General features: G+C 41.0%; 4 protein-coding genes across 6 annotated transcripts; 2 read left to right on the forward strand and 2 right to left on the reverse strand.

Moving 5' to 3' along the window:
* Positions 1-32,680: 32,680 nt before the first annotated feature.
* LOC125297894 (microfibril-associated glycoprotein 4-like) lies at positions 32,681-38,277 on the reverse strand. The gene is made up of 5 exons (XM_048248449.1): positions 38,175-38,277; positions 34,542-34,757; positions 34,232-34,328; positions 33,538-33,705; positions 32,681-33,180 (listed from the first exon to the last, which is right to left on the reverse strand). Exons 1-5 carry the CDS (start codon positions 38,208-38,210, stop codon positions 32,915-32,917), a joined length of 783 nt encoding a protein of 260 aa, XP_048104406.1. The 5' UTR covers positions 38,211-38,277; the 3' UTR covers positions 32,681-32,914.
* A 15,812-nt stretch (positions 38,278-54,089) lies between these two features.
* On the reverse strand, positions 54,090-91,964 carry LOC125297893 (NACHT, LRR and PYD domains-containing protein 12-like). Of its 2 annotated transcripts, none has more exons than XM_048248447.1 (14): positions 91,763-91,964; positions 91,027-91,172; positions 88,538-88,625; positions 88,224-88,379; positions 84,546-84,604; positions 84,037-84,312; positions 83,917-83,940; positions 82,219-83,821; positions 80,613-80,786; positions 79,020-79,193; positions 77,111-77,284; positions 76,533-76,706; positions 72,770-72,816; positions 54,090-55,205 (listed from the first exon to the last, which is right to left on the reverse strand). In XM_048248447.1, exons 4-14 carry the CDS (start codon positions 88,376-88,378, stop codon positions 54,631-54,633), a joined length of 3,435 nt encoding a protein of 1,144 aa, XP_048104404.1. In that variant the 5' UTR covers position 88,379; positions 88,538-88,625; positions 91,027-91,172; positions 91,763-91,964; the 3' UTR covers positions 54,090-54,630. The 2 variants fall into 2 exon arrangements, with proteins under 2 accessions (XP_048104404.1, XP_048104405.1); XM_048248448.1 differs by lacking the exon at positions 54,090-55,205 and adding an exon at positions 66,316-66,489.
* Positions 91,965-128,908: 36,944 nt separating this feature from the next.
* LOC125298003 (GTPase IMAP family member 8-like) lies at positions 128,909-134,101 on the forward strand. Of its 2 annotated transcripts, none has more exons than XM_048248620.1 (6): positions 128,909-129,134; positions 129,575-130,258; positions 130,811-131,569; positions 131,737-131,856; positions 133,401-133,544; positions 133,673-134,101. In XM_048248620.1, exons 1-6 carry the CDS (start codon positions 129,107-129,109, stop codon positions 133,798-133,800), a joined length of 1,863 nt encoding a protein of 620 aa, XP_048104577.1. In that variant the 5' UTR covers positions 128,909-129,106; the 3' UTR covers positions 133,801-134,101. The 2 variants fall into 2 exon arrangements, with proteins under 2 accessions (XP_048104577.1, XP_048104578.1); XM_048248621.1 differs by having other exon boundaries at positions 133,676-134,101.
* A 1,248-nt stretch (positions 134,102-135,349) lies between these two features.
* Positions 135,350-139,791, forward strand: LOC125298028 (GTPase IMAP family member 8-like). The gene is made up of 6 exons (XM_048248662.1): positions 135,350-136,387; positions 137,255-137,917; positions 138,029-138,799; positions 138,956-139,048; positions 139,134-139,304; positions 139,465-139,791. The coding sequence occupies exons 1-6, from the start codon at positions 136,357-136,359 to the stop codon at positions 139,593-139,595; spliced, it is 1,860 nt and encodes a 619-aa protein (XP_048104619.1). The 5' UTR covers positions 135,350-136,356; the 3' UTR covers positions 139,596-139,791.
* Positions 139,792-144,179: the final 4,388 nt, after the last annotated feature.

A 144,179-nucleotide genomic window follows, 5' to 3' on the forward strand; every position in this document is an offset into this window, starting at 1 on the left:
CTAAGCTGTTCCTGTATTTCTAAAAAAAAAAAATTGTACGTTGCGTTGCAGACAAATGGGTCCATAACACTGTGGACGTCAATTCCGATGTAAGCAGCAAATAACTCAAGTCGTTATATTGTATTGTTGTATTATATATTATATATATATATTATATTGTATAGTCGTTATATCAGAACAAGAGGCTTTTGCGCAATAGCCGGAAGAATGCGCCTTTACTTTTAGTTAGCGAGGTAGAAAACGAGAGGAATAGTGTTTAAAATGTCCATTTAAATTGTAGCCTAATATAATGCACTGTTGTCATTTTAAATCAGAAATAAGAATGTGAGGAGGTTGCTAACTTTAAAGATTGCATCTACAATCGAAACTATCTACATGCAAATTGAATGGTCTGATGTCCGGTCTATGGTTGTCTGCTTTAGTTGACAGCATGGTCACTAGATTTTAATCGGTAAAGTTGAGGAGCTGGTATCTGTTAATGTTCGTGCAAATAGGCGGATTCATGTCCCTTGTAGTTTGCAACTGCGAGGTACATGGCAGGCGCCCCACAGAACAGTTTCATTTTGAGAGGTAGATCCATGCTCTGGCACCCCCTCTGCGATGCATTCGTCCCCCAGTTTCATGCGCCAGTTTCATGAGCTTTTATGATAAAACCGTGACTGTGGTAGTTAACATCCTAATAGAAAACTGTTAGCTTTCCTGGTATCAAATGACAAATGGTATCAGTTAGGCCTATAACACAACATACATTGTGCTGGCGACCCAAATAAAATCTCCTGCGACCCACTCGTGGGTCGCGACCCAGACTTTGGGAAACACTGCTCTAGGTAACTTCACATGACTTAAAAACACAACTGAGCCCTAGCACCAGGTCTTGTGAAGCTGTGTGTAAATGTAGATCAATATAGAATCAACATATGAGTATTTTAGACCATTATTTGCAAAGGTATGCTCATGCGTTTTGTAAACCCAAATGGTAACCCAAAATGCATACTGACAATCAAAGGCTTACTGCATATGAACCCCTTTGTGTAGAGGCATAATCTTGGTCTCAAATGAAAGGTAACACTCTGAATTTTCATGCTTGTATTGGGATTGTATTTCAGGGTCTCTGATATGGAATGACTACACTAAATATGGAAGAATTACACAAAAATATAAATCTTTGCCATTTATATTTCAATTCAATTGCTGTGTTTAAGATGGACTATACATCTACACAACTATTGGATGAAACAACATGGATATTCCATTGCTATGGTTTCTTGTGGACATTTCAAGACTCAATATGCTGCATCTACTTATTGCTAAGATTATACAATACTGCAGCTAGAAGGTAGGGAAGCAGAGGAGGGGGAGTAGGGCATTTTTGATTCAATTTAATCCTGATGTGACTGAGTGCCATCACTACGGTTGAGTATGTGCTCTGACTGTCATACCAATGGGCCTGGCTTTTTGGCGTTGTGGTCAAGCTCCACATTTAGTACTACGGAGACCTGGGTTCATGACCAGGAGGGGTCACTGCTCTCTCCTTTCGCCACACTGACCATAATCTGAAAATCCCCTACAGGGCTGAGGCAACATGATCTGAGAAGGTTAGTTGGTTGTCGAGAACAACTCCTACATTTCTTGCAGTCCTAATGCTATTACAATAAAACAATTTATGTACAGTATGGGGAGGGGGACATTTTGAGCATTATTGAATATTGGTTGGGGCTTACCCTGCTCAAAGTGTATTATGATTACAGCTACATGGAGAAGCTTTTTTGAGTATCTTTGTGTAGTGTTCGTTGCATGAGCGTTGCACAGTGCTACTCTGCCCCAATTCTGTCACTCACCTCAGTGACAGACTTGTTTGCCCTGTTTGGCTTCACTTGTTTGCCCTCTAGTTGCTCTCTAGCACGGGAAAGCCCCAGAGGACAATTACTCAAATATTGTTCTTGTTCTTGTATGTTGCTAATGAGGAATACCTTCTCCTTACCATGCACAATACATAGTTTTATATTGTATATCGGTGAACCAAGTATATGGCTGATACATTGAGGGAAAGGTAATTCAACCACCTAAACTACATATTCTAAAAGCCTACACTCTAGATGTGACTTAAAACATAGCATATAAGTATATAAGTATAGATACTCTTTTGATCCCGTGAGGGAAATTTGGTCTCTGCATTTATCCCAATCCGTGAATTAGTGAAACACACTCAGCACACAGTGAGCACACAGTGAGGTGAAGCACACACTAATCCCGACGCAGTGAGCTGCCTGCTACAGCGGCGCTCGGGGAGCAGTGAGGGGTTAGGTGCCTTTCTCAAGGACACTTCAGCTGTTCCTACTGGTCGGTGTTCGAACCGGTAACCCTCCGGCGTCTCACCTTCATCCATAACATACTCGATACATAATCAAATTCACTCTTTAACATTGTAAGTAAGTAAGTTTAAAGCTACATTGTGTACTTTTTTGAGTTAATTCTTAGCAAAAACCCATTTGTTCTTTCAAAAATATGTGCTTATTCATGTGTAATTATTTCCACCTACTAATCAAAGTATTCTCGTAAGTGTAGAATCTGCTATTCCAAATACATACGCACGAGTCGCGCGAATGGCTGAATCCATGTTGCGCCTCCATCTTTGAAATACATTCGCCAACGAGGGACATTCCTGGAAATTCAGCTCCGCCTTTCGCGCTTGTAGGCAACACTCATTGCCTGATTAACGTTCCACATACTCGACGCACCCGACCTGTAGCGTGACAATGTCACGTCACAGAAGCGCTGTAACGATTTATACTCGCGCGTCGTGGTCACGACACTAGTTGCAATATTCTCCTGAACAGAGGTGTCGCTGTGAAAAGATTAATGCTAACTACGTTACACAGCAGAAGAAGCTGCATTAAGAAACACTAGTAGCAGAGAATGTAAACGGGCTCTGCTATTAGCTAGCCTCTGTGATGGTACTTTGGTTGCTACTATTCACAACTACCACCATCATTATCATCTAGTTTCCAAGGTGTGCGCACAGGTAGATAGATAGATAGATAGATAGATAGATAGATAGATAGATACTTTAGTCATCCCGAGGGAAATTTTAATAATTTAAACAGTTTAGTTAGTTGGCTAGCTAGCTAGCAGCTGGCTGAGTTTGTGTAATTTCCTGAAGTGGAAAGAGATTTTGTTCAGGCCTTAATAGATATCCTTTGTTTGAAAATAAATCATTTCTATTCTTTCCTCTTAATTCCATGTGTTGCAACTCTCACTGGTAACTTTATTAACTTATCCAGCAAACTATTACAAATTCACGACTGTAACAAAACACTGCAACTCTCGCTTGCCCTCGAACTAGTCCATCTTCCTGTTTCCGCTTTGTCGCGCTCATCTGAAAAAAAATGAGTGGTGCGCTACCTCGCGCTACCTGGCTAAAATCCTGGCGCGCCAGCAAGATTTACGTCATTTTGACGTCACGGTGTCGCGCTACCAATCGGGTGCGTCGAGTATGTAGAACGCCTACTTACGGTACCGATCCACTTGCACGACACTTCATTTTGTCGTGTCGCATTCCACTCTAGTCCTATGGGTGACGTCAAGCGACTTTAACGCGCCCGCAAAGCATTCCGGGAAGGCAGCGCTGCATTTGAAAATATGTCGCGCGTCAAAAAGCTGGGCGAAGCCCATCTTTATGCAAATGAATCCGTTGAACGCGAAGCGACTCTCCAATGAAAGGACGAGGTTGTAGGTCCTTTGTTCTACCACAACGGTGCATGTGAAACTTTGGTTCCGCTTACAAGACAAATAATGTTTTAACGATCTCTTCCACGACCACCTAGTAGTCCATAAAACAAACGAAACTAGGATTTGGATGAATATATTGACTGTTGGTGTTTCTGTCGTCACGGTACCGATCCACTTGCACGACACTTCATTTTGTCGTGTCGCATAGATGTCGCGCTGCCTCCCCACGTTCAGTCGTGTGTGGGCGTTTTGTTTAAAATGTCAGTTACCAGCTCATACTCTGTTTGTTTTAATGTATCTTAAGTGTTTTTCCACAAATGGACCACAATTTTAAGCATGTACTTAACAGTATACAACACAGTAATAGCCTAAACAAACTATGCAAGCCATTTGGAAATCTTGTTTTATTTAAACTACTCAATGCAATCTCAAATCCTCACCAGAAACACCAACAGTCAATATATTCATCCAAATCCTAGTTTCGTTTGTTTTATGGACTACTAGGTGGTCGTGGAAGAGATCGTTAAAACATTATTTGTTTACAGGCACCGTTGTGGTAGAACAAAGGACCTACAACCTCGTCCTTTCATTGGAGAGTCGCCTCGCGTTCAACGGATTCATTTGCATAAAGATGGGCTTCGTCCATCTTTTTGACGCACGACATATTTTCAAATGCAGCGCTGCCTTCCCGGAATGCTTTGCGGGCGCGTTAAAGTTGCTTGACGTCACCCATAGGACTAGAGTGGAATGCGACACGACAAAAAGAAGTGTCGTGCAAGTGGATCGGTACCGTGACCATGGCCTAATTCTGTGATGTACTGCCTGTGAATCTGGAGAAAACCTTCATCTAGGCAGTACTGTGTGAAGTGAGGCAGAAGGCTCACACAGGTGGCAGGGAGATATTTTCAACACAACATTACAACATTATAGTTAGTTGATATAAATTCCAGAGATGTCCCTGAGGGTCAGGGAATTTATCCCTTATCCTACACACACAGCTTGGGATCACTCTTCTATTACCCTGTCCTAGAGACCCATGCTGCCAGAAAATGAAATGTCTGTAGGTAGCATATCTGAACTCTATTGTCATCACCTGGCTCTCTTACATGGCCTAATTCTGTGATGTACTGCCTGTGAATCTGGAGAAAACCTTCATCTAGGCAGTACTGTGTGAAGTGAGGCAGAAGGCTCACACAGGTGGCAGGGTTTTGTCCACAGCATTTTCTCTCCCGATCGGTTGGCATGTCTCTGCAGGGTGTACAAGTACACCAAGGCATCCCTGGCACAGGTGGGGGGACGACATGTCTGCACTGATGCATCAAACACCAGACCTGGCTGCCTCACTAGCAACTGTGTGGTGAGGTTCCTGTGCTCTTGCAGGCTCATTCCATCCACAAGTCTCTGAAGAAATAAGACACAAGAAATAAGATCAGATAGGCTTGTTTAGGTAGCAAAGTTAGATTATTAGCAGAATAGTAGTAATAGTACTCTGTGTCATTTTTCAAGTGTTCACACAAAATGATGAAGAATACTATGTGCATGGACAATGAAAAGGTGGAAATGTTGTTGTGTAACATTTTCTATAGACCATAATGTAATCATATGTGTCGTGATTTCACTGGCAGACAACTCGCATCATGCAGTTGACTGGCAACAGCTAGAAATTGCTACATATAAATGGAGATACAAACAGGCAGGGAAGCTACACCAAGCGCGTAACTGAAACGTTCCGTTCACAACGTGTAAAATCAATTTTAAAAGAATGGTCTATTTCTTTTCTGGTGTAGTGGCAGCATACGCAACGCAAACGAACGTGCCTGGTGCAGCTTCCGAGCTAATTTCGGTGTCATTGACATTGATACTGTTCAGAGAAATATTAAAAACACAAACCTCCGTTGCTTCTCTCCTTTCTCATCTTTGGATAGTGTTACTTTTTCTTTGCCTAGCAGGTCTCACCGATCCTCTGCCACCTGCTCTTGGCTTTTCTTTACCTTTCCCTCTTCCTTTACCTTTCCCTCGCACCTCCTTTGCATCGACTGATCTCTGACTCTGCTCACTGAGAAAAATAGTAGGCTACGCTGTAAACATGGCCTTTACACTATTAATCTCGCACATACAGAATAACGATAGCACTGATACTAACATTAGCATGCATTCGTTTGGGAACCTGATAGCTGATGCTAGCAATGAAATAGTAACCTACCAAAATAACGAAGGGACATTCCAGAATTAGAGGACATTTGGTGTCCCCCCCCTGATATTTCAAATACAGTCCAAAATAACAAAAATGTTCACATAACCTGCAAGTGAAACTGTCATAAAGCAAAACATAATAATCTGCTGGGGAAAAGTGGTTCCTTTACATGATTAAAAATACTGATTAGTTCTGGAACACCCCTTAAAATGGGGTTTTTATCCTGTCCCCGGCTCCTGATGACCAACTTTTAAATCAAATTGAACAGCTAAAATAAGTCTTTAATATATTATCTTTTGCAGTATTTTGTGGATACGCATCTATTGTATCTGTAAAAAAGAATTGATTTGAATATAACATATTTTGAATACTATTTATTGTGCCATGAAGTTGTGTCCCCGAATGTGCACGCAACCCTGTTACCAATACCATTTTTGCCTGGCTAATAAAGGGTTAAAATATTATGTCATATTACAAACAAGAAATGACATCATCCAATCATTTTCAAAAAACATGGGTAGACAAAAGGTGAGTGTCATCTTCCAATTTTAATATATTTTCAAACTTTTCTGGGATAATTGAGTACGTAAAGCTTAACCACGCAACCCTGTTACTCATGTTTTCAGATTAATGTTGAATAATTTCACAAATTTTACAGCTAGCTTCTGTTCATAAGGTAAAATGCTATATTTTACAGCATTAATTCATAAGGTAGATGCTATATTAGCATTAATTCGCAACCCTGTTACTCTAATTAAAGTAACATGTTTATTATCATAGTTATCAGGGTATTTTTTGTTAACTATGACATATTTATGATTAAATATGCTGAGTTAAATGATAAAAATGAATTTATTTGTATAATTAAACATTATTTACATATTTTAAATAAATTGCCAGATTGTCTTCTGTTAGTACAGCTTCATTGCAGCATAGTGTGCTAAAATACATGTTGAGATTCAATTACAGCTGAAAATAAACACATTTTGGTTAGATATTTGTGATTATTTGCAATAGATAGGCCTAATATCAGAATTTGTAATGGATTTCTACAGATTTATGATGTTATGACTCAATTTGCAACCCTGTTACAAAAACATTTTTATTAAAACAAGGATAAATAATGGTAAGTAATTTTGCTATCACACAAAAAATTACATCAATAGTCCTTAGAACAGCTTATATGATTATATGCACAATGTATCTGAGCATATTTTACAATAGATACTGGAATTATTAAAAACAACTGTATGTCACTGTTCAAATGGAAGATAATTAATTTGATAGTTAGTCTAATTAACATATATAATATATATTAACAATCTTACCTGAAATCATATGACTATTCAGTGTAAAATGACTTCCTTTATTGGATGAAAAAGGATTTACTGAAAAATATTTAAAATTTTTACTTTTTTCATGCTATTTTGTATTTGTAACAGGGTTGCGTAACTACATGTACACAGCAAATAAAACATATGAGGTGGAAAAAGTACCGTTGATGCCTTAGCTTGACAAATCATATAATTTAGAAGTTTATGACCTATATTTCTTAAATATTCAACATAAAATGTTAAAATAGAAAATAATTATTTAAGAAGTGTAAATGCCAAAAAGTCCTCTAATTCTGGAATGTCCCCGAAAACGTAAAACTATTATTCACTTTACATAGAGGTCATAACCAACATGTTTACTGGCTATATAACTAAATGCAACGTGTAATTGTTTTCTAAAGTATCACTGGAAGGAACACTGGACGAAGTCGTAGGCCTAGTACTGGAAGCTATGTTAACCTTGGCATGAAACGGCCACCGTAGGAGTTAAAATGCGCTCGGAATGGGAGGGGCTAGAAAGTAATATTCTGTTGGTTGTCATATAGAATTTCACCGCTAGATGGGAGAAGTTCTTACACAAGGTAGCTTTAACTAATAAAGCATATTTAAACACAGCATAAACTGATCAAAGTGCTGTACAGCGAATAACTAAAGTTAAAGACTAAGACAAATAATACAGAAAAACACATTAGACCAATAGTCATAAGAACATGAAAACATAAATAAAAGGAAACCTTCAATATCAGGGCACACAACAAAGACATACATATGATGAGCAGGAGTACAGGGTTAGGGAGCAAGGAAGGCCAGGGAGTAAAGGTGGGTTTTTAGCCTTGATTTGAAGGCAGAAATGGAGGTGTCAGATCTAATATCCAGGGGGAGCTGGTTCCACAGACGTGGAGCGGCAACTGCAAAGGCTCTATCATCCCTCTGTTTGAGCCGTGAGCGGGGCACATGCATAAGCCCTTTGTCTGAGGATCTCAGGGACCTTTGAGCTGAGTAGGGCTGTACAAGGTCGGTGATGTAGGTTGGGGCCTGCCCATTAAGTGCCTTAAAAACAAATAATAAAACTTTATACTGAATCCTAAAAACAACTGGGAGCCAGTGCAAGGAGGCCTGGGGTGCGTTTCCCGTACAACTACGTAGGTTAGCTTTTTACTAACGTGGTACGATGCATCGTTCAACTAACCAACATGTAAGTTACGACTGTTTCCCAAAACCGTCGTACTTACATAGTACTTTGTTAGTTTGAACCATGTTGGTTTCAACCAACATAGTTCAGACTACAATGGTTGCAGATGTGTTCGGAGAATGTCGGGCTCTGTCGGTTAGAGCCGAATGCATGAAGTCACGTAAAAGTAATGAAATTTGACATTGCATGACGTTTCCTGGGCCCAGCAGTTATAATATCATTAATAATAATAATAATAATAATAATAATAATGATGATGATAATACTTATTACAACAATAGGCAGTAATTTCAATAGGCCCTAGGCTATGTATGCTTTTTAAATATATATATATATATATATATATATATATATATATATATATATATATATATATATATATATTAATATATAATAATAATAATAATAATAATAATAATAATAGGCATAATGATAATTTTAATAATAACGTCTATTGAACGTAGCCTACTAATTAGCCTAATCAGTGAAGCATAAATCGCCAACCGAGCAAATGTGAACAAATAAGTTACACATTTAATGAAACACACCGAATAGCCTACATATAGGCTAAATACTGGCCAATATTTTCATTTGTTGTAGCGTGACAAGGTGGCGTGAAAGGATAGACCTCTGCACTTTGGATCTTGTAGTCGTAGGTTCGAGCCTGGATAATGATCATTTAACAATGGTGTTGGAATCTTGGATAGGCTCAATCACTAAATATTCCTATGATCGTTTAGAACCTGTAGTCCTAGTTTTAACTACTGATTGGAGACCATATGCTTACTAGCCTAGGCTTAGGATAGATGTATATTATGTTCTATGAAAATTGGCATGGTAAGATTAGATTCAACGTTATTGTCATTGTGCAGAGCACAAGTACAAATACAACCAAATACAGTTTGCATCTAACCAGAAGTGCCAAAAAGGCAGAAAAGTGCAATGTGATAAAGTATAGACAGGTGGTGCATAGACAGGACAAGACATATAGTGCAGTGTAGACAGTAGTATACAGTTGGTTTGCAGAAGGTGGTTTAGAGTAATATAAATGAAATATAAATATGTGCAGTATCTTAGCAGTTACCTTACAGTAAGAGCAGAATAAATATGGATATGTAATATGAACAATGTTGAACAACATGTTGTTGTGTAAGTGCTTTGGGTTTCACTCTGTTCTAAAAGCGCTATACAAATGAATACTTTATTTTATGATTGCCCTTCATTTCACTGGAATATTTTCATGCCTTTATGCAGCATTTTTCCAATGTTGCCCTTGTTATGTGTTTTCATTGTGACACTGAAAACTGAACACTGTTACCACACACAAGTATTTCATGATATTTTAAATGCACAGATACAGTTTTTTTTACCATTACTTTTCATCCAATTGTAGTTATGAAGTTGTGTGTTGAATCACAACCACAAAATGACAGTTCACATAGCACAAATGTTTCAATGTTCAAATGGTTGAAGGATCTACGCCAGCTGTACCAACATACACACACACACACACACACACACACACACAGTGTTACTGTAGGTGCTGCTCATGTTGTTGCCTTCTGCTGCTGAAATAGTAGAAAAGTCTATACTGTTGTTTTCAAATGCATGTCTATATTTCCTGAGTGCACTGACATTTCAAGACCTACTTTATTCCATCAACCCCCTATGATAATACAAGCATGTCAACTGCTCCATCTAGGAGCCCAACAGCGAGGCAGAGGCGCGGTACAACAACGCCCATAGCCGGACCTGCGTTGTTGTGGAGAGGGCCCTAGGCATGTGGAAAGGTGTGTGAGCAAATCCGCTGGTGGCCTGAAGCTCCATCCTGCAAAGGCGTGCAGTGTAGTTTTGGTGGCGGCGCTTCTGCAACATGGCCCTTCAGGATCACATCCCACTGCCAGCTGATGAGGAGCTGTTAGTGGAGGAGGTGGCAGAGGTCATTCCAGTGGCTGCTCACACCTTCCTGCTGGCCTGGAAGCACACTGGGAATTAGTTGCACATATGTTTGGCCCCTAAACACCCAAACCCCACAATTCCCTGCCACATTTCCCTTTTTTTTGTTTTTTACATTTCTTTTAGTTTGGTGGGGGTGAGGGGGTAAATGTACTTCACTTTCCCACCATCACTTTCTCCCCATGATCCCTCCCACACACACACACACACACACACACACACACGTTTCCTATGAGCCATGACATCAAAAATATACATACACAGATTGAAAGGTCACAAAGCAAAGGCATCTTACCATTTTTCTGCCTCCAATGACAGGCCTACCCATACCTGGGCCATGAAGGACAAGTTAAATCAGTGAAAATCATGTCACATTTTGACACTGACCACAGCACTCTGCATGCTCACTTAAGTCCCAGAGGTCTTATGTTCAAAGTTCTCCAAGCGAGAGGCTACTCAACTTCACAGCAGCATTCTCCAATGTCACTGTACCAACATAATTCAGCTATGTGTTCAAATATCAAGATCATATAATAACTAAGAGTAGCCTAACTTATACACCCGCTAAACATAGCTTGTGATCAGACAAGATACAACACAAACCCCACAACACAGGCATACTCACCTCACACCCATCGACTCAGTCTTGAACCCCTGACCTCTCTCATGTAAAGCACACGCTACATCTCTGCCACAGCACAGTCACTTCACCACATCATAATGGGCTGTAGAGTCCATAAACCGTTAGCTATGTGTATGATTAGCAGATGCTTCATCCAAACACACTTAACATACGACTACAATGTAACGTTATCCTTTTATAACAATTACAATGCTAGCCTCACATAACTACCGTTGGCATTCAAAAGCTTTATCACCAGATAACTTAACGGGTGTTCGAAAGAATCTGTGCTGACACATTAGCATTAGGCTACATGTAAATTCACGAATAATAACAAAGATGATTGCGGTCACCATAACACTTCACCACAGGCCGCTCTGTTGTAGGCTAACTTCACAACACTTCACTTTCGACTGTACCACATAACGTTGTCCAGTAATGTGCAATTGTAGCCTCCAGCAATGCTATGGTATGGTATCCCACAGCAATGTTATGGGATCGTTTTATGGCTACCTCTCATCCATCTGTCCTCTGCGTGTTCCGTCATCAGGGTTACGTCGTCTCCAGCAACTATGGTTCTTACTACATAGGCTACTACAGGTTGAGAGGTGTAGCTGTAACTACACAACTTTACGATAGTGGTTGCGAACGTTAGTTGCTTCTATGGTTTTGGGAAACACTGACGCAGTGTCACGATGCATCGTACTTTGTAAGTTCCACCACCATAGTTCACACTATCGTTTTGGGGAACAGTTGTGTCGTACTTACATAGTTGCAACCATGTTAGTTGCTACCGTAGTTAGCAACGATGCTTTTGGGAAACGCACCCCAGAATGGGGGTGATATGTTCATGCCTCCTGGTGCCAGTTAGAACATGTGCAGCTGCATTTTGGACCAGCTGCAAACGTCTAAGTGAGGATTAGGGGAGGCCAAGGTAGAGGCTAAAAATCCAGCCGTGATGTAATAATGCATGGATAACTTTTTCAAGGTCATTGTGAGACAGGAAAGATTTGAGGCGGGAGATTGTTCTGAGCTGATAAATATTTTTGACAACAGAGCTAATCTGTTTGTCAAAGCAGAGGTCGGAGTCGAGGATGACACCCAGGTGTCTGGCATGGGGTTTGACAGATGGGGTGAGGTGACCTAAATTTTGCACTACATCATTATATATATATATATATATATACATTAACTCCCTTCAAGTTGGTACTTAGAGATGCAACTTCACTTAAACTATACAACTACAGGATACTTTGGGAGTAGGGCATTTTTGATTCAATTTAATCCTGATGTGACTGAGTGCCATCACTACGGTTGAGTATGCTCTCTGACTGCCATACCAATGGGCCTGGCTTTTTGGCGTTGCGGTCAAGCTGCACATTTAGTACCCCCGAGACCCCCGGGTTCACGACCGGGAGGGGTCACTGCTCTTTCCCTTCGATGCACTGACCATAATCTGAAAATCCCATGCGGTCAATTTGCTTCTTCTACCTTGACAACATATTGAGCCACAATAAATATTTAAGAGAAAAAATTAACATTATCATAAGAGAGTAACATTTAGCCATAATGCCTACCCAAGTTACCTTGCAACACTGGTGAGTGTTTAATAATACCGATTAATACCAAAAATGTGCAGTGTGGTTATTATTCTGTTTTTCTTTTTTTATTATTTAGTCTATAATATACTGTAATATTGGTATTATAATATTGGCTAAATGACTTGACTTTAAACTGTTCATTTTAATGTTAATGTAATGTTTATTGATGTCATTCATTGTAAGTTGCTTTGGACAAAAGTGTCGTCTGAGAACCATTGAACAATTCTGAACAAATCATCATGCCCATAGCGGAACTATATATTTTCAAAATTGTTTTCTCTTAAACTACGTGTCCTATCTAGATTGTTTCATATAAACATATTACAGTGAAAAGATCAAATGGTCAAGATCCAATTTAAACATTTGAAAAGCTTTGTGTAGTGTTTGGTGCATGAGGATTTAGACGGCACAGCGCCACTCTGCCCCAATTCTGTCACTCAGCTGTGCGGCAGACTTGTTTGCCCTGTTTGCGTGTTTGCCCTCTCCAGCAGCTCACTGGAAACACATCACTGGAAAGCCCCACACTGTCAAATGTTGCTGAAGTGTTGTTCTTGTTCTTGTTCCAGTTCATTCCTTTAATCTGTAGCGATATCCCTATACACAATTTAGGGCAGTCTCATCCGCATACTTAAAATATGTGCGTGTGGGGGGACTGTAAATCAAGAGAATAATGCGGAAGATGGTACTCAAGATTTACGTGAAAATGAAGACAATCTAAGAGATGAGGAACCAACCAATGGTGTCTGTGCAGCAACTGCTTGCCAATGACAACTGAGAACGAGAGTTTTTGTTGTAAAGAGCTCCAGGGTAGATCAAACTATCATAGTGTATGAAATAAAACGTAGGCTATTCGGTATAATTGATTTCATAATCATCTACCATTGTAATTTGCTTCATGAGAATATACAGTAAAACGCTATGCTTTGATATATTATATTTACAATTTCTGATGATTCATGAGATATTAAGGAATGAAGTAATACATAAATCATGAAATATTGAATTCATGATAATTCATGTACCCTTCATAAAGTGTTACCAGAAGTTATTTCAGTTCTGGTGTGACCCAGTGTTTAAAGTTTCACTGTCTTCTTGGGGATAATGAGCCCTCTCAAAAACAAACATATCCTGCTTCTGCAAGCGCAGCATTGTTGATGTCTTGCAACAAGATAATTATCGTATGACCTTTCCTCTATCTCATGTTCTTCATTCTCATCTCACAACTGCACTCTCATGTCTGCTCTGTATTTTGGGAAACACTTGTTCTGAGCTGATTCCAACCAGTTCACACTATTTTTGGGGAACAGTTGTGCTAATCTTACATTGTTGCAAAGCATGTTAGTTGCTACCAGAGTTAGCAACGATGACACCCAGGTGGGGTGATATGCATGCCTGTTGCCAGTTAGAACATGTGCAGCTGCATTTTGGACCAGCTGCAAACATCTAAGTGAGGATTATGGGGTGGCCAAGGTGGCCTAAAAATTGCACTATGTAATCATATATATATATATATATATATATATTTATATATATATATATATATATATATATGACACCCAGGTGTATATATATGGGGTATATATATATATCATTATATATATATATATATATATATATATATATATATATATATATATATATATATATATATATATATATATATACACATTAACTCCCTTCAAGTTGGTACTTAGAGATGCAACTTCACTTAAACTATACAACTACAGGATACTTTGGGAGTAGGGCATTTTTGATTCAATTTAATCCTGATGTGACTGAGTGCCATCACTACGGTTGAGTATGCTCTCTGACTGCCATACCAATGGGCCTGGCTTTTTGGCGTTGCGGTCAAGCTGCACATTTAGTACCCCCGAGACCCCCGGGTTCACGACCGGGAGGGGTCACTGCTCTTTCCCTTCGATGCACTGACCATAATCTGAAAATCCCATGCGGTCAATTTGCTTCTTCTACCTTGACAACATATTGAGCCACAATAAATATTTAAGAGAAAAAATTAACATTATCACAAGAAAGTAACATTTAGCCATAATGCCTACCCAAGTTACCTTGCAACACTGGTGAGTGTTGTTGATTAATACCATAAATGTGCAGTGTGGTTATTATTCTGTTTTTCTTTTTTTATGATTTAGTCTATAATATACTGTAATATTGGTATTATAATATTGGCTAAATGACTTGACTTTAAACTATTCATTTTAATGTTAATGTAATGTTTATTGATGTCATTCATTGTAAGTTGCTTTGGACAAAAGTAATAGATCTGAGAACCATTGAACAATTCTGAACAAATCATCATGCCCATAGGGAACTATATATTTTCAAAAAAAAATTATCTTAAACTACGTGTCCTATCTAGATTGTTTCATATAAACATATTACAGTGAAAAGATCAAATGGTCAAGATCCAATTTAAACATTTGAAAAGCTTTGTGTAGTGTTTTTGGTGCATGAGGATTTAGGCGGCACAGTGCCACTCTGCCCCAATTCTGTCACTCAGCTCTGCGGCAAACTTGTTTGCCCCTGTTTTGATGTTTGCCCTCTCCAGCAGCTCACTGGAAACACATCACTGGAAAGCCCCACACTGTCAAATGTTGCTGAAGTGTTGTTCTTGTTCTTGTTCCAGTTCATTCCTTTAATCTGTAGCGATATCCCTATACACAATTTAGGGCAGTCTCATCCATTCTTAAAATATGTGCGTGTGGGGGACTGTAAATCAAGAGAATAATCTCGCGGGAAGATGGTACTCAAGATTTCACGTGAAAATGAAGACAATCTAGAGATGAGGAACCAACCAATGGTGTCTGTGCAGCAACTGCTTGCCAATGACAACTGAGCGAGTTTTGTTGTAAAAGCTCCAGGGTAGATCAAACTATCATAGTGTATGATATAAAATGTAGGCTATTCGGTATAATTGATTTCATAATCATCTACCATTGTAATTTGCTTCATGAGAATATACAGTAAAACGCTATGCTTTGATATATTATATTTACAATTTCTGTCAATTTCTGATGATTCATGAGATATTAAGGAATGAAGTAATACATAAATCATGAAAGATTGAATTCATGATAATTCATGTACCCTTCATAAAGTGTTACCAGAAGTTATTTCAGTTCTGGTGTGACCCAATGTTTAAAGTTTCACTGTCTTCTTGGGGATAATTGTGATGTAATAATGCATGGATAACTTTTTCAAGGTCATTGTGAGACAGGAAAGATTTGAGGCGGGAGATTGTTCTGAGCTGATCAATATTTTTGACAACAGAGCTAATCTGTTTGTCAAAGCAGAGTCGGAGTCGAGGATGACACCCAGGTGTCTGGCATGGGGTTTGACAGATGGGGTGAGGTGGCCTAAATTTTGCACTACATCATTATATATATATATATATATATATATATATATATATATATATATATATATATATGCACTACATCATTATATATATATATATATATATATATATATATATATATATATATATATATATATATATATATATATATATTAACCCTTCAAGTTGGTACTTAGAGATGCAACTTCACTTAAACTATATAACTACAGGATACTTTGGGAGTAGGGCATTTTTTGATTCAATTTAATCCTGATGTGACTGAGTGCCATCACTACGGTTGAGTATGCTCTCTGACTGCCATACCAATGGGCCTGGCTTTTTTACGTTATGGTCAAGCTGCACATTTAGTACCCCCCGAGACCCCGGGTTCCCACGACCGGGAGGGGTCCTCCTCTTTCCCTTCGATGCACTGACCATAATCTGAAAATCCCATGCGGTCAATTTGCTTCTTCTACCTTGACAACATATTGAGCCACAATAAATATTTAAGAAAAAATTAACATTATCACAAAGAAAGTAACATTTAGCCATAATGCCTACCCAAGTTACCTTGCAACACTGGTGAGTGTTGTTGATTAATACCATAAATGTGCAGTGTGGTTATTATTCTGTTTTTCTTTTTTTATGATTTAGTCTATAATATACTGTAATATTGGTATTATAATATTGGCTAAATGACTTGACTTTAAACTATTCATTTTAATGTTAATGTAATGTTTATTGATGTCATTCATTGTAAGTTGCTTTGGACAAAAGTGTCGTCTGAGAACCATTGAACAATTCTGAACAAATCATCATGCCCATATCGGAACTATATATTTTCAAAAAAAAATTATCTTAAACTACGTGTCCTATCTAGATTGTTTCATATAAACATATTACAGTGAAAAGATCAAATGGTCAAGATCCAATTTAAACATTTGAAAAGCTTTGTGTAGTGTTTGGTGCATGAGGATTTAGACGGCACAGTGCCACTCTGCCCCAATTCTGTCACTCAGCTGTGCGGCAAACTTGTTTGCCCTGTTTGCGTGTTTGCCCTCTCCAGCAGCTCACTGGAAACACATCACTGGAAAGCCCCACACTGTCAAATGTTGCTGAAGTGTTGTTCTTGTTCTTGTTCCAGTTCATTCCTTTAATCTGTAGCGATATCCCTATACACAATTTAGGGCAGTCTCATCCGCATTCTTAAAATATGTGCGTGTGGGGGGACTGTAAATCAAGAGAATAATGCGGAAGATGGTACTCAAGATTTACGTGAAAATGAAGACAATCTAAGAGATGAGGAACCAACCAATGGTGTCTGTGCAGCAACTGCTTGCCAATGACAACTGAGAACGAGAGTTTTTGTTGTAAAGAGCTCCAGGGTAGATCAAACTATCATAGTGTATGATATAAAATGTAGGCTATTCGGTATAATTGATTTCATAATCATCTACCATTGTAATTTGCCTCATGAGAATATACAGTAAAACGCTATGCTTTGATATATTATATTTACAATTTCTGTCAATTTCTGATGATTCATGAGATATTAAGGAATGAAGTAATACATAAATCATGAAAGATTGAATTCATGATAATTCATGTACCCTTCATAAAGTGTTACCAGAAGTTATTTCAGTTCTGGTGTGACCCAATTTTTAAAGTTTCACTGTCTTCTTGGGGATAATGAGCCCTCTCAAAAACAAACATATCCTGCTTCTGCAAGCGCAGCATTGTTGATGTCTTGCAACAAGATGTTGTTCTTGTTGTTGTACGTTTCTAATGAGGAATTAGAATTGTTTATAAGACGAGGTGAACTTTAGTCCATGGGCCAGACCATATCTTGGTATTGGTTCATGTTCAACACATATTTCATTTTTTTATATTATTGTTTTTGGTATATTTTCTAAGGTTACACCGAAGCCTTTCATTCAAGCCCTTTTGTAAATACATATGACAAGGGCAATTCCATGGAAAATTATGTTTTTTGTAACATCCATAACGCCAATAAAATGTGATGGTATTGTATGATATGAATGATTACATGAAATTTGAGCATTTGCTATTTGCTATGTACATGACAAAAAATGCACACAAGATTAATTTTATCACATCATACAAATGCCAAGGCATTTCACTGGCGTTATGGATATCACAAAAAGTCCATTTTCCGTGGAATTGCCATACAGTAGACAATGGAGCTCTTCAAACTTTAAACACACACACAATTTCCGCCTTAATCATATTTTATTTTTGTCTTGGTGCATTAAGAAACATCAGAGAAACCTGGAATACTGACACGACGATTCAGGAAATGTATAATTTATGAGTAAGGCTATTTGCACCCCTGGTACAAGAAGACATATATTCCGGGATAATGAACATATTTAACATTCTCTAACCATATGATTTCGAATTTGTGCAGTTTTCAGCACAAAAACTCATTTTTTCGTTTGCTCTTTTGCATTGCTCTATGCTGTTCTATGGTGCTTTCTGCCTCTTGGTTGCGCACGCCTGTTTTTGTGACGTTGCATAGAAATATGTATTCGTACCCTGGTGCAATTAGAAGTGAATTCTATTTGTACCCCGGTGCACACAGCAATGTGTCCTATTAGTAGCCTACCCCGTCTGGCAGGGGCGCAGGAGATATTTTGAAAGTGAGGGGGACCAAATTGTGAACACAAACCCATAGTGAGATCAGATTTCCAGATGTCGGATCGCTACCTCTGGTCCACTTTCGACCATAAACTTGCCAGAATATTAAGATAATACCATTGATTGTTTTCAAAATATTTTTTGAAAAAATGGTCAAAACTGTGAGATGAGCACAACGCCAGATCTGCCCTCAGACCAGCTTCTTGCTATGTGCAATTCTACTTTTATTTATTTATTTTAGATTTATTTCTATTTGGGCCAATGGTAGAAAACTCTAAAAGCAACATGGGATGTTGATATTTTATCAAGCCATGAATGAATCATCATGCCTATCCAAACATAGACTACATGATCAAATAGCCTAGTTAGGCCTATACTTAAATTGTCTGGTATAAACCAAATCAACTCTCCACTATGTGTTTGCAGTTAATATTTATGCAACGTTAGAACATGTTGGCTTAACAAGTTACCAGTCCAGAACACACAGAATTGCAAAATTGCAACAGGAAGTTTACTTTATAATAATCAACTACTATTTGTTCCAACAGCATTTAAACAAAGCATTTATAAATTTAAAAAATAAATACTGTTACTGTAGTAACTGTACCACATTATCCCAAGCTTCAAAGAGCTCCCCACGTCTGTGACAGGCAGACGTGATGCCACTAAATTCTCACCTTGTTTATACACACTGAACGCGTAAGAACGCTAGGTCCATCACTCTGGGGTGTAGCCTGCTCTGGATGTATGCACCAAGGTAACTGACATATCCAATTTGTGTCTTGAAATTATGTTTGAAATAAATGTCTTAGAACAACAACGTTTGGTATAGACTTGTATTTTATAGGCTAGTTAGGGTAGTAAAACGAGTTGATCAGTAGGCTAGTTGAGTTTGTTATCAATAAACATAACAGCTAATGTCATGTTGAGCAGGAGACTAGGCTACCATAAATCCTCAAATTATGCCCGGGATTGATTCTATATAGTTGGACAAATAATGGCAGGTTCCCATATAGGCCTACAAGACGGGGTAACAATTGCCATCAGTCCACCAGCACTAGAAGACATTGTTTCGATTTAAGTCAATGAAATAACACCTCTTCTAAATATTTTATTATATTGTTGGTTGGATTAATAGCCTACGGTTGGCAAAGAAAAATCGTTTTCCTACCATGGGTCTCCAACACACATTATCAAGCTCACTCTCTTGCCGCCCCTTTTGAGGTAATTGCTGGCTGAAGCCTAGCCTACTACATTTAAACACAATTGTTTCGCGACTCAAGGCATTCCAGATTTAATAAAAAAGTACTAAATCATGCATAATTAAACAATAACTCAATTTAGGCTACTTGGCTACGCAAATATTTTCCTATTAGGCTACAGCACAACCCCATACAATGAATGGCTGCCTTGTCTCGCAATAAACAGCGGCGCTTGTTTCACTTGAATGTCACAATCCCGACATTTTTTCAACTGCATGAAACATAACCGTGAACCATCAAATATCTCCCAGATTTCAGTGCCCATCAGTCTAAACATTTAGCAATATAATCAAACAGTTCAGAAGTAAATTAAATCCCAAACCAAACCGAAAATGTTATGCTGTGTCCAGGGGTTCATATAATCCATCCATGCCATGCCCGTCAAAAGTTTAGAATAACCTAATTGACTGACCTAACTAACGACTTGTTTGTGATTTTTAATAATATTTTTGCATGGTAGGAAATGTATTAAAATTCTGTTTTGGGGTCCCTCATACCCTGCCACAGATGTGGTCCCCCCCAATGTTGACATCATGACTACGGCCTTGATTCAAACCCCAGTCTCCCGCATGCTATCCGTAATCTGTGAACACTGCACTATCCTCTTCCACAAGAAAATGGTGTTGGCGGGTAAACTTATAGTTTATAGGCCTGAACGTCATATATATATTGGGGTAGCCATGGCCTACTGGTTAGCACTTCGGACCTGTAACCGGAGGATTAAACAACTGCCACCACTGTCCATCGACGGAGATGCTGTGGAGAGAGTGAGCAGCACAAAATTTCTGGGGGTGCACATCAGCGACGACCTCTCCTGGACCACCAACACAGCATCACTGGCGAAGAAAGCCCAGCAGCGCCTCTACTTCTTGCGCAAATTGAAGAAGGCAAGTGCCACGCCTCCCGTCATGACTACATTCTACAGAGGGACCATCGAGAGCATCGTGTCCAGCAGCATCACAGTGTGGGGCGGAAGCTGCACAGATCAGGGCCCACTTCCCCGAAAGCATCTTAAGCCCCTCTTACGTCCCTCTTACGAACGTCTTAAGATTTGCCGACTGTTTCCAGAAACCATCGTAGCTTAAGAGCATCGTGAAAACACTCGTAGATCTACGAGTGCTCCAGAGTACTCGTTACCGGCTAAGAGCATCTTAACAGTAGGCTACTTCTCACTGATGTCACCAACAGGACATACAGAGGAATTACAACTTAGAATACAAAATCCAATTTACGTTCCCATTCTTTATTGTGTTTACCTGTGATGAATCAGATTTTAGCGTGCAAAATAGCCTACATTTAATGGTCATAATAATGTGATGAAAAGCGGTCAAAAATGCAATCAAGTTGAAACGAGACGTTGCCAGAATAGTTTGACATTATCTTTGCTAAGTGAATATTTTATTAGGCCTATGAGGTAAAAAGCAGAGAAAGCAACATGTGGTTTAGTCTGTAGCCTACTGCATCAAAATCTAAGCCTACACATTTTCTCTCTTTCTTACTCGACTTCTTTCTTATCTTCAAACGTGTTCTTAAGTGGCATCGCGAAAAAGTATTGCATGGTGCAACAATCTAATCTTAAAATAATTACAATTATTTATATCTCTGTGTGGTATATAACCTACTTGGGATGCTTACATGCAGATGTCAAAGTGTTTTTATTTTCGTATTGATGTGAATTAATGTGTAGATCCGAAGTTTAAATGGTAGGCCTATAGCTGTGACGTGCAGTCACCTGACATCACCGTCAAATCAGAGGATATTTCAGAACTATTAACGTGGACAGCTCCCCTTAAGAGCATCTTAAGAGCAGTGCATGCGCGTTCACGCTACGAGCATGTTGGAGAAACAGTCGGAAAAAACAAACGAACGATCGTAAGATGAATTGTAGAAAACCCTCTAAGAGCGTGTCTCCGTCGTTATCGGGGAAGTGGGCCCAGAACAGGAAGACCCTCCAGCGCATTGTTAACACAGCTAAGAGGATCATTGGAGCACCACTCTCCTCCCTGCAGGGCATTTACACCACCCGCCTCACCCGCAAAGCACTAATGATTGTCAAGGACATAACCCACCCTGCACACAAACTGTTCAGCCTCCTGCCCTCTGGAAAGAGGTACAGGAGCCTCCGCTCCCGCACCACCAGACTTGCAAGTAGCTTCATCCACCAAGCAATCAGGATGCTGAACACTCTACCCACTCTCCCATCCCATCACTGACAGCCCCCCCCCACCCCCCCCGAGCAAGGCACCTAACCCCTCACTGCTCTCCGGGGCTGCTGTTGATGCAGGCAGCTCACTGCGCCGGGATTAGTGTGTGCTTCACCTCACTGTGTGTACACTGTGTGCTGTGTGTGTTTCACTAATTCACGGATTGGGATAAATGCAGAGACCAAATTTCCCTCACGGGATCAAAAGAGTATATATATACTATACTATTCACGAAATTTCTGTTAACTAACAAACTGACGGTTGTATGTGTTCACTGAACCAAGAGTATTGTAATAAAGTTTAGCGCCTAGTGACGCTAGTAACTCCCCACGGTGACCAGCGAACATTGCTGCCACCACCTTTAATTAACCCGGTCTGGTCCGGTAAAAACACTGAGCATTACAGGCGGTCTGAAGGAAATAACAATGATCTTTATTTACTTTAACAAGTCCTAAAAGTGGCCCACGTTGGCCAAACAGCAACACACACATTAGGTAATCACAATAGGTCTGAATAAAATTAAGAACACACGTGAATGGGTAATAGGCCTACGTTAAGACAGGCTACAATTCATCAATTCAACACTGCAATAATAAAAGTCAACGCCACATTTCTCCAGTAATAAATACCACGTAGAAATACACTCCACACACTACTAGGCTAGTTACTTAGAAAAACAGGTAGGCTACTTTCAATACACACGTGATAAAGTCAGACGCTAAAAGGAATACACAGCTGTGGTGGCCTTAGCCGAACGATAGTCCAACAACACACACACGCACGTACACACATGCACCCACACACACACACACAATTATAAAGTTATTAAAAGCGGACTTCCCTGTCCGGGTTCAGTGAGACCCCGTCGTCTCACTGAAAAGCGGGTCGCAAGTGTCTCTGGTCACACGCACATTCAGGGTAGCTCACTGGCATTCCCCTACACTGGATTCTGGCTACCTTAAATCCAAAGCCCCGCTTCAGTACTGCGTCCGACAAACAAAGCCCACCACCAGCGGGCCCTGGGTGTGGAGCCAGCCCCCCAAAAGATGAGGAAGACCCAACAGGCAGAAGAGGCGCACCGGCGGCAGGCAGGAGAGGTGCACCGTCGGCAGGCAGGAGAGGCGCACCGTCGGCAGGTAGGAGAGGCGCCCTGGCAGCAGGCAGGAGAGGCGCACCGTCGGCAGGCAGGAGGAGAGCATTGACAGCAGGCCAGCGAGATACTCCAGCAACAGGCCGGAGAGGCGCCTCGGCAGCAGGCGGGAGAGGAGTCCCGGCAGCAAGCGGGAGAGGAGTCCCGGCAGCAGGCGGGAGAGGAGTCCCGGCAGAAGGCAGGAGAGGCGTCCCGGCAGCAGGCGGGAGAGGCGTTCCTGCAGCAGGCAGAAGGGGAGCGTCAACAGCAGGCCGGAGGGGTGCTCCAGCAGCAGGCCGGAGAGGCACCCCAGCAGCTGGCAGAAGAGGTGTCGCAGCAGCAGGCAGGAGGCGCGCCCCAGCAGCTGGCAGAAGAGGTGTCGCAGCAGCAGGCAGGAGGCGCGCCCCGGCAGCAGGCAGGAGAGGTGCCCTGGCAGCAGGCAGGAAGGGAGCGCTGACAGCAGACGAAGCCGGCAGACCAGGCGGCCCGGCCGAGGACGCCGGCAGAGGAGGCGCTCCGGCAGCCGGCCCAAGAGACCGCCGGAAAACCCGGTCCGATTTATTCCTGGGTCTCACATCCCTTCTTTTGGGCCGCAACGAACTAGTCGTAGGCTGTTCCGCTACCACGTCTGTTGGTTGGCTTTTTGCTTCTAGAGTGGAAGGAGACGCGCATGGTTTCAGTTGATTGAAATGCATCACGCTGTCAGAGACCCCCCCTTCTGGTCGTATCCGATAGAGCACATCAGATATCCTTTCCATAATTCTATACGGGCCTTTAAACCGTCCTTGCAATTTCGGGCTTACCCCCTTTTTGAGTGCCTTATTCTTTAGCCAAAACCAGTTCCCCTTCAGAATAGAACTGATATTGTGCTTTAAAATCAAAATTAGACTTCTGATTTTCTGAAGCCCTCGCCTGATGTTTTCTTACAGCTTCAATTACTGTGGCTAAGCTTTCAGTTATTCTCTCCACATAAGCGTGAACAGAGGAGAACTTTTCATTTCCCTCTAGATTTAACATTACGTCAATAGGCAATACCATTTCTTGACCGAACAGTACTCGATAAGGGGTGAAACCAGTAGTAGCGTGCACACTACTTCTGTAAGCCATCATCACAAATGGGAGGAGGGCATCCCAATTCTGCTGGTTCTCATCCACATAAAAGACTAACATAGACAGGAGGGTATGGTTGAATCTTTCAACCATGCCATCCGATTGGGGGTGGTAGGGTGTCGTCCTAGTCTTATTGATGTTCAACAGCTGGCAGAGTTGCTGAAACAATTTAGCCTCAAAGCTCCGACCTTGGTCAGAGTGCAAGCTCCGGGGAGTGCCATAGCGGCAAACCCATTCATTTAACAGCACCTGGGCTAATGTCTCCGATTCTTGGTTAGGGATTGCGTAAGCTTCTGTCCACTTTGAGAAATAATCTCCCACCACCATGATGTACTTATTCTCACGTCTTGTTTGAGGCAAAGGGCCCAAGATGTCAACAGCAATCCTTTCATACGGGCGAGAAGTAATTGAGGGGACAAGGGGCGCCCGAGGTGTTGGTCCCACTTCTTTTTGTGCGCCACACTCTGCACATTCTTGGCACCACTGTTTCACCTCGGTGAACCATCCTGGCCAGTAGAACCGCTCCCTAACCTTCCCTTGAAGTTTTTGTACACCCAAATGAGCAGCAGTGTTAACATTGTGTAGCTGACTGAGCACCATAGGCACTAAGGACTGGGGCAATACTATTTGGGTCTTTGCTGACCACCCTAGTTTCGGGGGCAAGACCCTAACCAGCCTCTCTCCCTGTACCTGGTCCCAAACACGGCCATACTTTTTGAGAGAAGGATAAGTGTCCCACACACCCCATTTATCTGCTGGCTGGCTTTTCACTTTGATCAAGGTTTTTACATCTGGGTCATTATGTTGGGCTCTTACTATCAGGTCATCCTCTGCCAGGGGATTCTGTACTATTTCGACTGGCTGGACGGAGGCTCCCCCACTCTGCTCTATCTCCTGTCTATCACACTGTTCTAGGGCACAGACCTGAGGTGATGGTTGTATTCCTACCACTTCATCTGGGAGCTCCAACTGGTCTCCTATGTATGCCGGAAGTCTTGACAATGCATCAGCATTCATATGAGTTTTACCAGGCCGATGGATGATCTTATACTGAAATGCAGCCAGCTGTTCAAGCCACCGTGCAAGCTGTCCCTCTATACCTCGGAAATGATGCAGCCACCATAGAGAGTTGTGGTCTGTTCTCAGGAGAAACTCTCTACCGAGCAGGAAGTGCTTAAAGTATTTGGTAAATGCCACTACACTCAGGAGTTCTTTCTTAGTAGTGGCATATTTACGCTCCTGCTTAGTCAAGGCTCTACTTGCATAAGCCACCACCCTCTCCAGGCCATCCACCTCTTGAGACAAGACAGCCCCTATGCCGATGTCGCTCGCATCTGTATCTAAAATAAAGCTTCGCTGGGGATCAGGGTATGCCAAGATGGGTGCAGAGATCAAACAAACTTTTAATTTATCAAAGGCCTTCTGGCAGCTTTCATCCCAATAAAACCTTCTGCCCTTTTCAGTCAACCTGTGCAATGGCCTAGCCCATTCTGCAAACCCCTTAACAAATCGTCTGTAGTATGATGCTAACCCCAGAAAGCTTCATACCTCAGTCTGATTTTTGGGAGTAGGCCAGGTTCGCACAGTTTCTATCTTGCCGGGGTCTGCCATCACTCCTGCAGCTGAAATAACATGTCCAAGGTAATGAACTTCGGTAGCAAAAAGGTTACATTTAGAAGGTTTCACCTTCAAATTAGCCATCTTCAATTTAGACAATACCTGGCCTAGCCGCTGAAGATGTTGTGTAAAGTCCCGCCCAAAAATGATGATGTCATCCAAATATACCAGGCAAGTAGTCCACTGCAAATCTGCCAAAACCAAGTCCATTAATCTTTGAAATGTACTAGGGCTGTTAGACAAACCATAGGGGAGCACATTAAATTCAAATAGACCTTGTCTGGTTGTAAAAGCAGTTTTGGGGCGATCCTGTGGGTCCATCTCGACCTGCCAGTACCCACTGGCAAGGTCGAGAGTAGAAAACCACTGGGCACTGTGCAGGCTATCGAGGGCATCATCAATATGTGGGAGGGGGTAAGCATCTTTTCGAGTGACCTCATTCAATTTCCTATAGTCGACACAAAATCGTAACCCCCCATCCTTTTTTCTCACCGGCACAACAGGAGCTGCCCAGGGACTGCAGGATGGTTGGATGATGCCGCTCTCTTGCATCTGCTTAACATGATCTGCTACCTCTTCTTGTAGAATCAGGTGGGTCCTACCCAAGTCAGAGCTATGTTGACTAAAGACAGAAAGATGTTCTCCGAGAAGTTCTCTAATGGTTTGCAATTGTATCAGGCTGAAACCACGGTCTTTGAGCCCAAACTGTGTCAACAGTGACTCCGTAGTCAACTGTGACCCTTCCACACCATTTGCGATCGTGCCATTTTCCCCCACTACAACATCTGTGTGCAGGGTTCCCACAGTCATTCCCTTCCTTAACATAAGTTCATCTTCTGTTACATTAAGCACCCTGAGTGGCAGAACACCATGATCAACTCTACACAGAGTCCTTGCTATCAAGACGCTTACTGCTAAACCAGTTGAGGGCTCCAACATTCCTTCGAGAAGCTCCCCCTGTGCCCCCTTAATGCTACCTGGGACAATGAACTCACTCCTTGGCGGGACAGTTACATCCTGCTCAATAACCACGGTTCGAGCCTGATCAGTTGAGTTACTGAAAAATAGTGGCAGTTGTTGGCCCATAATACGGAAACACTTCTCCCCAAGATTAATCACAGCCCCAAATTTAAATAAGAAATCTGTACCCAGTAATATCTCATGCCAAGGGATATCAGCTACTAAAAATTCTGTGACAAGTGTAAGAGAATTTAGTTGACATACAGTAGACCACTTTCCAAGAATGTTCATTTGACCTCCGTTAGCAACAGACACGGTTCCAGAATAAGGCAACAGATTGGACCTGCCATTAGTAGCCTGCCGATAAAACTCTTTGGACACTACAGAGACCTGGGCACCAGTATCTACCAGCAAGTTACAGTTTACCCCCCCCACTTTAGCTGGTAAGAATACCCCAATACCCTGGAGCCCACAAGCAGCACTAATTTGTAGGCCAGATGAAAGATCAGAGAGGGGAGTGAGCATTCCGCCCGTTCTACTCACTCCCTCTAGTTTCCCTGTAAGTAGGGGCAGTCTTTCTTCATGTGCCGAGTACAGCCACATTCCCAACATGCATCAGAGCGGTCCTTAGGGGCCCCACTAGTGGTCTGTGTCCCTGCTTTTGGTGCTCTAGATACAGTAGCATTGTAAGTTATAGAAGTAGAAAGTTTATCCACCGTGAGTTTTAAGGTTTTTACTTCTTAACGCAAACTCTCCACAGTCTGTAACAAAATTGTCATTTGGGAGTCTTGAGTAGTGCTAGACACTCCACGAACCCTGGCATCTGCCCCCACCTGGCTATGTTCTAATTCCCGAATGAGTTCTAGTTCTGCAGCCAAATTGACAGAAGCTGGTCAATTTGGTCAATGTGGCTGGTTTGGAGCTACGAAGCTGTATACGCAGTTCACCTGCACCAACGTGAGCTACAAAATGTTCACGCACCAAAAGATCTTGGGTGGCGCTATTAGCTGTCGGGTATGCTTTAGAAATTAGCCGCCTCAGTGCATTGCCAAAGTCTCTTGCAGATTCTGATGGTAACCTCCTCCTAGAGGAAAAACTGGCCCGATTCCAATCTTCACTCTCACAAGGATCAAAACATTTATTTAGTGCTGCCTTCAATCTTGTGTAACTGCTCCGATCATCTGCCGTCAAACCACAAAAAACTTCCCTGGCTTTCCCAGATAATAAAAGAGACATAAATTTTAGTTTCAACTCATCATTCCAGTTATTGACATCCGCTGCTAATTCAAATTGTGACCAATCAACCCAATCACGACTCTGACTAGTAAATGTTTCAGGCATGAAAACCGGGCGCACCACCCTGCCGCCAGCGCCCCCTGCCATATCATCAGATCCCTCAGAGCCTGTAGCGCGTTCCATTATAAGCGAGTTACTTTCTCAATTCTAGTATCCCACCGCTGCCACCAATGTTTAGCGCCTAGTGACGCTAGTAACTCCCCACGGTGACCAGCGAATATTGCTGCCACCACCTTTAATTAACCCGGTCTGGTCCGGTCAAAACACTGAGCATTACAGGCGGTCTGAAGGAAATAACAATGATCTTTATTTACTTTAACAAGTCCTAAAAAAGTGGCCCACGTTGGCCAAACAGCAACACACACATTAGGTAATCACAATAGGTCTGAATAAAATTAAGAACACACGTGAATGGGTAATAGGCCTACGTTAAGACAGGCTACAATTCATCAATTCAACACTGCAATAATAAAAGTCAACGCCACATTTCTCCAGTAATAAATACCACGTAGAAATACACTCTACACACTACTAGGCTAGTTACTTAGAAAAACAGGTAGGCTACTTTCAATACACACGTGATAAAGTCAGACGCTAAAAGGAATACACAGCTGTGGTGGCCTTAGCCGAACGATAGTCCAACAACACACACACGCACGTACACACACGCACCCACACACACACAATTACAAAGTTATTAAAAGCGGACTTCCCTGTCCGGGTTCAGTGAGACCCCGTCGTCTCACTGAAAAGCGGGTCGCAAGTGTCTCTGGTCACACACACATTCAGGGTAGCTCGCTGGCATTCCCCTACACTGGATTCTGGCTACCTTAAATCCAAAGCCCCGCTGTCTTCCTCCGGGCCAATAAGTGGTTCCCCGGTATCTTCAGCGCCAGTGGTGCTAGCCGACCACGAACGAGTCCAACCCTCAAGTCCCCAAAGTCCATGCGAACCCAGGAGCTCCCTACGGCGTGATTCCAGTCTCAACCCAAAAAAAACTCAGTAACCCTCCCCCCCCTTAAAACTATCAGTTCATTTGAACACAGCCATTGCTGTTAATTACCAATCTCCAGCACCTGCGTTGTAAGTGGTGTCAGTCAATTCCCCCGTTCCTCCACAGTATGAAAATAAAACACATCTCAACAGATATTATTGCCGAAACCTTTCAGAATTCTTCACTTTCTGCTGACGAAAAAACGAATGTCCACCATGTTTTTTGTGCACGTGAAAAAACGTCTTTTTGTTGTTATGTCACAGGGTGTGAATAGCTCAGCTGTGTGGCCAAGGCTATTCGTACCAGGGGTGTAAATAGACACTCCGATAATTTATCCATATTATGCTATTCTGAGAGGGTGATTTTCAGCCTCATATTAGATGGACAGTTTTATGAAACCAAGACCAAATATGATAAATGGTTAAATGTTTTCTCACCATCTTTCTTTCTGGAACACCATAAACACCATCTGTATTCCTTCCCTCATTTGAACTAATTTAGCTGTGAACAATTCATATGTTGTTAAGTTGTGTGCATTTTGAATATAATTTGTTTAGTTAGTTTAGAATTAACATACAGTATGTGCATGTCTATTGTATTTCTCTGTAGACCACACCGACCCAGACCACAGGTAAAGGCCAAATATATATAACTGATACATGCTTGTTTGTGCATAATCATTTACTAAGTAGTTGTTCTGTGTTTCTGTTTAATGTATCAAAAGTATTAGGTACTATAACTTAAGTACCTTTTTCATTAAATCAACTGTAAATGTACTGCACATGTTGAGATACTAGTTAAGATACATTTTGATTTACCTAATTTCTTGAAATTAGGTCAGACTAGCAGTGTCTCCTTGTGGAATTAGCTTAGCCTACCAGTACATATAGCCTACCGGTAAACAGAAAAAAATCCTCTCGTTTGTTTAAAGGGCATTAGTCTACACTGCAAAATATCTTTAGCCTGTAGGCTATTTTTGAATGAATCACCAACAATGTAGGCTAAAGCAAAGTCCTATTAGATAAGTCCCTCTAGTCGGCGGCCATATTGCAACGCTTTTTGGGCACTTATCGGGCATCTATTTCGGAAATGCGCGTGTGTAAGGATTCACAACACCAAACTTGCTCCTTCACAACACAAGCTGTCTTCACAACACACCACATGTTGAATTTCACACTTGAATTTCACTTGGGGATCAATAAAGCATCTATCTATCTATCTATCTATCTATCTATCACATTATTAGCTCAATGTATTCACAACACAGCACATGATTGGCTCAATGTATTCACATGTCGACGTTTTGTTGCAAAAGGGGCAAGTTTTGAGTGTTGTGTCTCCTCATTAAAAACTCTCTGGCTAAAGTACCTACATGTAGATTAGTTTATCATGTCTTATATCATGGTCTAGGTTGAAAAGGGTGTCGTTTAAAAAGTGATATACTACACCTATAAAATTATTATGACGTTGCTTGACAACCTGAGTTAGTCCGCTCAGCTGTGACTTAACAACCACAGCCTTTGATGCGTCCATTATCAGAAATAAATGGACTTCGCAGAAGCAACCGTCCTCCGCTTGGCGTCGGACAGTTCACGCCTCCGCGTCGTCCATTTATTTCTGATAATGGACACCTCGTAGGGCATTATCCCTTACATATGCCAGAACGAAATAGGCAACGTTTTGGGGAGAAAAAGAGACAGTGAAGGACAGGACAAGGTTTTTATCTTGAAAGGAGTTTTTAAGATTTTAAGAGGAGTTTTTTTTGTCAAATAGACAAGTGGATGTCATTTTGGTTGTCAATCATAGAATTGTAGGACACAGTTCTTGTTATCATGTAGCCTCAACTAGGGTACTCTCCACCAGCTGCTCACTGTCCCTCTATGCTTGCTCAGGCCTACATCTCCTCGTTCAAGTTCAACGAACTTCAACCTGTTGCTGACATAGAGCCTACTTGCAATATTGTATATTTTTGAAGATTTTACATTGGTGTTATTTTTGCATAATTGGCACTAACAGTTTAACACAGTTTATCCACCTCTGACATTTCAGAAATAGAGTTTATCCACCTATTATTAGAGTTTATCTAGATACCTCTCAAAAGAGTTTATTCCCAATTGCAACTTTTAACAAAACAAAATCACACTGTATTATCCACATTTACAATATGTACACATGTACACACAACACTCTAGGAACCATTTAATACCACTATTGTTATAAACATTGGACAATAACCTCCACCACCATAAAACATGTTCTGAATACCTTTTTAAAAAATCTGATACCGCATGGAGCAGTACACTTTACCATGATCAGCAAATTCATAGTTTACCCACCTCTTATTTTACCACTACACCCCTGGATGGTAATGAACACATGCCTAATGATAATTAAGTTAAGAAGAAAAATGTGGCCCATTGTCAATGTGAATATGCCGGAACAACAATAATCTGGAACATTGCTCAAAAACATACCTTGCATATCATTACAGTAGCTTTAGATGCATGTGATGCATGAAACATGTGATTCAGGCAGATCAGAATAAAGAGCTGGAGGCACAAAAGACCCTCAGATCCTAAAGGCAAAATTAATGAAAAAGCAATGGAATGAGACCTTTAACAATAAGTAGGATAAAAGTAGGTTTCCATAGCTGTGTTTTTCTCAATTGCAAATCGGCTCTATGGTTTAATTTTCTTTTCTTTCTCTTTTTCTAAAATAGTCATTTTAGAAACCGCATTGGTAGAAGTGTCAAACAAAACACATACTATGATACCATTCAGTAATGTATCTACATAGAGTATCCATCTAAGATCCGCTCCTTAGCTTTGTACAAGATTTTTCAATGTCAGATACTCCAGCCACTCCAGTCCTCAACAGTGACAGCTTGGGAATGGACATGTGTGTGTGTGTGTGTGTGTGTGTGTGTGTGTGTGTGTGTGTGTGTGTGTGTGAGAGAGAGAGAGAGAGAGAGAGAGACCATGTACCTACCCTAAAGGTCAATATGAGTTTTCCAAGAGGAAAATCCATTTCTTTAGAGAAAAATAATTTAACACACACTGTTGTATTAAGGCACAGAAAATAAACATAAACAACAACATAAACATATTAGTGTTTTTGTTAGTTGACCCCTCATTTTCTTAGGTTGAATTTGAACGGGCAATAAGCCTCAGATGCTTATACACATAATGTCAACAACCATTAACCAGAATCACTTCTCAACTTTTTTACTTGTATTTCTTGCACACACACACACACACACACACACACACACACACACACACACACACACACACACACACACACCTTAATCCCTGGAATGTTGTTGTATGTCACGCAGTTGGCAAACAAACAAACAAAAAAGAGAATGTATCGCATTTAATGTTTTTTGCCACAGTCTCACAATATGAAAATTTTTAAAATCATGTTGGTGCTAACTTCTGCTAAGAGAACATTTTGATCTGGCAGAGAGAGAGAGAGATTCCATTACCAATTACGTTTCAGATAGATACCCTCTTGATTTTCATCTTGCTGGACAAAGAAAAAATAGGTGGAATTTATGAGAAAGTAGCACATTTAATGCCTTTCATTTTGCCATTGTGTTACAACATGAAAAAAATCAAGTTTATGCTAACAGAACATTTTGATCTGAAAGAGAGAGAGAGAGAGAGAGAGAGAGAGAGAGAGAAACATTACATTATAAATTACGCTTCAGAGAGAGACACCCTCTTGATTTTCATCATGATGGACTTTAGAGAGTAATAAGAGCCTTTCCAGTGGTGCCAATTGATTCCGGTACCATACTCCACATCTCCCCTCCCCTTGTACAATCCGTTGGGGTTGGCGTAATATGGGCAGCTATAGAACCAGAAGCCTCCATCATACAGGTCTGCACAGTTGGAGTAACTGGAGTCTTGGTCTTTGTCGTAGGTTGAGAACTTCCTCCCATTCACATAATTTAGAGCATCACCTAAAAGACATGTTTACAAAACTCATTTTTTGTAACGATAAGACAGACTGAATGGCTATGGGCAAGAGCTTTGTAGTTAGTCCAGCTAGATGATTCATTGAAGTAAGTGAATTCGCTTTCCCACATTTAAAGAAATTTCATAGTAAAACATAATTGACTTGTCAGCCAGTGACAATTACACTGCGACATAAAAAAGTGCTCAGCTAGGTGATTCATTGAAGTAGGTGAAATTGCATATCCATTCCTACATTTAAAAAAAAAAGTCATACACTGTGACATGAAGAAGAAAAAGTGCTCAGAGGATATGTCATGTTGATGAGAGAATGCTTTAGATCATTCTGAAAACCCCAAACTCACCCGCTCCACCGTTGATGTATCCGCCCAAGTGAAGTTTGTAGCCATCGTCCTCCGAGTCAATGGAGAAGGACAAATATCGGGCATAGACACTGCCCCCCTCCCAATCCTCCATGTCCACCTGCAGCTCATACTTACCCCTCCAGGTGAGGCTGAAAATAGTCTCCAGACCTGCAGATATGATAACATTTATGTCTGTCAAGGATTCAGAACCGCTGACTTGATTTAACAACTATTCTTGTATTACCCCAGAAACTCCACACAGAGTTTCCTTTCTGTTTGGGGGACAGGCTGCCCCAACTTAGTTTGTTTCCAGTTTTCGGAGCCTAGGCTTCCTACAGAGACCTGTTCTTTTTTACAGTATACTCAAGAAATGGGCATCTAGCGAATCCTGAGATGTTTTTGTTATTGGCTTGAAATTGCGTATGGTCATTGACTGCGCCTTTAATGTGGCTTACATTTGATTGAATGCATGTATTTCAGATGTTACATGGCACGCCAGAGATTAATGTCAGTACAATCAGTACCGATTTACTGATTCAGTTCAGTTAATAAAGATGGAGATAGGAAAACAGAGTATAACTGAGAAGTCTGTTTGCTTCTGTAGGTGAAAGTGTCAAGCAAATTCCCCTAGGGGGAGCCAACACAAAATATTCCCCTTGACCCATTCAGAGAGTGAGAGCTGCAGTGTGCTTACCCAGCCAGTACTCTCCGTTCTTGTTCCCAAAGCCCTCCTTGTAGTGATCCCAGGGCTGGTAGAAGTTTACAGTGCCATCCATTCTTCTCTGGATCACCTGAAGAGGCCCACCATAAAAGTGTGTCAATCTTGTTTTTCACATTTAGTGTAGCCTACATATACAATAGGCTAAGAGATAATAACCAGGAGTTTATTTTTAAGCTACTGTATACAACCTTTAAGCTCTTCCATTTTGCATTTTCCATTTCACACCTCCTTTTTAATCCAGTCAATTGATATTGCAACTGATTGTTTTGAAAGTTTTACTGACCGTCCACTGTCCCTCTTTGTGATTCTCATCCTCTGTACACCCCATGTCACAGTACACCTCCACAGGCTTGTCCTCCGTTGTCGGGTAGATGGTGTAAACCCCGTTGTGCACTGACCCATTTTGGAAGATGTCCTCACAGTCCAAGGGCAGCAGGCTTCGACCGACGGGGTGGGAGTTCACCACCAGGGGGAGCAGAAGAGCTAAGAGGCAGCAGAGCTGCAGGGAAAGACAATAACAAGAAAGAAGCGGTTGGGAGAATGAAGCTGTATTTTAGTGTTATGATCACTGTACGTACACACGGCCGCCGACTTGAGCTTCCAAAGATTCAGGAAGTCATTCATTTTCAATGGAAGCCGGCTTCTCTCAGCTGCCAGAAGCGGCAAATCCGTCGGCGTCGCGTTTTGGGCGTCTTGAGCGACTTGAGCGTCAAGCAGAAAGTTGAAAGTCAGTCAACTTTATGGTAATGAGCTATGACGCGGTTCAGCGACCAACGACCAGCAACCAATCGAATAGAATAAAGTATTAGGATAGAACATGATCAAACGTAAAATGTTGTCACGTCAGAGCTGCCAAAGCTTCCAAAGCTTCCCTATACTTTTTTGACAAGCTTCCTTGACAGGGCGACCAGAGCTTCTTTGGAAGCTCAAGTCGGCAGCGGTGTATATGTACAGTCACAGATTCATATAGGCTATTTGTGTTGCATGCATGTGTGTGCATGTGTGTATCTCCAGTCAGGTTTATTTGACAATGGCCAATTTAACATTTTGCCAAACTATAATTAACTAACAAAATAACTAAATAGCATACCCAATCGGTAACACACACTATTAAGCATTTATTAAGCATTATGTGTTCCTCATTTGTAAAACATTGTTCCTATATTAATTCTCATTAGTTATCATGGTTTGGATAAAAAATGTCTGCTAAATGAATAAATGTAAATGTAACCTTTACACACCATGGAAAGTCCTCAGTTTAGATGAGCTCACAAATATCCTTAACTTACGTCTTGCAACTCTTGAGTAAACCATAAATTATATTATTAGAAAGTGGCTTACAAAACTTGTATCCACATCCTAACTAATCCTTACTGCATATGCTTACCATAAAACTCCAAATAATAGCCCAGGCTTTTATTTTCCCAAATCGCCAAACTGCACCGGCTAGTATTAGAGACAGGCGTCTATATGAGACAGGCCTTTAATTCCCTTTACACAAAACTTTTCCTTTGCAAAGATGGAAAATATTATCGTATTAATTATTTCAAACACACTGAATGTCTACCCATATGACTAGGCTATCCGATGACAATTACGGATGATCATTCATTTTGTGTTGTTCATTGAGTGAGATAAGATCCAAATAGCGGGGATAACCAGAACAGATGAAACACGTTTTTTAATCAAACGTAATTTACAAAGAGATCATATCACATTTTCAGCCCTGACCAAAACCGTTCAAGAATTATTTATGCAAAAGTGGAACATGCATAATGTTTCATTCTCCCTCCTTTTTGGCACAAATGAAACAGCATGAGAGAGCATGAACCATATAGTTTCTCCCATATTTTATTTGGCAAATTCGACAACAGTCAGCTTACATTTCAAATCATAGCATACCTCTTTCTATTTATTGCTATGGCGGTACTCATTTAGAATAAAGAATAATGTTTGTGAACCCTTTTGTTTTGTTGTCAGCATAAATACAAGCTTACCATCGGCTTCTCAGCAAATTTGAAACAAAAGGGATGAATTGAACGATGTCGAAGTCGGACATATAGGTATAGTTCATATTGAAAAAAGTTACTGTATACAATTTGGAACTCTAGCTTTTCCCCACCGCAATCTTTTAATGCCATATGATCATAACTTTAGCGTGCGTAGTCTGCACCATACTGGCTTAAACAGACGATCTGACGGGTTTCAGAAGATTAAATACAACCCGAAACTAAAAAAACAGACAAGGCCTCTATTTGAGACCAGCCTTTAACCCAAACCTGTAGCCACACCAGATGATTAACTCATTGAATGCCAAGCTGTTTTCAGAAGCTTTGTCCTAGAGTGCCAGCAATCTAGACCATTGTTGATGATTTTTGTACAGCCACAGCATATTCTGTGTTATAGCTATGAACACATACAATGGCTCGTTTAAAAGGTGAGACTTTAAGCTCTCAGTGGGTGCAAACCGTGTATTTCTACACGCCTCTGTTCCTGAGAAATCCCAAGATAAACAGTGGCTAGTTTTCATCAAAATCGCTGTTTTTTTCTAGAAATGGAGATATAACGTCTTTCATGAAATATGAAGTGTTGCCTGTAAACTTTCCGCGAAGTGATCAGCGAGACCTGGCGAGACTGCCACCTAGTGATAGACCCACGAAAATGGCCTCGTTTTGACCTGACGTGCATGCGTCACTGATTCGACCCAAAGCGGCAACCGAGTTATGATAAAATGTCCAGATAAAATGTCCAGATTGTGCGTTTTCATGAGTTTTCGATCGTCATATATTTATTTCCATTCATCACAGAGTTCCCAAAATCACATATAAGGTGTGTTAGAGTGTCTAGTTTCGTAATTTAAAAAAAAAGCTAAAAACGTAATATTATGTTTTTGGCACTCAACGCATGGGAAGGAAAAACTTAATATTACGTTTTTGGCACTCAATGAGTTAAAAGAGACAGGCGTCTATTTGGGACTCGGCTATTACAGTAATCATTATGTTTTATAAAGGCATGCATACATGAAGGTGAAAATAGTTTCTTAATCATTAACACACCCATTCTAATAAACCAAATCTTATAAACCACAGACTTCCTTAACAACGGTCAAATAATGGAAACAAATTATTTTTGCATAATTTATTAAAGCAACACCAAAGAGTTTTTTTGTACCTTAAAATAATCTTTCAAAATTGTTTCAGTGGTTCAACTTGTACAGGGTGAACGGCACTTCTGCATTCGCTTTGCGACTTTTTATCGGCTATAACCGCACTATGCAAGTTTGCTAGATCGGGTAACGGATCTGTAGTCGATAGAATGAGACATGCAAATTTGACTTGCTTCTGATGTTGCAATGCATCATACTTTCATAAAATCATGCATACTCTACATTGTCTGTGGACATGGTTGTTTCAAAAGCCGGTGCTGGATAAACAAATAGCGTGCGTGCGACAGGAAAAGTGCTTTGGTGTTCAAATATTCAAAATATATAAACATATTTTAGTATGTCTATAAGTAGGCTATATGCACTATGAACAAACTATATGTATAAATACTTGACTAATGAGATTTACTGTAGGAACACTGCTTTACGAATGAAGAACATTTAGTAATAGTTAAAAATGCTTAATAAATACTTAATAGTGTGTAGCTATTAAGAAGTGTTACCACTCAATATCTTACTGTTACTGGTGGTTTCCCTTTTTAAACTGTTTCTCTTTTGTAATTTATTATTCATTATAGTATAATTTCATGTTTTTACAATGTTTCTTTATGTAATATTTTGCACAATTTGGTGTTACACTGTCTTGAAAACTATGTCCTAATGCTGTGGTACCCTGCCATTTTAAATTTGAATACATTTATTTTGATTTTAACTGAATACAAGATGTAGCTTGCAAAACAAGATGTAACTTACCATGTTAGATGTAAGTTTCTGGTCACTGAAAAACATGTACTATCTAATGCCTTGGTAGAAGGTCTTACTTGTTTCCTAACTGCAGAATGAGTGATGATTCGGATTTTCGCTTTAAATACAAGCTAGAGCAAGTAAAAAAAAAAGAAAATCTGAAAAAAAAAAACAGAAATAACAAGATAAACTAGTTAGTGATGATGAGATTGTGTCATGTATAATATGTGTGTGTGTGTGTGTGTGTGTGTGTGTGTGTGAAAGAGAGAGAGTCTGTGTGTCTGTTTTAAATGCAGGGAGCATTTAGGCCAAGTAGGTTATAGTAACAATAACCCGCAAACATTGCATTACAATTAGTCTTAAAGGAACACGCTACCGTTTAATGAAATTGGGTTATTCACCGTCTCCCCTAGAGTTAGATAAGTGAGCATTTTTTTTTCTCCATGAATGCATTGTCTTTGTCTGGAAGCGTTCCCGCTAGCTTAGCATAGTGAGTGAAATCTCTTGTCGCCGGATAGCATGTCATGAGTAAAAGTGAGCGAACAACAACAAAAAAATTCCCTAATTACTTCTTGTGGCCTGCATATTCACAACGAGTACAAATGGCAATGCAGATTTAGACGAGGAAATTTCCTATAGGCTTGGGACCATATTGGGGGGAAGCACAGGCAAAGCACTTTTGCTTGGGCACAGAAGTCGAGGAGTTATGGATACCTCTCAACTGTCATGCTTGGTGCTGCAGGCAGGCGACGTGCTAGTCCGCTTATTTTTTTGCTGTAGCATTTTCGTAACAACATATTCATTTTTACGAGACAAGACAACAGTTTGTGACAAAATGCGAATACACTCTTGTAATAGGGCTTTAGAATGAATAAACAAAAATCTATGACTTAAACGTGCAGTCAGCTATTATGCAGGAAGTCGTGGAGGTTTATGTTTATGTTATTTTAAATGTATTAAGTCAGAAAGGGCCTGCACACCTTGGAAACATTTTTTGGAAGTAAGGGAAAAGCACAATTTTAAATTTATTTGCACTTTTTCCCCCCAAAACAACGTACATAATATTTTATGCAAGGACCAAACAAAACACACCAGAGATGTAGGCCTACTGTAACTCACCCCTCCCTTTAGTATTCCCAGAGAAACTCCACACAGGGTTTCGTTTTCGTTTGGGAGAAGGGCTACCCCCACATTGTTTGTTTCCAGTTTTCGGAGCCTATGCTGCCTACAGAGACCAGGGACATGGTTTTCGGTACCCATTTCAAGTTTTTGTGTGAAATTGCACAGCACCTGCTTCAGAGGCCACTGTTTCCACCTAGTTTGGCCTATCATCAAATGCTTGACCTCTTTGGAAAGCTCAGACCCTGGAGTGTCTTGGGAAATCATGAGAATAACTGCAGTGTACTGACACAGAGTTACAGAGGCTAGAATATAGTTTTTTTTTCTGCTGGATTACAAGCACCTCTAAACTGACCACATTTCAGCCCTCTAGGTCACATGACTTAGAAACACAACTGAGGCCTAACACCAGGTCTTGTGAAGCTGTGTGTAAAAGTAGATCAATTTAAAATGAAAATATGAGTATTTTAGACCATTATTTGCAAAGGTATGCTCATGTGTTTTGTAAAATGCCCTATGGAAACTCCCCATAGGACTTTTGGTTGCCCAAAATGCATACTGACAATCAAAGGCTTACTGCATATGAACCCCTTTGTGTAGATCTTGGTCTCAAATGAAAGGTAACACTCTGAAGTTACATGCTCACATTTGGATTGTATCTCAGGGTCTCTGGTATGGAATGACTACGCTAAATATGGAATAATTGCACAAAAATATAAATCTTTGCCATTTATATTTAAATTCAATTAGTGTGTATACGATGGACTATACATCTTCACAACTTATATTGGATGAAACAACATGGATATTTCATTGCTCTGGGTTCTTGTGGACATTGCAAGACCCAATATATGCTGCATCTACTTATTATTAGGATATACACTGCAGCTAGAAGGTAGGGAAGCACCAAAGGGGGACAAGGGCATTTTTGATTAAATTTCATGCTGATATGACTGTGTGCTGTCACTACGGTTGAGTGTGCGCTCTGACTGCCATACCAACGGGCCTGGCTCTTTGCCGTTGAGGTCAAGCTGCAGGATACTACCCCAGAGACCTGAGTTCGCGACTGGGAGGGGTCACTGCTCTCTCCCTTCGCTACATATGGTGTCAAAAGTGGGATGGCCTCCCCTGAGGTCATTGGAAGCTTGCCCAATGTGTGAGCTATATGAGGGACCCACAGGATAGGTTGACCCTAGTGTGAGGGACCCCAGAGATGGATGATGTGTGGGGCACCCTGGGATGGGAGAAGTACAGCTGGTGGTTGCCTGAGGGAAGCCAGTGTGCGTGAACCGCTTTGGCAAGCTTCCCGAAGGGGAGGGCAGTGTGACGGATGAGTATCCGCTCTGACTGCCATACTTATGAGCCAGGCTCTTTGCCATTGTGGTCAAGCAGCACATTTAGTACATTTAGGGTTCACGACCGAGAGGTGTCACTGCTCTTTCCCTTCGCTACACTGACCATAATCTGAAAATCCCCTACAGTCATTTTGTTATATAATTTAATAGAAAAAACACAAAAAACAAACATTATCACAAGAAAGTAACATTTAGTATAATTCCTAATTCCTAGTTTTACTCCTACGTCTACCAAAGATCTTTCTCTGTGTCTATAGGCCAGTACTCCTCATCCTCTGCCCCTGTGTCATATGGTGTCCCCCAGGGATCCATTTTGGGTCCAGTACTTTTCTGCCTGTACATGCTCACCCTAGGTAACATCATCAGAAAATTCAATATTTCATTCCATTTCTATGCAGATTACTCCCAACTGTACATCCCACTTAAATCCGCAACTCCATGCAACATCTTTTAGACTGTTTGGAAGAAATTAAAATCTGGATGGCTAACAACTTCCTTCAGTTAAATGATAACAAAACTGAAGTTATTGTTTTTGGGCCTTTAAAATCCAAAAATTCCATCCCTGTCAACCTTGGTCCCTTGCCCCCTATGTGAAATCCCATGCACGTAACCTGGGTGTTATTTTAGACTTAAAAATCTTAACCTGGACAAGCACATCTGTTAAAAACACCAGTTTTTATCAATTAAGAATAATCTCCAAACTCAAGTCTGTTCTATCATACAACGATCTGGAAAAAGTCATCCATGCTTTCATAACCTCCCGTCTAAACTATTGTAGCTCTCTCTACTTTGGTCTCCCTCTGACACCGGTGGCACGGCTTCAGATGGTCCAAAATGCAGCAGCTAGGCTGCTCACCAACACGAAAAAGCTTGAACATATATTACACCTGCCCTATAGCCTCCTTGCACTGGCTTCCAGTCCAGTCAAGGATACAATTTAAAATACTGCTGTTGGTCTTTAAGACTCTTCATGCTCTGGCCCCCAGCTACATAGTTGATATCATTCATCCCCATGTAGCCCCCAGGTCCCTCAGATCCTCCAGCCAAGGTGTCCTCCATGTCCCACGGTCCCGGCTTAAGCAAAAAGGTGACAGAGCCTATTCTGGTGCTGGCCCTCAGCTGTGGAACCAACTGTCACTTGACATCAGAAATGCCCCTTCAATCACATTATTCAAAATCAGGCTCAAAACGCACCTTTTAATATTGGCCTTCCCGGTGATTTACTTGTCTTACCCTGTTATGTCTGTAATTAAGTGTTGTCTGTTGATGTCATTTTAGCTTAAATCATTGATCTGTATGTGTACTTACTTATCTATTTTATTTTATTTTATCTTATTTTATTATTCTTTATGTACAGCACTTTGGTCAGTGCAAGCTGTGGTTAAATGTGCTCTAAAAATAAACTTTACTTAATTACTTACCCAAGTAACCCAGCACCGGTGTGTGTTGTTGATTAATACTAAAAATGTGGGTAACACTCCATAATAAGGTGCCATAATAAATAGTAAACTAGTAATTACCTAACCCTTTGTTAATATTTGTTAATTGTAACTAAAATATCTATTTGCCACAAGTTAATAGTTTTTTCATCATTAATTAAATATTAGTTGTTTGCATAAAATCTGTATGTTAATGTTTTAACAAATCTATTAACTAATATTGTATTAATATGTGTTAATAGTTAACTAAATGTATTTTTGGCACTAATTAACAGTTATTTCTTACATCATTGTTAAATGTTTATTTACAAACTATATGTTAATAGAAAAGTTAATGACTTATTATTATTTAACTAATTGTTATTAAACTGTGCTTCTGCCTATCCCAATATGAACCACTCCCCATGGGACCCTTACAATAGATAGATACTTTATTGATCCCCACGGGGAAATTCAAGAAAAAAAACACAGAGCTACCTTGGCACGTTTCCACTCTTGTCGGTGCCGGAACCGCTTGCAATAAAGTTGGTTAAGCTTAATTAATATATTAGTAGTATATAGCTATAAGCGTGGGGCCCCTTATAATAAAGTTGGTTAAGCTTAATTAATATATTAGTAATATATAACTATCAGTATGGGGGACCCTTATAATAACGTTGGTTAAGCTTAATTAATATATTAGTAGTATATAGCTATCAGTGTGGGGCCCCTTATAATAAAGTTGGTTAAGCTTAAATAATATATTAGTAATATATAACTATCAGTATGAGGGACCCTTATAATAAAGTTGGTTAAGCTGTATTCATATATTAGTAATATATAACTATTAGTCAGACGGTGAAGAGACCAAAACTGGCTTATCACATTTATTCCTTTAGGAAAAGTTAAAACAAAACATGCCTTCAGACACTGGCATACATAAAACAGCATCTGCACAAGCAAAATAAAAAGAAGTAGTTGAATGGGCTATATTAGCCTACATGCATCAGATATTGCATTCTGTGCACCTATGCACTAGGCACTTTTCCTGCTATTTAGGTTGCGGCTATTTTACCCATGTGTGCTCGAGGGTGTTCTGTCTGGGAGGGTTTGGAGAGTATTTTTTGTGTGTAAATGTTGTGCTGCGTTTGGGGCTGGGGGGATGAGAGTGTGTGTGAGAGTAAGAGAGAGGGCGGGGCATATAGGGGATGTTTGTCGGGACTTATTTTCCCAATAATGACCGGCATTCTATACATTATCTTTACTTACTTACATATACATTACTTAGATGCATCTGTGACCTATCATTATGTTCCTATATGCCAGTCCTTACACTCTTAAAACAAACGTGTTGTCCCTATCTGAACACAGAGATGTGTTAAAAAATGTGTTGTTTTCAAAACAATTGTGTTATTTTCAACACATTGTGTAACAAATAAAAATAGGAAACAACACAAACTGTGCTGTCCCTATCTGGACACTGAGATCATGTGTTAAAAACAACACAAGTTGTGTTTTACTGTGACATCAGAAAGGCAAGTCCATCATGATGAAAATCAATGAATGTCTCTGGCTTAGGCATGAATTTTTATATATTTTTTCTCTTCCTATCACTTATTCTCTCTGTCTCTCTCACTCTCACTTTCTAGCTGGTCAATGGCATTGCATGTTTTTCATAGTTTAGGGGGATGGGACCTACTGTGTGAGGTTGAGGAGGATGGGCAAGTCATTTTCTAAGGTATGAAGTAACGGTTTGGATCGAAGAATTTAGAACAGAGCAGAGTGCTCGGTTGGACCCAGAGAGAGAGAGGGAGTCCATGGGCTTTTCTCAAAGTCAAGGATGGGTCCTTCAAAGCCACTCTTTCAAGGATGTTACGTCATCAAATCTCGCCAAGCACTGTTCCAATGTCAAGGGTGCTTTACAATTCTATCAAGTACTGAGTCTTTAGTTCTGAGATTTTTGAGGATGCATGTGTGTATCCTCTGCATGTTTGGAACACCCACAATCCTGTGCGCACACATGATTTTTAATAATGCACCTACAGCTTCCTGCACATTTGCTAGTCTGTTCCATTGTGTGTTTTCCATATGATAGGAAGAAGCCTTGCCTCGTCTGTGAAGGATTCGACTTGGCAGGACTCGTTCTACCAAGCACAAATCCTTGACTTTGAGAAAAGCCCCATAGGTCATGGTGATAAGGAACAGGAAAAGACCTTGACCAAGATTCATTAAACTGCATTTTACTGCATATTACTGTACTTTACTGCAGCAATGCAGTATTTTGGACATGAAAATACTACTGTAGGCTACTGCACTGTAGCCTAGTAGCCTATAACTTGCACTTGCACTTCAACAAAAAAGTTATTTTTTGTAAGGGGATATTCCACCATTTGGGGAATTTATGCAAATTAGCGTAGCAAACGTGCTCACCTACATCACGCACAGCGTCGACGTGTCTCGTGGTAGTAGCCTTCTTCTATTTTCATTCAGGAACAGCGGTCATGTTGACTGTTGTGTGGGCTGTGTTGGTTTATCTACGTCTGGTTAATCAACAGAGATATTTGTGTTCATGAGAACGCCGGAACACACATCCTAAATATTGACGAAACTACCCAGATCAGATATATAATGTTATTTGATGGCCAGACTCTCTCAAAGCACTCGGCAGATATCATGAACATCATCAGATAGCTTCGTGAGGTTTTTTTTTCTAACATTAGTGTTCAAAACCCTCAAAAGAGAAAAACATGTAATTGAATATAGGAAAGTTCCTTGATTACCAATGTTAACCCTCTCTGTGGGATCTCCATCAATGCCCCCCCAAAGTATAACAGTATATTAAGAGGCAAACTCTCTAATAAGGCCCAGTCACACGGCTGGCAATTACTGCAGCTTTCTGGCAAGACCGAGTCTGGGAACGTGAGTGTGTGTGTGTGTGTGTGTGTGTGTGTGTGTGTGTGTGTGTGTCTACTAGCTGATTGGTTTTATACGATCAAATGGAATCTCACCCTGTCTGCTCTTCTGCATCGAAGGAGAGACTGTGTGTGACTTGCAGATGAAATCACAAACTAAAAGTAACATTTGTTAACTACAATACATTCTATAGGCCTACATAACTAGCCAGCAGCACGTGTAAAATTAGGATGTGTTAATGTTCCCATCAACTGTTGATGGGACATTTAATGTTGAAACATTTGTTGTAATGCCAATATTAACACTTTATTTACATGCAAGGTTATAAAACTGTGGTGAAACAGGTTTTCGTCATAATAACTAAACCGCACACACACACACACACACACACACACACACACACACACACACACACACACACACAATGGCCTCTGGCATTAGCATTTCTGAGAAATAAAACAACATGAAATCTGATAAATAAATTCCTGTGCTATGAATGCATTCCTCTGCCTTGTGTCTGTGAGGTTCATAGACACACTCTCCGTCCTATCATTTGCAAGGATCTGAAGTCTCACACATCGACCATGAGACAGACCTCACACGGCACATGCTCTGACACGTATTTGCTTCCTCCTAATGTTATAATTTAGTTACTAAATACAATTGAACTGACAATGGAATCTGGTAATTTTGTACAGTTTACAGGTTACACATGCATGTGACTTTTCAAGATGCCAAAGTGCTCTGCATCAAAACAAGTGCACAAGTTCAGATTCACATATGGCATGGAATTTTTTAGTTGTCTAAGAATAACTGAACAACCAAACTCATTTCAGTTATCAACACATCTTGCTTTCTGCCCGGTTTTAGTAATTTTAGCTGACACTTTTATCAAAAGCAACATATGATGTATTGACACTTTGATTGACACAGGCTGTATACTGTAGTTCACCTGTTAGAGACTGACTGAAACAAAGTAAGCGAAGCAAAGATGGGGAAAAAGGGGATAGTAAACTCCATACGGTCTGGTATATAAATACCACAATGGATGGATTACCTTCTTCATGAACATGACCTAGAGAGAGAAAAAAACGTGCAGTTTTGTAATCCAAGAGGGAGATGACAGAGAGATGGGCCTTCTTAGGTCAAGACAAAAAAGGTCTTCCCAAGTAAGAGAAAGATTCGTGAGCCAGATAGTACAGTAGGTATTTAAAAATGCGTAGGTGTCCCTGCAAATTAATAGATAATTTATTCACAGGCTTTCATTTTCATCCTGTCCTAGTATTCATATATTTTCCTCATCTCCACAGGAATCTCACAACACCGTGGTCAGTCCATGTGATTTTGTCCCACAGATTCAAAGCTGTTATTCTAAAGGCATAATGCAGGTTATTTGCACCATCTTATTTTCAATAACTTTCCTCCATTCAATTTCTAGAGATACAATATACAAAATAAAAAAACAGATATTGAGAAATGATTACTTTGTATGTACCTACAAAATATCATACTGCAAGTACATGACATGTTATTCTCCTGATTAAATAAGGTGCATCACATTCAGTCAGATCTAAGCCTAATATAATATTTCGCTTCACATTTATGTATTAAGCAGACAATTTACTCCAAACCGCAAGTATAAATGCCCCCTTCCCCCCAAGTAAATTATGATTAAAGCTCTGTGCTAGAACATCATGTTACAAATGAGCCAAGGCATTTTTCTTTATGGTTTCTTTTACGGTTTCCACAACAATATAATGTGCAGGTGTGAAATTAGTGTTGAGCCAAAAAAAAACATTATCGCTGCTGCAAAAGTTGAGCCCAAAACCCTTAATCTTGAAGTAAACTGAAATACTTCTCAAAACTCATTTCTAGTGAATGTTTCAGACCCAGTTAATCACTGCTATTTAACTGGTGCATCAAACATGCAAAAACATATGGGTTTTCCTTATATTTCCTCCTTCAAATTCCATCTTTCATCAAAAAACTAACCCCATCTACCCTCATATAACCCCATCTACCCTCATATAACCCCATCTACCCTCATATAACCCCACGTAAGAATGAAAGATAGAACTTGGAGGAACTAGTGTAGGGTGTAGGGTGTGTGTGGTTGTGTGCTTCAAAGAGTCATTTCAGATTTTTGACATTTTATGCTTTCAGGTGCAGCGAAGCGGTTACCCACCCGACACGAACCAAGTAGTCTAACACACGCACTAAAGCACAGCTGAAACAGGCATGTTTTTATCTCTCTTTCTTTTGTCCAAGGCTTTGAACCGGTTCATGGAACGAAAACAAAAACCAGAAACGTTTGATGTTTTGCTAGGAACAGAAACAAAACCAGAAACTTTACTTTTTTTTATGTTCCGGAACAGAATCATTTATCTAAAATAATGATAACCGGTTAATCCCGTATTTTTTGGTTCTGCTTTGCTGCATGTAAATACCGGGGCGGTGGTAGTGTAGTGGTTAAGGAGCTGGGCTAGCGTGCAGTATCCTGAAAGTTGTCGGTTTAATTCCCAACTTCCACCGTTGTGCCCTTGAGCAAGGCACTTAACCCCAAGGTGCTCCGGGGACAATGTAATCCCTTGTAATATAGCTGACATATGTAAGTCACTTTGGTCAAGAAGTGTCTGCTAAATGTAATGTAATGTAATGTAAAATACCTAATAGTCCAAATATTGGTTTAGCAATTGTGCAGGATATCACATTTATTTGTGTTTATGATTATATTTAAATTTATTGGCAGACGATTTTGTCGGAGCCTGGGCTGCCTACAGAAAATGTTTTTTTTTTACAGTGTACTCACAGAATGGGCAGCTAGCGGTTGTGAGGGGATTATTGCTGAATGTGACAAAAAATGTTATGGAATTGAACATTACTGACTGCACCTTTAAAAGAGAACAATGTGTAATTGAATATGGGAGCCAAAGTTCCTTGATTACCAATGATAACCCTCTCTGTGGGAGCTACATCATAAAAGGCCTGGTCATAAAAAGGCACTCAATCAAATGTTCTTCTTCAATCCATGATGTTTATGGAAAGGCCCATGTCCCTCCCCAATATTCAACTATGCTTAAAATGCAAATATTTGTACACATTACACATTATCACTCACCGCTTTCTGAAACAATCACTTGCAGACAATCTCAAACTAAATGTAACAACAAACTAAATGTAACAATTGTTAACTAGAATAAATTGTATAGCCAGCAGCCCGTGTAAAGTTAGGATGTACTTATGGATAGGACTTATTTGTACTACTCTTATGCTACTGTTACTACACTGCAATTGTACTGTTACTGCACTGCACATAACTATACATACTGTACATATCTGTCTATACGGTTCGGATATGTATACTGCTGTGACATCTTCACAGGATGTGTTAATGTTCCCATCAACTGTTGATGTGACATTTAATGTTGAAACATTTAATGTTGTAATGCCAATACTTTATTTACATGCAAGGTTATGAAACTGTGGTAAAACAGGTCTCCGTCATAATAACTAAACCACACACAAACATTTCCAGTTGGCTTCTGGCATTAGCATTTCTGAGGGGAAAAAACAACACAAAATCTGATAAATAAATTCCTGTGCTCTGAATGCATTCCTCTGCCTTTTGTCTTTGAGGTTCATAGACACACATGCCATCCTATCATTTGCAAGGATCTGAAGTCTCACACATGTGAAACACTATCATGTGGGGCACCCTGGCATGGGATAGGTACAACTTGTAGACAGTACACCCAGTACCATACCTGTCAACACTCCCGTTTTTCCGGGTTTCTCCCGTATTTCAAGGTCATCTCCCAGCACCCTCCCGTTTTGTTATTTCTCCCGGAAAACTCCCGTAATTTGCATGGCTATCAAACTTCATTTTAAAATCATTGATGCATTCAGGTTGCCAGGTTGTGTATGAAATACACCCTACACATACACGATCACTTAGTTTCAATTTCAACCGTTTTGTCATAGGCTAAAACCTGGCAACCCAAAACCCAAATAAGGAAGCGGGTGCCGACTGCGCAGCCTGAGTCTCGTCGTAAGCAAGCTGGCTAGTTGAATGGCCTACTCCAGAACTAGCTGTTGTGAAATTGTTGGGAATTTAATTGATTAACACATCACATAAACTGTTATTGAGTGTTGTGGATACACTGAACTTGTTCCCTCGTAACCAAATCTGACAGCAAGCAGCTTTGGAGTTTTAGAAGTAGGCGAAGTAGGCTGCAGGCAGGCTGGTGGATACATAACATAACTGGCATGCGTAAGGTAATGGTAAGGTAAAAGCAGCGACCGAAATGCAGTGTTGAAACACGTGTATGAAACGTATTAAATATGCAAACACATATCCGATATAAACACTGTATGTAGGGGACAGGACCATTGCAACGTCTCATTTGTGCACAAAACACAAAAACATCAAATGATGATGACTAATCAACAAAATGTCAGCATGTCAATCACCTGTCAAGGGGGAGAACCTCGATTTCTGATTTGACATGACGTATGGAAACTAGGAGGCCCTGTGACATTATGTATCGTATAAAGAACATGGCATCATGATTTACTGTAGACTTCAGATTGTACAAACTTTCTCAAGGGGGATAGCCTGGAAAATCCAGACCCTGGTTTTCTAGAAAGATCAAGGGTCTGGCCACGAATAATGAAAATGGCCCAACTCAAGGGGCATCACCAAGCATGCATTTGAAAATCTCACTGCACGCAATTGGATCACACTACAACAAATGTTTACTGACTGATTCCGGACTTTGATGCAATTGGATAACACTACGACCAATGTTTACTGACTGATTTGTTGCAGCGATGTCATCATCTGTTTAGTTCGCCTCATGGCCCGCCCGCCTACAGTATATCAGATACACCGATGTGATTGGTTCCTCGCGATGCAAGGGGTAAAAGTAATGTGCATCATTACTGCCAGAGTGTCTCTCAGGGACAATTCAATTGTGCTTTCTCATGAACTCTGGAATTTCCAGGGTACAAGGGGGACAGGTTATCTACAGATACCTTTGATTCACTCTACTGCATTGGGGTGTATGGCCAGACTTTGTCAGGCTGTGTCCATTGTCAGTACTTGTGAATTAAAACTTTGTGATCAACGGCAGCTCTCTTGAGTCTCAGCGTGTCTTCTTGGATCAGGTTGTACCAGAGTGCTATTCTTAATTATTCAGAGTGCTAATTAGATTTTACATTGAGCAGCTATTGTAATCTTGCTTCAGAGAGGCCTGTCCCCTCTGCATGTCACAGCACTTAGTTTAGTTTGGACCCAAACATTCCTAGGCTCTAAGCAAAATCAAATGGATGCAAAGTGGATGAATGGAAACGGCTGGTAATGACTTTTCAAACGTCATTCAGCTGTTTAAGCGAGACGTGGCCAGTGTGCTGTGGAGCTACACTGAGGTGGTTACTACCAGCATCCATGGGGAACCTGTGGAGTCAGTGGATGAATACAAGTATTTGGGCACAACCTTTGAGTCTGCTCACTGCCAACACTGAGCTAATTCTCAAGAAATGTCAGAGATGTGTCAGTGTGTGTCAGTGTGTGTGCGTGTGTGTGTGTGCGTGCGTGCGTCGCGTGTGTGTGTGTGCCAGCCTGATTTCCCCTCATAAGATTTTATCAGTCCCTCTGCTGTACATGTTTCAGATTAACAGATGAAGGCTGCCATTTTCTTACTTTATTTTCAGCAAGTCCTCACATCTCCACCTACAGGTAGATGCATGTACATGTTTCAGTTTGGTATTTTTCCCCCAAAGTGTTCTGATGAATATGCTTCAAATGAACAGGGACCAGAGACTATTCTGGAACACTTCTCTATTCCGGGAACACATCTTTATTTATTCACTTTATCTCTTTTTTACCACTTCTCACAAGTAGACATTTTGTCCACACAGTCATTGACAGGTGAGATATAGTGATGTACACATGCCTGATTAAGGAGAAAATATTGTCCCACATACTCCAGTTATTTTGTCAAAGAGCAAAGTGTCAGGTGCATTTACTGTAGGAAGGCAAATATCTACAGGAATGTCACCAATTACCAACTGTCCCGTATTTCCAACCTCTTACGTGTACATGTACTGTTTGTGTCACTTAATATTAATTTCTATACAAACCAAGATGACGGATTCCTAAAGAAACGCAAGCACCCATACCAAATATATATACATTTTTATACATTTACAGCAAATATCTGTCCATTTTACAAAACCCTGGCTGTGTGTAGTGTGACTGACGGTTCCCAACCAAAAGAGATTAGTACTACAAATAACCTGTCACTCAGACGCAAGCCTCTTGTCAGGGGATTCACATGTACCTGTGGGTAATGCACACTCATGTCCAAGTAATGACCAAAGGCGAATACAGCGTAATAAAATGGCGTATCTCAATAATCCACTGGACACGGATCAGCAGCCAATCGGCCACATTTGCTATTAGCGAACTGACAAAGGTCATGTGCATCAAAAGCCCTTGTCCTTTGGGAAAAGGGGAATTATTGTCTTGCACTTTTTTGAGGTCACGAAAGTGTGTGACAAATAGGGTTGCAAAATTCCGGGAATTTTCTAAGTTGGAAACTTTACATGGGAATTAACGGGAATATATGGGAATTAACTGGAATAATCGGGAATTAATGGGAATAAACTGGGAATTTTTAATATGGCAAGTTAGTCTATAACAGGGAACTTAAATGTAGTGGACAAAAGCCTATCTTGCAGTCTAATATTAGTTAAAACAACCTGATTTAATGCAATTTCAGTCAAATTTCTACCCTGCACATTTGTCAATCACATGCATACAGCAATCGACATAGGCTGCTAGACATAAAGGAAATCTATGGTTCGTTTATATGCATGGGGGAAAAATGTTCCAACCAATCAGATTTTGTTGTTGAGTGGTGTGGTGTATCTTGGGCAGTTCAGTGTTGCTAGTTTAGCACGCTAGTAAACCATAGGCAGAGAATGGGATTCCCGCTAGCATGCTAGCTAGCTTTGTATGCTAAGCTAAGCAAAATACGAACATACAAATCATACTGCTTATTACGAAACAAAATGTTAATGTTTGTATATGAAACAGTTTGTATGAATTACCTGAGTACTGAGGATAGTCAGTCTGCTATCTGGACTTGATTTATCTAACACCTGCTGCCAGTGGATGATGCATACTGTAGAGGAAATGTGTTGAGCTGAAGGAATAAATGCAGTATTGGTTTCAAATCTGCATCTCAAAAAGGCAGTGGACACCCTACTATTTCCTAAAATAACACACAAGGCCAATACACCATTACTTAGTCATCTTTATTTATTTGTATGTAATTTTAAATCAAATGTAGTTGCTTTTTGTTGATACACACATATAAAAGTAAAATAACATTTTGACCAATTGCATATTTAATTTATTATTAAAATCAAAAAATCTCTCTCACTCACAAGTGTATCGGAATGTGAAAAAGTCTCTGCAGCAACAAACTAAAGTCAAATGACGGTGGATTAACACTCCCAACCCTGAGAAAACTCATCCACTCTTACTCTATCTACATCTGTTTAATCTTCACATAACATACATTAGATTCAAGTTCAAATTGTATGAACAACACTATTACTAAAGTGGTTTAACACTCCCAGCCCTGAGAAAACCCGTCCACTCTCACACCATCTTTATAATCTCCACATAACATACAGCAACACACAACATTCTGGGTTCAAGTTCAGATGTCATTGTAAGAAATTCAACACACATGTTCTATCTGATATATGACATGTTTGGTGTGGTTGGAAACTTGGATAAACAACTTGCTGAAAATATGTCGTGTACACGATCAATTACTTAAAGACAAAAAGGACAAAAAATGAAAAGGAGCATTAGAGAGAAATGTGTGTGTAAGGGAGAGACATGTGTGTGTAAGGGAGAGACATGTGTGTGTAAGGGAGAGATATGTGTGTGAGGAAGAGAAATGTGTGTATAAGGGAGAAATGTGTGTGTAAGGGAGATAAATATGTGTGTGAGGAAGAGAAATGTGTGTGTAAGGGAGAAATGTGTGTGTAAGGGAGATAAATATGTGTGTGAGGAAGAGAAATGTGTGTGTAAGGGAGAAATGTGTGTGTGAGGAAGATAAATGTGTGTGTAAGGGGGAGAAATGTGTGTGTAAGGGAGAGATATGTGTGTGTAAGGGAGAGAAGGACAAATGAGGGATGAAACATAAACATGGCAACTGACAAAGTTGTTGGGGCAGCCGTGGCCCACTGGTTAGCACTCTGGACTTGTAACCGGAGGGTTGCCGGTTCGAGCCCCGACCAGTGGGTCGCGGCTGAAGTGCAAGGAACCTAACCCCTCACTGCTCCCCGAGCCCCCTGTTGTAGCAGGCAGCTCACTGCGCCGGGATTAGTGTGTGCTTCACCTCACTGTGTGTTCACTGTGTGCTGTTTGTGTTTCACTAATTCACCGATTGGGTTAAATGCAGAGACCAAATTTCCCTCACGGGATCAAAAAAGTATATATACTTATACTTATACTATATAAACAAGAGAAGGGATGATGCTAAAGAGAGGAAACACACACACACATAAACAGAGAGAGAGAGAGAGAGAGGGAGAAAGAGGGTGAGAGAGAGGAAGCAGCTAATACAGAGAGCAAGGACAACAGAAGGAGAGATGATCTTACACACACTCAGAATCCACCCAACACACACACAAACACACACACAGAGACAGACAGACAGACAGACAAACAAACACACACACGTACAACAATGTAAGGGGAGGAGGGAAAGGATGATGCAGGGCAGATATACATGTATAGAAACACACACACACACACAGAATCCACCCAACACACTCACACACACACACAAACACACACACACAGAGACAAACAGAGACAGACAAACAAACACACACACACACACACACACACGTACAACAATGTAAGGGGAGGAGGATATACATGTATAGAAACACACACACGCACACACACACACACACACACTCAGAACCCCCAACACACACACACACACACACACACACACACCACAGAATCCCCAACACACACACACACACACTCAGAATCCCCAACACACACACACACACACACACAGAGAACCAGACAGAGACAGACAAACACACACACACACACACACACACAGACAGACAAACACACACACTCACATGTCCAACAATGTACAGTAAAGGGAGGAGGGAAAACAAAGGGAGGGATGATGCAGGACAGACATATGGACACACACACACACACACACACACACACAGAGAGACAGACACACACACACACACACACACAGACAGACACACACACACACAATGTAAGGGGAGGAGGGTTTGAATTTTCCCTTGGGGATCAATAAAGTATCTATCTATCTATCATCTAATAAAGGGAGGGATGATGCAGGACAGACATATGGACACACACACACACACACACACACAGACAGACAGACACACACACACACACACACAATGTAAGGGGAGGAGGGTTTGAATTTTCCCTTGGGGATCAATAAAGTATCTATCTATCTATCATCTAATAAAGGGAGGGATGATGCAGGACAGACATATGGAAACAGACACACACACACACACACGAACAGTGGGTGTGTGGCTCTCCTCTCCTGCGGGATTAGGAGGTCATGTGATCTGGCAGAGGGACACTGAGGAGTTATACACCCTAAACCCAGGATAGAGGGGCTCAGTGAATGTGGAGTGGAACGTGTGCAGGTGGGCGAGTGTGTTAGAGGAGACGCTGTAGAAGGACAGAGTGCCTGCTGACCAGTCCAGGTACACTCCTACTCTGCTGGAGCGGGAGGAGGGGGCAGGTATGGCAGTCTCCTTATAATTGTGCCAGACAGAGTAACTGTTACTAAAGCACTGCAGTCTCCAGGACTTGGCATTACGTCCAAACACGCAGCTCTCCCCCAGCCTCCCCTTCCTCTCTCCCAGCCTCCCCTTCCTCTCTCCCAGCCTCCCTTTCCTCTCCATGCTTTTATAGGCCACTGCTATATAAACATGACCACTCCACTCAGCCTCCCAGTAGCAGCGTCCAGACAGACCCTCTCTACACAGCACCTGAGGGTAGGAGTCAAATCTCTCTGGGTGGTCAGGATACGGCTGCTGCTCACTCCCACATGTCACCTTTCTGTTCCCCTCAGAGAGAGAGAGACGTCTGCATGCTGTGTTTGGGTCCAGTGTGAGCTCACAGGCATCTGCACACAAGAGGAGAGGAGAGAGGAGAGAACATCCTCATCAGAACATGGGGTAGGAAAGGACATGTTTATAACACACACTCTTACACTCTCTCTCTCACACACACACACACACACAAACACACACATGTACAAAAATGTAAGGGGAGGAGGGAAATAAAGGGAGGGATGATGCAGGACAGACATATGGACACACACACACACACTCACACTCACACTCACACACCACACACACACACGTACACTCACTAACATACACACACACAAACACACACATACACCCACTCACACACACACACCACACACACACACACGTACGCTCACTCACACACACGTACACCCACTCACACACACACTACACACACACACCACACACAAAGAAAAAAACAAAACACACACACACACACACACACATACACTCACACACACACACCCACTCACCACACACACACACACACACACACACACCACACAAAAAAAAAAACAAACACACACACACACACACACACACACACACACACACACACAAACACACACACATAAGGGGAGGAGGGAAATAAAGGGAGGGATGATGCAGGACAGACATATGGACACACACACACACACACACACACACGCACACATGTACACCAACTCACACTCACACTCACACTCACACACGTACACTCACTAACATACACACACACAAACACACATACACCCACTCACACACATACACCCACACACACACACACACACACCACACACACACACACACACCACACACACACACACACGACTGGAAAATCGCTATGCCATTCTGACCGAGGATGAGGAGCCCCTCCAGCCCCGAGACAACCATCCTGGTCCCTCCTCAAAGTCGGCGCCCCCCCGACCCCTCCTCCCCGGACCTCATCAACCTCCACCCTGGTCATCGGCAGTTCCATGGTTAGAGACCTCTGCATTCCCCATCATGTAGCGTCCCTCCAAGGTCTACTGCTTCCCTGGTGCCAAGGTCCTTGACATCCAGCAGAAACTCCCAAGCATCCTGGCCCGCCACACCAAGGTCAACAACATCATCGTATACGTGGAGCACTTAACGACATCAGAGATAAGCAGTCAGTAGCACTGCAGGAAAACTACAAAAACTCTCATCACCACCCTGATGGGCACAGAAAAACGCTTTGTCATCTCTGGGCCTCTCCCTACCTACAGAAAAGGTGCTGAGATGGTCCAGACTGTTCGATCTCCACACCTGGCTCAAACGCTACTGCGCTTCCTAAGCATCCCCTATGTCAACAACTGGGGCTTGTTCTGGGAGAGGCCCAGTATGCTGAAGCGTGATGGTCTCCACCCAAACCAACATGGAGCCAGGCTACTCTCTGACAACATAGCGTCCACACTGAGACATTGACATTCTGTAGAAAATATTACAGATTCACGCCCCCCAGGTATTGATTTGAATGGCATTATACATGTGGATGAGTCTGAGAATGTTTTCTGCAGGGTAACATACAATACTACTACCATAGATCAAGCTGTGTCATGCAATAGCATGACTTATGCTTATAGTTCTATTCCAACGTTGATTTCTACCCAACGTATAGTAAAAGGAAAAGACCAATTTAAAACTAGAAACCTAACAAATATTCTTTCCATACCTCAGCATATTCCTCAAAAGCCAGAGGCATTTTCAGCTAACATGGGTTTACTAAATATAGGTGCACTTACTACCAAAACCTTTGCAATAAATGATTTTATTAGTGAAAAAAAATTGGATTTTCTGTTTCTTGTTGAAACCTGGCTGACTTCAGACAGCGAAGCTGTTCTTGTTGAGACTTGTCCCCCAAATTATAATTTCTTCCACTCAATTAGACAAGGCAAACGAGGTGGTGGAATTGCCTCCATTCTCTCAAACAAATATAGTTGCACTAGAGTCAACTTTTTTGGCTAATTCGCTTCCTTTGAGTATATTGCCCTCACTCTGAAGGCTGACCCAGCTGTACTTCTATTAACCTTATACCCCCTCCTAAACTATGGACTGGCTTTCTCGACCAGTTTTCTGAACTTATGTCGCTCATCATCACTAGCTATGATCGGATAATTGTAAATGGCGACTTCAATATTCATGTCAATAAGACAACTGATGCTAAAGCCAGTAAGTTCCTTAATGTGTTGGACAGTTTAGAGCTAAAGCAGCATGTTACAGGACCCACCCACAACCTTGGCAACACCCTCGATCTAGTCATTTCCAGAGGGATAGAAGTCACAGACTTATCAGTAAATGATATAAATATGTCTGATCATCATTGTGTATCTTTTAATATTGTACTACATACTCCAAAAATTCATCCCTAAATTGCAATCAAATCAAGACTCTTGGACATTAGAGCAGAACAGCAGTTCATAGCTCTTATAGACTCCATAAATTTAGATATTTTACATCATCCCATTGATCAAATGGTAGAGGCTCTTAATCGTGAATTAGGCGCTCTGCTTGACAGAGTGGCACCCTTAAAGACTAAAAAAAAGGCCCTGTAGCAAACTGACACCTTGGATGAACGAAAATATCCATGATCTAAAAAATCATGTAGGAAAAGCTGAGAAAACATGGAGAAAAACTAAGTTACAGGTTCACCGTGCCATTCTAAAAGAAAAAATTGCAAATTATAATAGAGCTTATTGAATGAGAGGAGGAACCACTTCTCTAAGGTAATTGCTGAAAACAGTGGAAACTCTAGGGTGTTGTTCTCTACCATTGATAGGCTATTGCATCAAACACCTTTTGATACACTCAGTCAGGCATCCTCTCTAAGATGCGAAGAATTTGCAGACTTCTTCAAAAACAAAGTCATTTCTATAAGGGAGGCTATTGGTAACACAAGTAATATGTTTGATAGTACACCCAAAAACAGCCCCCAAAATTAAGGTCCTTTAGCACTATTACTCAATCTGAGCTTGGTAAAATTATAACTCAAACCGGCTCCTCAACATGTGTTTTAGATCCAATCCCTACTACATTCCTCAAAAAAGTATATGATGGCTTAGCTCCCTTTTTTTTTTTTTTTTTAAATACCTCATTAGAAACAGGTATATTTCCAACTGCTTTTAAAACCGCTGTTGTGAAACCTTTACTTAAAAAGTCAAATCTTGACCATACCAATCTGAGCAACTACAGGCCTATATCAAATCTATCGTTTTTTGAGCAAAGTACTTGAAAAGTTGTTTGCAATCAGTTAAATACCTTCCTCAACGAAAACAGTATCCTTGAAAAATTCCAATCAGGTTTTAGATCAAATCACAGCACAGAAAACGGCTCTAGTAAAGATAGTCAATGATCTCAGACTAGCTACCGACTCAAACAAAGTCTCAATCCTTATTCTTCTGGATTTGAGTGCGGCATTTGACACCATTGATCATAGCATCCTAATTCACCGCCTTGCGAAGTGGGTGGGTCTCTCTGATAATGCTCTAAACTGGTTTCAAACCTACATTACTGGCAGAGATTTTTATATCAGTCTAGGAGATCATGTATCTGAAAAACATGACTTGCCTTTTGGTGTGGCCCAGGGGAGCTGCCTTGGTCCCCTGCTATTTTCTCTATATATGCTTCCATTGGGAAACGTCATAAGTCAGCATAATGTAAACTTCCACAGCTACGCAGATGATACCCAATTGTATCTTTCTGTGGAGCCAACTAACCCAGATGGCCTTTGCTCCCTCACTGCATGCCTAACCTCCATTAATCAGTGGATGAGCAAAACATTTTTGAAACTAAATGATGACAAAACAGAGGTACTTCTGGTTGGACCATAACTAAAGCGAGATATTATTCTTAGTAATCTGGGAACTTGGCACACAAGGTCAAACCAAAAAGTAACAAGCCTCGGTGTCATCTTAGATGCAGAGTTAAGTTTTAAGCCCCATATCAGTAAAGTTACTCAGACAGCCTATTTCCACTTGAGAAACATTGCCAAAGTCGCGGCCCTTTTTTAACTCAACAAGATGCAGAAAAACTAATTCCGCCTTTATCACTAGCAGGTTAGACTACTGCAATGCACTTTTCACTGGTCTTCCCAAAAACATCTAAAGAAATTGGCACTCATACAGAACTCTGCTAGAGACTTTTAACTAAGACTAAGAAGAGAAACACATCACCCCTGTGTTGGCTGAACTGCACTGGCTCCCTATTTCCTATAGAATTGATTTTAAGGTTATGTTAATTACTTACAAAGCTCTGAATGGCATAGCACCTTCATATATCTCTGAGCTTTTAATATCTTATCAACCACAAAGGAAACTTAGATCATCCAATTCTAATCTTTTAATCGTTACCCAAAGTGCTCCACAAACAAAGTGGAGAAGCTGCGTTTATCCATTATGCCCCAAACTATGGAACACCCTGCCTCTGTACATCAAGCAGAGGCGAGTTCAGTAAATATTTTTAAAAAGATCTGAAAACATACCTGTACAGGAAAGCTTTTAGTTAACTCATCTTATCCTGTAGACTACATTTTCAGATTATTCTACATCTGCTACTATTGGAGGCAGCCAGCCAGAAGCAGATGGGCTCCCCTATTAAGTCAGGTTCTGCTCAAGGTTTCTTCCTGGAATATGGGAGTTTTTCTTGCCACAGTTGCCATATATAAAGTGCTTGTGGGGGGTAAGAGGGTTAAGGCTGCCAGTCTTATGGCGTCATTTTCTATATTTTTTGATATGTTGCTGAGTATAACATAAACAGCAAAGAAAAGTGATTGATAATGACTGACTGACTATTATTGTGTTACATGCTTCAAATGTAAAGCACTTTGAGCTGCATTCTGTGTATGAAAGGTGCTATACAAATAAAGCTTTATTATTATTATTATTATTATTAATACACGTACACTCACTCACACACACGTACACCCACTCACACACACACACACTACACACACACACACCACACACAAAGAAAAAAACAAAACACACACACACACACGCACATGTACACCAACTCACACACACACACACACACACACACACACACACACACACACGTAAAACCAACTCACACACACACACCACACAGATGTACACCCACACAGACACACATACACAGAAAAAAAACAAAGACACACACACACAGACAAACACACACACACACACACACACACAAAAAAAAAACAAACACACACACACAGACAAACACACACACACACAAATATGTCAACAATGTAAAGGGAGGAGGGAAAACAAAGGGAGGGATGATGCAGGACAGACATATGGACACACACACACACACACACACACACACACAAAGAAAACACAAACACACACACACAAAGAAACAACAAACACACACACACACACACACACACACACACACACACAAACACACACAAAGAAAAAACAAACACACACACACACACACATACATACACACACACACACGTGCACCCACTCTCTCCCTCTCTCTCACACACACACACACACACACACAGAGTAAGCAACAAACACTGTGAAAAACTAGATGTACCGCATAGCGGTACAAAATATGACCGCCGCTCAGTCCTGTACATCCGTTCCGCGAAAATAAATCACACTTCAATTTGTCTCCATATTTTACTCCATCCCCCACTCTTGAAACTTTTGTGTATGCTTGTTTGGCATGCCTGAGTGTGTGTGTGCGGCTGCACAGAAAGTACCCTACTGGTGCTGAAAAGGTGAATAGATTGTAGAATAGCCAAAGAAGATGTAGAATTGTTATAAAACCTTTAAAATCTCTAAACAATCACAAGTAGGGCAGTTCATCACAGTTCATCCATTGCAACTGGATTGATGAAAGGTCACTTACACCTGTAGGCTACATTGTATTTGGGAAAAGCAAAAGGTAAGGCATTTGTGAATGTTTCTTCTTCTACATAATTTATTTTAGTCATCTTTTTCAGTTCATGGTAATGGATGGACTTTGTTGTCAATGCATCAAATTAAGTAACAGTAGTCTGAAGCGTTATTGTTAATGCACAAATTAAGTAACAGTAGTCTGAAGCGAAATGCTGTTTTACATCTAACCAGTGGTGCAAATAACTGACATGTCCAAATGGGCCTTGATGAAATCGTCGCTAGACTGTTCATACACATTTTAGCGGGCCCAAAGTTGAAGAACTTTTGTCCGTTATTGTTAGTGCAAATATAGGCTGATTCATGTTCCCTTGCATTGTTTAACTGAGGTCCATGGCTAGTCTGGCTTTCATCAGACCAAGCTCAATCTTTTAAGAAATCAAAAAAATAAATAATGCGGGCAGATCAGGCTGGGTTCACCCAGCCTAGTCCATAGGCACCCGATATTGTTTAATTTTCGATTGAGATATATACAGCTCTGGCTATTCTAAATGCAAAATGCATCAGGGGAGTTATGACAAAGCGGTAACTAACAAACTAGATCTAATAGAAAGTTGTTAGCTTCCCTAAGCTGGGTAGGGATTATAAGGTAGGCCTATTGACAACATAAATTGTCAATAGGCTATGCTGGCGACACAAATAAAATCTCCTTTGGAAACCAATGGCTTCATGCCTTACAGTATCAAAGCGGACTTAAACTGTCATATCATGGCGAAAAGTTGTAATAACATTCAAAAAAGCTCCATGGTCAAGGAAAGCCTTGAATGAAGTAGCCACTTCTAAATGGGACCCACTACACAGTAGCTTAAGGTGTTTTGCTAAAGCAGCCATAATGAAATGAAGGTGTCATTGTTTGGATACTTCACACACCGCGTGCTTTTAATTTCACAGACTACAACTACCAAGCTGTAATCAAAGCACATCGATTCCCCTCTCACACCCTGCACGCACTTAAAACAAAATAAACAGGCGTCTCAGTCTCACGCATGTATAGGCAAAACTGTATCAGACCCGATTATAACGTTGGTAAAATCTTCCATTGCACAGAATGATTTTTGTAGCACGTGCAATAAATGACAGTCGAAAGATACAAACAGTGCTGCTATACATTTGCTTGGTATAACCGCATTTATAGTTTTCTACAAATGCAATAAATCAAATACCTCCATCACTCAACCAAACTACTTGTAACATTACCTAGGTCCTTATTGATATTACAAGATTAGCATTACCTGCAGTAAAAACCAAGCATGTCGATAAACATCCTCAGATTTATTTAGGCTTCAAGAAGAAATGGGAATTACACTTCATGTGAACATCGTCCTATCCTTATTAGATGTTCTCTCTTGTTGAAATTACAGTCCTTGTATGGAAGCGTCCATTGTTTTTCAACCCACTTTTAACTTCCAACAAAATTACGTCTCTCACTGCATCGATCATGCATCTAGTGGACAAGCGACTACTTCTGTAATACTGAAAATGCAGCCATGATGATGATGATGAATATTTATTTTGGCTTTCTTTTTAATCCTACTGATTTTCATTTTTTTACCGAGGGGGCAAATCACAAATGAGTGATTATGAGCCAGGTTGATGTGGGCCCTTGAGACCAACATACCATAAAAGATTCACAGAGAACTGTGTCTGCCCTACCCTCCTTTTAGGGTCCAGTCCAGCGGGGGGGCTGCAGATGAAAGCGAAAAAATGGCGGTTCCATGCTATCCATGTGGGGTTTATGCTCACCAAGTTTGTGTACCCGGTCTTTCAGTGTCCGGGAATCCTTGTTGGTGTGGATCACTAAATGTACACATAAATTATTTTATTGTAAGGCCCCCATGAACGAAAGTACACAAAACTTGGCATGCATTCAGAGGGTGTCATAATGATCCTACTCTTTTAATTTAGTGCAGTTTTGACCTTGTCAGCCAGAGATATTGAGATGAAAACACCTAATTTTGCTTTTAATTTTTAACTAGGTGGCGCTATACATGGAAAAATAAGTGGTAATGGGATGGGTTGACATGCCCCCTTAAGACCAACATACAAAAAAAGGTGGACCTCCTAGGCCCTACGGTTCTCGAGATATTCACAGAAAACTGTCTCCGACCACCTACAGGCCAGTTGGTGTATAGTAACATAAATTAATTTGTTTGTGGCCCCATGAGGCAATTCCACAAAACTTGGCGTGCATACATAGGGGTGTCATAATGATCCTACACTTCCAATTTTGTGCAGTTTGACTATGTTAGGTCACAGATACCTTCAATTACACCACCTCATTTTACTTTTTTTGTTTAAACTAGGTGGCGCTATATACATGAAATGAGTGGTTATGGAATGGGTTGACATGGCCCTTGAGATCAACATACAAAAAAAAAATGGTCCTCCTAAACCCCTCGGTTTCGAGATATTCACAGAAAACTGTGTCTGCCCTACCCCTCCTTTCGGGGTCAATTCAGCGGGGGCTACAGATCAAAACGAAAACGATGGTTCCATGCTATCCATGTGGGGTTACATGCCCACCAAGTTTTGTCTACCCGTCTTTCAGTGTCCGGGAATCATTGATTTGGGCATCACGAAAAGACAAAAAAAAAAAAAAAGACAAAAAAAAAAATCTGACTAAACCTATATGACCCCTTGCGGCCCGGCTCTTGTGGCAGGTCATAATAACACTCCATAAAACACCATAAAAGTAGGGAGTAGGGAAGATGAAGTCATGAGACAGAAAAGGTAAGAGGAGGAACACACACACACACACACACACACACACTGTGAAGCCTGGCTTTGCCGTCCCGTGAAGCGTTACACCTCTTCCTCCCTCTGCTCTTGAGCACTAGGCATGTTGCTGTTTAGAATAGGCCCATCTTGTCTATTGACCTGCAGGGGGAGTTCCGCTGGCTAATGAGGGGGCGTGGCTCCGTGTTAATCGGAATTCAGCCGGTGTCCTGCGGCCTCACTGACGCTCTCGGTTCTGCTCTGGCCCGACGCTGTGGAGGGCTGGCTGCAGCGATTCCCAATTGCCTTTTCTTTATGCACTACAAATACATTTTGCTGACACACATGACACTTTATTTTATCTTTTGTTGCTTCCAACTTACTGGCTTTTGTAAATATTTGTATATAAACTAAGGCCCCTATTTTAATGGTCTGAAACGGAAGTATCTTTGCGCAAAGCTCAAATAGCTTTGTGGGCGGATCTTAGGCGCTGTTGCTATTTTACCAGCGGGATAATGACTGTTGCGCCCGCCGCAAATCTAAAATGGGTTGGTCTGAAGTAGCTACATTACTCATGGGTGTAGTTTGGGCGTAACGTGCAATAAACTAATCAGAGTGGCATCTCACATTCCCTTTAACAACAGGTGCCCATTGTTATTATGATGGCGGATTTGTCGCAGCCAGTAGCTGTTCACAGCAAGGACTGTTCAGTTAGGAGCAGTTTCCTATTGATTTTTCTTTTTGACAAAATGTAAATACAGAAATGTCATACATAAAAGACATACTTTCCGATGTTTTGGGCTCACTCTAACTGAATCACTATGAATGAATAGTGATATTTTTGCAATGTTCTTCTGTCAGATAAGCTCTCCTCTCCCTGCTGCTGCTTGGGAATTTGGATTAAAGGGCATCGGCAGATGCAGTTCAACATCACGTCTCCTTAAGTCCTCTAATATTTCCTCATTTATGTCAACACATCGATGACTCATGGAAATGGCGTATATGCTACATTTATGCTTATTTTCCCACATCTTAACGGACACCCACCACAACAATCCCTCGTATTTGTATTTGTCCTTGTAATTATGTATGATTTGCAGAAATGGGAACTGCTGTGTCCGTGTATATGAGAGGAGCAAAGTGTATTGTGCTTTGTGCACACGCTACATTATGCCCAAGCAGGTGCAGCCGTATGCACTGTGCTTACCATCACAAATTTTCCTATATACATTTCTTCACACCAAGTTGACCTACTATAACTTCCTAACTGCGCAGTATCCCATTAACTGCATACAATACAATAATATTATTTTCTGTAAAGTAAAGTTTGTAAGCACGTTATCAAAATCAACTTAATGCACGCACAACTTTTGTTTGAGCAGGAGAGAGAATAACAACACATGGACACAGCAATTACAGAAATTGTAGGCTACTTGCTACTTTCTTTTACCATCTCTGGTTGCTGGTTATCAGTGCACAATAAACTGATTTAAGCTAATTCACTAACTCAAAACTTCAAGGCCATCATGGATATAAAACGTTTTTGAAAACAACGAAAGGATGGAGGCAGCAAAGGAGTAATTTCAGATGGGCAAGGTAGGCAAAATTGTGGTGCTTGTTAAAACATTAGCGTTACAGCTGGAAAAATGATTATAGGCTGATGTTAATGCTAACACGATGTTTAAAGCCATAAACAACCGTAAACAAAAACTAAAGGTAACTTTAGCCTATATAGGGCTGTATAAAGTTGTCCAAATGAATAGGTCATTATTAAGCGTTGTTGTAAAGATATTGCATGTGGATGTTGTACTGTATATAGGCTAGGTCACCAACACACAAACGAAACCGGGAAACGGACAAATATTATAACTGTATATATTATACACACACACCCACACACTCTCTGTCTCACCCACACACACACACACAAAAACACAGACAGATAGACAAACACACGCACACACACACACACACACACACACACACACACACACAGAGTAAGCAGCAAACACATTCAACACAAAGAAAGCACACACACACATTCAGTAAACACACACACACACACAGAGTAAGCAGCAAACACATTCAACACAAAGAAAGCACACACACACATTCAGTAAACACACACACACACACACACACACACACACACACACAGACACAGACAGGAAAAAAACACATGCTCAAATGCACCATAAAAGTATAGATGCGCACACACGCACACAGACACACACACATACAGCACACACAAACAAACAGAAACACAGCCATTAAAATGCATATGTGCATACACACACACACACACACACACACACACACACCCTACTTTGTGCACTTTTGTTGTTTTTCGGTCTCGTTCCACAGATAAATAACTGTCGTATTGTCTAAGACCATATGACCCTCCTGGACATCAGTGTAACGATCAATATTAATTTAACAGATTACCTGTGGATATTGTTTGTAACTCCACAAGCAAACAGCAGTGAGAGAAGTTCAATGCTGGTCTGCAGAACACGAGTCTGAACTTCAGGACTGCTTGGACACAACTGACTGGTCTGTGTTCAAAGACTCCTCTGCGGAGCTGGACAAGTATGCCGACTCGGTGACGGACTACATCAGGTCCTGCATGGACTTGTGTCTGCCTTCCCATACCGTCCGGTCCTTTCCCAACCAGAAGCCCTGGGTAAACAGCGCTGTTCGCCTGAGCCTGAGGGAGAGGACCGCGGCATTTATTTCCAACAACCCAATAAGATATAACAAATCAAGGTACACACTAAGAAGGACAATAAAAGTGGCTACAAAACAGTATGGGAATAAGTTGGAGAATGACTTCAGCGACTGTGACCCCCGTCGCCTGTGGAGGGGACTGCAGGCGATCACGGACTATAAAGCCACACCAGCTCTAACGGACACCCCCGCCTCGGTTCCGTATGAGCTAAATAAATTCTGTGCTCGTTTTGAGTCTTGCGACTCTAACCCGGTGGACGAAGGTGCACTTCCAGTAGGAGGAGACATCTTGTCAGAGGCTGAGGACAGCAAAACTTTTAAACATGTTAAACTTCACAACGCTGCCGGCCCTGATGGCATCCCATCTTGTGTGTCCCATCAGATGTCACAAGTTATACCACCATAGACCTCTGCCAACTTCAAACAATCTACTCAAGAAACAAACACAGTGAGCAGGAACAACGGGAACACACACACACACACACACACACACTAACACAAACAGACGGACACACAAATAGGAAATCACACACTCACAGACAAACATAGTCATAAAAGTGCAGATGTGCATGTACACACACACACACACACACACACACACACACACACACACACATACACACAGTAAGCAGCAAACAGAAACAACAGGGGTGGGTAATGCTGCACATAACTAATTTGTAGGAGTTTAGCAACAGACAGTAACCAAGTGGGCGGGACTTCATGTTGAAAAATGACCAAGATGACAAGAGGGCCAGGGCCTCCCCCTTGGTTCCCTCCCCCAACCCAGGCGAGCAAAGCTGTCCGTCAAGAGAGCGAGCAGAACTCATCTTGGAGAGTGTATGGCCCCCTAGTGGTTGTTTTGTGCACTCACAGCTGTTTTTTCTTCACTCACTGCTGTGTCTACACGTGTGCATCAATATTATTTGCTCGTGAGGATGTTTTATTGAGCTTGCGAGATATGGCACTATTATACCACCATAGACCTCTGTCAACTTAAAACGATCTACTCCAGACGCTGTCAGAGGAGGGCTGAGTCCATCATCAAGGATGCCAGCCACCCAGCTCACTCCCTCTTCTCTCTGCTTCACTCTGGTAAGCGCTACCGGAGCATTACCACCCACACCACACCATTCAGAACAGTTCCTTCCCTTTACTGCCCACATGTGCTGCCTTATTTCTTTCGTGTACGCAAGCTGCCACCAGGGGGTGCGCAAGATGAAAAATGTAATGGCGGTCTGGTGTAATACTACACAATTACAGTGCTGTTTTTTTTAAGTGGGATTTTTCCATACAATAAAAAAACATGAACAGTAAACCTTTTCTGTAGTAATCCCTTTTATTTTAAATAAAAAAACTATAATTTATCAGTTTTTGATAGAAACGTAGAAGAAGACAGCTGCTGTCCTTTTCTACACACTGCTCTTCTTCTACGTACTGCAGGCTAGCTAGGCTATATGCGCGCCAACTCGTTTCATTCATTCCTTATATATTATATATAAATATGCTTAACTGGCTGAAATCAGGGAAACTGTCAAGCGGGACGTCTTATGATAAAGTTGTTAGTCACGAAGGAGGAGAGGGACCAAGAGAGAGTGAGGATTTGGAGGCAACAGACGGAGAAAATAGAGAAAGAAAATGAGCAGGAGTCCGACGATGCGCCGGAGGAAATCGAAGAGGAGGGAAGGAGATGGCAAGAAAGAGCTGATGAGGGTGAACACCAGACGGGGGAAAAAAGAAGGAAATATGATGACAGTTATCTGGGTCTGGGCTTCACTTGGATCGGCGATACAGATTGCCCGCAGCCTCAGTGCGTGGTGTGCAGTGAGGTTCTAGCAAACAGCTGTCTGAAGCCGTCTTATCTCTGTCATCACCTGCACACGAAACATGGCAATTTAAGTCAAAAGCCCCTTACTTTTTTTAAAGCAAAGTTGGAGGAGTTGCAGAAAAGCCAAAAACAAATGCAGTTTCATTCATGTGTCGGGTCTATGAAAGACGCATTACGGGCTTCATATCAGTTACAGAGTAGGGAGAAAGGGGCTGCCGCACACAATTGCCGAAGACGTGTGTTTGCCAGCGGCCAAAGAGATGGTGGAGTGTATGATGGGAGAGAGAGGCAAATAAGTTGGACATGATTCCTGTGTCCAATAACACTGTGTCGCGCCGCATTGATGCCACAGTCTACAGATGTTGCAAATCTGGCCAATCTTCTTTTGTATGTCCGTTACCTTTTTGAAGGAAACGGTACAAGAAGATTTTTTTGTTCTGTCGGCCCCTTGCTACCCGAACAACAGGACAGAAAATCTTCGATTTAATTGACGTTTTTATGAGGACCAATGGGATGGACTGGGAGCGCTGTGTGGGAATGTGCACAGAAGGGTGTAAAATCAATGACGGGGAAACACACAGGGCTTATAGCTCATATTAGGAGAGTCTGTCCATCCATCAGCTGGTTACACTGCAGTATTCACAGAGAGGCCCTCGCAGCCAAAAACATGCCAGCGGATCTACTTGCAGTGCTGAACAACGCAGTCAAACTGGTGAACTTCATTAAAGCTCGTCCACTAAATTCAAGAATATTCACACTGTTATGTAATGAGATGGGCAGCGAACACAAATCACTGCTGCTGCACACAGAGGTGTGTTGGCTGTCCCCCGGCAAAGTGCTGACAAGGCTCTTTGAACACCGGCACGAATTGCAGCAGTTTTTTGAGGAGAATCTGTTTCATTTGGCCTTCAGTAGCCTATGCATGACGAAGATTTTCTGAAAAGGCTTGCCTATCTAGCGGACATCTTCTCAGCTCTGAATGAACTCAATCTAAGTCTGAAGGGAGTCAGTGTAACTGTGTTCAACACACAAGACAGGATTGAGGCCATGATAAAGAAGCTACGGTTCTGGGCGAGTTGTGTGATTGGGAACACACACCTGTGTTTCCCTACGCATCACGAGTTCTTGGAGTAAAATGACGTGGACCTGGGTGAGCATGTGAAAAGTCTCATGATTGAACACCTCAACCAACTCGCCGAGCAGCTACGGAAACACTTCCCACCTATGGACACATCTCCCGCTTGGATTAGCAATCCATTTGAAGTTTTCCTGCCCGTCCCACAGCTGTCATTTCACGAGCAGGAGCAGCTGATCGAGCGGTCATCTGATGGAGCACTGCAGTTGCAGTTCAAACGAAAGCCACTTGTGGATTTTTGGACCGAGTCACTGACATCATACACAGTCTTGGCAAAGCAAGCCTTGAGAGTTTTGATGCCCTTCGGCACAACTTATCTCTGCGAGGCTGGTTTCTCTGCTATGGCAGCTGTTAAAACTAAACATCGGCAAAGACTGGATGCTGTTGAGAAGGATTTGAGGCTTAAACTGTCTTCCATTGCGCCAAACTTCAGAGAGCTTTGTGCCAAGATGCAAGCCCACTTGTCGCATTAATATGGGTAAGTATTTGATATTATTGCTACACATATAGGACTACTCACACATTCTCTCTCTCTCTCTCTCGGCTGAGCGACTTTTGCGCTGCACTTGAAAAGTTTCAGATGGATCCTCTTTTAATTTATTTTATGTTTGAGCATATGCTCTTTGTTACTGAATTATGTTGTGGATCGTGTGTAGGCTAATTCATGTGTAAGCCCTCTCTGTTGCCCCCCACCTCCTGCTCCTACTCTACAAAAGCATCGTCCAACCCACCCTGCTGTACTGCTCACCCTGTTTTTACACAATGCCAACCACCACCTGCAAAAACAAACTCACTAAAATCACACATATTGCCTCCAAGATAATCAGTGTCCCCACACCCAGCCTATCAGACATGAATGACACAGCCATCACATGCCTAGCACATACAATAGCAGCTGACACAGACCATCCCCTGAATCAATTCTTCACACTACTTCCATCCGGCCGCAGATACAGAGCACTGAACTGGACTAAAGCCATTTTCAAAAAAAGTTTTGTCCCCACCGCCATCACATTGCTGAACAAGCTGTAATACTGTCACCACCACCTCAGTTGCTTGTAGTTCTCACACTGGATGTGTCTATGTGGGTGTCTTAATGTGATGTGTCTTTTTGTGCTGAATGAGGATGGGTAATGATGTGTGGATGAGATATGTCACATGGTGGATGGGATATATGTGTTACATGTTTTTTATATGCTGTGTGGATGAGATATGTCACAGGGGTGGATGGGATACATGTGTTACATGTTTATATGTGTTTTATATGTGTTGCTGTGTTATGGACATGAAAGAAGATGTGTGGAAATGATTATTCCTATAGGACAACAAAGGCTCTATCTATCTATCTCTTTTGTTGTATTGAGAGGATGATTGGCTGTGATCTGCCATCACTCCATGACCTGCATGACTCCAGGACCCTGAGGCCATCCCTTAGTTATGCTGCTACAAGCCTATAGGCTGCCAGGGGCCTCTCATGTGTCATGCTGTACAAGTTCTCCTTCCTCCTGTCTCTGCCATCTCTCTGATGTCTGGCTACTGTAACAGGATGTTTTAACCCACAGTGGAATTTTCTAAATTTCCTTTACAGCACAAATCAAACAATAAACAAAAAGAAGAGGAGCTTGTGTCCGGATATTCCTTCCTATTTTTGACTATTCTTTACAGCGCAAACAAATCAGTTCAAAATGTTCAAATCAGACAAAGCATTGGCTATAGTGCAAGAACAAACAAGATGGTGTAGTAGCCATGTTAGCACCAGAATATTACTGCCCAGCACCTAAGAGTCTAAACAGACGCCATCATGGCACCACACCTGTAAAGCAGCAGGGAATGCCATTCAATACTTCACCAAGGTTGTCATCACTAGTCCACTGCTCTACATCTCTCCCCTCCATTCCCTATGTACACATGTGTGTTTAGCATTCACCAAGGTTGCCATCAGAGTCTGAAACTGGATCACAGTGACTTGTTCTTTCTACGTTTAGTCCCTCAGTCTTGTGTTGTGCTGCTCTGATCATTCCACACTCACAACACTCCAACTTTCCTCCAACAAGTTCAGTACAGTCAGAGTACAGTACAGAGTGTATGATTGGAGAGAAAGAGGCAAATAAGTTGGACATGATTCCTGTGTCCAATAACACTGTGTCGCGCCGCATTGATGCCACAGTCTACAGATGTTGCAAATCTGGCCAATCTTCTTTTGTATGTCCGTTACCTTTTTGAAGGAAACGGTACAAGAAGATTTTTTTGTTCTGTCGGCCCCTTGCTACCCGAACAACAGGACAGAAAATCTTCGATTTAATTGACGTTTTAATGAGGACCAATGGGATGGACTGGGAGCGCTGTGTGGGAATGTGCACAGGAGGGTGTAAAATCAATGACGGGGAAACACACAGGGCTTATAGCTCATATTAGGAGAGTCTGTCCATCCATCAGCTGGTTACACTGCAGTATTCACAGAGAGGCCCTCGCAGCCAAAAACATGCCAGCGGATCTACTTGCAGTGCTGAACAACGCAGTCAAACTGGTGAACTTCATTAAAGCTCGTCCACTAAATTCAAGAATATTCACACTGTTATGTAATGAGATGGGCAGCGAACACAAATCACTGCTGCTGCACACAGAGGTGTGTTGGCTGTCCCCCGGCAAAGTGCTGACAAGGCTCTTTGAACACCGGCACGAATTGCAGCAGTTTTTTGAGGAGAATCTGTTTCATTTGGCCTTCAGTAGCCTATGCATGACGAAGATTTTCTGAAAAGGCTTGCCTATCTAGCGGACATCTTCTCAGCTCTGAATGAACTCCATCTAAGTCTGAAGGGAGTCAGTGTAACTGTGTTCAACACACAAGACAGGATTGAGGCCATGATAAAGACACTGTTACAGACACTGTATCAATTAAGGAAAGGATTGTTCAGGAGAAATGTATGTGTGTGTGTGTGTGCATGTGTTTATGTGTTAGAGAGAGACAGGGCCTTTCTGAAACTACTAAATGACTTCTCCCTCTCCCTAGCCACTTGCACTTCATTTGTGCGTTCACATGGAGGGTCTGCCATATTAAGGGCCATCATCTGAAATCAATTACTGTCAAGTGGTAGAGTGTTCTAAACCATCCAGTGAGGGTGCTTCCCACCAGATTGCACTCTGTAACCAAGGGGGAGTGGGTAGGGATACGTTTTGGAAAAGGCCCAGAGAGAGTGAGTCACACACACACACACACACACACACACACACACACACACATTAATGCTTCCATGTAAATCATGTGTACGGCTCTTTTTCAGGAGAAGTAAAATCACTCACATTTTCTGGGTCCTGGTTTAATCCTGAACTCTCCTCCATAGTCATACCTTAAGGGAAAGGAAGGGAAGAAAAAACAGTTTTGACACAAAACTGAGTTTAGTACGTGAACTGAGACAGTAATATACCGGTGCTTCAGAGTCTGTATATCAAGCAGAATAAGTATAAGTATATATACTCTTTTGATCTAGTGAGGGAAATTTGGTCTCTGCATTGAATCACACTCAGCACACAGTGAACACACAGTGAGGTGAAGCACACATTAATGCCGGCGCTTTATTATTACATTGTATTGCATTTTGTAGAAATAAATAGTGTAAGCCATGCATTGCTTGGACATATTGAGATCTAGTATATCAATATAACAGACATCTGTACATGAAGTGGCAGCTTAAGCCATTAGTAGCCATGAAAAGTTTGGCGGCTGAAGTAGCCATTTAGGTTTTGGCTGAGCCGGCTAGCCAGCCAATGACTTCATCATCCAGCCATTATTCTCAAAACAAATGGCTTTGGGGTCTACTTTCACTGTGTCTTTGCCCACGGTGCAGGCTCTCTCTTCTGTCGTTGCTCCTGACCCTAGACAGGGCTGTGACCCAAACACAGATCATATACCCAGTTTCCCCTGACAGGTTAGCAGGTGGTCCTGCAGTGTGAGCGTTCCTGCTGGAAGGACGCAGGACTGGACAGGACATGTGGTCGGGTGAGCTGAACCAGTTGGTGTAATAATGTGTAGTGTGTGTCAGACTCTGTTTGTAAGTCTTTTGTCTATTTGTCCCCCTCTACAGAAGCTGTAGTGTACAACTGCTGTTAGTCTAAGTCTCCGCCCTTCCCCTGTCTGCTCCTGGTTCCCACCTGTTTCCTAGCTCGACATGTCAATCAACTTGATTCCAATTACTGCTCTTAGTCATGCAGGCAGGAACAGTCACGAGGCATGAGTTTGCCTGTGCATCCCTGTCTGGTTTTGACCTCTACTTGAATGTTTCTGACTGTGCCTCTGCTTGTGTTCTGTTCTGCCAGAGGATTTTTTTGTCTGAGCTATTTTTGTGTTACACTTCTGATTACTGCTTTTGAAGAAGATTGGCCTTTTGTGTGTTTTTCTCTGCAGATTATTCTCTTGACCAGTGGTGGACTCAGGCTTTTTGAAGAGCAGGGGCATACAAACAAAAAAGGCACATATCTCACGACATGGGGCCCCAACCCCAAGCAAAAAGCTATGATGTATGGATGGAGTATGAGCAACTGGGCCCATGGGCAGAGAAATGAAAAGGGCCCAGTCAACCTCAGAAAGTTCTTAACTCAGCTATAGGGAGGTAGAACATTTGAAAAATAACCCCTTAAATGAGGATTTCTGGCAGTTTTGTGGAATGAAATGGACAGATTGAGATTTACAAATATGACATAATCATCAACAGATTTGATCTGTCTGTGAAAAAAGTTGCCAATTACAAAGCATGATTATTATACATGATTATCACATCACAGCATGAACTGTGTTATTTGACTGAGGGACTCCATTCAGATATCAGGGGTGAATAGCATAGCCCATGGTGTATAATTGAGGGGCCCAATTAAGAAATTTCACATAACATAAGCCATGCTATTTGACTGAGGGGCCCTATTCAGACATATCACATAACATAAGCCATGTTATTTGACTGAGGGGTCCTATTCAGATATGGTGGGTGGAGAACATAGTAGTGACTACATGCAGAGGCTTGAGCTTCAGGGCACTGTGAGCCCTTGTGGCCCTGGTATCAAGTAAGATGAAATAGTTTTCATCCTTTCATAGCTTTCATCCAAAATTGATGCAATTAGGGACCCTTCACATCACTGCATCACATTTTATCTACAAGAGGAGCACCTTCATTGGCACTTCCTTATGCTTTCTCACATGTAGTGCAATACACAGGACTGCACTTCACTGCATTCTGTACTGCAAATGACACATTTTGGAACAGGGTAGGACTACTAGGAAGTAGCCTACCTACACGTTGGAATTGTGGCAGGTGCTGGTAGTGCTGATTGTGCAAAAATAACACCACTGTAGACGCTTCAAAAATATACAATATTGCAAGTAGGCTAGCCTATGTCAGCAACAAGCTGAAGTTTGTTGAATTTGATGTAAGCAAGCATACAGAGCAGAGGGACAGTGAGCAGCAGCAGCTGGTGGAGAGTGTAGCCCAGTTGAGGCTAGGCCTACATGATAACATTAACTCAGTGGTGATGGAGCAGGTATGTGTGACATGCCATGCTGATGATGATGATGGTTATGATGACTTATTAATTGTGACTGATAACATAAGGCCGTCGCCCACTGCTGTGATCACAATAACAAATAGCGCAACATAAGAGATCATGTGCTCCATGGCTACCTCTGATCAGTCATTTGTCCACTTTCAGTGCTCCACGACACTTAGTTGAAAAGATATGTATATTTAAGGGTAATGCAAGGATTGTGTAGTTAATTAGGTGTGCCTGAACGATTTGAGGTCCGCTTGGGCCAAATATGCCAGGGCTGATTTTTTGTCCCAGTCCGTCCCTGCTTTGGAACACTGATGTGGGGGCAGCATAGAGGGCACTCGATATTGGCACCCCTTTCCAATGGAAGGGCACACATAGGGAACGCCAAGTATAGACCATTTTTAATGGACACCTTATAGACAAAATTATTGTTTGAAGTGGCACTATGGGGCACTGAAACATTTCTCATGTAAAATGGCCACCAGATGGTGCCATTTTACTGCACTTCGGGACTTTTTAGTACAATGGCGCCATCTGGTGGCCATAAAATATTTATTGTCTAAAATCCTAATGTGCCTGTGTTTAGAGCATAAAGAATGTGCAAAATGTCTGACGTCACCCATATAATAGGTTTAGAGGCACAAACAAGGGCGAAAGTATTTCCTTAACAATTATTCTTATAATCCATCTGGTCGATTTAAATTGTGGCGTATCATTAATGTACGTTTTTGAATGTCAAAATTCTGACTTACGATATTAGCTGATTAGAAATCTGAGCAATCGACATCTCAGGACATGTCTTAGGACATGACAGTTTTCATAAAATTTCTCCACATTGCTCCACTGGATTTCTGTTGTATATGCCTTGCTGTATATCTCCTACAAAAATCTACTTTTTGTTATTAAAGTGAAATGGTTGCTGTCAAAATTCACCATCATTAGTTTGAGCACATTTTCGAAATATCATTTTTTGTGATGAATGGGAGTCAACGGGAGCCATAAATCTCTGGTAAAATATTCTTTGGTCACCGCTAGTCTGATTGGGTGACACCGGTGAGTACTGGGGGCTAGACATATGAACTGATGCTCATTTTAGTATTTAAGTTGGTTTTATTGCTCTGTGTGCTGAGGATGTTACTCATGTATCCAAGATATTTATGTATTTCATTATTTACCTACAAATTGTTCAAAGAACTGAATAGAACTCCTTCACTGTCACTGTGTCACTGCGTCACACTGAGTCACTGTGCAAGCTGTCTTAACGATCTGTTGCCTGCGTATACAGTATGGTGTGGTGTTATGAATTTTAGATCTATAGAAGTGTGAACTATTCAGGAGCCTCATATGTGTGAACTGGGGGACTTTTACCTGCAGTACTTAAAGGGTCATGACATGCCCAGTTTAATATGTGGGAGGAGACCATGTGGAAACAGGAGAATATCAGAACGGTCTCCAACAGGAGATACAAATGGATGACCAGCTCCACTATAACCTCATCAAACTCACATTAACACCCAGCACTCACCTGAAAGTCTCTAGTTTACAGTTGGGATCATCCAGTCTCTCTGTGAGCTTTCTGACACCTGAGTCTCCTGGGTGATTGTAGCTCAGATCAAGCTGTTTCAGGTAGGAGGAGTGTGATTTGAGGGCAGAGGACAAGAAAGCACAGCCCTTCTGGGTGATCAGACAACCAGACAGTCTGAAACAAAATATCATCTTTCCTCATTATTAGAGAAGGGAAAAGCATTAAAAGGTACGCCATGCACTAGCAAATTCATTCAGTAATTATGACTGAAAATCCCATTAAAATATATTTAGGAAAACATACTTAACTAATAATAATCAGACATTTAGCTTTATGCAGGCAAAAGTATTTGATTTGAGGGCAGAGGACAAGAAGCCCTTCTGGGTGATCAGATAACTTGAAAAAACCCACACATTTATTTTGAAAACAATCTACTGTATACCCACATAATACTGAATAGACGTACAAAGGCATAGTTACATGTCTCAGCGTCATACAGTCATATTCAGATGTCACTGGCATTTCATCATGCACAAAGGGGAAAAGTAATATAATACTTTACATTCCTTATAACTGACCTCAGTATCTCCAGTTTGCATTGTGGATCTCTTAGTCCCACACAGAGCAGCTTCACTCCTTCATCCTGCAGGTCATTGTCACTCATGTCCAGTTCTCTCAGATGGGAAGGTGTCCTCTCCAGCACTGATGCCATCACTTTACAGCTCATTTTGGAGAGCTTGCAGCGTTTAAGCCTGTTTAGAAATCACAGCTGATGAACACAGTTGATACCTCATCACACATTGCAAAGAGGAAGTGTCTGCAAAAGTAGTTTTATAAAAAAAAGGTTGAATATTAAACTCATACAAACCAAATAGAGCCAGAGTGATGAGGCCCTGTATGTAATATGTTTTGTGTTATAGAATTAACCACTCAGGGTTATCACCCTTAGGGGGGGCTTCTCTACCTTTTCAATGCCCATGTAACAAGGGGGAGCTGATACTAGGCCCACATTTTTAAAATGAGCTGTCACCGGATTTATCTCATCCCCACATCTGATGTTGCTACGGTATTCACTAATCCGTGTCCACAGGGGTCTACATGCTCTACCAACATGGACACTTAATTAACTTAAACACTACAAAGGTGGAATTGGAGGTTATGAGTCATGACACATTAAATCTTGAGGTGTTTTCCTGCTGTGCAGAGGTGTCAGGTGTGTATGTTTTACATTTGGTAATACAACTACATTGTGCACAGGGCCGGCGCTAGCCATTTGGGTGCCCTAAGCACAAATGCTTGGTGGTGCCCGTGGTAACACTTGAATATGAACATGGCTAGTAGGAGCTTACGTTACAAAGTGTATTGACGGTAGTAGTATTACCTGGCATAAGCATAGACATGCATACACGCAAGGGCTACAAACCTTTTTATTTATTTATTCAAAACATTGTCTTAACTGCAGGTGAAGCGCGAGCATCATCCCGCTGTCTCTTCTTTTTCCTTTTTTCCGCCCCCGACTCTTAGTGCCTTTTCAAGGCGATGTCTACTGTCTGCCAAATTTGGGATTGAGGAATAATCGAACAGACCACTGGGAGGTGGGGGAGGGGGGCACCAGAGGGAGACTGGAGAGAGGGCTGCACAGGAGATTCACCTTTTTCTCGACTAATTTGATCTAGGCCTATATTACTTTTGTAGTGCTTTTGCATATTAACATGCTTTAGACATATTTTATTTGTTATTAACACTAGTAGCCTATTGTGGTGATTTTTCACGACCCAGATTTTTTGGTGCCCCCCCAGACACTTGGTGCCCTACGCGCAGTGCGTGATGTGCGTGTGCGGAGCGCCGGCACTGATTGTGCACATTTACCACACCAATAGTTGCAATCAGGGATATTATGTGACTGGTATGTCCAGTTGCAGGCATTCCAAATCTGCGGTCAGATTCGATTATGTGCCAGTGTTTATTAATCTTTCTGAATTCAAAACCCATCATCTGCTCTGTGATGTACATGATGAAGACCTGAGTGGTCGAAACGTTGTACTAATTAAATCACATTGGGAGCAAAAAAGACAGTGTGCAGATATATTAGAGATATATAAAGTATAAACACACATTACAACAATATTCATGATCTGGGCACAGGAACCCATTGTCAATTCTAAATGGACCAAACCTTTTATACAAACTGCACAGTTTAACATGGAGATTTAAGTTTTATCCTCTCCCTTTATTAACTGCTTACACACTGTTATGAATAAAAGATGACACAACTGTATACAGTATATTGACACCTGATGAGACAAAAAAAGCAATAGAGGCAAATAGACAGACCCAAATAATTTCTGAAGAGTTTATGAACTGTAATTGGACTGATTCACTGGGTGAGGGCTGTGCTGAACTTTGTAGGGCAGTAGGGCTTGATCAGATCTGACTGAGGGGTGATATTTCAGAGTGAAGAGGAAAGCATACTTGAGGGACACTGACCTCAGTGTCTCCAGCTTGCATTGTGGATCACTTAGTCCCACACAGAGCAGCTCCACTCCTTCATCCTGCAGGTCATTGTCACTCATGTCCAGTTCTCTCAGATGGGAAGGTGTCCTCTGCAGCACTGATGCCATCATTTCACAGCTGGCTTTAGAGAGGTGACACTGATTTAGCCTGTTTAACAAATACAAATGATGTAGGGGTAAGATATAAAATAAAATAAAAATATAAGGCTGTTGGAAGGGAAAGGGTGTTTCTTTGGTTGATGTAACATTTAATCTTCATTACAGTAAAAATCAATAACGAAGCATGTGAAACAAACTCAAAATCTCTCCCCCTTGTCTGTGATTATCAATGGTCTACCCCCATGCCCATACTACAATTGATTGATGTCATTCACACCTCAGTTTGATTCCTGACCCTGGATAAGGCCACCACGTGGATTTACATTTATTTAGCAGACACTTTTATCCAAAGTGATTCTATTACAAGGGGCATTCTCTCCAGAGTGAGGTGAGGTGAGGTTAAGTGCCTTACTCAAGGGCACAGCGGTGGAATTGAACCCACAACTTTTCAAGCTACTCTATGCTATCCCAGCATGGACCTTTTGGTCTTATCTTAATAAGTTCCCCATATGAGAGATCATGCTGAATCTCATGTTTTCAGACAGGGCATTTAGGCATTCATATAAGTTCTGCCTCTCCTGTATGCGTCACCCACCACATCAACGAATGGTGAACTCCATAGACTGCCATGCTCAAATATTAATGTTATTTGTTTGGCTTTTTCTGGCTTAGATTTTGTAGAATTTATCGAGAAATAGACACAGTATATTTCAATGACCTAGTTATTGTAACCAGAAAATAAGTCTGAGGTTATTTGCAAGGTGTCTGCAAGCCAGTTTATGTTATGTTAGCAAACAAACTTCCCACTACTGCCCAAAAAGTACTGCTTGCTGGCGAAGTGCTGAATTCAAAATGTCTATCGAAAAGCAATATTCTCATGCAGGAACTATGACCAAAGTCCATTTAGGCAAGTCCCTCCACTCGGTGGCCATATTGCAACGCTTTTTGGGCACTCATTGGGCATCCATTTCGGCAGAAATGCGTGTGCGCAAGGCTTCACCACACCAATCTTGCTCCAGCGGCGAGATCACAACACATGATTGGCACGATGTCTTCACAACACACCACATTATTGGCTCAATGTATTCACAACACAGCACATGATTGGGTCAATGTATTCACATGTCGACGTTTTGCCGCGGAAGGGGTGTGATATGCATAGACAACTGCCATATTGGCATTACAAACTAAGCCTATGCTTTTCTATGGAGGATTTTTTGAGTGCTGTGTCTCCTCATTAGAAAGTCTCTGCTATAGCTATCAAATGACATGTGTGAGCATTGAGCTGGCTCATCAATTGGTGGTCAGGGTTTTGCCCATGGCATTACATTTGCAAATTGATTTTCCTATTACATTGGCTTTAGTTAGACTTTGCTTTGTGCTTTGCCCTTTTTTTTAAATTAGGGCCCCCGGTGTGTCAAAACATTTCTGCTCAAGGTAATCAATCTAAGACAAATAATTCACTTACCAAACCCTCCTAGAGACATTGACTGCAGGGAGCATTCTGTGGAGCCCTTCCTCTGACCTCTGGTATTTCCTCAGATCAAGCTCCAGCTCTTCAGCTGACATCAGTAGCAAATAAGTCAGAGCTGAACATTGGGCTGGAGTGAGTTCCTTCTCCTCGCCTGCTGAGCTCATGTATCTGTGTAACATAAGAGATGCATATTTCTGAATATTCTTCAAATCAGAGTCAGGGATTATGTCAGGGTTATGTCTTGACCAAACAATGCTTTAAAAGTGATTAACAGAATTTTAAAATCAATTCTGAACATCCTACACCTCAATAAAGATGCTATTTGTTAGAATGAATTTAGATCAGGATTACAGATTTACAGTAATCCTACCCTGGTCACACAATTACCTCTGTAAGCATGAACCTCCTCATGTGAAAGTGGTAACTACTGGATGCACTGCTTGCATACTACCGGCTGTTGTGTAATGATCTATGCATTGGATTATGCATCTCTAGCTCTTTGCATGATTTTCATTTTTCTTCTCTATTTTGAAGTTGGTAATCATTTGGACACAATTTTAAATGTAGCATTGATGTAGCATTGATTTCACTGGACTGTTGTGTAATGCTCTATGCATTGGATTGGGAGGACTGGTTAAAAACATCACAAGTTTTATAATCTAGTGTGCCATCACCAGACCATTCATTTTGTGAAGAGGGTCTGGGCACTCTCCATTGGGAAATGTTTACCATTGTAGTATTGTAATGGGGATAGACTTTGTCTTTAAACTTTAAAACCATTGGTCAGGGATTCCTAGAGTTACTTCCTATTCCGCCACTAACTTTTGTAAATTGATAATAAGCTATGTCAACAGTAAAGAATAGGGATGCACAGATTGTGAAATTAAGGGCCAATATCAATACCAATGTCAGGTAGTGTTCCTACCCGAACACAGGAAGTTGCTATCACCTATAAAGGGCCGCTCAGACAATGGCAGAAGTGTCTTTATAAGGTTATGTACCGGCAAAAAGATTTTAGAAATGTTATGTAACGGTAAAAAATTGTGTAATTTCTTGCGTTGATTCTTGCGTTAATTCTTACCTTCAAAAATGTGTGCTCATTCATGTGTAATTACTTCTGCCAACAAATCGTAGTATTATCGTAAGTGTAGAAACTGCCATTTCTAATACAGGCGGGAGCATAGATATTAGAAAGCTAGATACCGCACTGGGCTCCAGAACGTCCGTTAATAGCGCCGCCATTTTGGTGGGGGCACCAATAGACAAACAGGTGTTTCTGGTTGCCTCCAGCAAGATGGCGGCCACGTTTACGCATGCCACCTAATATGCAGAACTCGACGGACAGTGCAGTATCTAACTTATCTATGGCCGGGAGAGTTGCCTGTATATGTATGGAGGGGCGTCTGGAGTCTGTATTAAATCATGCTTGGAGTGTGTCTGTGTGTGTGTATGTGTGTGTGTGTGTGTGTGGGGGGGGAGGGGTGTCTGGAGTCTGTTGCAATATACCATCTCACCGCTATACACAGGAGAATTTCCCCCAAGAATTAACCCAAGAAATACACAATGTAGCTCTAAAGTTTAAGTTGATCTTGTTGATTACCTGTTGATTTCCTCAACCAGTGAATCATCTCCAAGTTCATTCAGACAGTGGAAGAGGTTGATGATCCGTTCTGGTGGGATGTTTTCACTGATCTTTTTCTTGATGTATTCAACCATCTTCTTGATGCTCAGTTGTCTGGCACCTAAACGTGGCAGAACATCATTCAGGGGGAACTGGACTTCAGGCTCCAACATTGGAGCCAGTCCAAGAAGGAAGCGCACACAAAGATCTAATTGACCATTTTCACTTAGTAAGGCCCTCTTCAAAGACATCTTGTACAGGTCAAACCTTGAGTTAATGACCAACCATCTAATCTTCTCCCAAGGAGTCTTGATAAAGAGATTCTTCTTATCAATTGCATGTCTGTGGAGCAAGTAAAGAGCTGCCAGGAATTCCTGTACACTCAGGTGCACAAAGCTGAATATGCTCTCTCCACTTATAGCACTTTCTTCTTTGAAGATCTTTGTACAAAGTCCAGCCTGCAATGTTCCTATATTTACATCAATCTCACACTTTTTCAGATCCTTCTCATAGAATATCAGGGTGCCCTTCTCCAGATGTTTGAATGCCAGTTTCCCAAGCTTAACAAGAAGCTGCCCTTTTTCCTCTGGGCTCATCTTCTCCTCTTGGTATTTCTTCATTCTGGTGATCTGAAAGACACTGAATTGTGCGTACATTTCAGTCAATGTTTTGGGCATTTCCTGGTGAGAGGCTCTTTGCTCTTTTCCCTTCGCTCCAAGCACCACTGCTGTGATCCGACAGAACACTGGGATGTGACACATAATGTAGAGGCTTCTTTTTGATTTTATGCGGGCTATAATTTGTTCGGCTTTCTCTGGAAGGACCTTCCTAAAATACTCCTCTCTGTGGCCTTCATTGAAGCCTTGGATCTCTGTCACCAAGTGGAAAAGGTCACACAGGTCCTTATTGGCTGCTGCTGGTCTAGTTGTTACCCAGATAAGTGCAGAAGGCACCAGTGTACCAGTAATTAGACTTGTTGTTAACATGGCAACTGATGCTTTTTCTTTTGGGTCACAGACATTGTTGTCCTTGTCATTGAAGTCCAGCTGGATTCTGCTTTCATCCAAACCATCCAACACAAAAAGAACTGTCTTTTTCAATTCCATGGCTTCGTTCAACTCTTCAAGTTCTGGGTATAATTTAAGGAGAAGGTCAAATAGACTGTAGTCCTTTTTGTACAGGTTCAGCTCTCGAAATTGAAGAACAAAAACAAGCTCTATATATTTGTTCTCTCTGTCTTCTGCCCAGTCCAAGACAAACTTTTGCACAGCAAAACTTTTCCCTACTCCGGCTATTCCCAAAGTCAAGACCTTTGTGACGGGTTTACCAGCATAGTTGTGGTCAGTGAATATGTTTGACAACTTGACTGAGTTCATGGTCCCAGATAATGTTCTGGTCTCAATTTGTTTCAAGTGAATTGTTGACACTTCATGTGCACTGTTGACCCCTCCAGAGCGTCCTTCTACAATGCAAAGGTCAGTGTAGATGTCCTGTAGTTGTTCGTCTCCCAGCTCTTGACGTACAAGGAAATACTTATCTATTAAGATGGACTGAAGGCGATGCTTGAATGAAGATTTTTTCTCTGTTGGAGTGGAAATGTAAAAAGAAGAAAATGAATGGATGGGAGGATTTTATCTTAATGTGTGTAGTGTAGCATACTGTCTGAACATACGTTACCTTTATTTTGAGGTCTTGCATTCACTGACAGAGGAAGAGAGAAGCAAAGAAATCACTACAAAAGCACAATATTTATTTATCAAGCTAATGTGTCCATTTTAATTCATATTTCATATTTACCTTTGCCTAGTTTCCTCTCCAAGTCTGTGACCAGCTGGTTGTTTTTCATGATCCTTAAGATCTTCAGCATGACGTCATCTGAGTCTTCACAGTACTTTTGTACCATTTGTTCCACCATGTCATCCCTGTCAGCTTTCTCCAGCTTACCCCATGGGATTTTATAGTTGTCCCTACAAATCCACTTGAACCTTTTGAGGTCGACATCAGACAGGTCATCCAATGTTTCTCGCATACATTGGCGGATTAATGAAGGTTGAAGTGTGTTGCACCCTCTGCCTATTGCACAAATACACATCAGTCAGTTATCTTGTGTACAACACTGAAGTCAAGACCAGGTGGATATGTGCTTTTTCCCAGACCCTGAATTTAGAAAAGTCCCGAATAGCTAATTATTTGGGTCTTAATGGATTTATAGCATACATTTCTGTATTTCTAATAATATTTTAAACAATGTTTACAATAATTCAACTTCAAATACTTTTCCAGTTTACAAAACTATGTCATCTTACTAGGCATCATCTTGTTTGTTTGGTCATCTAGCCCAGCTGGTTGCTTTAGGTCATCCATCCTGTAAATTAAATCATGTTTAGGATTAGAGATGTACTTCATCAGTACTATGTGATGTGCATTTGTGTGGCATATTTGTGGAAAATTCATTATAAAACGTTGTTTAACATTATTATGACCGCCGCGCAGCGAAGCCATATAGGTTTAGTCAGATTTTTTTTTTTTTTTTTTTTTTTTTTCGCATGCCCAAATACTGGACTGGACCATGCCCAAATTTCCGTCAATGATTCCCGGGACACTGAAAGACCGGGGTACACAAAACTTGGTGGGCATGTAACCCCACATGGATAGCATGGAACCATCGTTTTTTCGTTTGATCTGTAGCCCCCCCCACCGGAAAGCTGGACTGGACCCCCATGGAGGAGGGTAGGGCAGACACAGTTTTCTGTGAATATCTCGAAAATCGTAGGGTTTAGGAGGACCATTTTTTTTTTTGTATGTTGATCTCAAGGGGCCATGTCAACCCATTCCATAACCACTCATTTCATGTATAGCGCCACCTAGTTAAACACAAAAAAGTAAAAATTAGGTGTTGCAATTGAAGGTATCTGTGACCTAACATAGTCAAAACTGCACGAAATTGGAAGTGTAGGATCATTATGACACCCTCTGTATGCATGCCAAGTTTTGTGGAATTCCGTTCATGGGGGGCCTTACAATAAAATAATTTACGTGTACATTTAGTGACGTACACCAACAAGGATTCCCGGGGCACTGAAAGACCGGGTACACAAAACTTGGTGGGCATGTACCCCCACATGGATAGCATGGAACCGCCATTTTTTCGTTTTGATCTGTAGCCCCCCCCCCGCTGGACTGGACCCCCCGAAAGGAGGGTAGGGCAGACACAGTTCTCTGTGAATATCTTGAGAACTGTAGGGCCTAGGATGACCAATTTTTTCCAGATGTTTGCCTCCAGGGGTCATGTTAACCCATTCCATGTGCACACATGTGCATAAACAGATACACACGCACACACATACATTTACAGTAATCATACGTATGACACATACTCACACAGTAGACAAATGTACGCATGCATGCACATGCACAGATACACAGGCAAACACACAAGCACGCACATACACACACACACACACACACACACCCACACACATAAACATGAACTTGTACACGCACACATGCACACAATTCAAGATTTTTTCCCGTCATCTACTTTCTGAATTTTTGGTCATTGATACCCGGGACACCGAACCACCGGGGTACAGGAAATTTGGTGGGTATGTAGCCCCACTAGACTTTTACGGAAAAATTTCATTTCGTCCCCGGGGACCAACACCACAACCCCCCCAACCCCCCTTTTCCTAAATAACTACCTGAATTACTTGACCTGGCATTCTCTGGGGGTATGCCCAGTTTCGTAGAATTTCATCCATGGGGGGGTCTAAAAAAATTAGGTTATGTGTACATTTAGTGACTGTACACTCATTGGCCTGTAGATGGCGGTGCACACATATACACATGCACACACACAGGCACCCACATACTATCGGTATTAGAACGGCCGATACATAATTACAAATTCAGTAGGATTAAAAGAAAGCCAAAATAAATATTCATCATCATCATCATGGCTGCATTTTCAGTATTGGCGATAAGTAGTCGCTTGTCCACTAGATGACGACGTTGCAGTGAGACATAATTTTGTTGGAAGTTAAAAGTGGGTTGGAAAAACAATGGACGCTTCCTACAAGGACTGTAATTTACCGCAGAGCTTAACATCTAATAAGGATAGGACGATGTTCACATGAAGTGTAATTCCCATTTCTTCTTGAAGCCGAAATAAATCTGAGGATGTTTATCGGACATGCTTGGTTTTACTGCAGGTAATGCTAATCTTGTAATATCAATAAGGACCTAGGTAATGTTACCGTTAAGCGTTGGTTGAGTGATGGAGGCCCATTTGATTGATTGCATTTGTAGAAAACTATAAATGCGTTATACCAAGCAAATTGATAGCAGCACTGTTTGTATCTTTGACTGTCATTTATTGCACGCGCTACAAAATCATTCTGTGCAATGGAAGATTTACCAACGTTACACTGGTCTGATACAGTTTTGCCTATACATGCCTGAGACTGAGACGCCTGTTTATTTTGTTTTTAAGTGCGTAAGAGGGGGAATCGATGTGCTTTGATTCCAGCTTGGTAGTTGTAGTCTGTGAAATTAAAAAAAGCACGTGTGTGTGAAGTATCCAAACAATGACACCTTCATTTCATTATGGCTGCTTTAGCAACACACCTTAAGCTACTGTGTAGTGGGTCCCATTTAGAAGTGGTTAGGTCTACTTCATTCGCGCTTTCCTTGACTCATGGAGCTGCGTGAATGTTATTACAACTTTTCGCCACGATATGGCAGTTTAAGTCCGCTTGATACTGCAAGGCGTAAGCCATTGGTTTCCAAATGAGATTTTATTTGTGTCGCCAGCATAGCCTATTGACAATTTATGTTGTAAATAGGCCTACCTTATAGCCTAATCCTACCTGTAGCTTAGGGAAGCTAACAGCTTTCTATTAGGATCTAGTTTGTTAGTTACCGTTTTGTCATAACTCCCTGATGCATTTTGCATTTAGAATAGCCAGAGCGTGTATATCTCAATCGAAAATTAAACAATATCGGGTGCCTATGGACTAGGCTGGGTGAACCCAGCCTGATCTGCCCGCTATTTATTTTTTGATTTCTTAAAAGATTGAGCTTGGTCTGATGAAAGCCAGACTAGCCATGGACCTCAGTTACACAATGCAAGGGAACATGAATCAGCCTATATTTGCACGGACTAAAGCTCTTCAACTTTGGCCCGTTAAAATGTGTATGAACAGTCTAGCGACGCATTTCATCAAGGCCCATTTGGACATGTCAGTTATTTGCACCACTGGTTAGATGTAAAACAGCATTTCGTTTCAGACTACTGTTACTTAATTTGTGCATTAACAATAACGTTTCAGACTACTGTTACTTAATTTGTGCATTGACAATAAAGTATTACATGAACTAAAGATGACTAAAATCTTATGTAGAAGAAGAAACATTCACAAAAAATCCTTTGTTTTTGATAGCTGTTGAAAACGACATGGAACTGACAGAGATGTTTTTGTTTATAAATACATAAAAAAAATAAAAATAAATAACATTATGCTGATACCTTTTGCTTTTCCCAAATACAATGTAGCCTACAGGTGTAAGTGACCTTTCATCAATCCAGTTGCAATGGATGAACTGTGATGAACTGCCCTACTTGTGATTGTTTAGAGATTTTAAAGGTTTTATAACAATGCTACATCTTCTTTGGCTATTCTACAATCTATTCACCTTTTCAGCACCAGTAGGCTACTTTCTGTGCAGCCGCACTCACACACTCAGGCATGCCAAACAAGCATACACAAAAGTTTCAAGAGTGGGGGATGGAGTAAAATATGGAGACAAATTGAAGTGTGATTTATTTTCGCGGAACGGATGTACAGGACTGAGCGGCGGTCATATTTTGTACCGCTATGCGGTACATCTAGTTTTGTCTGTAACTATTCAGTGTGTGTTTATGTGGTCTTTGCTGAACCTTGTGTGTGTGTGTGTGTGTGTGTGTGTGTGTGTGTTAAACTCACCCTGCACTACATAGCACTTGTCCTTTGCTGACCCTCTGATGTCCATGAGTGACGGGTTCCTCATTCTTGAGGGACACGTGGCTGGACACAGCACATGCTGCTCTGCCTGTCTGATTTCCACCAACAGCATCCTCACCATCTTGAGGGAAATCCATCCTAATCAATCAATCAATCAATCCATGGAGAGAGAGAGAGAGAGAGAGAGAGAGAGAGAGAGAGAGATAATGAAAGACAGAAAGCATAAAGGCATGTGAGTGGCTCACTCTAAGAGGAGAAACATGTCTGTGATGAAAGGTTCATCATGAAGTGCTTACTTTTTTCACAGCTGTGAAGACCAATCAGATCTGTGGGTCCATTTCTACTCCATCGATAACAGACATGTTGACGGATGCAGGGGAAGCACTGGAATGACGAGGAAGTGCAGAGGAAAATGAACACCAGTAAGTCAACAGTGTGCAGAGATTTACTTATTTGCTAGCTTATACTGTATCTGATGTTCCTGCTACCTACCAGCACCTGAATCTACCTGAGGCTATGCATGGATGATTAGTTGATACTATCAAAGATCCATTTTAGTTCAGTTTAATTAAGTTATATAGTGGGACAGACAGGGTTGGCATATATCCACTTGTTCCTGGTCTTTACAGTGTATGCTTTTCAGCTAGCTCATTGTCCCCGCCCTGGACTTCAGCAGCCAATGAGAATTGGACTTATATCCCCTGAATTTTCTGATTGGTTGACAATTGTGGCACAAATGTAACGCTTTCTACAGTTTGAGAGCGAGCGGACAGGTGAAGTTGAGCGGGGGTGAGAGAGATCTCCAGAGCGAGCGGAGGAATAGTTTATGTGAGCGCCTAGCGTGAAACTGAATGAAAGGGGGCTGTTGTTGCACATACATATTGATCTTAGCAAACATGCAGACATCTGTGGAGCACAGAATAGATTCCTGTTTGCTCAACTACTTGCTTTTTTGTGATTTTGTGATTTTTCTTCAAAATATAATTTATGTTCTTGCTCAAAACATTTTTCTGCGCTCAAATTGTTCTACTGCTCACTCATAAAAGAGGCACAAATGTAACTCCATAGTGGCCCATTCTGACCCTCTGTCTGCGGTCAGAGAGGAAGCAATTGATCCACATGCAGGTGGTGTGTGGAACAGGTCCCCCAGTTTGACCACTAGCTTGTGAGGGAGGATGGTGTTGAATGCAGAGCTTTAATCCACAAAGAGCATCCGCACATAGCCCCCCTGCTGCTCCAGGTGTGATTACAGATAGTGCAGTATGGAGTGCTATGGCTATGGTGTGGATCGCTTCGCTCTGTAGGCAAACTGGTGATCGTCATGGCTGCGGGGCGGGGCTGTGTGTGACTACGGACCAGTTTCTCAAAGCACTTCATCACCACTGGGGTGAGTGCCACTGGTCTGTAATCGTTGAGGCTAGAGATGTGAGGTTTCTTGGGCAGGGGGACTATAGTTGAGGATTGTGGACTGTGCCAGGGACTGGTTGAAGATCTTTGTGAAGATTCCAGCCAGCTGATCTCCACAGTCCTTCAGCACGCGTCCCGGGACGCCATCAGGACCAGCCGCCTTCCTCGGCTTGACGGCCTGCAGCATGCGCCTCGCGCTCTTCAATTGTGAGGTTTGCGCTGCTGTGGCTGTGGTGTAGTGGTGCCGTCTCCGGTGCTGTGACCTCGAAGCGGGCAAAGAAGATGTTCAGCTCCTCTGCCTGTGCGGGGTCACCTTCAGCAGCTCCGAGGTTGGTCCTGTAGTTGGTCAGATGCTGAACTCCCTGCCACACCAGCCTGCTGTTGTTACTGCTTAGGTGGTCCTCTATCCTCCTCGTGTAGTCTGCCTTGGCCTCTCTGATGCCCCTCTTCAGGTTGGCTCGGGCTGTGCTGAGAGGTCTTTGTTGCCGGACCTCCAGGCGGTGTTCCTCTCCTTTAGCAGCTGCTGGACCCCCCGTGTCATCCAGGGCTTTCTGGTTGGGGTAGACCCGATATTTTGTGATTTTTCCTCCGGAATTTCTAATAATCACACCTGTTACACTGTCACAGGCATGATGAAGTTTAAAATGAAGACGTTTTGCCCTACACACTTTTGTCATCTGCCTTCGAGTGGGTTCTGTGATCTTCGGTACGTTAATCTCTCTACTCCAGAGCAAACGTGCCGTGCAACGTGCCAAAGGAGACTGACAACTCACAGCCAATGTCTTCTGATTAAGAACGAATTAAAGCATTTATGCAACTTCATGAATTATTTTTTTATGGTCCTCAAATTGAGTACAGGCTCGGGTAGGGTCGGGCTGGATTTTTTAGGTCCAATCTAAGCTCTAACACTGTTCTGAAGTATCTCCCTGTGCCCAACACTTGACGAGTCCTCACACGTTTCCTGTATCACCCCCCCCCTTCCTCTGCGTGCTCCCTCTGAGAATCACGGCTCCCACACACAGCTGCGTGCATCGCGTTGCTGGAGACGCATTCCATTCACTTTAAATGGGCTCACGTGATCCGTTGCCGAACTGAATTGTGGGTCCGTCGCGTCGCGTTTCTCCCGCTGCTCGCGTTGAGGAGTTCAGCTGTTGCTGCACCGACAGACGGCACCGGCCAATCAAGCCAATCTACGGATTGGTAGATGGTAGATCGTCGGGAACACCCACCGGAATGCGTTGACGGAACGCAGCTATGTGTGGGAGCCGTCACTGCTGTCTACAGAATTCCACTTATTACACAATGTCTTGCCCCGAGCCTACAGCCAAGTTTAAGAGCCTCTTAAACTCCTCCCACCGCACAGGAACTTCAGTCTCACCTTGTGTACCTGCCTGTAGCATGTTTTTTTTTGGCTCGTGGAACTTGTGGCGGCTTGATACACCCCAGCCTCTTCAGTGTACAGCGACCCACCAGTGCAACCTCAGGGGTTGTGGATCATATTGTAAAGAAGTCTCAAGATGACAACTTGAGCAAAAAGAGAAAAATGTGATCATGGCTATATGGTGTCATTTGGTGTGTTACTCAATATTGTTGTACTCACCAATGTACAGTACAGTCTGCATATCATCACAAATAGTTATTTTTCGCTCCTTGGTTAGTGAGGTTTAAAGAGGTGTTTGCAGGAACGTTACACTTGAACTTTACCCACAAAAATATCTCTGCCTTCATGGCATTAGAAATGAACGGGTTAGATGCTGAATCACATGTACGCACACATATCCAGACACACACACACAAACGGCACCTACCGGCATTATCACAACAGCAATCATACGACATAACACTCCTGAATATTATAACCGTGTGCAGACAGGTACAGATACACAGAGTCAGGCAGTTATTGTTGTACTCTCTGCCATGGGAGAGGCATGTGTGTGTGTGTGTGTGTTTGTGTGTGTGTGTGTGTGTGTGTGTGTGTGTGGTGCACTTGGACTACAATCTCATACACATACACCCACTCAAGCACACACTGGCTCGATCACTCACATCACACAGACACCAATACATTATCTCTCTCTCTCACACACACTCATACAAAGGCATGTAACACTTACCCGTGTAGAAATGCACAACAGAACCTTCAACAAGTCAAGTGTCTTTACCTTCCCTCTTTGGTTTTTACAATCTCTCTCTCTCTCTCTCTCCTCTTCTATTCCCACCTTCTTGTTTTCTCTCTTTCTCTCTTGGTCGTCAGCCAGTCAGATGACAAGAATTTTGTTGTGTGGGGTGAGGGCACTGCGTGTCGGGACAGAGTCTCCCATTCTCAGGAGATGAGAGGACACAGAGATACAGGCGTATGTGTGAATATGGGGGGAAACATGCATGTTTGTGTGGATGTGTGGCACAACAAAGGTTAAAACATATATGCTCATTCATATTAAATACACTACTGCATTTGCTTACAAATTCAAGATGCCACTCATGATTAGCATGAAAGTTGTAATTGCAATTAAGTTGCATTTTTTGTATGATATGGATGATCTCTGTCACAAATCACACGATGATGAATTTACAGAATTAAAATATGTAACTTGAGAATAGCCTACAAGCTGTCATGGTTTTCACAATCCAAGATGGTCACCAATTACTTTAAGATATCAGACACATATTTAAGATGGGCTAGTTACAGTAAATGTAGCTCAGCAAACTCAGATTTCCCCCCTCGAAATTCCTTTTCACAATTTATTTTGTGCCTTGCCCATTTGCCAATCAGCATCGAATCTGGGCCAGACTTGGCCAATCAGGATTGAATCTAGCTGGACTTGGCCAATCAGGATGGGTTCCATTTAAAGTAAGCCACCTTGCCTAATGTACCTTGCCTTGGTGTTGCAACTGCTCTGCCTACAACCAAAAAGCATTGCAGATGGTGGTGAAAACTGTCCAATGCATCACCGGTTCCTCACTCCCCTCCATCGAGGCCATCCAGGGCAAGCGATGCTTGCGTAAGGCACGCAGCATCATCAAAGACTGTTCCCACCTCAACCATAGACTGTTCAACCCACTCCCCTCGGGGAGGCGTTACAGGCCTCTCCGCAACCGAACCAGCAGCTTCAGAGGAAGCTTCTTTCCTGCGGCTGTCACCCTATTGAACTCTAGCTCTGCATTCCGGTGACAACCAACCAACCGCCCCCAACCCCGCCTCCCTCGCCCCGCCTGATGCCGCCTTGCCTGTGCCTGTTGAGGTGTCTAACGACCATGGCAACCTTGACAGGGACAACAACCCCCACCCCCCCAAACAATTGCACTATCCCATCCCACCCATAGTGTTCTATTTATTTACAAATGTACTGTATTTACACACACACCACACACAAAGAAAAAAACAAAACACACACACACACACACACACACACACACACACACACACACACACACACACACACACACACACACAAACACACACACATAAGGGGAGGAGGGAAATAAAGGGAGGGATGATGCAGGACTTATACTTATACTTATCCATAGCCATATTCTACTGCTCTTCATACTATTCACCCTGCACATACACGCACTCTCACTACTCTTATAATGCTACTGTTTCTGCACTACGATGGTACTGTTACCACACTGCACATAGCTGTACATACTGTACATATCTGTTTATATGGTTCATACTGAATATCCATATTTGTTCAATTTTTCTTATAATATATTCTGTTAATACACTGCATGTATCTATGTTATTCTTACTAGTATTATAATGGTACTGCTACTACATTGCACATATCTGTTGTTCATACATTGTTCACATTACATAGCCATATTTATTCTGCTCGTATAAGGTAACTGCTAATACACACATTTATATTTAATTTATATTACTCTAAACCACCTTCTGTAAACCAACTGTATAGCCTACTACTGTATACACTGCACTATATTTCTATATATCTATACCTATCTATACTTTGTATATCACTTTGCACTTTTCTGCTTTTTTGCACTTCTGGTTAGACGCAAACTGCATTTTGTTGTCTTTGTACTTGTACTCTGCACAATGATAATAAAGTGGAATCTAATCTAATCTAATAACTCAATGTCGCCTTTGGCTTCGCAGCATGCGTCTGCCAACACTTTGTCCTGGCGGAAATACATCATCTGAGACCTACAGTACTGTCTACGAGACGAACTAAACAAGCTCTGGTTGTGAGCAAAAGATGGCAGACTGTACTGCATTTGGTTGTTGCAATGAAAGGAATTTGAAAAGTAAAGAGCAAGGAAATACAAGGAATCACATTTCACATGTGAGAAGCTGTTTACATAGAAGAGGCCTACTACATATTATATAATAATGATTTTACTCCACGTAAATAGTATTGAATAATCAATTTTTACATGTAGTTTATCTACCATCAAATATAAAACTGCATCCATACCCATCAGTTGAGCAATGTATGTGTTTAAGGCTTTATAGTCCAAAACTCCTGCAGCTTGTAATTACACTCCTGACAGATCGTGACAGCAGCATGCTTGTGAAAATGCCGCCCTTGTGGTCCATACTCACACAAAGGATGAGCGGCGAGGACTCACTGAGGTGAAGTGGTGATGGGGTGAAAACAAGCAAGCAAACATGGATTTTGGTGGAGAGTGCAGTAGCCTCTGGCAGTTAGTGATGGGCAAATGAAGCTTTGGTGAACCACTAAACCACAGCAGTGTGAAGCTAGCAACACTAATGAAAAAATCCAATATGGCTGCCACATGTAGATTTTTCAACATAAAAGTCCTTACCCAAACCAGTATATGTAACCAAAAATATTGGTTTGCTAAGGACTTTTATGTTGAAAAATGTATGTGTGGCAGCCATCTTTTTGCTTTTCAGCTAGTGTCGCTAGGTTCACACTGCTGTGGTTCAGTGGTTCACCAAAGCTTCATTTGCCCATCACTACTGGCAGTCAGGTGAAACCCGGTCCTGGGCCTGGTTGCCATGGGAGGAGGCGGTGGGTGGGTGGGGGTCTGAGCGCAGCTGGGTTGGTGAGGGAGGACGAAGTCTTGGTCGTCGAGCGGCAACGTGGGCGAGTTCAGTGGGATGCGCTGACGGAGAAGCGGGAGCTGTTCTGCAGGGCAGCAGGGATCGGAGGGCTGCTCCATCTCTCTGAGTAGACAGTGTTAGCTGCTGCTGCATCTCTCTGAGTGGACAGTGTTAGCTGCTGCTGCATCTCTCTGAGTGGACAGTGTTAGCTACAGGTGTGTCTCTCTGAGTGGACAGTGTTCGCCACATGTGTGTCTCTCTGAGTGGACAGTGTTAGCTGCTGCTGCGTCTCTCTGAGTGGACAGTGTTAGCCACAGGTGCGTATCTCTGAGTGGACAGTGTTCGCCACAGGAGCGTCTCTCTGAGTGGACAGTGTTAGCCACAGGAGCGTCTCTCTGAGTGGACAGCGTTAGCCACAGGTGCCTGGGACAACCCAACGCCCAAGCTCTTCATCATCCGCAGTGCAAAGTGGAGATAGTGGGTGGGCAGGGCCAGGCTTTATGTGTGCGGCGGATTGACATTTCGGTCGAATCTGGTACCTAAAATAAAAATCTCTATTGGAGAATGAATGGGGTTTTGGGACATTGAAATATAAATGTAGACCGGTTGGAGTGATGTTAACATTCTGATTTATCCCCAGATGAATTCCTAAGGAAGAGGGCAATGGCAGTGAGGAGGGCATTACTGTGACTGGCAGTGAGGAGGGCATTAATGTGACTGGCAGTGAGGAGGGCATTACTGTGACTGGCAGTGAGGAGGGCATTACTGTACTCTGACTGGTAGTGAGGAGGGCATTACTGTGACTGGCAGTGAGGAGGGCATTACTGTACTGTGACTGGCAGTGAGGAGGGCATTACTGTGACTGGCAGTGAGGAGAGCATTACTGTGACTGGCAGTGAGGAGGGCATTACTGTGACTGGCAGTGAGGAGGGCATTACTGTACTGTGACTGGTAGTGAGGAGGGCATTACTGTGACTGGCAGTGAGGAGGGCATTACTGTGACTGGCAGTGAGGAGGGCATTACTGGGCCCTCCACTTTCTCATTCCGACATTTTTTCATTGGATGTGTTGAACTTGAATTGCACAGCCTCAAATCTCAAAATGTACACCTTATCTGTCTATGTTTTCTGATTTAAATTCAGTTTTCATGTAATATTAACCATTGTAATGGTCTTCGTGTCCACAACATTTCAGGTAAGTAGGCTACAAATTAATGTTCTCTCTGTGTATTTATTTCCATTTCAAATCTGCAGATGCGCCAAGGAACACCTCAGTATCAGTCAGTCCCTCTGGTGATATAGAAGAGGGCAGTGCAGTGACTCTGACCTGCAGCAGTGATGCCAACCCACCAGTGCACAACTACACCTGGTACAGAAGGAAGAATGAGTCAGAATCCACATGGATCAGACAAAGACAAACGTACAGCATCACTAACGTCAGTACTGAGCACAGTGGGCTTTACTACTGTAAGGCAGAGAACAAACATGGAGCCAGCCAATCCAATACAACATTTCTGGATGTGTTCTGTGAGTACTGTGAGATGCTACTAGACTGTTTCGGGAATTAAATACACAATCAGAGCGCATAACTCATGTTTATCTAAAAACAAATTACAGCTGATCAGGCACCACTGGGACCAACATCTCTAAATTTTCCCTTTTGTCACTGTTAAAATCTTCTAAAAAAATCCAGGCATGAAATCAAATGTATTTTGGAGTACATAACATGATGTTGTAATCAGTCTCATACAAGTTTATTGATCAGATGGAGATTGTATTCAATATATTAATGTATTCTAATCTCATTGAAATGTATTAATATTCCTTGTAAACTAGACTCCCCCAGGATGACCTCAGCATCACTCACCCCTCTCCACTGGACCTTCAGGAGGGCCATGGCGACTCAGTGACTCTGACCTGCAGCAGTGATGCTAACCCACCAGTGCACAACTAACACCTGGTACACAGGAAGACTGGAGATGAAACAGCTCTTCTGGGCACAGGGAGGATGCCCAACCTCACCAGCAACCTCACCCCTGGTGTGGATGGACTTACTCTCACTGTGATGCTAACCCAAATAAGGTCGCTCTGGAAGAACTCAACCAACCTCGTTCCTGGTCAGGATCCTTATGCCAGGTCCAGAGCAGTTTTTTTTTAACTTTCATTTCACATTTTTTCTCAGCATAGTTATGCTTTTGGCACTGGACTTTGATGTTGAGAAGAAATACCACTTGAGATGTTAATTTCATAGTTGTTTCATTTCAGAAGTTGTTTCATACAAAACAATAGAAATGTCAATTGTGCATGTATGAAAGTATATTTGCTTATATATACGTTGATTTGCAACAACATAATGTTTAGCTTTGAACAAATGAGCTGTTCGAAATTCTAACATTATTCAAAGGTGTCTATCATTTTGCAGTATTTTTCATAATGTTTAATACATTTGGTATTGACATCTTTACTGTCGTTGCTCTCTGTTTTTATAAAGCGTGTGCGTGCGTGCGTGCATGCATGCGTGTGTGTCTGTGTGGCAGCTTGGTGGTGAACCGCGGGCGCTTTCGAACGGCACCTTAATGGACGCCAAGCCGGGCCTTTTGAACACTAATAAGCCATGTCATAATAACCCGCAAAACCCAGCTCGATACCCTTTCTGTCCTGTTCTGTTCTGCTTCTCTTTTTTCCGGTGCTTAACGGAGCTTCTCGGGAGATGGGCCAATGGCTTTGGCTGTTGGTCATGCGGCGGTCTGCTCAATGTTGACGTGATGACCACACGCGCCACACTGGATACACCACTCGGACCGCAGAAGTGATGTCATGCTGGCTCTGTGGTCGTATCGGAGAAGGGGCTGATGGGAGCGAAGCGTGTAAGTTAAGCTGTGGCGGTGGGTTATCTGCGCTCAGGACATTGGTCACTTGCCGGTCCTGATTGAGTTAGACGTAAGGAAAGGTCACCCCCCGTTGCTCTTAGCCACCATCGCTAATGATAATTGAAGGCCCTGATTGGTGATTGTTGGTTATCGGTTCACTGGTGACCTCACCTGTTTAGGTCAAAGCCTGTGTTCTAAGTGCTTGGCCAACCTCACTTCAGAAGACACTGAAGTCCTTGAGGCTTAGGGGTTACTAAACTTATAGAGACCACCAATAAAAAAACGAACCACCATAAGCATACCGCATTGTGTCTCTTTTTTTTTGTGCTAATATCCCAAGGAGTCGTTAAATACTTTAGTTCTTTCTTTTAATTGAACATTTAGAATTTCTAAGCGTAAAACCTTTGTCACACCCCTGGTACACAAACCTTTTGATCTTCAGAAGTCCTTCAGGGGTCACTTCACCACTTTCATCTGTTAAGCGGTGAATGAAGAAGAGTCTGATCGTGAAAAGGACTCTTACATTATAGCATCACTTTCCTTTTAAAGCTCTGCAATGGCTATTTGATATGTCATTTTTATATGTTCTCTCTCTCCGTTCTTAATGCTATACCTGTTCTATATGTTCTCTCTCCGCTCTTAATGTTATACCTGTTCTATATGTTCTCTCTCCGCTCTTAATGTTATACCTGTTCTATGTTCTCTCTCTCCGTTTTAATGTTATACCTTGTTCTATATGTTCTCTCTCTCTCCTCTCTCTCTCTCTCAGTTCTTAATGTTATACCTGTTCTATATATTCTCTCTCTCTCTCCATTCTTAATGCTATACCTGTTCTATATTCTCTCTCTCTCTCCATTCTTAATGCTATACCTGTTCTATATTCTCTCTCTCTCTCCATTCTTAATGCTATACCTGTTCTATATATTCTCTCTCTCTCTCAGTTCTTAATGTTATACCTGTTCTATGTTCTCTCTCTCCGTTTTAATGTTATACCTGTTCTATATATTCTCTCTCTCTCTCAGTTCTTAATGTTATACCTGTTCTATGTTCTCTCTCTCCGTTCTTAATATTATACCTGTCTCTCTCTCTCCGTTCTTAATGTTATACCTGTTCTATATGTTCTCTCTCTCTCTCTCGTTGCCATGTTATACCTGTTCTATATGTTCTCTCTCTCTCTCCGTTCTTAATGCTATACCTGTTATTCTATATGTTCTCTCTCTCTCTCTCTCTCCTGTTCTTAATGTTATAATCTGTTCTATATGTTCTCTCTCCCGTTCTTAATGTTATACCTGTTCTATATATGTTCTCTCTCTCTCCGTTCTTAATGTTATACCTGTTCTATATGTTCTCTCTCTCTCTCCCGTTCTTAATGTTATACCTGTTCTATATGTTCTCTCTCTCTCGTTCTTAATGTTATACCTGTTCTATATGTTCTCTCTCTCTCTCTCGTTCTTAATGTTATACCTGTTCTATATGTTCTCTCTCTCTCTCTCTCTCTCCGTTCTTAATGTTATACCTGTTCTATATGTTCTCTCTCTCTCTCCGTTCTTAATGTTATACCTGTTCTATATGTTCTCTCTCTCTCTCCGTTCTTAATGTTATACCTGTTCTATATGTTCTCTCTCTCTCTCCGTTCTTAATGTTATACCTGTTCTATATGTTCTCTCTCTCTCTCCGTTCTTAATGTTATACCTGTTCTATATGTTCTCTCTCTCTCTCTAATGTTATACCTGTTCTATATGTTCTCTCTCTCTCTCTCCCGTTCTTAATGTTATACCTGTTCTATATGTTCTCTCTCTCTCTCCGTTCTTAATGTTATACCTGTTCTATATGTTCTCTCTCTCTCTCTCCGTTCTTAATGTTATACCTGTTCTATATGTTCTCTCTCTCTCTTTTTCTTAATGTTATACCTGTTCTATATGTTCTCTCTCTCTCTCTCCGTTCTTAATGCTATACCTGTTCTATATGTTCTCTCTCTCTCCGTTCTTAATGTTATACCTGTTCTATATGTTCTCTCTCTCTCCGTTCTTAATGTTATACCTGTTCTATATGTTCTCTCTCTCTCTCCGTTCTTAATGTTATACCTGTTCTATATGTTCTCTCTCTCTCCGTTCTAATCTATACCTGTTCTATATGTTCTTATACCTGTTCTATATGTTCTCTCTCTCTCCGTTTCTTATATATACCTGTTCTATATGTTCTCTCTCTCTCTCGTTCTTAATGTTATACCTGTTCTATATGTTCTCTCTCTCCGTTCTTAATGTTATACCTGTTCTATATGTTCTCTCTCTCTCTCCGTTCTTAATGTTATACCTGTTCTATATGTTCTCTCTCTCTCTCTCCGTTCTTAATGTTATACCTGTTCTATATGTTCTCTCTCTCTCTCCGTTCTTAATGTTATACATGTTCTATATGTTCTCTCTCTCTCTCTCCGTTCTTAATGTTATACCTGTTCTATATGTTCTCTCTCTCTCTCCATTCTTAATGCTATACCTGTTCTATATGTCTCTCTCTCTCTCTCTCTCTCTCTCTCTCCGTTCTTAATGTTATACCTGTTCTATATGTTCTCTCTCTCTCCGTTCTTAATGTTATACCTGTTCTATATGTTCTCTCTCTCTCTCTCCGTTCTTAATGTTATACCTGTTCTATATGTTCTCTCTCTCTCTCTCGTTCTTAATGCTATACCTGTTCTATATGTTCTCTCTCTCTCTCCGTTCTTAATGCTATACCTGTTCTATATGTTCTCTCTCTCCGTTCTTAATGTTATACCTGTTCTATATGTTCTCTCTCTCTCTCTCCCCTGCCAGTTTTCTGTGCTCTCTCTTTCTCTGTCAGTCTTTCTCTTGGTTTCTCTTGTCCTTGCTCACTTTTGCCACTCTGGGGCTATTTTTTTACTTACATTAATGATTGTTCCTCCGTCTCCCCCCTCCCACACTCTTCCTCCTGTAAACTAGGTCCTCTTTTCCTTGCATAGCCTTGACCCATCTGGCTCTTCTTCCTCTTCTCTCTCGCCTCTAATTTCTACCACCTCCTCCCTCATTTTTTATCTTCCCTAAGTCCTGTCTTTCTCTCTCTGTCCTGTTTCACACACACACTCTCTCTCTCTCTCTCTCTCTCTCTCTCTCTCTCTCTCTCTCTCTCTCTCTCTTTCTTTCTCTCTCTCTCTCTCTCTCTCTCTCTCTCTCAATTCAACTTTCAATTCATGGTTGCTTTACTAGCATGACTGTAGGTACAGTGTTGCCAAAGCACAATTAAAACAGCATCTCTCTCTGGGCCAGTCATTTGCGCTTGTTTCAGATGTCTTAAAACATGGTGCAATATGGTATGAACAGACTGCACGTGAGTGAACATGAGCACATTTTGACTGCCACAGGAGCGCTGCATCATGGCAACTGCATTATCGCTCTGCGTGATGCCATCTTATTAGCATGTATTGTATATCCTGTTCGCTAACAATTTGATTCCTTTTAATGTCCTCCACAGTTGATGCCTTTCAACTGCGCTGGTGATTGAATGCTACCATTTTGTTGTGGACACCGTAAATTATGTTTTTCGCCAACTGCGAGATGAGCTTCAGGTTTGCTAAATCGAATGTAAAAAGAAAAGGTACAGCGTGTGGTTTCTGCGGAGTGGCAATGGTGAACACAGCGTAAAACAGCGCCAATATCGGTGCATCTGCCTGTCTCTTTCTGTCTTACTTTGTTTGTGTCTCTCCCAATCAGTCCTCTTGCAGTCCTTCTGCCCCTCTTTCTTAAGTCTTTTCCGTCTTTCTTTTGTTCTCTCTTTCGTTCTTTCATTCTATCTCTCTCTCTCTCTCTCTCTCTCTCTCTCTCTCTCTCTCTCTGTATCTCTCTTTTTGCCTCTCTTTCTTTCGGTCTGTCTGCATTGTTGTATCTCTCTCTCTCTCTCTCTCTCTCTCTCTCTCTCTCTCTCTCTCTCTCTCTCTCTCTCTAGTGTGCTATATAAATAAATATGACTTGACTATAGCAAAAAGACTCCTTCTGGACTCCTGCAGTTGTAGGCTTTATTTTGGGCACATTGACTGGGCTAGTAGCTGGAGCTCTGATAGGAGTTGCCCTTAAGAGAGGGTGAGTTGTTCTGTTCTGATATTGTCATGGCCCTGCCCTGCCTGCCTCCTCTTCCTGCCTGTGTGTTGCATCTGTCTACAGGTGAGGTGAATTTTGCTATGACGCATTACCCTGATTGCTTACTGTCCTGGACTGACACCAGTCACACCTTAGCCTATGCCTTTTAACTCCAGTTTTAAACTAACCTTGGATGGACCTTTGATGGCATGGATTGTTACTTTGCTGTGTTTAAATCTGACAGCAGGAGGGATGTCAACATTTTATGCAATTTTGGGCCTTTTTTTTTGTTGAGTTTTTGGCCTAAAACAAGGACGGGGGCCTAACTCCCCCTGGGTTGTTTCAAATTTTGTACTATTTTGGCTTGTTGAGTTTTTAGGTGGACCCTTCAAACTGTCCAAGTTTCATCAAAATCGGTGACGTAGCATGTGTCACCCCCGCCTGGTCCTCTCATGGACACACTCTTAAACCTGCCCTCCTTGCTCCTTCTGACCGCTAAGTGGAATTTAGTGTGTTACGTTTCGTGTGTTAAGTTATTTTAAATTAATTGTTGGAAGGATAAATAACACATAGGCTACCAGCCTAGCCTATCAATTAAATGTAGCCTACAACCTACCCGTAGCCTACTTAACAAGTTCCATGTAGCCTAATAGTCTTTGGGTTGGCCGTTTAACAACGACTGTCGTAGTAGCCTATAATAATTGCAACTACACCTGGCAGTTGATGTATCTAAACAAAATGTATTTGCGTGAATTTCATATTTTGTACCGCTATGCGGTACATCTAGTTCTATTTCATGCCCAGGCCACATTGGTAGGCTATGGAGTAGGCTATGAGAAAGTAGTAGGCTATGCCCAACTGTGTGAGTTGAGATCTGTAAGTTGTGGTAGGCTATGAGAAAGTAGTAGGCTATGCCTAAATCTACATTGGTAGGCTATGAGAAAGTAGTAGGCTATGAGAAAGTAGTAGGCTATGCCTAAATCTACATTGGTAGGCTATGAGAAAGTAGTAGGCTATGCCTAAATCTACATTGGTAGGCTATGAGAAAGTAGTAGGCTATGCCTAAATCTACATTGGTAGGCTATGAGAAAGTAGTAGGCTATGCCTAAATCTACATTGGTAGGCTATTAGAAAGTAGTAGGCTATGCCTAAATCTACATTTCATTCAACAGGCGGCCACCATCAACTCCGTTTCGTCTCGTCTCTTATGGCAGGTCCGCCCCTGCTTACACTCTTATTCTCCCAATCAAACAGTAATACTGACTTTACTTCACCTTTAATATATCTTATTGCCACCTGTGTGTGGCTTTCCCTTTCTCTGTGCCAGGCATTTAACAATATTAAATAAAACCGTAGAATATGTGTCCCGTTCAACTGCAGTTTCTTATTGAGAGTGTAGAGGGTGGGATTGCAGTTTAACCTTCTAAATCTCTATCTGTCTGCAGGACTCAAGACAGAGAAGTAAGAAGCTCCAGCACTACAGTAATGCTGTCAGAGGAACCACCACTGGTTCACAGGTAGAGAAAATGTATTTCTTGTGTCCTTTCTATCTCCAAATCAATGGTGATACATCATTTATGGTACAGGATGTAACAGGATATCATGTAAACCGACAAGGTGTTTTTAGACTATGGACATATTTGTACATTATATACATAGTTAACTTTTGCATAGTTTCACAATGACAACAATGAGATAAAATTTAACAATGGAGGGAAGCAAATTTATTCCAAGAAGAAAAAAATAAATTCTCTGCCAATACTGTGCCAAATAATACTGACTGTTATGGTTTGTAATGGTTTATTGAAGCCCACATACCTGTGAATGAAACTCTGACTGTACGTTCATCTTTCTCAAATATATCTCACATTACATCATTTACACTGCCAAGGTCAAATAACACCAGTCTACAAGTCTTTTTATTTCCTCTCTTCCTCTACAATCTAAAACAAGTGTCCATCAAAATTAGGTCTTTGTCATAACGTGTTTATTTCCCCTTTATTAAACTATTTCATTTTTAGCAGGCTGTCCAGCCTGGTCCTGCTGATGACACATACGCAGGTCTTGACCTCACCACCAGATCCCCTGATTATGCCACTCTGGATGTAAGACACACTACTATTCCCACACACTCTTTCATCCAATTACTCTGGGTCCTAATTTAAATAGCGGGCAACGTGCAAATTCTATCAACATGTTCTGGTGCATGAACTGGAGCTATTGTAGTGGGTGCATTGAGCTGACTCATCAGTGTTTGCTGTTAAGGTCTTGCCCATGGTGTTAAATTAGGATATTGATTTAGCCTAAGGTCTTGCCCAACATGTTCAATTAGGATACTGATTTAGCCTAATTATTCATTTAACTTAGTTAGACTAAAGACTCAGCACTTTGCCCATCATTCAAATCAGGGTCCTGTGTATCTCTGACTCTGCTTCATTGTTGACTTTTTACATTCACTGTTCATTAGAAACATGCATAATGTGTGTGTGTGTGTGTGTGTGTGTGTGTGTGTGTGTGTGTGTGTATTTCAGATTGTAAAGACCTCTGCTTATGGCATCACACAGACTGCAGGTCAGGTCCGCTCTGAGGCTTCAGACTACGAGAACATAACAGACCAGAGAGTTGTCTGAGGGCAAACTGACCTGGAGGATCTGAGGGAGACAAATCAGCCATAGCTGTGGCCTCTTGATGTTCTTATTGTATGTTGTGTTTTTGTGTCACACATACATTGATATTCTCATGTATCCTCTTTTGAGACATGCATACAAATGTCTTCACAAGCTCAATAACTCTAAGGTTACTTTATGAAAGGTAAATAGTTCAGTTTAGCTCATGATCTGGAAGATTACATTAATGCAATGTTAAACTATGAATTGAGTCATACTGTTTAGAAAGACACAAAATAACTGAAAGCAGGAGATGGAGTGATGCTTCTGATAACATGTTGTTTCAGGGTTCATCAGCAGGGGGTGTACAAAGTGGAATGAATCAGCAAAAATCTGTTTGATTTTTTTTGTCTGAGGAAGTTGGTCATTTCCACTGTCCCACGGGTTATCCGACCTGGCTATATATTGGGCCTACAGATTGTTTCACACGTCTTTTAGGTTTCTGTGCTGTATGTTTACTTTGTTTAATATTTGTGGTCATAGTTAAGGTTAACACATTTGTGTGATCACCCCTCTGTAACATCCCTGCAGGCCAATCACAGATATAAAAAATAGAGAAGTATATAAAACAAAGATGGAGAAGTACAGTGTCTGCATCCGTGATCTCAGCTCCTTCAGATTCAGAAACAAATACAAACAAAAATAATAATACACACAGACTTTTACCAGTAGCATATAAGTTCCTGTTCTCTGTCTCAGCAAAAGGTATTTAACACTTATTTAGTTAACGGCTGAACACTTTTAGACATTTAGAAAAATAGGGAAGTTCATTGTGTGGTTAAAACAAAGTTGGAGAAGTATAGTGTCTGCATCCGTGTTCTCAGCTCCTCCTACTTCAGATAAACAAATACAAACAAAAACACTCTTACACATTTAAACTTTTCAGTAGCAGACGTTCCTTTTCTCTTTCTCAGTAAAAACACAAGGTATGTAACACTTATTCAGTTAAATAAGTAGTCAGGGATTTTACACAATTTCAAGGCCATAACATTTTTTGTCACACTGCGCCCAGGCTCCGGAAACTAGAAACAAACAAAGTGGGGACAGCCTGTCTCCCAAACAAGAATGAAACCTTTCTTAGGGAATACTGAAGGTAGAGGTGAGCTACCTCTCTGGCGTGTTTTGTATATATATAATATCTGTTTGGTTGGTATTGCACAAATTTATATATAAAATAAATTGAAACATAAACACAAACAAATGTGACTTCCTCAAAGTCCCTGACCTCACCTTTAATAGCTCTTTTTAAAAATTGTACAGATAAACAAGTGCAAACAAAAACACTAATACACATTTAGAAAAATAGGGAAGTAATTGTGTGGGTAAAACAAAGATGGAGAAGTACAGTGTTTGCATCGGTGTTCTCAGCTCCTCCTACTTCAGATAAACAAATACAAACAAAAACACAAATACACATTTAAACTTAAACTACCAGCAGCAGAAGTTCCCAGTCTCAGTTTCAGCAAACACAAGGTATGTAACACTTACAGTATTTAGTTGATAGCTCTTTTAAAAAAAAAAAAGTACAATATGAAAAACAGGAAAGGTAGAAAGATAGGTGAAAGGTGAGCCAAGGTGACTCTCTTGAACTTTACCCCACTTGCACCAAAGTCAAAATTGCTGAAATTTGACACATTAAGATTTAATGGTCCATAGCACAGCCTGAAGGGTAGATGGTTATATGTGATTGTGCACACAAATTCATGCCCCTACAGTGTAGTACTGTAGCTGCCTGGATTTCTTTTCCCATACCGACAGTACTTTCTGACTTCAATATAAGGAGCTGGGCTAGCATGCAGTAGCCTGAAAAGTTGGGGGTTCAATTCTGGCTTCCACTGTTGTGCTATTGGCCTTTAATTTAATTGACTTGTGTAAGTCGCTATGGATAAAATTGTCTGCTAAATTAATGAATGTAAATGGAACCTTTACAACTCATTTGTAAATGTGTTGCAAGGCATAGAAAGTCCTCACTTTAGATGAGCTCACAAAATATCCTTTACTAACCATTTGGATTTCCTGAGTTAATCATGAATTATAGTGTCAGGAAGCGGTTTATAAAACATTTATCCAGACCCAAACTAATCATTAGTACATGTGTTTAATCATTATTTTCATAAAGGCATGTCTACCTGTAGGTGTAAATAGTTTCTGAATCATTAACAAACTTATTCTAACTGATGTTATAAACCATAGACAATTCCTTAACAACTGTTAAATAATGGGTAATATTACTGAACAAATTATTATTGCACAATGTATTAAGTATTAAAACACAATTTATAAACATATTTTAGATAGATTAAATGGTTTATTCATATTCATTATGAACAAACCATTTAATAATTGTTCACTAATGCTTAATAAATTATGCATTGTGTGTAGTTATTATGACCGCCGCGCAGCGAAGCGGCGGTCATATAGGTTTAGTCAGATTTTTTTTTTTTCCGCATGTCCAAATTTCCGTCAAGGATTCCCGGGACACTGTAAGACTGGGGTACTGTTGTGAGAGCAACATCCCTCTGCTCAACAACCTGAACCGCTTCTTTGCTCGCTTTGAAGCACAAAACAGCACCTGCCCACAGAAGACCCATCCCCCTCTACATGAGCAGCCCCTGTGCCTCTCTGCCGACAGCGTGAAGAGGGACACTTGCTGCTATCAACACCAGAAGGCAACAGGTCCAGACAACATCCCAGGTCGATGCTGAAGGACTGCGCAGGGGAGCTTAAGGATGTCTTCACAGACATCTTTAACACTTCCCCTGAAGCAAGCCATCGCCCCATCATGTTTCAAAGCTGCCACCATCATACCTGTGCCAAAGAAAACTGCTCCATCCTGCTTCAATGACTACCGCCCTGTGGCACTGACACCCATCATCATGAAGTGCTTTGAGCGGCTTGTCATGTCACATATCAAATCCATTCCCCCCCCACCCTGGACCCCTTCCAGTTTGCATACCGAGCCAAGCGGTCTACAGAGGATGCAATCTGCTCTGCCCTCCACCCAGCCCTCACCCACCTGGAAAAAAAGAGACTCATATGTGAGATTGCTGTTTATAGACTTCAGTTCTGCATTCAACACCATAATACCACAACAACTCATCTGCAAACATGACAAACTGGGACTCAGTACCTACCTCTGCAACTGGCTACTGGACTTCCTCTGTCAGAGGCCCCAAGTAGTACGTGTTGGCAACAATACCTCAAGCAGCATCACACTGAGCACAGGGGCCCCCCCAAGGCTGCGTGCTCATTCCGCTGCTCTTCACCCTGCTGACGCATGACTGCACTGCAACCTACAGCAACAATCACATAGTGAAATTTGCTGACGACACAACTCTGGTGGGTCTCATCACCAAGGGCGACGAGACTCAATACAGGTTGGAGGTCGACCATCTGACCACGTGGTGCAGGGACAACAACCTCCTGCTGAACGTCAGCAAGACCAAAGAGATTGTTGTTGACTTCGGAGAGGTCACACCCAACACCTGCCACTGACCATCGACGGTGCTGTGGTGGAGAGAGCGAGCAGCACCAAATTCCTGGGGTGCACATCAGTGAAGACCTCCCTGGACCACCAACACTGCATCACTGGCTTAAGAGAGCTCAGCCGCCGCCTGTACTTCCTCTTGAAAACTCAGGCGAGCAAGTGCTCCACCAGCCATCATGACCACATTCTACCGAGGCACCATTGAGAGCATCCTCTCCAGCTGTATCGCTGTGTGGGGAGGAAGCTGCACTGAATACAACAGGAAAGCCCTGCAGCATAGTGAACACAGCTGGAAGGATTATTGGTGCTTCACTCCCTCCCTGAAGGACATTTACACCACCCACCTCACCCATAAGGCTTACCAAAATTGTGAGTGATGCAAGTCACCCCCCGCTCACAATCTGTTTGATCTACTGCCCTCTGGGAAGAGGTACAGAAGCCTGCGGCCCAAGCACTACCAGACTCACCAACAGCTTCATACACCAAGCTGTAAGGATGCTGAACTCTCCTCCTCCTCCCCCCTCCACCCTCAGCTACATAACATCCTGGACATTGGACCCACAATGGATGCCTGCACTACTCCACTTGCACACTTGCACACTTGTACACTTTACAACTTGTTGTTGTTGTCCTGAAAACACAATACTTCTGCTGCTCTTACATAACTTGCACCACTATGACACTTTCTTTCTTACTTAGGTCAAACAGAACTACCCAGGCCTTTTATTGGCCTGACTTTGCACTAGTATTTTATTGACTGTCTATGCACAATTTCAACCAAATTTTGCTGCTCTTATTTTTTTTCATTATTATATGTGCCCTCTTATTTACTTATTTACTTATCTGTGGACTTAAATTGGTAAAATATGTCTTGTCTTCACCGTGGGATAGTGAGAAACGTAATTTCGATCTCTTTGTATGTCTGGAACATGTGAAGAAATTGACAATAAAGCTGACTTTGACTTTGACTTTGTACACGTACACGAAACTTGGTGGGCATGTAACCCCATATGGATAGCATGGAACTATCGTTTTTCGTTTTGATCTGTAGCCCCCGCTGGACTGGACCCCCCAAAAGGAGGGTAGGGCAGACACAGTTTTCTGTGAATATCTTGAGAACTGTAGGGCCTAGGATGACCAATGTTTTGCGTATGTTTGCCTCCAGGGGTCATGTAAACCCATTCCATATGCACACATGTGCATAAACAGATACACACGCACACACATACATTCACAGTAATCCTATGTATGACACATACTCACACAGTAGACATATATACGCATGCATGCACATGCACACACACAGGCACATAAACAGGCAAACACACAAGCACATGCACGCACACACACACACCCACCCACCCACACACACATAAACATAAACATGTACTGTACATGCACACAATTCAAGAATTTCTCAGAATTATGAACAGGCAAGATGGGGGTGGGGTTGTATAAAATTTATTTTACATGTGAAATCTATGAACTAATCATGTTTTGGTACTTGTTGTCTAGCAGATACCAGTGAGAACTGAGTGTGTATAATGCAATTCAGTGAGACAGTTGTCAGTCAGTCAGTCAGTGAGACATGTGCTGGACTGGGCGGCGGTCATATTTTGTACCGCTCTGCAGTACATCTAGTTATAAATTGTCACCAATATTGGCATAGTGTTATGTGTTTTTTTTTATTGTTAAAGGATTGGGTTTTTTTATACAGATGTCAGTGTTATACAACATGAGCATATTAGTGTAGTCTAACCCCCATTTATCAAAATGAATTCACCATTTACTCATGAGGAATTGATCATCAGTTCATCCTTGATTGAGGCAAATGTGTAGTTATATCCATGTCCATATTATTGTGTTATTATTGTTATTATTATTATTATTATTATTATTATTATTATTATTATTATTATTATTTTTTGTAGCCTGACGTAGCCAGAACTTACTTCTATTCAGAATATGTTTAATTTCAACCAATACAGGAGGAAAAATATTTCTGCACACAATTGGATAGACCTAACAAATCAGTACAACAAAATAGCCTACCGTGAATCCTGTGAAAGCTACCGTGAAAGCTTTTTGCTGTAAACAAAATGAACCGAAGCACGCTCAGGTCACGTGAATGAATAGGCACATTTGCTCATCTGTCCATCATTGCATAAAGCCCGCCCGGACGATTTGATTGGTCGGCTGATTCAGATACGGGCATAGAGGCTTGTCAGTGGAGCAGTGGCAGACCGAATTTACAGATAAGTTTTTAAGTTGAAATAAGAGTGAGGCGGGTCATAGAGAGAGAGAGAGAGAGATGGGGAGGAGAGGGCAGCTCACATGGGTCTTTAACTTGTAATTTAACATATACTGTACACCTGCCCCCTTGCTAAACTTATACAAACAGTTGAAATCTCTACTGAGCACACAATTAGGTGGACTATTAGTTTAACTCCTGGAAGTCCTGTCTGAGCCCAGGCCTACATAAACACATGTGCATTGCTGTTTCCATAGTGATATCATTTGTCTTTTTACAGGCAGGGTGATGCAGCCATGTCATTTGTGAAAGATGATGTAATTCTCATTACACTCTGTTGCATTTTATCAGGTAAATCAGCACAGACTTTTATTTATATTTCCTATAGGGCTGAGTATTCTCTTTTATGAATTAGTTTCCTTCCTATGCATCATGTGCCAACATTTCAACAAGTTATCTCTCTAGACTGAAATTTCCTTACAAAAGGCCGGAATTGTGGCTGGCTCCACAAGACATGAGACATCAAAGCAATAGTGATATTATAAACCATAACAGTCTCTATACTGAGCCTGTTTAATACATTTCACCCAGTTCATCAAGCGCTGCAAAATCAGAATCCTGTGACAGACCTTTAGCCATTTGGGTTCAGTATCTAAACACCTCTCATCATGTCTCTGGAATTATGTTTTTAGGTGTTTTTGTTGAACAAAGTGATGAACAAGACTACAGTGTGACATATGTCTCAACCAGCATCTGTGGTTTAAGGGGGTCATTTGTGGACATCCCCTGCACTTACTCATATCCAAGCAATCGTCAAATCAGAGAGGCATTCTGGTACATCAAATGGGAGACTGGTACAAAAGACACGGATGACTTGAGTCTGGATTCCAGATATCAGGGGCGTGTGCAATATCTTGGGGATAATGTGAACAACTGTACCCTAAGAATCAAGGATCTGAGAGACAGTGACACTGGGGAACAATACAGGTTCAGGTTTATAACTGATAACCCAATAGGGAAATGGAGTGGACATGAGGTCTCTCTGACACTTAAAGGTTGGTAATGTAAAATTCAAATTGATAGAGTCCTCCTATTCATAGACAGAGTCATCCTATTTATAGACAGAGTCCTCCTATTCATAGACACACCGCAAATGTGTTATGTTTTTGCGTAGATCTTCATGTGTTAGTGAGTCCAGACCAATTGAATATGGGAAAAGAGGCCATGCTTACCTGTAACACCACCTGCAATCTGAGTAACAACCCCACCTACATCTGGTACAGGAACTCTCAGCCTCTGAGTAACTCACACACAAACGGTAGCAACACCCTGTCCATACCCTCAGTTGGAACAGAGGATGCTGGTTATTACTCCTGTGCTGTAAGAGGACATGAGGGTCACCCATCACCATCTGTCTGTAAGTGACTATCAGTGGCAATCAGTGTATGGAAATGAAAAGGTGTTAAAATCTAACACCTGCTGACTGTTTTGTAATCATTTCTTCATGTTACAGACACAGTTGGTTTATTTCAATTTCAATTTGACAAAAGAACATCACATGATCTATGTTAGTTTGTGGTATTGATGAACGGTGATTATGAAATCATTATACATGCAGTTCTATAAACCCTTCCTTGTGTGTGTCCATGATTAAGGTGTTCTGAGTTGTTGGAGTGTGACCTACACCCCACAGAACGTATGTGCCTTGAAGGGCTCCTCAGTACAGCTCCACAGCTATTACACATACCCTCGTAATCACACAGTTATGAAGACATTCTGGTTTATCAGATGGCCTCCTAATAGAGAGCCCAGTGATTTGATAGAGGATGATTACTATCGGGGTCGAGTGACTTACTCTGGAGATAACAAGAATAGCCACACTATGATCATAAGCAACCTGAGACTGGGTGACTCAACCGATTATCGCTTCAGGTTTACAACTCAACCAGTTGGAAGGTTTTCTGAATTGTATCTCAATCTCTCAGTTACAGGTAATTTGGATCAATATTAACTATGTGAAATGCAGTGAAATGTTTTCTTTTTATTTGAGGAGAGAATACACCATCACAATTTCCTTTCATGAAGATTTGCAGGTACTAAGGAGTCCAGCAACACTGAAGGAGGGAGACAGAGTGACACTGACCTGCAGCACCACCTGCAGTCTGAGTAACAACCCCACCTACATCTGGTACAGGAACTCACAGCCTGTTAATGATCTACACAGAGCTGACAACAGGCTGGATATAGACTCTGTCTGCATTGAAGATGCAGGCAAATACTCCTGTGCTGTTAAGGGAGATGAGATTTACAGTTCACATGAAATGACTCTTAGTGTCAGATGTAAGTATGTGAGATTTATTTGTTCTTTTGAAATACAATTCTATAAACGTATTAAAGGAACCATATGTAAGATTGTGGCCAAAACTGGTACTGCAATCACTTTCAAAATACTGAAGAGCGGTGTATCCCCTCCCCCTCCCCCCTGACTCGAGGTTGCCAACCCTGATGGCGAAACACTACTGACTTCGTGATTAGTAGATAGGTGGAGGGTGGCGCATCAGGCCAAAACACAACATGACATGACAAAACACAACATCAACATCAGTTGAGGGCTGCAACTTCAGTTTTTAAATGACAATATCCTGGACGGACTACTGTTGTCAGTGCTATAAGTATTTGAAATGAACATGATTTCTTAATGTCTAGTGACATATCAGGGCCATTTTATGATTAATTGAAATATTTTTCTTACATACGGTTCCTTTAACTATGGTACCTCAGACAATTACATGGCATTTTATTAACAAACAATATACTGCATCTGATTGTGAAAGGTTTTGCATGTTTAGGTCTTTGTAAGCAGATATTTGTTGGTTAATAGAAGTCCTAATATGACATAAAATGTTTCTGACAGATGGACCAAGAAACACTTCAGCATTGGCCCATCCTTCCAGCGAACCAGTGGAGGGTAGTTCAGTAACTCTGACCTGCACCAGTGATGCCAACCCACCAGCACATAACTACACCTGGTACAAGGAAAATGGACATCGATCTTCACAGGTTGGGTGGAGTCAGAATCACAGCTTTGTCAACATCAGCTCTGAGCAGAGTGGACTCTACTACTGTGTGGCTGAGAATGAGATCGGACAGAACAGATCTTCAGTGGTGCAGATACATGTAACCTGTAAGTGCTGAACTTGAAATGCAGAGCCTCAATTAGAAATTAAATCTCAAAATCTACACATTGTCCATACTGTCCATATTTGTTACTATTTAAACTAGATCTTCATGTAATGGTCATTATTTCCATGATGTTTAAGGCAAATCATACCTTATGCTTTTTTTCTTGTGAAATCCAAATACATTTTTCTCAATGTAATGTCATACCTACATGATATACTTATCTCTTCTGCAATCAGTGCTGATTTCTCTCCATGTGTATTGTCCCTTTCAAAGCTGCATATACTCCAAGAAACACCTCAGTATCAGTCAGTCCCTCTGGCGATATAGAAGAGGGCAGTTTGGTGACTCTGACCTGCAGCAGTGATGCCAACCCACCTGTGCACACCTACACCTGGTACAGAAGGAGGCATGGGTCTGAATCCACATGGATCGGACAAGGACAAACGTACAACATTCGTCACATCAACACTGAACACAGTGGGCTTTACTACTGTAAGGCAGAGAACAAACACGGAAACAGCGATTCTGACGCTACATTTTTGGATGTGCACTGTGAGTATGACAACTAAATGAGACCTCTATGCGACCTCATTATACTTGATGGTACATTGCTTCGACCAATATTTCATGTCATGTTCAGTGGTCTTGTTTGTTTATTTGTTTGTTTGTTTGTTTACATCATTATTTTTGTATCCCTCAGGTTGTGTGTGTTAACTATTGAAGTCTTGTGAAAAGCATCCAGTCAATCACAAAATCAAACTGTAATTCAGAGGGCATGACATAATGTTCAACTTTTAATCAATATCATTGATGAGGAGGGTTTTTTAATCCGATTAATATTGTATTTAAGTTAATTCAAACAAATTCCTTTGTACACTAGACTCCCCCAGGATGACCTCAGTATCAATCAGCCCCTCTGGTGACCTTCAGGAGGGCGACTCAGTGACTCTGACCTGCAGCAGTGATGCCAACCCACCAGTGCACAACTACACCTGGTACAGGAAGACCGGAGATGAAACAGCTCTTCTGGGCACAGGGAGGACCTTTAACCTCACTCTTAACCTCGTTCCTGGTGTGGATGGACTTTATCACTGTGAGGTGCAAAATAAGGTCGGCTCAAAGAACTCAACTGTGATCAGGATCCTTATGCCAGGTCCAGAGCAGTTTTCTTTTACTTTCATTTCATATTTTGTTCTCAACACTGAACTTCAGTGTTGAGAAGAAATGTACCACTTGAGATGGAAGTATATTGAGTTGATTTGCAACAACATAGACTGTTTAGCTTTGAACAAATGAGCTATGCAGCCTTAGGAATTCTAACATTAAAGGTGCCTTTATCCTTTTGTAATCTTTTTGATAATGTTTAATACATTTGGTATTGACATCTTTACTGTCGTTGCTCTCTGTTTTTCTAAAGCTCCCCAAAAAGACTCCTTCTGGACCCCTGCAGTTGTAGGCTTTATTTTGGGCACATTGACTGGGCTAGTAGCTGGAGCTCTGATAGGAGTTGCCCTTAAGAGAGGGTGAGTTGTTCTGTTCTGATATTGTCACGGCCCTGCCCTGCCTGCCTCCTCCTCCTGCCTGTGTGTTGCGTCTGTCTTCTACAGGTCCCCTGCCACTGCTCCGTCTGTCCCACACCGTTGGGTTGTGTTTTGCTTATTCACTACGACACATTACCCTGATTGCTTCCACTTTTATTTTCCAAATCCAACAGTAATACTGACTTTCCCTAATCTGTAATATGTCTTATTGTGACATGTGTGTGGCCTTCCCTTCCTTTTAACCCTTGCCCTGAGCCAGGCATGTAACAATATGAAATACAACACTAAAATATGGGTCCCGTTTTTCAACTGCAGTGTTTTATTGAGAGTATAAGAATAAGGATTCCAGTTTAACTCTTTTATCACCTCTCTGTCTGTCTGCAGGACTCAAGCCAGAGAGGTGAGAAGCACCAGCACTGATGCTGTCAGAGGAACCACCGCTGGTTCACAGGTAGAGGAAATGTCTCTTGTGTCCTTTTTATCTCCAAATCAATGGTGATACATCATTCATGGTACAGGATGTAACAGGATATCATGAAAACCATTTAAGACAATGGTGTTTTAGACTATGGACATTTGCACACTAGATTTCTTTTACAATATATACATAGTTTAGAACCTCAAATACAGAGAATACATAGCACACTGGAGGATATACAGCGGGGAAAATAAGTATTGAACACGTCAACATTTTTTTCAGTAAGTATACTTCCAGTGAGGCTATTTGCATGAAATTTTCATCAGACATTAGTATTAACTCAGATAATCCACCCATATAAAAAAATACAAACATTAAAGTCCATAAATTGAGTTATGTGTAATAAAGTGGAATGACACAGGAAAAAAGGATTGAACACGCTTGCTGAAATTTCTTAAATACTTTGGGGAAGAGCCTTTATTTGAAATGACAGCTTCAAGGCATTTCCTGTATGACGAAACTAATCAGTCGCAGTATTCTGGTGTGATTTTGGCCCATTTTTTTTAAACAGATAGTCTTTTAATATTGAAGATTCTAGGGGTCCTTCTTGTGAATCCTGATCTTTAGTTAACTTCCTAAACTATTTATGGATTGGAATTGGATTGAAGTCAGGGCCTTGATTTCCTTTCTCTGAGTTTCCTTTGCTGAATGATTTGGATCATTGTCCTCCTGGAAGGTCTAGCCATGTCTCATCCTCATCATCCTGGTGGATGGCAAGATTCTCCCAGAACAAAAGGGCTCCATTCATCATTCCTTCAACTGTAAGAAGTCCGCCAGTACCATGATATGAAAAACAGCCCCACACCATGATACCACCACCTCCAAACCTCACTGTTGGTATGGTATTTTTAGGGTGATGCACAGTGCCATTTCTCCTCCAAATATGGTGTGTAGTATGACATCCAAAAAGTTCAATTTTGCTCTCACCTGACCAGAATACATTCTATCAGTATTTCATAGGCTTGTCCAAATGTTGTGTAGCAAACTTTCAATGAGCTTCGACATGTTTTTCTTCAGTAATAGAGTCATGCGGGGTGAGCGTGCATAGAGGCCATGGCGGTGGAGTGCATTACCTATAATTTTCTCTGTAATAATTGTACCTGCTGCATCCAAGTCTTTCTGGCGCTTTCTCCAAGTGGTCCTTAGCTCTTGGCCTACTCTTCTGACAATCCTTCTGACTTCCTGGTTCGAAATCTTGCAAGGAGATCCTGTGCATGGCCGGTTAATGATGCAGTGATGTTCCTTCCACTTGCAGATAATGGCTCCAATACTGCTTATTGAATGATTCTGAAGTTTTGAAATGCATCTGTAACTAGTTCCATTGATATGTTTTGCAACAATAAGGTTGCAAAGGTCTTGCGAGAGCTCTTTGCTTTAACCCATCATGAAATGTTTCTTGTGTGACACCTTGGTAACGAAAAACCTTTTTATAGCCCATCAGTATGTACTAAGCCAGCTTATATTAATTTGCACAGATAGGAGGGATAATTACTCTCTAACTATGTATAGATTCCAGCTCGTTCCTTGCCATTCCTTGCCTTTGTGTACTGCTTTTTCTTAGCGTGTTCAATTCTTTTTTCCTGTGCCATTCCACTTTTTTACTCATAACTCTACTTATGAATATTAATGTTTGGATTTTTTAATATGTGTGGATTACCTAAGTTAATATAATGTCTGGTGAAAATGTCATGCGAATAGCCTCACTGGAAGTATACTTACTGAAAAAACTGTTGACGTGTTCAATACTTATTTTCCCCGCTGTATTTTTGCTGATTTTATTTGTGTGAACAGTTTATTTGAACAGTTCACACAAATAAAATCAGCAAAAAATATATCATCCATGTATAGGCTACTCTTCTTTTTTGAGGTTTCAATTCTAATACATATTCTAATAAATGAGTCTATAGCACATCATCAGCACCTGGAAAAAAGAAGATCTGTGCACAGGGATTTTTAATTTATATACATAGTTTACTTTTGCATAGTTTCACAATGACAACAATATAACCATGGAAGGAAGCAAATAGCCTACACTGTAAAAAAACACAATCTCTGTGGACAACCCAGGCTCCAAAAACGGCCACAAAACAACTTGGACAAACCTTGCCCATAAAAACATAACAAACTGTTCCAGGAAATCACTGACAAGATTTAGGAGAGTTTCAATTGTATGGAAGGGAGGGGGAGGAAGTAGCGAGCTAGCTTTCTGTTTTGTTTGAACGTCAACAGAAGTGACGTCACCCAGCATCGCTTAAAGCGCCTTTTAAGAGGGTTCCCAGGGGTCATTAGCCTAGAAATCTAGACGCGCCCCTAGCGGCAACAAATTACATTTGCTGCCAGGGCTAGTCGGCTTGTGAGCTCCAGAAATCGAAACTCAATCAGGCCAATGAAATCGTGTATAGAGTCGTTAGGTGGGCTTAACATAATGATTGATGGCAGAGTTGCAACGGTTTGGCTTGAATTCCCTGCTACTTAAAAACACATAAGATGGATGTTGCTGCTGGCGAGCAGTGTGACACGAGTTAAGCTTTTATTAAGTTGGCAAGCGTTTGAACTAGCCAACTAGCTCCGCTGGTGGGAAACGCATGGGACTCATATAGCGCCACCGCTGTCCTATTGCGTGCAGGGGAATTTGAAAGACAACTGATTATCCCGCTCCTCGGACTGAGCACTGCGAACGGTGAGTGCCCAGACCCTACATTTTAATGTGGGTCTGGCTCGTCAGGCTAAGGGGTCATGGCATTTAGTCGGTTCAGCAAGTCAGTGAATTTGATCATTTTTGGAGAAATGTCATGAAACATCAGTTAATTTTATTGTAGCAGTTTAAAATTCACTTGCCAAAATACGTGAATACAAAGAGCCAAATAACATCAATCTATAAGTAATTTATTTTCTCTCCACAGTCTAAAGCAAGTGTCTATCATAAAAATGTCTTTGTCATAATATGTTTATTTCCCCTTTATTAAACTATTTCATTTTAACAGGCTGTCCAGCTTGGTCCTGCTGATGACACATACACAGGTCTTGACCTCACCACCAGATCCCCTGATTATGCCACTCTGGATGTAAGACACACTACTATTCTCACACTTTCACACTAAATAAAATTGTCTGCTAAATGAATGAATGTGAATGTAATCTTTACAGCTCATTTGAAAATGTGTTGCAAGGCATGCAAAGTTCTAATTTATAATGGAAATAATGGATAAAATAAAGTAATGGAAATATTACGTCATCAACAAATTATTATTGTATTGTAAATTATCATTTGTTAAGTATTAAAATTATGTATAAACTTATTTTAGATATAGGCTTATTTACTATGAAAACCATTTATAACTGTGTGTACAAATGCTTTTCTAATGAGAAATAATACTTTACAAATGATGAACAAGCCATTTACTAATAGTTTACAAATGCTTAGCAAATGATGAATTGTGTGTAGTTATTATAAAGTGTAACCGGATATTGATTTAGCCTAATTATTTTCACTTAGTTAGAGATTTTACATATCTCTGACACTGTTTTTTACATTCACTGTTTACTACAGACAACCATGATTACGTGTGTGTGTGTGTGTGTGTGTGTGTTGTTTGTGTCTGTTTGTGTGCATGTGTGTGTGTGTGTGTGTGTGTGTATGTGTGTGTGTGTTTGTTCGCGTGTATGTGTGTGTGTGTGTGTGTGTGTGTGTGTGTTATTTCAGATTGTAAAGACCTCTGCTTATGGCATCACACAGACTGCAGGTCAGGTCTGCTCTGAGGCTTCAGACTACGAGAACATAAGAGACCAGAGGGTTGCCTGAGGGCAAACTGACCTGGAGAATCTGATGGAGACAAATCAGTCATTGCTGTGGCCAGGCTTGGGATTTCACCATTCTGGGGGCAAGGCCACTTGGCCTTCAGTTGGGCATATTTGGTGGGGGGCACAAAGGCCACATGTCAGGGCACCAAGGCCAAAGTTAACTATACAGTAGTAGGCTATAAAAATGATCAAAGTTGTATTTAGCCTATTCACTGCAGACCTGCATCACTGTATGAAACATTTAAAACACATGAAACATGACATATTACATAGAACTGTAAATCATCTGATCATCTAATATTTACAGATATCTAGGCTATATATAACATTTATTTTATATTTGGCCTGTTATGAAATCATGTATTGAACAATGTAAGCACAGCGCAGCTTTAAGAAACTCAAATAGCCTAGATGCATGCTTAGCATTTTGTGATCATTAAGGCTACTTTCACAAACTCTTAGTCAGCTGTCCTCTGATTTACCAATATCTAGGTGATATTTGTAACATTTATTTTGTATTTGGCCCGTTATGAAATCATGTGGAACAATTTAAATTTGGAGACATCCATGTATGTCGAACTTTACTGCAAATTCAAAACTGTATTACTCTGGAACGGCTAACTGTACAGGGGACTGCTTTACACCTTTTTGTTCGGTAAGGTCTCCTGTTTATTCTGATATATGGTTTGTCATGTGTTAAAAGAAGGGTTCGTAAAGTATTCTACTGAGACAAATGGGTAGGGAGATCATGGGACGCAAAACCTTCAGTAGAATGTATGATTAAATTGAATTATATTATTGACTTTTCTCGCGAACCGTTCAACACAGCAATTATCGGCAAACATCGTTTAAAAGCTGAGAAAAAGCTCTTTCATGTGATACTTGTGATGTCTGTGTGATGAATAGGCTACTTCGCGAGTAGTTCATCTGAGAATGGGTGAATTTGGACGCTTTCTTTCTTGCGATGTCACTTTCTCCACTGCGTAAAAGACTAAATTAATTTGCGCTGTGAATGCTAAGATCATTTTGACAGGCCACAGGCTAAATAAAAATCGCTATTAGTAGGACGCAAAGCAGAATATTGAAAGAAGGGGGCACCAAGGCCACCGTGGCCTATAAACCTCTGATTTTCAAAGGGGCCTCACGGCCAACCCAAGGGGCTACGACGGCCATGGCCGTCGTGGCCACCATGAAATTCCTACCCTGGCTGTGGCCTCTTGATGTTTTTATTGTATGTTGTGTTTTTGTGTGTACACACATACATTTATATTCTCATTTATCCTTTTTTGAGACATGCATATAAATGTCTTCACATGCTCAGCAACTCTATAAAAGGTTATTTATGAAAGTCAACTTAAAGGTAAATAATTTAGTTTAGCTCATGATCTGGAAGATTACATTTATGCAATGTTAAACTATGAATTGAGTCATACTGTTTAGAAAGACACAAAATAACTGAAAGCAGGAGACGGGGTGATGCTTGTCCCTGATAACATGTTGTTTGTTGGTTCATCAGCAGGGGGTGTACAAAGTGGAATGAATCAGCAAAAATCTGTTTGTTTGTTTTTTGTCTGAGGAAGTTGGTCATTTCAACTGTACCACGAGTTATCCGACCTGGCTATATATTGGGCCTATAGATTGTTTCACATGTCTTTTAGGTTTCTGTGCTGTATGTTTACTTTGTTTAATATTTGTAGTCATAGTTAATATTTCTTGTTTGTTTGCTGTGGATGCAAATGCTTTAATGATAACAATAATAAGGCCTACAATAATAAACAGCTTGCTCCAAACAAATTGATTGAATTATATGATATACAAAAGTCAGAGTTGCTGAAGGCCAAAACTAGTAATATTCAAAAGAACTTAAGTTGACAGAAAGGTCTATCACTAGCCTGACGAGCCAGACCTACATCAAGATGTAGGGTCTGGGAACTCACCATTCGCCATGCTCAATTCGAGGGGCGAGATAAACAGTTGTCTTTCAAATTCCCTCTGCATCCAATAGGATAGCGCCCTAACTCATGAGTCTCAAGCATTTTCCCAGAAGCGGAGCTATAGTTGGCTAGTTGATCTAACTTTTGCCCATTTAAAAAAAGCTTAACTCGAGTTGTGATTCAAAGACTGCTGTTTGCAAGCAGCAGCATCCATCTTCTTTGTTTTCAAGTAGCAGGAAATTCATGCGGAACCGTCGGCAACTCTATACACGATGTGATTGGCCTGATAGAAGTTTCATTTTTCCAGGTTGCAAGCCAACGGAGAGTTGCTAGACTACCCTGGCTGCAAATTACACTTGCTGCCGCTAGGGTGCGTCTAATGTAGATTTCTAGGCTAGTCTATCACAGCATTAGATGATAATATTGGTATTACTATTAATAAATAAACTATAATAATAACATAATAAACTATACTTTATTATACTATAATAAACTATAATAATATAATAAACCATAATTCAGCTGTCATGGAACACAAAATTAATGAAAATGGAACAAATACAATAGGAAGGTTAACACATTTGTGTGATAACCCTTCTGTAACTTCCCTGCAGGCCAATCACAGATATAAAAAATAGGGAAGTATTTAAAACAAATATGGAGAAGTACAGTGTCTGCATCCGTGTTCTCAGCTCCTCATACTTCAGATAAACAAATACAAACAAAAACACAAATACACATTTATACTTTTCAGTAGCAGACGTTCCTGATATCTTTCTCAGCAAAAACACAAGGTATGTAACACTTATTGGTAACACTTTATAATAACTACACACAATTCATCATTTATTAAGCCTTTGTTACTTATTAGTTAATGGTTTGTTCATCATTAGTAATTTCATGTTCATACATAATGTATCATCAGTAAAGCATTTGTTCACACAGTTATTAATAGTTTATTCATAGTAAATAAGCCTATATCTAAAATATGTTTATACATTATTGTTAATACTTATTATCACACGGAGTATGTAATACACCGTGTAATAATATATTACACGCGATATACACGCGGATACATAATATTACATATTATGTATCCGCTGCGCGTCGGGGTCCGGTTCGCCCTGTCGGAACTTATTTTCCCAGTAATGACCGGCGTTCTATCCCTTACTTATTACACGGCTCTTCACAATGCTAGTAGAAAGCTCCATTGACTTGAATGGGATTTCCCAAAGTTCTAGCGGTAAGATATATTCATGTAACTACCGCTGCAAACATTTACCGCTGTCAATGGCAACGGGTTTTGTGCTTACGATACGTCTTTCATATCATTCCGCAAGTAGTGCCGTTCACTTATCCTAACGGAAAAAAGCGATCTACAGCAATTTGGCGACACTTTGTGGTTTGTTAAAATGGATGACTTTCCTATTAACTTCAATATATTCGGCGAATACGAAACTACTGAGCGCTGGTGGCAGGCCCAGTTTATGGATTTGTCCCCCCAAAAAAGAAAAAGAAAAGGAAACAACGGTGAAGAACGGACGAAGAGACATAGACCGCTAACCGAGGAAGAGGTAAACAAAGTAGAAGAAAACAGACACGAAATCAACACCAAAAGAAACACTTCTTGGGCCACAAAAGTTTTTAAAGACTGGTTAACAGAAAGTCAAAAGTCATCTGATACCACGGAGGAATGCCGACCAGCTGAACCAACTGTTGAGGGCTTTTTATCCATCTGTGCGGAACAGTGCTGGCAATAGTTATTCTGTTGCGAGCTACATTTCTCTCCGTAAAGGAATAAATCGCTTTTATGCTAAATTCAACATACATCAGAACCCAGAATTTAAAGGAACCGTATGTAAGAAAAATATTTAAATTAATCATAAAATGGCCCTGATATGTCACTAGACATGAAGAAATTATGTTCATTTCGAATACTTATATCACTGACAACAGTAGTCCAGGATATTGTCATTTAAAAAGTGAAGTTGCAGCCCTCAACTGTTGTTGATGTTGTGTTTTGTCATGTCATGTTGTGTTTTGGCCTGATGCGCCACCCTCTACCTATCTACTAATCACAAAGTCAGTAGTGTTACGCCATCCGCGTTGGCAACCTCGAGTCAGGGGGGAGGGGGAGGGGATACACCACTCTTCAGTATTTTGAAAGTGATTGCAGTACCAGTTTTGGCCACAATCTTACATATGGTTCCTTTAAGTCTAGCAGCAATGTTTTTAAGTCTGTAATCAAAGATATTCGCAAGAGTGGCAAAGACATCAGCCAGCACCATCCTCCCATCTCAAGCGCTGATCTAAAGCGAATCAGGGAATCAGAGGCCCTCTCTACGACCACAGCCATCGGCTTAGTCCGAAAGGTACTGTATGTTGCATAGCGTCCCTTGGGTCTTTGTGATTTTTCGTTTCGGCATTAAACGATAGAGTGATATACTGTTTGCCATTTTCGTCCCGTTTGATGGTAAACGAATCCCTGGTCAGATCCCGGTTACCCTCCCTGCATCTTCGTGCAAGGTGCAACTGGACGTCAAACCATACTGTAAGGGACCGTTCATTATTTATAAACGGGGTCACCGGAGGAAAATAGGGGAGGGTCATGTCTTTTTATTCTTTGTTGAGGGGAGGGTCACCCAACTTTTTTTTGTCTAGGAGGGGGGGTCACCCATCTTTTGTATTAATGAAAACAGCAAAAAATGAAAGTGGCTTGTTTGATTGTTGATTTCTGTCGCCATATAACGTTCTCTTTCGTTCCATAGCTCTGTCAACATTGAACAATGAAAATAAGTGAGATTTCCGGGTTTCTCACGCAAAAATAATGGGAAAATGTCAACATCCGTCCCCCATTAACGTTGGAAGGGTTGGAGCAACAAAGTAGCCTACTTTATTCACGCCTAACAGCCTATATCCATTTGGTCAACTTTATCCAGCCCTAAAAAGCTAAATTTAACTTTGGTTTACTTGTAGTTTACCGTGTAGCCTAACTTTAAACAGTGTGCATGCTTAACATACTTGTGCTTCATTCATCCACACATCCAGCTCCTAACGTTTTGACAAGCATTTCTAATACCAATTGACCTCGTTCCTGCCCATCTCTAGCTTTGCTGTCTCCATGCTTTCTGTTTTTGTTGTTTGCAAAAAAATATATAGTAGGCCTATTTATTGGTAACCAGCAACAAGTGCAATTTGTTAATCGCTGTCATTCTCTCTCCTGCCAACACAAATGTGTTACGTTCCAAGTAGTGCGTAATTCTGCTTCATAAAGTTGAACAAATACATTTGGCCATATAAATAGCCAGTTTATGGTCTACAGTGTAGTTGGTAAGTTATGGTAGGCCAACTTGGAGTGAACATACGATTCGTTGTCTAGCTGAGTAGCCTGGCAGGTGCGCACGTAGGCATAGCCTACGGCCGAACACTGCAAGCGCTAATGAATCGTGGTTCTCAACGACAACCACGCCGTTAACTTAAATAGGCCTAGGTTAACATCACACTGAGTTCGTGATTCAAGCAAGCAAAACGATGATTTGAATACATCTGTTTCACTGGAAGGACAAGGGTAACAACAGGACAACACAGAGACAGGCCAGAATGCAGGACTAATGTTATGAGAGTATTACAGTAATATGGGATATTCTACGGGAAAATATTAAAACGGCAAGACAGCGGGGAAACGTTAAAATGATAAACCCGGAAAAAATTGGCATGTTAGGTATTTTTCGGTCCCTGTGATTATTTGTGAAATTGTGCAAACGGCCTTTTCAAGTCATTTGAGAAGGAAGGAGTGTAAGCTCCCAAATTGACGCTTCGTCTGAGAAATTGAGTTTTGGATAATGTTCAGTTTCGGCAGCTTTACAATGACTGAGGAAGCCTAGAGACGAGTCCATAGCAACAAGTTCATGTGTTGAATTTGTTATTACCCAGTGTGCTTTGTTGAATGGTCTCAATGCTTTATTGTTTTATTTCATGTGAATACTTACTAGAGGAGTAACTTTTCTCGTTAGGCTAATGCAGTTGCAGGAAGTGTGCATTTAGTTTCCATGCTTATTGTGTTTCCACAACAATGTTAGTGAGTAAATCTACTGAAATGGCCACCATTTTGGATCAGATTCCAAAAATAATTCAGTGTAAATGCATGGATTCCAGTTGCTGCTACTGGAAGAAACTGGAATCCATGCATTTCCACTGAATTATTTTTTTGGAATCTGATCCCTTATCATACCTGTTCATTCTTACTCGTTGCTTTCGACTTATCGCGGACTAAATTCAAGATGGCTGCAAACGCTAAACTTCGTGGAAGATACTGTCTGTATAAATCGCCTTGTAAGTAAACTACCAGTGCTTTTTCAAAGTTCTCAATGTCTCGCTTTTAAATGTCAGGGCCCTCGAAGTCTACCAATGAAGTGTGGAGATACATTGAGCCTCGTAAATGGGTGTAAAACAGTGATTTATTTGCATGGCTAGCCCGATGCGAGAAGCACCACTATTGAAAAAAGCTGTTGGTAGCATCGGCTAACTAAGCCAGATTTTGGAGTGCAGGGGACAAGCCGAGATGGGCTATGAGACATACGTTCACACTCGGTATCATGTTTCAATACACTTTAGGTCAATATCACACCGGAATTCTCCTTTAAGACTTTTAAAGTAAAGTAATTATATCATCACTACAAGTGGTGTCGACTAAAACAAAATTATGTTATCTGAAAGATGCCCATATTTTGTGTGGATCTTGTACACAACTTCAGTAGTGTCTATTTGCTTCCAGTCCAGTTTCAACAAGAACAAGCACATATATACACACAAAGAAACACAAATAGTATACACACTCAAGGTGTCTGCACATTTTTAAAGTACTAATGAAAAACAAAGTACCATAACTACACGTGGTGTTGACTTATTGTATGCACTGCACCTCTTCCCTCAGTGTAACTGAATCTTTGGAGGAAGAGTGCTGAATGCGGTCCACAGACTGATAGTGGGGCCTGAGGCCTGAACACCATCGCTACATGTGGTGTTGACTCAGTGAAAAGAGTGCTGATAGTGGGGCCTGAGGGCTTTACCAGAGCAGGCATATCTGCACTGTTGTAGCATATGAAGGTTAACTAACAGTCCTGCCAACCCTGAGGAAATGTTTTTAGCACACCTTATGTTGAAGATGTTTTCATCTCACTTCAACCTAAACCGACATACACGTGAGATTTTGACTAATTGCCTTATTGTCTTGTTACACTGATTGTGTGTTGGGACTTTTATTGCAAGTCTGTGTATAACATCTCTGAACAGGTAACAAAAGTAACAACTCACCTTGGATATGATAGCACTTGTCCTTTGCTGACCCCCTGCTGTCCATGGGTAACAGACTCCTCATCCTTCAGGGACACGTGGCTGGACACAGCACATGCTGCTCTGCCTGTCTGATTTCCACTGACAGCATTCACACCATCTTGAGGAAAATCCATCCTAATCAACCTAGAAATAAATAGAGAGAAACAGCGGCATAGAGACAGACATAGGGAGAGAAAGAAAGGAGGAGGAAGCCATAGGTGTATTACGGAATGTACTGTATGGAGGAATATTAAGACCTCGGTTACACCTTGTTTGTCAAGAATGTATATATATATATGTGTGGAACCCGACATATATTAGGATATCTTGCATGAAAGTCTGTGCTGAATATATTTAATTATATGCAGAAAATAAAGTGTCCAATATTGAATTACTCATACAGCGCAGTTCCATGCAGCCAATAAACGGTTTTGAATCAGTTTATTGCCCAAATTCCGTTTATGTCAATATTCCGTTCAACCTGTTTACAAGCAAGTGGAATGTCACATTTTGAGCATATTCCTGTTTACATAGCAATCGACATTATTCCGAATAAGTCAGCGACGCAGCCCACAAATAGGCTCCCAACGTCATGACGTAAATCTCCGCTGGTGGAATTCCCTCTTTTGGCTGAATGATATAGGCCTAACGTCTTCAGGGTCTTCCACCAGTATTTCACTTGTTCAGGCGTACGTCGATAGCCAGCCTCATTAAGTTTTTCACAAATATTTTTAAAAATGTCGCTATTATGACATTTTCTCCTAATTATGTGTGAATTGAGCATGCGCAGGACTACAATCCACTTCCTTCTGGGAGCATATTCCGTTTAAGGTGTTTTCATGACCCAATATTCTGTTTAAAACAGGCATACGGTATGCTAGGTTGTGCAAACGGTTTATTAGTAAGCCGAATATGGCCTTTTTCGGTTTATTTCAATCAGAATAAGGTGTTTACAAGACACACGCATATTCGGTTTACTCTCAATAAACCGTTTATTGGCTGCATGAAATCGCGCTGATAGTTTGAAATTCATTGATAAATACTGTACATGGAAATACAGTATTATTTAACATAGATGGAAATATGTAACGGGATAATGTATGGAACGCTGGTCATTATCAGGAAAATAAGTCCCGACAGGGAATATGTTCAAGTTTCATATATGTGGATATACACTGTACTGTATCACTTTTCTGTATCAGAAATTCACACAATTGTACACAATCTGCATGAATACAGTAATCAGCCTGTAATCAGTCTAGTAGTGTGAGTTAGGCAAAATCTCTTGCAAAGCACAATGCCATAAACAATAAACTGGTGAAAAGGTCTGACAACTGGGAAAGAAAATATGGAAGTAAATCTATTCATTTTCTACTTTATTTTTCTTAGACATAACTGAGCTAACATCAGTTTGTGATTTGGACATTTTTCTCGTAATCAATTTTCTTCTTAATTAAAGCAACACCAAAGAGTTTTTTGTACCTTAAAATAATGTTTCCAAAATTGTTTCCGTGGTTCATCAACTTGTAACACCATCATAAAGTTTGTGAATGCCACACCCTGGCCCTGGATCTTATCTGTCTGACCTGCTGCCTTAGATTGATTCAGGCCCATCACAGCAGACACAGTAGACTGATGGACAGCTTCACAGCTATTGAACAACTTAAACATGGAAAGAGACTTGTGATGTGTGCACTATAAAAATGTCAGTACCCATTCTATCTGTACTACCTACACTAAATATGGCAATGCAATTCAACAAATAAGCAACATTCATAATTATCTTATCATTGTTTTTTTTATCAGTATGTATATTTCACAATAAATTGGTTTTGATTGAACTTCTTATTTCTTTATGTTTATCACTCACATACATTAAAGAAGTGATTTAGTTGATTTAGTACTTACTGCCATGTTTAGTGTTGGCATATAAAAACACACACAGTACATTATGCTAGCATTCAGGAGTGAGTAGTTGGGCTTCGGTCCATGTTAGTATAATGTGGTATATTTCAAAGGTTAACTTGTGATTTATAGGCACTCTTAGTAAGATTTGCTCACAGGGTCCCCCTGCAGAACCGCAATAATAAACAAACTAAATATGCATCTTTTGCAACAAAGTATGACCATAACTCCGATACAATATAGAGGGAATGCACCGACCGCAGCCTGTAGAAAAATATCTTCTAATTCCTGTAGCATAGCAGCTCTTTTGCGTTTCTATTTCAGAGGGGGGGAGGGGGGCATTTTCCTACCCAAAACTACAACGTTTCGACAGTGTAGGTCGGTAATCGCCTAGAGAGCCGATCAGATAATGGCAGAAGTGCTGTACATAATGTTATTAGGTTATGTGCCATCAAAATGATTTTGAAAACGTTGCATTAAGCTTGATGTGACACTTTTTTGAACAAACAGATCACACACTGCATGTAAATAGTTAATTTCTATGTGTTCTTGAATTATACTTGTTGATTGTTGATACAGTACGTTGTGCTGTCAGGTATCTTGAACTTGAAAAAATGCAGTCAGACCAGTTTCTATAAGCCACACCCATAATAAGTTGCATTGAATAGATATTTACTTACACGCACACACACACACACACACACACACACGATCACAGGGCCAGGGAGTAAGATTTATCAACAGATTTAAAGACTCTAACTTAGAAAAGTTTGAGATTATGTTTGTGTACACTTAAAGTCATGCTGAAAGAGTGAAGGGAAAAGTGAAGTCAATTTATCTGCTGTTCCAGTTATGATGACAGAGTGAGGAAAAGAAGAGGAAGAAGACAATGTCACGAGAACTTCCTCCTCAGAGAGGTAAGCCGTGTATACCAACTGTCTGACTGATCTGCTGAATAATGTAACAGGATTACATACATTGTGTCTTTTAAGGCTTTAAAGTAGGGGTGCCAATTGCCAAACTACTGTACAACTCACAAACCAACTACAGTACGACCCATTGTTCTGTTTTAGGTGGTCGGCCACAAATTCTAAAAATAAAATGTAATGTGGCTTGTTATCATATTACTGTCCATTTGTACACTTGTAGATGTTACTGCAATTTTTAACGACTATGGCATGTTTATAGTTTCATTAACCTCTCCGACTGCTGAATGTTGCTTGTCTTCTTGGAGACTATTGTGAGCCATTATCTCTCTCTGACATATTGAAGCCCCCCTTTTTAAAAAAAATCCTGAAATGGCATACCCACATTAAAAAGACCACAGTTCACGATGAACGTGTTTTCTTTTTTTCAGAGCTGCGAATGGTGGTGGTGGGTGCCAATCTGTCTCACAAGACATCTGTAATAAACACTCTACTCGGTCAGGCAGGGCTAGAGGTTGGGAAAAGAACAGCTTCCTGTGTGAGGAGAGAGGGTGAGTTCATGGACAGGAAGCTCATCCTTATTGACACCCCAGGCTGGTGGAGGGATTATATGTCGACTGACACAGCTGAGTTCATTAAACAGGAGTTTGTTCTGAGTGTGACCAAGTGTCCACCAGGACCTCATGTTTTCATTCTGGTAATTGGCACTGATGCCCCATTTACTGAGAAAAACAGGAGGTCTGTGGAAGATCATTTAGGGCTCTTTGGTGAGACAGTTTGGAAGCACACAATAGTGGTGTTCACCAGAGGAGAATATCTGGAGGATAAAAGCTCAGAGCAGCACGTTGAGACTCAGGGGGAGGCTCTGAAGTGGCTGGTAGAGAAATGTGGGAACAGGTGTCACATGTTTTATAGTGACAGTAGAGAAGGTTATAAGGAAGTCAGTAAGCTACTGGATCAAATTAATGGCATTGTGGCAAAGAATGGCAACAACAGTTTTGAGGTTGATGAGGAAAGATTAAGAGAAGTTGAAGGGAAGAGGAACACTCATCGGGAGAGAGCAAAGATGAGACAGCAGAAGATTATGGACCAAAGAGAAACGCCACATGCATCGGGTGAGTAGCTTAATAACAGCGGCAACAATAAGTAAGCAATTGGTCCCTTTTGAATTATAAACATTTCTCTTAAAATATTGCCAGATCTTCATCTGTTTTCACTACATGCACTTCAGAATCACGGTTATTCCTACTTTGTGTAGCCATATTCTTGATTCAGAACATGGCAGGTAATTTCTTTGTCTTTTATGCCACTATTTTAAACATAATAATTGCATGTCAAAATGATACAATCATCTTAAATTGGGCATACTTAAAGACTTTTTGGAAACTTAAACAATATTAAAGATCTGTAGGCTTGTGCCCACCTAACTTCAAAGGGCACTGGATATACAATTTAAAAAAATATATATTATCTTATAGGCCTACACACTTTGGAGTTGAGGATCAAATCACATTTTATGACGAATTAATGCAGAGCAATAATTGTTTTGTGCGTCATCTTGTAGTCTGCAAAGTAGTATTCACTAAACATGCAGAGAAAGCTATGAACACAAACAATTGACAGATTTACACATTATAAATCTTTCAATTTGCAAATTGTTCATTCAGGGGTTGTCCCCTCACTACCAGAGCTGAGGTTTCTTCTTTTGGGATGGAAAGCCTCTGGGAAAACATCTGCAAAGAATACCATTCTGGGCGTGAAAGCTGTAAAGAGGGCTAGATCTTTTCGGTCTGAGAGAACATCTGGAGAAGTTTCTGGAAGACGAGTTTCTGTGGTGGACACCCCTAGCTGGTGGAAGTACTTACCTGCCAAATGCACTCCAGAATGGGTGAAGAAAGAGTTGCAGGGAGGGCTGACTCTAGATTCCAAAGCTCCCCATGCCATACTTCTAGTTGTCCCAGCAGATACAACCTTCCGCGAAGAACAGAGGAAGATCACTGAGGATAACATGAAGATGTTTGGTGAGCAGGTATGGAGACACACCATGGTGCTGTTCACATGTGGTGATCTGTTGGGAGACACGAGTATTGAGGAGCACATTGAGAGTGAAGGAGAACCACTGCAGTGGCTCATAGAGAAGTGTGGGAACAGATATCACGTCCTGAGTTGGAATGATAAAGAAGAGAAAGTCAAGGAGCTGCTGAGGAAGACAGAGGAAATGGTGGCCAGTAACAGTTTATTTAGTCCAGAGCCTGAAACACAAATAATGGTGGTTGAAGGAACTACAGAGGAACAGGAAGATGTACAAAGACAAATGGCATGTTTGTTGGATGAGAAATGGCAGAGAATGGATAAAGAAATGGAGGAGAAGATAACGAATATTATCAAGAGGGAAACTACCTCAAGCAAGACTAATCATGTGGACTGTGAGTTTTCATCTTATTTTTTTTCATTCCTCAATAACCTCTATATCTACCCAACATTCCTACATACCCATTCCTTCTGTCAATTTGTATGTATTATTTGTAATATTGTCTTCAACAGAAGAAAGATGCTGTCAGTTGTATTGCAATTGTTTGTTTTCTGTAATCAGTTAGTGACAAACACCCGTCCTCTCAAAGTACTTTGGAGGAAATCAACTCAGAAAAGTTGCTGAGCACCCCTAAGACTCAATCATCCATTAAGGAATCTACAGTTATTGATGGATTCACAGGTATAATTCACATTATCTTTAGAATAGTATGTTTACTATAATGTTCTGCTTTACTGTAGATCTTCTATTTTCAGGCATACAGTTGTGCTCATATTTACACACCCATGACTGAAAAGAAGAAAAAAAATAATAATATTTTGGAAAAAAAAATGATCTTAATGCCTTTATCAAACAAATGAGGAAAATCCAACCTTTAAGGACACACATTTTCTTTGTGAATGAATAATGTATCAGAAATATATAAAAGTTTTTCCTTAAAATATAGGGGGCCTATATACACACCCCTGTTAAATTCCCGTAAAAGGCAGGCAGATTTTTGTTTTAAAGACCAGTTATTTCATGGATCCAGGATACTATTCATCCTGATAAAGTTCCTTTGGCCTTTGGAATTAAACTAGCCCCACATCTTCACATACCCTTTACCATACCTAGAGACTGGCATGGGGTACTTTCCATAATAAGATCATCTCTCAATGCAAATCAAACCAGCTATTAGTAGCCTGGCTATCACCAGACAAAGCTCAATCTTTTGAGATTGAACATAAGTCTGGGGAGTCTGCGCTGTTGTATTGCTACTGCAAGAGGCGTGATCAATGGGCAAAGTTCAAATGACTCTGTACACTTGGATAGCAATCAGACCAACAATCCTGGTGTGCCTGGTGGATAAGCCAGTTTGTGATTGGTTCCAGCAAAAGTGGAACAGAAGCATGAGAGATACTGTAAATGTGCAGGGTTCCAGTCTGAGCTGCAGGGGGAAATCCATTTGCCGGCAGATCGGGCTTGGTTTACCCAGTCTAAGCTATAGGGTAACTGAAATAAAACCATGCCAATCAACTTTACCATGTGTAAACTTATGAACTGTATCATAATGCCATTTTTATTTTTCAAATGTTGGTTTCAAAATACATTAATGTGCTAAGATCCTATGTTACGCCCAGTGCATCACAGCGCAAAGTGTGGCACCACTGTCTTTTTGAGTTTGTGGCCAACACAGTTATCATTAGATGCACACGTTGTGTAAATAGCAAATGAACTTGTGTAATGTGCACCCAATGGTGTGTTAATGAAAAAATGAGGTGTGGTCACTATAGGTGCATCCATCACACATTGCTATTTTGACACCACTGAGAATGATAATGCCAATGACCACAAAGACCAGGTCTGAAGTGAAATGTGCAGTATTTCACTGTTATTTGAGAGCACACTGTCAAGAAGACTTGCCAAGATCTGCCAAGTGGTGGGACCTTAGCAACGAGTCCCTGGCAACGCAGTGCAAAGACTGTGCTGGTGTAATGTCCTGTTAATTTGTTTTTTGTCATTCAAATGTTATTGGGTTAAGTGACATTTACAATCTTCAGTGAAATTTACAACAGGCTGGTAATTGTTAGGAGAAATGGTTTGATGTTTTAGTCTGCCTCAATGACGATAAAATGTGTAGTGTATTGTGTGATTCTGTTCTATATCAACAAAGGTTTTGTCAGCATCTTCAATTAAATGTTCAGTGAGTTTTACTGTGACATTAATACTCACATGTGACCCACCAGGACATGAAGGCCAAAAGCAGACTGGTGAGGTAAACACTGTTCAGATGGAGCAAATGAGAGAGATGCTGGAGAGGGAGTGGAGCAGATGGGAGATTGGAATCACAGAGAGATGCCAGCACATGCTATCAGATCTAAGGCAATCAGGTAAGCTATGTTCATAGTTTGGTTTGTACTGTCTTTACAAAATGTCTGTGTCTTTGAATTCTAATCATATTCACATTGTATAATGTTTATGAAGTTTATTAAAAGCAGTATTTACGTTCTAAAATCAGCAGATGTGTCATCTGAAGCTGATGTGCATGACCTGGAACACTCATTCAGAAAGGTCGTCAGTTGGATGCATAATCTGACTTCAGGATATGGGTCAGATGAGGACTTAGAAACAGAGGAAATGGTTTGAAAAGCAAATGTAAACCATGTAAATGTGTAAATCTATTTAGTACACATGTATAGTATATGTGAGGGATAACAGACCTGCTCATCATTACAGATAAATCAACTCACAATAGGTGTATCCTAAAATTTTTTTCTTAATTAATCTTTTGTATATCTGCCTGAATTATTAATCAAATATGGATACTGTATCAATGTAATGATTAATATGTTAAATGATTCATTTTAAATATAGACCTACTCTGTATGAACTTTGATATGCTACGGATAGTAGAAGCTGTACATCAATAAATGACAATATGACTAAAGGCTAATCTATATCATTAACTAGATGTACCGCAGAGTGGTACAAAATATGAACGCCGCCCAGTCCAGCACATGTTTTCCACAAAAAATAAGTCACGCTGAAAGGCATATATGATTCTAACTGTCTCACTGAATTGCATTATGCACACTCAATTCTCACTGGTATCTGCTAGATAACAAGTACCAAAACATGATTAGTTCAAAGATTTCACATGTAATATACATTTTATACAACCCCACCCACATCTTGCCTGTTCATAATTCTGAGAAATTCTTGAATTGTGTGCATGTGTGCGTGTACATGTTTATGTTTATGTGTGTGTGGGTATGTGGGTGTGTGTGTGTGCGTGCATGTGCATGTGCATGTGCTTGTGTGTTTGCCTGTTTATGTGCCTGTGTGTGTGCATGTGCATGCATGCGTATATATGTCTACTGTGTGAGTATGTGTCATACGTATGATTACTTTGAATGTATGTGTGTGCGTGTGTATCTGTTTGTGCACATGTGTGTTTTGTGTACCCAGGTCTGTCATTGTCCCGGAAATCCTTATTGGTGTACATCACTAAATGTACACATAAATTATTTTATTGTAAGGCCCCCCATGAACGAAAGTACACAAAACTTTGCATGCATTCGGAGGGTGTCATAATGATCCTACACTTTTAATTTCGTGCAGTTTTGACCATGTCAGCCAGAGATATTGTGAAGAAAACACCTAATTTTTTGCTTTTTCATTTTTAACTAGGTGGCGCTATACATGAAATAAGTGGTAATGGGATGCATACAGAGGGTGTCATAATGATCCTACACTTCCAATTTCGTGCAGTTTTGACTATGTTAGGTCACAGATACTTGCGATTACAACACCTCATTTTTACTTTTTTGTGTTTAACTAGGTGGCGCTATACATAAAATGAGTAGTTATGGAATGGGTTGACATGGCCCCTTGAGATCAACATACAAAAAATAAATGGTCCTCCTAAACCCTACGGTTCTCGAGATATTCACAGAAAACTGTGTCTGCCCTACCCTCCTTTTGGGGGGTCCAGTCCAGCGGGGGGGCTACAGATCAAAACGAAAAATGATGATTCCATGCTATCCATGTGGGGTTACATGCCCACCAAGTTTCGTGTACCCCGGTCTTTCAGTGTCCCGGGAATCGTTGACGGAAATTTGGGCATGCGAAAATTTGGGCATGCGACCGCTTCGCTGCGGTCATAATAATGAACCATATATTCACTCCCCTAAACATTTGTTTTGCCTCTTGACAATCCATCCATCCACTGATTTCATTAATAATACTATATTGATTTATTTTCCATAAATCATCAAAGAATTCCTTAGATCATGAATTATACTGAAGCTTTGACAACCGATACCTTCTGAGCTGCTATAGCTAAATCTAAACAGAGTTGTGGATAGCTGAAATGTTGATGCTACCTGGACGGAAAGACCATTTTATTGGCAAAACGGAGGCTACCTTTATGCAAACTATATCCACCCTTAACACACATACACTGTGTACAGTCATTTTCAAGTCAAGTATGGCACTGTTGTTAAAATTCACACCAAATCACTTGTTGTTCACTTGGACACACGTGACGCAGTAACTCCTCCCAAGTAATTTTCTGTGTTCTTGTTTCCTCTTCATGTTTTGACAACCCGTTCAAACATGCAGTCAGTCTGGTTTGAGTGAACCCTGGCCCTTCCGCTTCATAAAGGCATGTCATCTAATAATTCCTTAGTGCATGAATTATACTGAAGCTCTGACAACCGATACCTTCTGAGCTGCTATAGCTAAATCTAAACAGAGTTGTGGATAGCTGAAATGTTGATGCTACCTGGACGGAAAGACCATTTTATTGGCAAAACGGAGGCTACCTTTATGCAAACTATATCCACCCTTAACACACATACACTGTGTACAGTCATTTTCAAGTCACGTATGGCACTGTTGTTAAAATTCACACCAAATCACTTGTTGTTCACTTGGACACACGTGACGCAGTAACTCCTCCCAAGTAATTTTCTGTGTTCTTGTTTCCTCTTCATGTTTTGACAACCCGTTCAAACATGCAGCCAGTCTGGTTTGAGTGAACCCTGGCCCTTTCGCTTCATAAAGGCATTTCATCACAATGATCAGAACAGATGAAGTATGCTATTTGACTGAACCTTCTCTTTTTTGACTATATGGAATTTTTTTCATCCTGGTGAAATCGAAAACTTTGGGAAGTTTGGGAACTTATAAAATGAGAACATGTCTCAGGAAAAGCATCCTTGCCAGAGAGGTAAGTCAAAGTCCAAAATGTTGCCCCTTCTCTCTCATAACACTCTGAATATCTTATACGGTTCAGTGTCTTAGATCTCAACTTCAAGCGAAAATGGATATGACATTATGAGTGAGTGTAAGAAATGTCAGGGTTTTGAGGATACTTAGACCTGGTAGTGTATGGTTCTTGAGGTATCCAGTAAAGACACACTCTTCTCACTAACCCTCAACAATTAGTAATTACTCATGAACATGCTGATATGTTTATATTATCATCATTGCAGTTACGATTGAATCAGACGTTGTCATTTTTTATGACATCATTAAATTAATTTGGATGACTTAAAGTGTGGTCTGTGAAGCTATAGTGGCCCACGAGCAGATGTGGTAAAATGTCATACTATAGATCCTGTGTGTGACTCCAAAGCAAGGTTGTGAGTCACAAAGACAAAGAGTTGTTTGCAATATGGAATCCCAAACAGTATAATTTAAATTGTCTATCAACAAGCCAATGGTTTTGCAACACTGCCTATGTAGTCACGTCAGGTTACACTTTAATTTACTGAAGCGTCAAGACAGGGTTAGTTGAAAGAAAATCAAATGAATACCCAGACAAAAGCATGGTACAGTACAAAGACTTGATTAAACAATGGTTGAACAAGTATTGTGTTTTATGCTGTTGAAGTAGGTCTATTGTTTTGGGGGGATATTTAGGGATTCAAGTGGTGAAAAACTGGTCTAAAACAAAGAAACCAAAGCTGTTGCATCATGTGACTGAGCCCTTTAAAGGAAAAAAAGTGTTCCATCCCTTGTTCAGTATCTGTCTGGCTCATCAATGTCATGTTTCATACTTACCATTTTGTCCCTTTATCTAATCCTCATCCAGAGATGCAGGTGGTGGTTGTAGGCGGGAACCAGTCTGGCAAAACAACACTGATCAACAGTGTCCTTGGTCAGCCAGAGCCTGAGTCCAGGAGCCGAACAGTGAACTGCATGAGGAGAGAAGGGAGGGTCGATGGCAGGAAGCTGATCTTTATTGACACCCCAGGCTGGTGGAGGAACTTTCCTTTGACTGACACAGCAGAATTTAAGAAACAGGAGCTTGTTCTGAGTCTCTCTATGTGTCCACCAGGGCCTCATGCTTTCATTTTAGTCATTGACACTCATACCTCATTTACTGAGAAGAACAGGAGGTCTGTAGAGGAACATTTAGGGCTCTTTGGGGAGAAAGTTTGGGAGCATACCATAGTGGTATCCATCGGGATAAACAGAAGCCAATACCAGCATGATGACACTGATGATGGGCCTATGAGGTGGGTAATAGATAAATGTACAAACAGGTATCTCATATTTGAGAATGAAAGAATGATAAACCCACAACTAATGCTGGAAATGATAGAGAGTATCATTGCGAAAAACAATGGTGGCTACTTTCCAGTTGATGAGAAGGTTTTAAAGGACGTTGAAGAGGCGAGGAAAGAGAATCAGGAGAAAGCCAGATCCCGGTGCCTGAGGGTAAAGAGACAAAAAGAAATACTCAGTAAACAAGGTGAGTTTTTACTGACTGAGCATTATAAACTATTTGAGAGCATCCCTTATTCTCTCATCATTCAGTACCTTGCAATTTGTGATATTTTCTAAAAACAAATATGTCTGTCAGCCCACTCGCTGTCAGAGATCCAGATTCTCCTCCTGGGCTGGGTGTGCTCAGGGAAAACCTCAGCTAAAAACATAATCTTGAATAGAAAGGAAATAGTCGGCAGGAGACAAACCATCCAGACGGAGAGCAAATCTAGAGATGAGGGAAAAAAGATCACCGTTGTGGACACCCCTGGCTGGTGGAAATACTTCTCTGCCCAGTTCACTCCAGACTGGGTGAAGACAGAGCTGAAAAGAAGTGTGACACTTAATGGTAAAAACCCACATGCTATCCTCTTGGCTGTCCCTGCTGATACCACTTTCAGAGAGGAACAGAGGAAGATCACCGAAGACAACATGAGGATGTTTGGTGAGCAGGTGTGGAGACATACCATAGTGTTATTCACATCTGGAGACCTTCTTGGTGACACGAGTATTGAGGAGCACATTGAGAGTGAAGGAGAACCTTTACGTTGGGTCATAGAGAAATGTGGGAACAGATATCATGTCTTGGGTAAAGACCAAAGCAGGGAAAGTTTGCAAGCTGCAGAGCTGTTGGAGAAGATCGAGGAGATGGTGGCTGGGAACAGCTTGTTCAGTCTTCATCCAGAGACTCAAACACCTGAGGTTGAGGAGATGAGTTTTGAACCAGATGAAACAAATGCTGACATGGTGAGATTCTTGGACAAAGAATGGAGCAAGATGGATAAAGAGATGGAAGACACCATGACAAAAATGTACAGTCAAAACGTTGCACAGAAAGGAAAGAAAAGCATGGACGGACACACTGACTGTGAGTTACTATTCTGGTCAAACATTGTTTGAATGGCAATGTAGACAAGTTGCTAGCTACTGTATAATGAAAATGACAGGAATCTTGGCCCCATTGTGTTTTGTACATCGTTCTTCTGTTTGATAAATGATTTGATGTCTTCAATTCTCCAATCAGTTCATAACAATAAACAACCTTCTGATACCAGTGAGGAGGAAAAGTTGTCCACAGAGTGCGCTGGTCCACAGACCACATATCAGAGTACCTCAGGTGAGTTTATTTCAACCAATAATATCAAAGTTATTATTGAATGCTAGGTTTCTCCCTGAGCCTTGTACTTTATTTCACATGTCAGAGAGTGAAGGTAAAGCCAGGCAAGCTAAAAAGGAGGTTCCTCAAAAAAGGAGAAGACATGAGAGCCATGAAGATCCACTGGAAAAAATGAGGGAGACACTCCAGCGAGAGTGGGGGCGACGAGAAGTGACAGTTACAGAGAGGTTTCAGGGAATCCTGTCTGAATCACTTGGTGAGCTCACAAATGCTTATATAACCATTAGCATAGTAGTCAAATCACTGTGTGTTAGACATCACTGTGTGTTAGACATTCAGCTAGAATTACACAAAAAGCTGGTCCAGAATAAACTATACATTGTTGTCATTATTCTTGTTTCTTCATCTCTTGTCAGTTCTGTCATCTGAAGCTGATGAGCATGAGCGTGAACTCTGCAGAAGAAAGGTTCAAACTTGGCTTAGTAGTACATGTACCTCTGGATATGACACTGAGGAAGATGTCATTGTTGAAAATGAACATAGATGACGTATTTGTAGTTTGTCAACTAAGCTTTCTAAAACTGATAGTTCCAGTCCTTGATTGTGATTGGCTGAATCACGTTCGACGTTCGACGTTGTGAAATGCAGCATAAACATACACCTCGATCGCATTTCTTCGTGGAAGAAAGATTATCTAAGAATAACACGTTATATTTCTAGTTGCTGTGCCTTTGCTTTATGAAACTGTGCCTTTACTTTATGAAAGGTATTTATAGTAATAGTTTTAGAAAAGCAATAAGCCACTCGAGGCCATAGGTTACACTGATTCTACAACAGCTAAGGGGGGTTTTAGGCACTCATGCCTAACAACGCCCCTTAGCTGTTGTAGAATCAGTGTAACCTACGGCCTCTCTGGGCTTATTGCTTAAATATACACTCTGATGTCATAGTTGTCCACATCTCTTTCATTTAGTCAATATTGTCTTCAACATGTTAAAGAAGGGGTGTGGGCTGTATGGCCAAATAATCTTTACAACTTTAAAGGATTATATTTAATTATTATTTACTTATCTAATATTTTTTATTGGATCATTTAAGTGTATGTTATTAGTGTTTTTTACCAGATAAATTGTTGTCATTTTTATTTCTTAGAAAGCAAGCTAAGAGAGATAATATATATATATATATATATATACTTTTTTTTGTTTTTCGTGTTATGTGTAATATATGGCAATAATTGAATGTTATACAGAACAGTCATAGTCAATTCAAGTCAATTTGGTGTTTGATAGATGGAGTTCATTACTTCTTTTTGAAAGTTACAAAGTAGGAAACTGAAATTGTTTTTGACCACACACTGAGAGAACAGTACAGTAGCTAGAGTAACTGTCTTACTGTACATAGTTTATGTGAAGATGGTGAATAAGTGGACACTCAAAGGCATTACTGTATGTCACATCTAAATTGTTATTCTGTACTTACAGTATAAGCTGGGCATAAAAGTGTCAGCTAAATGTACACATAAATATAATATTTGTATGTTTCATACACTAAAGATGGTGTCTGAAATTGTAGTCCAGTGCTGTCCAGTGCAATGGCTCCATGGTCTGGATATGGGAATTCATTGCCAGTTTGATCATGGATGGTGCCTTCAAGTGTATTGATCTTGGATGGTGCCTTCAAGTGTAACTATAGTCTAATTATGTAAGTAAAACGAAAACAAAGCCAGTGTACAAAAATAACAAACTTAAACAGGTGCAGTAACCATCAGCCTCAGCTATTTAAATTGAACAATGTTGTAGTGTGTTACTTAAAACAAAACAAAAGGAAAAAAGGTTTTCTGTGTCCAGAAAGCTTCCAGCTGTCAGATCGCCTCGGTTCTCAGGCTAAAAAAGAACAGCTCTTTAATGAATTTTCACACAGATTCATCACTCTCAAACAGTGTCAATTCCAAAAACATTTTGACTGGGTAACTGGGCTGGGGCACAGACTCAGAGAGGGGTGAAAGTAAGATAATACATAGTAAAGTATTTGATTCAAAACTAAATGACTGATTATTAACTCATTGAGTGCCAAAAACGTAATATTACTTTTTTCCTTTCCATGCGTTGAGTGCCAAAAACGTAATATTACGTTTTTAGCTTTTTTTTTTTAATTACGAAACTAGACACTCTAACACACCTTATATGTGATTTTGGGACCTCTGTGATGAATGGAAATGAAATATATGACGATCGAAAACACATGAAAACGCACAATCTGGACATTTTATCTGGACATATTACATCCGCTTTGGGTCGAATCAGTGACGCATGCACGTCAGCTCAAAACCAGGCCATTTTCGTGGGTCTATCACTAGGTGGCAGTCATAGCTATAACACAGAATATACTGTGGCTGTACAAAAATCATCAACAATGGTCTAGATTGCTGGCACTCTAGGACAAAGCTTCCGAAAACAGCTTGGCATTCAATGAGTTAATAACAAAATGCATTTTTAATAGCTAACTAAACTGTACAATTATTTTATGTAAAGAAGATTGCTTAAGTCATATGTTGCCATTTTTAAAAAATATTTTCTGCGCCAAAATGAGGCTTGTTAAAAAGTGGTTGTTAAAAGTTGTGTGTAATAGCTTACTGCTCTGTATTTTGTACCAACGACGGAACTAAGAACTATTTTTTCATCATGTCCCAAGAGACACAGACATCCATTGGCACTGGATTGCCAAAATAAAGCAAGATGTTGGACGGTATTTTGACATTTTGCTGAGGTAGCACACCAATCGTTCTCTTACCTTCTATATGGGTTAGGGGTGTCGAAAATCGATTGAAATTACATCTCAATCTCGAACTTCGAACTGAAAGGTAGACTTGACGATGCAGCCACACCCCCAATGTCACCTCCAGTATGTATGCCAAGACGCAAAAACACACACATACACCTCTAATTTTAGGCTGCAGCCAGTTAAAACATACCCATCAACCGACATCAAAATGACATTGAATCAAGGCTTTTGAGAACCATGACACTCTTATGACTCATGACATGCTTATCCTATTAATATATCCTCATAGGTGCCAACTCTCACGCATTGGCCGTGAGACACACGCATTTGATTAGTTTCACACACTCACACGCCACACCCCCGATTTCTCACGCTGAAGTGTCAACCCGGTCGGTCAGATGCCTGAAAAATGAGTTTAGCCTATCTATAGATCTACCTGTTGAGCCACGGTTATGCTTTCAGAGACGGTGAGAGGGTTCAAGAGCACCCCCTGTCTGTGGAATTTTTTAAATTTTCTCTCATTTGCGATATACTTCAGAAGCCGTCCCAGGCGCATTTCCCCCGCATTTCCCCGGCTTCAGGTATGCTTTGAGTATTATTGAGTATTTTTCACGCTGAAGTGTCAACCTGGTAGGTCAAATACCTGGCAGATGAGGTTCAACTAAACTAAACCTATACATATGATATCACACATCAGGTGAACGTGCGGAATCTAAGCTTTCCAATGATATTAGCGCCAAGTTGCTGTGATAAATGGTTCGCGAGAAAATTAATATTGAACCGACGTGCAATTTAGGCTAATCCTATTTGGATTTTGCACACAGTGCACACCCATTACACTCGGATAGCATGTAGGCTATAGGCTATGGCCATTTCAATGACCAATATATTATCTTAAATAAACCAGCTGAATAACACAGGTGACCACTTCTGCATAATTTCATTGAGTGCTGAAATGTACACACATTTTTGAACATTTCTGAACTGTGAAATGTAGCATATGTTTTTGTGGTTGTGAACTTATTGCAATATCACCATAACTATTCCACCTGTGTGTGCACGGTTATAATTCTGAAGTGCAAAATAGCCTAGGCTACAGCACAAATATTTCCATAAAAATAAGCAAGTTTGACCTCTGAATTTATTTTGAAAGTGCACCTGATTGATGCCCCCCCCTCCACACACACACACACTTTTGCCGTGCGAAATACCAGTGCTGTTTTCAGCATCTGTTTAGTGCTTCATTGTAATTTTCATTGGATTCTCCCATTTGCGCGTAAAACGCTCATAAACTTTTTTTTTTTGTTACACGCATTCTCCCATTCCTCTTCTGTCACACACACAGTGACAAGCGGCAAATCCCCCGCAGTGTTGAAGAGATCAGTCATCCCCCTCACTTTTGATAAGGTAAAAAGCCTTATAGGTACGCCAAATAATAACCTATAGGTTTACGCTAGGCTATGTAAAACTCCCCATTAACAGCATCACGTCACTAACCACAGCTAAGACTGCACAATCTCTATTCACTCTGTTGGATATCTGAAGCCAGTTTGTCTACTTAGATACTGTAAATCTTCAAATTATGGCCAGGGTCTTAAGACAAAGTACAGGCCTTTAGGGGCAGGATTGTATTCGAGACAGCCCTTTATTTCTTATGCGAGTTTTATTTTGAGACATGCGTTTCTTGGAGCGGCATACTGGTAGGCCTTCAAAAGCATGACATTTTCGGTTTAGTTTGATATTTAATTTACTTTTGGACTGTTCGATTATATTGTTAAATGTTCGGACTGATGGGCACTGAAATCTGGGGAGGTATTTGATGATCACTATTACGTTCCATGTAGTTGAAAGAGTGTCGGGATTTCAAACAAACCATCCGCTTTCATGCGTTCATTGAACGTCTGCGGTGCTGTAATGGAAACCTTATTGCGTAGCCAAGTAGCCTATTGAGTTATTTTTAAATTATGCATGATTTACTTTTTATTAATTTCGTAGGCTGGCTTTATTTTGTTATATAGAAGTATCTAAATAACCTGTTAAAATGTACCAGAATTCAGGAAATTGCATCTAGTCCAAAAAAAAAAAATTTTCTGGGGGAGGACCCCCATACCCCCCCTCTGAAATGTCCCACCCACTTTCACAATGCCTCCGACGCCCATGGTCCTAGTAGTAGGCTAGATCCTTTTGATACCAATGTTCATTTAACTCTGGGACCCTGGTCCCAGGGATGGATTACTGCATCGGCATTCTGGGCCCAGACCCAGGGGCCCAAGGTGTCAGGGTGCCCTGAAGCCCAAGCCTTTGCATGGAATCATTGCCTCAATATCAACACATCAGGATGTAGGCT

The sequence above is a fragment of the Alosa alosa genome, chromosome 7 (assembly GCF_017589495.1).
Source record: "Alosa alosa isolate M-15738 ecotype Scorff River chromosome 7, AALO_Geno_1.1, whole genome shotgun sequence".
NCBI lineage: Eukaryota > Metazoa > Chordata > Actinopteri > Clupeiformes > Clupeidae > Alosa > Alosa alosa.

Excerpts from the sequence above, each read along its gene's own strand:
- LOC125297894 (XM_048248449.1), bottom strand. The coding sequence starts at position 38,210 with ATGTTTTTCAGTGACCAGAAACTTACATCTAACATG. Across the intron at positions 34,758-38,174 it reads AGAAACTTACATCTAACATG|CTCTGCTGCCTCTTAGCTCT; the intron begins GTAAGTTACATC and ends CTTTCCCTGCAG. Across the intron at positions 34,329-34,541 it reads ACAAAGAGGGACAGTGGACG|GTGATCCAGAGAAGAATGGA; the intron begins GTCAGTAAAACT and ends GGGCCTCTTCAG.
- LOC125297893 (XM_048248447.1), bottom strand. The coding sequence starts at position 88,378 with ATGGATTTCCCTCAAGATGGTGAGGATGCTGTTGGTGGAAATCAGACA. Across the intron at positions 83,822-83,916 it reads TGCAAGACCTCAAAATAAAG|AGAAAAAATCTTCATTCAAG; the intron begins GTAACGTATGTT and ends CCACTCCAACAG. Across the intron at positions 55,206-72,769 it reads TAAACCAGGACCCAGAAAAT|ATGCCTGTGAGCTCACACTG; the intron begins GTGAGTGATTTT and ends TCTTGTGTGCAG.
- LOC125298003 (XM_048248620.1), top strand. The coding sequence starts at position 129,107 with ATGTCACGAGAACTTCCTCCTCAGAGAG. Across the intron at positions 130,259-130,810 it reads AGAAACGCCACATGCATCGG|GGGTTGTCCCCTCACTACCA; the intron begins GTGAGTAGCTTA and ends TTGTTCATTCAG. Across the intron at positions 131,570-131,736 it reads CAAGACTAATCATGTGGACT|TTAGTGACAAACACCCGTCC; the intron begins GTGAGTTTTCAT and ends TTCTGTAATCAG.
- LOC125298028 (XM_048248662.1), top strand. The coding sequence starts at position 136,357 with ATGTCTCAGGAAAAGCATCCTTGCCAGAGAG. Across the intron at positions 138,800-138,955 it reads CATGGACGGACACACTGACT|TTCATAACAATAAACAACCT; the intron begins GTGAGTTACTAT and ends TTCTCCAATCAG. Across the intron at positions 139,305-139,464 it reads AATCCTGTCTGAATCACTTG|TTCTGTCATCTGAAGCTGAT; the intron begins GTGAGCTCACAA and ends ATCTCTTGTCAG.